At 38.8% G+C, this 144,179-nt stretch overlaps 3 protein-coding genes across 4 annotated transcripts in view; 1 reads left to right on the top strand and 2 right to left on the bottom strand.

Annotated features, from left to right (window-relative positions):
* The first annotated feature begins 4,937 nt into the window (after nt 1–4,937).
* LOC111866613 (glycine receptor subunit alpha-4) lies at nt 4,938–92,560 on the top strand. The gene is made up of 9 exons (XM_023855734.2): nt 4,938–5,088; nt 16,622–16,695; nt 51,117–51,196; nt 57,784–58,016; nt 81,149–81,231; nt 87,348–87,494; nt 88,281–88,479; nt 89,086–89,518; nt 91,245–92,560. Exons 1-9 carry the CDS (start codon nt 5,048–5,050, stop codon nt 91,452–91,454), a joined length of 1,500 nt encoding a protein of 499 aa, XP_023711502.1. The 5' UTR covers nt 4,938–5,047; the 3' UTR covers nt 91,455–92,560.
* A 6,974-nt stretch (nt 92,561–99,534) lies between these two features.
* LOC111866619 (mitochondrial inner membrane protease ATP23 homolog) lies at nt 99,535–107,636 on the bottom strand. Its single transcript, XM_023855750.2, has 5 exons — nt 106,994–107,636; nt 102,358–102,403; nt 101,832–101,913; nt 101,473–101,697; nt 99,535–99,848 (listed from the first exon to the last, which is right to left on the bottom strand). The coding sequence occupies exons 1-5, from the start codon at nt 107,277–107,279 to the stop codon at nt 99,654–99,656; spliced, it is 834 nt and encodes a 277-aa protein (XP_023711518.1). The 5' UTR covers nt 107,280–107,636; the 3' UTR covers nt 99,535–99,653.
* A 21,805-nt stretch (nt 107,637–129,441) lies between these two features.
* LOC111866618 (mitogen-activated protein kinase 1) overlaps nt 129,442–144,179 on the bottom strand; it is a 163,363-nt gene continuing 148,625 nt past the window's right edge. For both annotated transcript variants that reach the window (XM_023855748.2, XM_033752353.1), the window contains exons 5-8: nt 143,679–143,795; nt 137,859–138,215; nt 134,476–134,614; nt 129,442–131,880 (exon numbers count right to left, since the gene is read on the bottom strand). In XM_023855748.2, coding sequence (XP_023711516.1) covers nt 134,483–134,614; nt 137,859–138,215; nt 143,679–143,795 — 606 coding nt within the window. In that variant the 3' untranslated portion in view covers nt 129,442–131,880; nt 134,476–134,482. The remainder of the gene's footprint in view (nt 131,881–134,475; nt 134,615–137,858; nt 138,216–143,678; nt 143,796–144,179) is intronic.

Here is a 144,179-nt window from a genome sequence, read left to right on the forward strand (position 1 = left end):
ATCTTTTCCAATTGACCTAATCCTTCCAGCCGCACTATGGCCCTGGGGTCGACCCAGCCTCTAACAGAAATGTATACCAGGAATCAATTAAATAATTTTCCGGGAGAGTAAAGCACGGCCGGCGCGTAAGGCTGACAATCTTACCGCCATCTGTGAGCAGGTTGTCTAGAAAATGTGGGACCCTCGACGTCTCACAACCCTATAGGCCTTCACGGCTTGTTAAAGGGATAGCTTTACTTTTTTTACCTGCGTAACCTATTGTTTACGATAGAGTTTGATACTACCAATCTATAACTAGCTCTCTCAAATTATCCGCGTTTCTCACATTGTCACATTAATTTCCTTTTACCATCTATCTCAAGCGTGCTATATGTCCTTTTTTTCCCCCTTGGCACTACAGCCCCAGTGCGCCTAGGCCTACCACTATGAACTCCGTTCACTTCGGTTTTTCTAGATCTTACACATTCGGTAGGACTCCTTGGGCGAGTGATCAGCTCGTCGCAGGCCTCTACCTGTACACAAACAGAGAAAAACGCACACAAACATCCATGCCCTGAGTGGGATTCGAACCCACGATCCCGGCTTCCTAGCAAGCGAAGACAGTGCATGCCTTAGACAGCTCAGCTACCGTGACCGGCGTGCTATCTGTCCTACACATTTCAATCACCTTTATTTTATCGACCTAACAGTATCAGGTGAAGAGCACAAAGTATGAAGCCCTTCACTGTGTACTTGTGCCAGTCTCTTGGAACATCCTTCCCCTTGGGCCCGAATGATTTTCTTTATGGAGACAGTCCTAGGTTCACACCCATGTAAAACAAAACAGTGAAACTGCACTTTTGAATATTTTCATCTGGAAGTTTTTGATGGAGGAAGGAAGCTAAAAGACTATGAACTGAATGATGCAGACGGTAGCGTACTTAGTTCGGTTCCCGGTCCCACTCCGAATGCCATCCTGATCTGTTACCGTCGGTCCGAAATACTTTTAATAATATGTATAATGTAAATTGTGCACACTGACAACTGACTAATTACTGCTGACTGTGACTGTGACAAACGACAGACCCGACCTCTCGTCAGAGAGGACGCCTCACATAGAAAGGGCAATAAATGTCAAACAGAAAATAATGTCGGGTCATGAGCCCCAAATGGGGCTCGACATCAAGATAAACTGACCGTGAGTCACAATTGACTTTGACTTCCGCTTGACGATCCAGTTCAGTTAAGTGAAATGACGTGAAGTAGCTCTTTGATGAGTGAGAGAGTTCAGTTGCAGTTCAGTTGCAGTTCAGTTGAAAGTCAGCTCATGAAGAGAAGACTATGAGGCTGGTGTGAAATGGCCGTCAGCTGAGACCCAGGTAGTTGAGTGGTCGGTTGACAATAGTTCGGTTCGGACGGTGGTGACAAGAGGAACTGAGCGCGGAAAGTTGAAGAATCTCCCTGATAGAAGCCGTTGTCAGGAAACGGCTAATGAAGATTGTAGTAGACAGAGGGCACTATACTGCATATATCAGTGATCTGTAAAATGTGGTTCCGAGTGGTGTATAAAAGTGGTCAATAAATCCAATTCATCCAATCCCTACTCCGTCTATAGTCACGCACCCCTAAATCATGACAATGTCGTCTGTGTATATTTTTAAACTTTTTCCAAAGTTAGGTTATTGATTTCCTTTCTCGAAGGAAGAAATTACAGAAAATGTATCTAGTATTTCTGTTTAGAGAGAACATATGCTGCATATGGAAAACTACAAATTTTATTACTGATTGACCTATCTCCTACATTTGTGTGAGAGAAATTCATTAATTTGTTATTCTTCCATTAATATGTCTGCAATATAGCTCAATGTATTACACAACCGTAGGAACAGGACTTGATTTAAATTAAGGTCCTTTCATTCTTCCACCGTATAGTAACAGTAAGTACTTTAAAGTGTCTTACTTACAATACCAAATGAATTATAGCTCTTTGCGGTACATACTGGCAGTATAGAAGAAAAATGTTTTAAAGCTGGGTTTGCAATACACTGGCGCTTTAATTTCTTATCAGGCCAGTCTCACGCGCCGCTGCCACAAGATTTATTGCGAATGTTACTACCTTACTGTGTTGTTAAATGTCAGATTCAGCAAAATAAAAGCAAAGCTTCGAAACCTCTACACCTAATTTAAATACTTTATAAAAATTAATGTTACTGTACTGCACCATCATTCTATTGCTAAAACGTCCGTAGAAAAAAGGATTTGCCACCTCCCACAATCCACAACTGGATTCTTGGCTTCAACGCTCGGAAGAAATGCACGTTTTTTTCAGGCTCCATTTAAATCCTCCAGACATAAAGAAGCTCACACTGTCAGACTGTCAAACGGATGTCTGCGTCAGAGAAGCAGCTTTATGTTCACAACTGTACGGCTAACGGGGACACATTACTTTAATTGCAGTGCAGTTTCTTTGTCGAACAGGTAACTAAAAATACAATTCCAATTTAATCAAATAGACTTTTTCATTAGGTATTGAACCGTTTCTTACTAATCGGTCTTGGTTGGTGTTCTGGTGTATTTAACGATGCTCTTTCAAATGTCTTGGCTGTAAGGCATCAAGTAAACTGATAATTAAATTTGATTAAAGGGAGATAATGTGGAATTAAAGGCTGTGGCTTTTTAAAATATAGAATTACAGCACCTTCCTATGGGGTCCGGATAGCGGTGGGCTATGGGATGCACGGCTCGGGTTCGATTCCCGTCAGTGCGAGATTTTTCTTTTCTTCATAGCGTCCAGATTGAATGTGAGGCCAACCAAGCCTGTTACACAATGGGTACCAGGAGCTCTCTCTCTGGGGGTAAAGCGGCCGGGGCGTGAAACTGACCACTTGCCTCCAGCTAGTGTGGCGCTATACCTCCATTCCCTCATATGCCTTCATGCTGTAGTCCTTAACTAACTCAGCATAGGGACAACTTTATATTTTTGCATATTTTTAACTTCACAATTTCCTAGGGGAAATCACTGAAGCCAAAGCCGGCCTACAGACCGAGAATTGTACCCGGGCCTCCCGCATATGGAGCGTGGCTGGTAAACACCGGACCGCAAAGTACATTTTAGTTTATTTTCGGTAACAAGAAATTAGCATGCAGAATGGCCCTCTTCCTGCCGTGAAGCAGTTCATAGCGACGAGAATGTGTCTTGTGTTGTTTTAACTTGACTACTCTTAAGCTGCTGCAATTAGATTACCTCTCGCCTTCATTTACATGCCATATTGCAATATGTCTGACTTAAGCATACGAAAGACAGTGAACGTCAGAGCGATGATACAAATAAAAATGAATATTTTTCTTTCATAAACTTACAGAATTCCAAACAACTTAACATTACTGACAAACTTCGCCACATTAAGACCAGTTAGTTAGCATAACCCTGAATAATTCATTCATTCGTCAATGGTTCTACAGCCCTTTGTTGGGCCCAGGCCTCTTCTTCAGGTTTGTAATCATATTTACACAGTCGGTAGGACTTCTTGGACGGGACTCAGCCCGCCGCAAGGCCACTACCTATATACAAGACAAACAAACACTGAGTAAACGCACACACAGCCATCCATGTCTTGAATAGGATTCGAACCCATGATCCCAGCGTTCGAAGACAGTTCATGCCTTACATCGGTCTGCCACTGTGACCGGCAACTTTGAATAATACCGGTCCTAAAGCTCCCGCTACCCTAACATTGTCATTTTAATATTCTCCTTACTGTCAATTTGTATGGGCCAGATTTCATTTCAAAGCATCGCGAAATGAAACATACATAACTCGTCGCGCAGAAGAGAGTCGTGTACAATTCTAATAGACCCTCAACGGGTCCACGAAATCGAAGCTTAGTATTATGTCCATAAAAACCTGCTAATGGAACTTATCTTGAACCAGATGAATCTAGTCCACAATTTCATATCCTGTTTCTTAAGTTCCGTTCCTCTAAAATATTAAAGCTGTCTAGTGTGATTGATAAATGCTGTGTCTTTTAATCTTTCGTCCTTCACCTAATCACACCTAATTGCAACATGTTTCGGGCTTAGAAGAAACACAGGCCAAGTAATGAGAATTACACAAGAAGGGGCCGCAACATGGACACCGCAAAATGAAAATCACTCGGAGCGAAGAGTGTTCATTCCCGAACAAACACATTTTCGTGCGAAGTAAGATATGCAATGGGATGTATTTACATACGAACTGGTGTAGTGAGACAGTGTCAATTAGTGGAAAATCGCCTGAAGATGGTCTTGTAAGGCCGAAACATGTTCCAGCTGAAGGTTATTTTAATGAAATTTTAAAACAAAGAAGAGGCTGTGAACGGTTTGTGTTGCATTAGACACGGAAATGAGTAGACGAGTCATCGGGTAGGTAGCACAAGTGACAAATTTTAGTCGCTTCTGCTGCTAAGACGGACAGTCATGGGGGTCAAAGTGTTAACATATGGAATACAAGTATCTATAGAATCGGTAATTATCGACGATCACCTTGGCTTAAGGTTTTATTGGAAGTTAGATGAGGCCACAAATCCACGCTACTCTGATACCACTTGGTCAAATGAGGTTGGTGACCCCTGACCTACACAGTACAACTTCCGTTTCGACCGACCTTCGAAATAAAATAGAGCTTGAGGTCTTAAAACACAACAATAACCTACATAACGAATTGTGTGCTGGCCTGCCACAATAGCACCTTTGAATGCATTTCTTTTATGAGATTGAGTTGAGTGTGGATTTACATCGGTAGGCGTCATGTGACGTCGTATTGGCGTAGCATCGCGACGGAGATGGCGCAAAGCTGTCCGTGGTACCGCGCTGTGCCAACACAGGGCAGCGGGGATGCAACTCCCGCCCCCCCACAATCCCTTCAGTCACTTAGGAGGCGCGCACAATACGAAAGCTCAGTGTGGGTTTTGTAACTGACGCAAAAAGGACGTCACCAGGTTAGGGGAACAGTTAGGAGAACAAGTGAAGCTGCAGAACACTCACACACCGAAAGCCGAACATCAGTAGAAACAGTTGTGAATGTAGTATTATGAGGTCAAGAGGCCAGCTGGTAATGTTGGGCCTTGTCAGGTGAGGCGCAAAGGGACGGCTGTTCACGAAGTGTGCACCATTTTCAATGTTATTACAAAGCACAGCACCAGCACGCAACTGTACATACCGCTTTCAGAAAGTTCTCTTGCCGACAGAAGATCTGCGACTGCCTGAACTTTTTTTTTTGCTTCTTGTAATTCTCCAAACGTCACACCAAGCACACATTAAACGTTATTCAGAAATAATGGTATTAAAAATATGTAATACAATGCAATATTACTAGTTGTAATTCGTTTTAAAATTGTGAAAACAGTAATTCCACTAAGCAAAATAGGACATATGAACCTGAAACAGGGGCCATTTTGTAATTTATACCTCAGCAAATTGTTTCTCACATATTTCACACGTAAAGGTATATCGAAATATTGTATATTCCACTATACACAAAGAAGTGATGAGCATTCAAAGGTGAAGACAAGGGTGTAAAGAATCGCCGCTTCGGTTTCTGACAGGCTTTTCAGCCATGTGCTCCTGTAGTCTTGTCGAGAGTTTCACGTGTCAGCTTTCTGTTTTGACAACCTTCAGAATCCTAAAAGCTATATTCAAACTCATACATACGAATACTACAGACATACGTGTATAGTATCTTTAAGTGTAAAGTTGCACTCCTATGTATGGCTCTCTAAATAGTTCAGAATTTGAAATTTATTCTATTCTGAGATGTTATAGCTTGTATTCTGGTAGATATATATTATAGTGCCTCCATGTCCAGAGTAGAACAGTTAGACAAATCTACCTGAGCAAAAGACGTCACATCCTGAAAACAATCAGAATATTCGCCGCGTGAGAAAACCAGATAGCGCATTTAAGCACTTAACTCCTCGGTTCAGAATAGGATGAAGCTGAACAGTTGCATGCCTAGTTACAATTTTAAGTGCTAAAGAATGTTAATTATGTTGTACGTAAGACGTTGTTTGGCGTCCATATAATTAGGACGCATGGTTTATAATGTACTGAAACATGTAACAATGATCTGCCTCACACAGATCGTGAAGATATGCAATTAATGCCCCATAGAAACGTTTCCTGAGAGCCGAGATAGCGACTGGCTACGGGCTGGACGAATAAGTCGGAATTCGAGTCCCGGTGGTCCAAGAAATTTCTCTTCTCTATGTCGTGCAGACCGGCTCTAAGGTCCACCCAGCGTCCTATCCAATAGGTACGACGGGGTCTTTCCTCGGAAATAAAGCGGCCGGGGTGTGAAGCTGATCATTCACCTCCAACTAATGCCGAGGTCAAGAAAACGTGGGTCTATATCTCCACTCCCCCATACGTCTTCATGGCGTAGTACTTAATTAGTTACTCACAGGGACAGCTTTCCCTTTTACATTTATATAAATGTTTCCTAATCCAACCGCTATATTCTCTCAGAAATATGACCTGAATTGAGATGTTCTCCTTAAAATGAACAATTTCACACATCGTACTAAAAGTTATACATGATGAACCATGTAAAAAAATCTTTACATATAAAATTTGTATTCGTTTTTTTTATGTTATGATGGCGATGCTCTGAGAATACCAAAAAGAAAGAGGAACAAATATCAAATACTAGTATGTTTCTCAAAATCAGGCCATTAAAAAGACATTATAAAAATCTAACACTTATTACAGTACATTATAAATGTATTCATTTGAATATATAATACTAATTCATGGCAACAGAAAAATAATTAGTTGAAAAGTAAGATATATTGGTACCCTGTCACTAGCGAGTGAATACAGCTGCTTTGCGCCTGATTGCTGTTAGCTTGGAGAAAATGTTTCGGTCTGTGCAGTCTGTCTCGACTTTAACAATTCTTCATTCCTCCAGAGAATGAAACTAACTGATACTTCCATGTAAGCATGGCAGAAGAAATAATTCGTCTTCATGGTACATGATTATATTCTGTGACCAACTATGGCAAGTTCTGTCCTGAAGATGTACCGTCGAATAAGGGAAACGAACTCTGGTCATTCCCCCTTCCGTCATGGCGTGGAAGCTCTGTATGCCAATTACAGTACCTACATAGAACAAGCCAGCAGAAACAATGCAAAATACAAGGCAACTCGAGGACTTAAACAAACAATTGCTGCTTCATTTAAGGATACGGTCAATATTCCTGATTACAAAATGCCTAATAACGTGACAATTTGTTAATAATGATTTGGGATAAATTAAAAACCGGTTTTAACCCAATCTGAAGTAATATCCAGGCATTTTCTTTAAGGGACTGAGGAAAACACAGTGAAACTTAGCAAAAGAGTTTTCGATCCGAGATGTGAAACTGGGACCTCCTGAAAATAAACTCGAAGTCACACCTGTTCCACCGTATTCACAGACCTATATGACATATTGCTTACTGATGTACGTATCGGTAGATTAGACTTTACAGGCTCAGGCTGGTTAATGCCAAGGCAGCAATTGCAATATTGCACGCTAAGCTATAATTCTTTCAGGGAATGAGAGACTAATGTGTTCCAAATCTTCGCGCGTTTTCTGTATCTCATTTACCGTATTTACGCATGTATCGGCGGCACATTTTTTGCCAAAAATTCAAGAGGAAAACTGGGGTGCGGCTTATATTCGAAATATTCGAAATCACACTTCGTTTAAAAAAAATATATATATATATATTCATAATTAGTAATACAGGGTGTAATACTCCTGAAATAATATTCCAAGAAAATTATTTTTTCTATAATTTCTGTCTGAAAATTGTGCTGCGGCCTATACATGCGTAAATACGGTATATACACCTGGTAAAAATCCCTAGGTGGGCGATCAGCCTGTCGCAAAGCCTCTACCTGTATAGGAGAATACTCGTACAAACACAGAAACATGGCTGACCTACGTAGGTCCATGTCCCGAGTGGCTTTCATATCCACGATTTCAGTGTTCAGATTGTGAAAGATATTGTGTTCCTTAGAAGGAGAAACAAATTCTAAAAGATAAGAAATGAACACAGATGCTATGTGAGATCTAAAGGCATTCCGGCGGTGAATATAAACATTATCGTATCGTAGGACATGACATCATATAGTCTGGTAAATAGGTACAAACATTTCCACCTATCTGCCAAAGTACATGGCACCTCAACCCAGAAAAACGTAATCTTAAAACAAAAATACCTCCATCTCGATATAGCAATCATTTTCAGCTCTAAAGTAACCTACTACGAGTCAAAATAGTGCGCTTTCCATAAATTTCTTTCTGATTACACGCTGGGCCTAATGGATATCAAAATGAAGTAGTGGGCATAAGAATGGTTATGGGTAAATTCTTGTTTAGAACAATGGGAGAAGAATGGTAAAGGCCTATCCAAAAGCATTGTTATTTGATTCCATTGGAGCTGAGGAAAACTACGAAAAGGAAACATCAGTTGGGATATCTGACATTAGTCCGATTTGGGAAAATTCTGAATACCGAAAAATATTTCCCGATATAAAATATTTAGTAGAATGTATATCACAAGAACAATTAATCAATTAAGACATCTATCTATCTATCTATTAATCTTTCTTTCTTTCTGTCTGCCTGCATGACTGTCTATCTATCTATCTATCTATCTATCTATCTATCTATCTATCTATCTGTCGCTCTACAGCCCTTCTGGACCTCGGCCGCTTTTTCAGTGTCTTAATCCATACCGGTAGGACTCCTTGGAAGAGGATCAGCCTGTCGCAAGTCCGCTACCTACACACAGGACAACACAAACACAGAATAAACGCACGCTGACATCCATGCCTCTTGTGGAATTCGAACCCACGACTCAATTGTTCGAGCTGACGAAGACGGTTCATACTTTTGACCGCACGGCCACTCTGATCGACAAGACATATACACCGAGTAGAGTAATCAGTAATTTTCTCTGGGTTTTATATTGCGCAATTAACACCATAATGGCTGCATAAATTGTGTAAAAAATGTTTCACATTGTGAATGTCACGTGTATTTTCCGAAGCACTTTCACATGAGACACAATAATTCTTACAGGCTTAAGGATAGACGTCATAGTTTATGGAACGTGTTTGTGGGCTACAAGACTATTGACAGTCATCGTAACGGAGAGTAAATACATCAATAAAACGTGGAAAGCAACATACAAATTAAATCAACATTTGCCTAGCCAAAATCTGTAAGATTCAAGTATATAAATTTTTAATTTGAATTGTTGCTTTTCGTGGTTGTAAGAATTGGCATCACCCTAAGATTTAAGGGAGAAGAAATAAGAGAAGTGTGGGGAAAATATATTCGCTAAGGAGATTAATAACGCGTTTACTTAATCAGTATGAATTAATAGGAGGACCAAATTAGAGAGGATGAGATGGGCGGGAAATGCAGGAAGAATGAAAACAATGCGAAATGAGTTAAAACATTTAACCGAAAAACTTGAAAGGATGATACGGTATAAGAGATCTATATGTAGACGGGAGAAATATAAGAAGATTGATCTTAAAGCAATAGGAAACAAGGTTATGTATTTGATTAAACTGGTTAAGAATGATGTCCAGTAGAGGCTCTTCTGAATATAGTAATAAATATATGGGTTGTATAACATATGGAAAATTTGATGATCGGCAAGCAACTTTCAGATTCTCAAAAAGGACATGCTACAAGAAATTAATTAATTACTCGAAGTTCACTAGAAGTAAGGAAAGTGAAATTAGCATAATTATAAACTTAAACTATTTTAAACCCATTGGTATTGTTAACACTGCTGATAAATATTTAAGCCATAACATAATGGATATTTAGTTCTTACATATTTTTCGCTTGTTTCAAAAATGCTGAAACTGAAAATGGCAGGCTCCTCCAAAATTTCGGTGTCTATCTACCAGGATGCACTGCGTCACATCACAGAAAACGCCATTTTGATAATCATTTTGTCCGCGTTGTGTAACGTGTGTCAAGAGTAGGAACAGAAGTAGTCATTTATATAGGTCCGAGGACAAGTTCAAAGACATCCTGCGCCCCTTTCTTCAGTTTATAAAACCAATAAAATAAGGTCCTCTCGTTTCGCTTGCAGTTCACAGCCAGTTCCAGAGTGACGACACGCAACGCCTTTCAATTCAAGGATTCTTCTTGTGGTCAATGTGTCCCTTTGCGGTCGGGAAAGCTGTTTTAATCTTCTCTCGTAGTTCCCTCAGTTACTTCGCAAACGGAAGCTTTAACGTGTAAATTTTTGTATGTGCCCAACGGAAATATTTCAGATATGAATACTACGTGTATATTGCCGCACCTGCAAACCTGCTTATTCTTATAATTCTATTCATACTATAGATATCACAGAGTTATGATTTCTTGTTATATTTCGTTAAATGTTCACAACAAGAAAAGATTTTAATATAAATTTCGATCCTTAATATGATTTATAATTTAATTTGCGTATTGATCTTTTGTGCTGTAAGTTATTTTTTGAAAATTTCGCGAAATTAAGATGAGATCCATGTGAATTAGTGGTCATGGTGGGCTAATATAACTAAGATTACATTTAGGCCCACTTTTATAAATTTTGTGTTGATACCCCCACGTCAGGTTGAATAAAAATACGTTCAGTGAACTCAGGAATGTATCGTAAGGAAGGAAGAAGAGGTACGATTTGTCCATTGTCCTTTCATTATATAAATTTCGTGCAAAGGACGCATAATTTCCTTTCGTGACATACAAACTTCCTTTAAAAGTACTGGACATTATCAATATAATGGGCCCAGAGGAATAAATCTGTTTTCGAAATTTCAATCAGTAATACGTACAGACTATATGACAATGTTGTTTAGACTTCAGAATAAAGAGGTAAAGTGGGAGATGAAGATAAACGGTTGCATATGAAAAGTGGCTTTTACTGTTTCCCAATTTACGGCTTAGTTAAGGGAGCTGTCAGTAAGTCAGGCCGTGTAGTTTCGAATCATTTGATGATTATATATACTTAACTGGAAAGGAAGTGGAAGCAAGCGATTGTGACCTAACTTGAAATATTATTCCGGAATACGTCTGGAGACAATGAGGAAAAAACGAAAAGTATCATAATCATTATCATCATTAGTAGGACGTAATTGTATGAAACAGTATGTTTTGTGAACCAACAGTCGGGCAAGAAATTTCCTGCATTTTATGAAATCAGAGAATTTATTACCGTAGTGAATAGCAATTCCATCAAGTGTAACCAGTTTAATGTTAAAATATATAAATATACAATTGCATGTTTCGGCCAGCATTGGTCATCATCAGAAGGTTCTCCAACACTATAAGAAAATGTTTCACGTCTATACTATACACGTGTCTCTGTATAGGGATTGTTACCATTAAAATTAAGATGAGGTTTAGATATTATATAGTTTATGAAGTTTCCTTTTTAAAATTAAAATATTAATATCTTTCAAAATTGCCGAAAATTCTATTTGCATTACGTGGAATTGATTATGTCTTTTCTAGTTTTGGTATCTAAAGTATTCTGTATGCTTCTCTGTGGAATGTCGTGTGTATGTCCAGTGAATTTTACAGCGGTATGAGAGGTACTCTGTGGTGAACTGACGGAATTACTATTTACTAGGAAGGATCGGATAATTTGGTATTGAGATCTGTTACCGTGGTCACAGCAGCAAGCCAGTGGCTCTATTCTGAACTGGATGGCTCAGATACATTCACAGCCTATATATTTACAATCTATTATAATATTTTCCTCTTATCTAAGTCTGGGCCTTCTAAATAGTCTCTTCACTTCAGGTTCTAAGACTGAAATGTTAATATTTCACACCTCTCCAGTGAGTGCCACTATTAGAATACATAATTTTCTCTACTATTCTTGTGGGATTGCACCGGTAACAGATTAATCCTTCATAGCCCAGTGGTTACTATATGGATCATGGGTTTCGACATATTAAAACTGTTATTCCTATTCACAGACCTTATTTGTGAGTTCCGTATAATTCTCAAAACAAACAGAGAGTTTTTCCTTAAGCAGTATTAACTTGATTTTTTTCAGGAGAAAACGTAATGTGTTTACTGTGAGGTACGAACTGATTTTTATAAATTATTTATAATGAACTTGACCTCCAAGGAAATACATTCTGCAGGATGACGTATTTAATAAAACACGTCATTTTACTGAGAAGATTTATGAAACGTAAGCATGATTATGGTCAAAAGACGTGGCCTATAAATTCAACACGAACCTCTTCTTATTTATTGTTGCTGTTGATTTAAGGTTATAAACGTGAACAATTTTCGAATTATTTATTACATATATGTAGGCCTATATTATACTTTACTTGTGTTTGTTGTCCCTCTCATACATATCGTTTCTTTGAGTTTAACAATTAAAAATAACCGTTTTTCTGATGAATTTTAGGAAATAAACCGGACAGATTCTACCAAATTTTCTGCCTATAATAAAATATTTGTGACATTTAATAATATAATTTCCAACAAGCCACCTTATGACGATTAATCGCTTGTTGATGTAACACCAAGATATGTTTCTGTATTGTCTTTTCCATGTTTCGTTATAACATATTCGAAAATCCGTAACATGTTTTCAAAAATCTATAATGACAAAGAATTTAACGGCGCTCAGTATTGATACCACTGACGAGTTGTTTTGGTCACTTACTGTTGAAAATAATGGCTTAAAAACAGCCAGAAACAGGTCAGGTTACAATGTCATTTTCTCCTTATTTACGTTCATGAAAATCGGCAAATTGATAATCGGGCGACAGAGGGAGCTACCTAATAAGATTTTGGAGATGAAAACTCTCTCTTGGGAACCCTGAGGACACTTCTCTCAGTTGTACGAAGAGATGGGCCGTGAACTGAGACCTTCATCTTATAAGATACGGGCTAATGCACAACTCTCTTGCTCCTACTTGACCATGACCCGTGAAAGAAAGCCAATAATCTGATAGGGCAGCACGAGGGTTTTCTTGCGGTGTAATAATACTGTCACGTGTTTGGGTAACTAAAGACGGGGTTCGGATTCGTACTTGGATTTACAACTATTTTTTCTCCTAGTTTCTTCGGGTTTTCCACTTCTAACAATTACTTCACCATTGCTCACTCTTCTGCCACCGTTACCTGAACGTTTCCTTAGCCCTGAGACATGGAGGAACTGGGGTTTTCACCCCGATGGTTATGAAGAGGTCCAACTTCTGGAATATAGCGCCGTGTAGTCCGTTGAAATTCAATTTACTTTTAGGAGAAACACGTCACCTAAATTTTCAGGGTCAAAGAAATAAGCCAAGCAAGAAATCAGCAAGAAGAATTAACGCATCTTCAGTTTTTTAAGTTATGGAACTTCAACGAAAGTCATAGTTGAGTGGGCAGTAATGCTGTTCTGTATTTCAGAGGCCCGCTTTCAAATATTCTGACTGAAGGATCTTATAGGTTTCCTCAATGCCTCCAGGCAAATACGAGGATATATATATATATCATGTTATGCCTCGAGCGCCTTCTTCTACATTCCTTCTAATTCATTATTCACTAATGATCCCTTCATTCGTTGCGTAATAATATTAGCAACTAAAATCATAATAAGGTAAATAAGGGATAAATAAATACTTTGCAGGGCTTCGTCTCTGATCATTATTTTGGTTAGTTACAGACTAAAGGGGGCACGCAGTAGCGTAGTTGGTTGAGGCACTATGGCTACAAGCAGGAAGTTCGCGGGATCGAATCCCGATGAGGTGGATATTTCAATTTACCTAATCCTTCCAGCCGCACTAAGTCCCTGGGGTCGACTCGGCTTCTAACAGAGATGAGTACCAAGGATATTTCTGGTGGTAAAGGGCGGCCGACGCGTAAGGCTGACAACCTCACCCTCATCTATGACCCGACTGTCTAGAAAATATGGGAGCCTCAACATCTCACAACCCTATGGGCCTCCACGGCCTGTTACAGTGATACCTTTGCTTTATAGACTGAACAAGTTTGATTTTCTTTCTTGTTGTTTAAACTGCAATAGACGTACAGCATCGAATGAGGTAAGGTCTGAAGCTTCCCCGGTGGCTGAAGTTAATAAAGTCTTCTCTGCCTATCAGCCCTGCCAGTTGGTTAAATAATGACAGAGGTTTCACGCCACACCCTCATGACAGAGATGGTCCCTGAAACCTCGGTGATTTTTAACCATTTGACATGACTGATAGGCCAAGAAGATTTTATAAACTTTACCATGAATAGCGTAATCGGTATAGCGACTGGCTACGGGTTGGACAATCGAGGGGTAGGAGTTCGAGTACCAATAGGGCGAAGAATTTTCTTTTCTCCACGTCGTCCAGATCGGCTCTGGGGTACACCCTACCTCCTATCCAATGGGTACCAGGGGCCATTTCCCTGGGGATAAAGCGGCATGGACGTGAATCTAACCACTCACAGCTAGTGTCGATGTCAAGAAAGTATATGTCTATACATGCAGTCCCCCTTAAATCTTCATGGCGTAGTGTTTAATTAGTAAACACAGGGACAAATTTACCTTTTTACTATGAACGATGTGTAAGGAATAACTTGAAAAGGGGCGATCCCGGGGCCGGCACCGCGTGGAGATGTTGAAGAAAGACACAAAAGCCTCAGTCGGTAAAAAAACGGTCTCTCGATCGATATCCGAATCGAATATACTGAAAAATAAAAGCGAGACGTGCTTCACTTCGCTCCCCTGGTCTGTCTCATTTAGCGAGGAAGGGAACAATCGGACGTTACGGACTGCAGGGCTGCCAATATTTCAGTTGCTGTTTTAGTGTTCTGAGACCATTAAGCGCTGACATGTGAAACCGATATAACAGACAGGAGCACTCTTCACTATAAATCATGAGGTTTCGAAAGTAGATACAATTATATTTGCCACTGTGCAGAAGGTTAATATTTTATTCTTTTGGCTTATGATAACCGTGTAGTCCTGAGATTATTGCCTTATGGGACGTAGCAATGTGCACAACGGCAGGGAGCAACCGCAGTGCCTGGGTCTGGGTGCCTACACGGCGTCATAGTCCAGAAGACCACAACAGAGATACTCTAGATGAATGGCCTGTTTACTTGCCCCCAGCACCATCTATGTTCAACAATGCAATGATTGAAACAAAGTAATGTTATGGGGAGATGTTATTGTCTCTAAGTATGGTAGATTTCTGTAATGTCTACAAAGAGTGCTGTAAGTAAGGATATATGCCAGGTATTAAAATAAATAAAGTTTATGTGTGAAAAAAAATATTTTTATGTAAACAAATTATAGGCAGAATATATTTTACATTTCCATGTTTTCTTCTTTTTTTAACTATGTCTATATGACTATTATCCTCAACTCATTCCTGTTTCCTCCTTCCTAACTAACCACTCCGCCTGCTAGAGTCCTTCTCGAGAAATTAATAGGCGTTCAGTTGTTAAGAATTTCATTTTTTATGAACCTGAATATTCACTATTAGGTTCATAAGAATCTACCATTGGGCCCTGTCTTGAGCCAGATTGATCCAGTCCATGCCCTTCCCCTTATCTTCTTGTTCCTCTTCTTCTTCTTCTATAACTACTGCCTTCCCTATTACGCCCTCTGTCCTGTTTCCCATAAGAATTAATCTGGAACTCTCGATCTTATAGACAAGTGGTAGGACACCTTCGACGGGTGATCAGCCTGTCGCAAGACTGCTGCTTACATAGGACAACACGAACAGAACGAAAGCGGACAGAAATTCATGCTTCTAGTGGGATTCGAACACAAGATTCCAGTGTTTGAGCGGGCGAAGACATTTCATGCCTTAGACCGCACGGCCACTGTGATCATTCCCTAACATCTATATCATCTTCTTCAAGTCGACTTGCTTTACGCCACCGACTATTTGAATTTTAGTGGAACTCTCACGCTAAGGGATGAGAGTGGGGTGTTTCAGTATAGGGTGCTATGAGAATAGTTAGACCCAAGAGGGAGCACGTACGGGAGAGTGGGGAATAATTATGATGCCATAACGGCCATTATTACGGCGAGATTATTCATTGCTGCATGGTCTACATAAGGGCGCTGTCAGTAACTTAGATTATGTAGCTTCGAATGACAGGCTGATTAATGAACTATAAATTTCAAAGGACGTAAAAGAAAGCAGTCATGTCCTTTTCTTGGAAGGACTGAAGAAATTCACGATAGCAAATAATCCGGCTGACAATCAGAATGCGCACCCCCACAATTCAAGGTAGGAGAGTTGCCGCTTGGGCTGATCGTGTCAAGGAGGATAAGATGGGAGGGTATTATTAAAAAGGAACTTAAGTAACCAGTGTTGGGATATAAACTGGGTACATCTGGCTCAAGATTTTCCCTAGTGGTTGTCTCATGTGGACTTCGCAATGAGCGTTCAGCTCCTATAAAAGATAGAAAATTTCTTGAAGAGCTGAGCGACTATTTGATTCTCAAAAATGCTTGCTCCGCCGATTCCGTAACAATATTCGACATTTTTTCCTGAAACAATTAAAACTCTGTCCCCCCAAAACCTGAAACAAATATTTATCTGAGTTCTTCTCAACAGAATCAGATGCATACAAAGCTTTTGCTTCTTTCCGCAGTAGTTTCCTGTGTCTGGCGGAGTGCTCCAAGCTGTACCAGAGGGACGAAAATTACAACAAGAACGTATCTCCTGGTGAGCAACATTTAAAGCAAGGGCTCGTACAAGCTCACAGTTTTCGCTTTCATATGCATGACTACACAATACTCGGGAGCACGTTCTTCAGCGCTCTTATTACTAGAGTGATTTTGTAGCACTGCAAAAGAGAAGTCAGAGTTTCATCCTCCATCTCAGCACCAAATCTTATGATAAGCAATGCATGTTGTTGGGAGTTGTTGGGATGATACCGTCTAGTTCTTAACATCACGACGGAGGTCATACTTTCTAAAATTTCCGATAATCTTAAATATTCGGATAAATCTGAAAGTATTATCCAGGAAGCCACAATTAGATTCTGGATGTCCATGCGAGTGGATGACATCATTTTATATTTCACATAAGATATCTACTATCAAACGTATTTTCTCAAGGAACGAACAAAGAAGTCCTTCGAAATAGCGATACAAGTGAAGTATCTGGGAATGTCAGTAACATATCAACATTACTCACTCTTACACTGGTTAATTAATGACACTTTTTTCTCCCTCTCTGTCTATGGTTCTACAGTCCTCTGTACCTTGGCCACTTTTTCAGTTTCTTAACATAGTCACAGTTGGTAGGATTTCTTGGACGGGGAATCAGCCGGTCGCAAGGCCGCTACCTACATACAGGACAGCACAAACAGAATAAACTCACACGCAGATATCCATGCCTTAAGAGGGATAACCACGTTTTTCTATTGTTGCGAGCGTGTATTGTGGGATGTTTATCAAACCGTTGCCTGGCAATGCGTTAACATATCACGATATGATGAGGAGCACCTGAAGATGGAAGCAAGACCATACCTCTCAAAAAGTCATGCATATCAAAGAAGTCTGAGGCAGCAGACGTAAAAAAAATATTCATATCCTGAATCAAGCAGTTTCAGAAGCACTCGAAAATAATTTGAACAATTATGGAAAGCTTATTAACGTCTTTAAAAAAAGCTGCAAAATACATAATATAATAATTAAATTCATAAAATGAGTCTGGAATAAAATAATTTTAGTGCAATTTAGTTATATGAATGAATTATGAGTGCGTCTTGTGAGACGCGAGGCCGCGTTGCTTAGTAGTACCTGTCTACCAAGCTACTTGGCGTCACATACAAAAAGACCATAATCTTAAAATTCACAACCGCAAGAACCTCAGCTATCATTACCGAAGAATATTTTCAATTTAAACCACTTTAGCTCAGATCACTTTTTAAGTGTCTTAAGTTTTCCTTTAGCAAAAGTGCGACTTATGTAGACAGTGCTTCCTTAGTTACGAACAGGGACAAATTTACCTTTAATGATGCGTTTCCGAAACGTTGTGTTTTCTAGTATTTGGAATACCGAACGGTGGGAAAAGTCCAAATCCAGTAATTCTGAGTCATATACAGCATCGTCAGAACCCTTTAGAATCTACGCCATATTCCTAATTACAAAATTTCTTCGATAACCTTAATCAAACTGAGAACCTCGGAACGGGACTATTTTGTCATTCCTGCTCGTACTAAATATTGAATTTATCTTTTATTGTGCGTATGTGATCTAAATAGCAATTCTGGTTATATTTTAGTTATCTAGAATTTAATGGTTTACTGTTATTTCCATCAAGCAATAAAATTAACTGGCTCAGTAAACCCAATTAAATTGAACGTACTAGACCTTTTTTAGGAATAGCCAAGTGGCGAAATACACGTTATATGTTGTTCATTGCACCCTACCCTCAGAGAATAACTTCTGAACCAGTTAACCAAACAGTATCAAGTTCAGTAAGAAGAATGTGACTGAAAGAACCAACAGAGTATGTACTTCCCCACCTCACCTGAGGACGGAAACAGATCAATCTCCCGAAACGTTGTGTTTTCTAGTTTCTAGAATACCAAACGATGGCCAAAGTCGGAAAACCCCAGTAATAGTGAGTGTACGATTATATTTACATAAAAACAGAAACGAGCTTTCACTTTGTAGCCTGGCGTTTGTTATGAAATTAATCAGATTCGGATATGAATTTCAACAGCACTTTTCAGATCACATGATGATGACGATGACTATATCTGTTGAAAGAGGTATTGCACAAATGCTGTTGAAAATAACTTTAAAATAATAAACAGTAATATTAAGATTTTAACAGAAGTTTGAACATGACACGGTGAATAAGAAGTAAACAATAAGCAACGTGCAACAGGATGCTGCCGCACAAGAATATAATGAGGATGAACATAACCTGCACTTGCATATTCTTTTCTTACTTTAGATTCAAGCATTAGAACATAATTTGAGCACATCTATTCACACGATCACCCTTGCAAATGTACTAATTTTACGTTCTGCGCTCACAGATTTGTGTTAATGATCTCATTACTCATACAACCGTTCAGACTGTTTCCGGGATTGTGGTGAAGCGGCCTCTATCCTACATTATCGCGGCTGTAATGAATTTTCAGGCAGACACCCACGCGCTGTACTTCCTCCCATTCAAGTGGCACAGTAATCTGTGCATTGAAATGAGAGTGCTATTCGAAGGGTCATAATTATCCCATATTGCAAGAGCCAGAATGAATTCGTTGAAATCCGTAAGAAAATGAACAAAAATATCCAAAATTCCTTATATAATGTTCTAGGATGTGACCATGAATAGACAGCCCTAGATTCGGTGTGTGCTCGTAAAAGGTAAAAAGCTAGAAGTAAAGGTAAAGGCAGAGTTGTCCCTGTGCTTAATTGATTAAACACGACGCCATGAAATTTTATGGGGGAGCAGAATTATACTAGATTCACAATAATTTATCTCCGCATTAGATGCAGGTTAGTTGTCAGCTTCACGCCCCGGCCGTTTTATCTCCGAGGAAAGAGCCTACTTTGTCCATTGGATAAGAGGTTGGGAGGACTCCATAGCCGGTCTGGACGCTGTGGAGTAATGAAAAACTCTTGATCTACTGGGAATCGAACCCTGGTAGTCCAGCCCATAGCTCGTCGCTAGACCGACTGAGCTATCCCGGATCCACGATAATGTTATAAGATGCATTATAACATCCATCACACTTATCGAATTTAAAGATATCAGGAAGGAAGAAAGATAAAACGGAAATGAGAGAAAATGAGTAGAGAAGGAAACAAATATAGAAAGTAGAAACTAAAGAGAAACTAGTGCCTGTATTTGATAATGTTATTAGTAAGGTAGCACGTGGTGACGTAGCCGAGCGGTCTGTGGCATGAACTGGCTTCGCTCGCTCGGAAGCCGGGATCGTGGGTTCAAATGCCACACAAAGTATGGATGTTTGGTATGTGCATGTGTTTATTCTGTGTTTGTGTTTTCCTGTATTTAGGTAGAGGCCTTGCGATGGACTGATCACTCGTTCAAGGAGTCCTACCGTCTGTAAAATGATCATAAAACTGGAAATCAGAAGCCAGGGCCCAAGGGGGCTGTAGAGCAGGCAAAAAAAATTATTAAGGCAGCGAGAATACTACCTAGGACAAATGTAATCTCTCTGTGAGATAAATATATTGAAATACAACGTATTAACGTGCATAAGCTTTAATATCTTTACTCTTAATTTTAGTTTTTACCAACTCCGTCCAGTGTGACTAATAAATGTTTTTTAGTCTTTAATCCTTGATATATTTCTGTCTGAGAGACCATCTTCAGAAGGATATATCAATACAGGCGGAAACAACTATTACAATGTGATTGGTCAATATCAGTACATCCAGGGGAACCAAATCAAATTTAGTTTGGACTCTTTAGAGCGTAAGAGTATTCCTGAAACAAGACGGACCATTTGGTTAGGCTTTCAGAGCTCATATCCATACTTCGATAAAAATGCAACATCTCGAGTAACAGTAGTTTAGCCAAACCTTAGTAACCAGTCTGAAACAAAATTATTTTATTAGTACTCTAGTTTTACAACTGGACGAAAATACTAAATTCCGTGTCGGTTGGAGCAATGCAATACTTGCAAGAATTTAATTCGACCTGATCTTAATTTGAAAGATATGAATGGAAGTATACAATACGTATTTATATTAATGAGTAATTTCTAAACAAGTAAGATTTGAATGAGCTGAGGTTTGACGGAGGCGACTACGAAGAATTCCTTCTTCTGGGATGTGGTGCCGTGTAGATCTTGTGAGAACCGACTTTTCGGAGGAATGTATCGCCTCCATTTTCAGGATAGAAAAATCGGCGAGCGAGGATTTTTCTATGCGATACATTCCTCCGAAAAGTCGGTTCTCACAAGATCTACACGGCACCACATCCCAGAAGAACAGAATTCTTCATTTTGGAAATTGTAATTGAATTTTTGAAAGTCAATGTTATCGTGTAAGAATACCAAGAGCAGTAATTTTCTTTTCGGGACTATTTGGAGAAAAAAAAAGTGTTCATTACTGTCGGGAAAATACGATAAATCTGAAGGTTATACAATTCAGAGGAATCACTGGGCATTTTACAAGTATAGTAAAAAAAATGATTCTTATTAACGGCGTATTAAAATATTATCAATATAACACGATGTGACGTTTTGAAGCATTAAGCGTTAGCTGACGAATATCCTCAAACCTAAACTTTACAAAAGATTCAGAAAAAGTAAAAAGTCTTAGCGCAGTAGTTCCATTGTTGACATAAAGTTAACGGTTTCAAGTTGTTTATCATTATTTGCTTCTGTTGTTTTGGAATAACGCCGTTAAATTAACATGATCTTATCACTTTCCGGCGCAAACAAGAAGGAATGTTATGCAGTATCACAACATTATACATCATAAAACAGTTCCACAAATAGCCTTCAGAATTGCATGAGTAGTTGTAAATTCAGATTCTACGTGGGGTGGTTTATTTTAGAATTTCCAGTCTGATACAAGGGTCTAAGCCTCCAACAGGTATATCACTCTATACTGGACATGAAATATTAATTACTGCGGCAAGAGGAACGGTTAATATTATTCAGCCAGAAAAGGCATGTACTTTGAATGCAATTTGAATATGAATTACTACACTCAAGTAGTTGAATAATAGCGACCCAGTTGCCTTCATAACGGGCTAGATCCAAGGTTTATATTTTTTCCCCCATTCAACGTCTTTTCTCTCTATCTTTCTAATGGGCTCAAAATTTGCTTTTTTTTTTTTTTATCGCTGTGAAAGTGATCAGAATTAGACTTTCAGATTTCCTTTCGTGCTTGGTACAATCCTACACCCAAGTTCCTTTGTACACGGATTTATTCTTCTTCTGGTTCTTCCTTTTCTTTGTCTGGCTATGCGTTAAGTGGATAATGACGCTTGGGGGTTGCGGATTGGAAATTATTGTACTAGTATTTAAAGATGAAAATGAGAAAACATAATTAGAACATAAAAGTAAGAGGAAAAATTTAGCCCTCGAATAGGTTAAATCACTTCAAGAGTATGAAAGTCTTCCGCCAAAGATCATCAAACCTGGAAAAGCAAACACTCCATGGGTTCTAATATTTCTTAAATATTTTATAATTTATCATTGTTCTAAGTATATGATAGTGATAAAAGAGCAATAACGAGAAAATAAATTCTGGAGGTGGCAATTTCAATTCTAGTTAGTGACAAATCATCATAATTGAATTACTGATTTTACCTTCATCACTTCATTCGATTTTTTAATTGACCTAATCCTTCCAGCGTGCTATGGCCCTGGGGTCGACTCAGCCTCTAACAGAAATAAATACCAGGAATCTTCCTTGGGGTAAAAGATAGCTGGATCGTAAGGCTGATAATTTTATCTCACCTCCATTTGTGAGCCGATTATCTAGAAAAGTGACAGCCTCGACGCCTCAGGCCCCTATGGGCCTCCATGGACTGTTACAGGGATATCTCTACCTTTAACCTCTACCTTCTCTTCATCACTTAAATGCTGAGACCATGAAGTTAATAAACACTAAATGCTTGCTATTCATGACGCTTCCAGTATCATGCATTGTGATCTATACAGTCTCTGTTGTTGATTCAGCGTCGATAAATAAGCGAGAATTGGAGCAGAAACAAAATTATCGACAAGTGGCTGCGAGTTGTAGTCCGTTTCATGAACTAGTAATTATTTCTGTAGAGGTAAAAATATAATAACTTAAAATAATTAAATTATGACTTCACAAGATATTCCAGTACATTTCTACTTAAAAAATTAATTTTAGGGAAGAAGACCCATGTATGTTGCAAGTGTTTTTCTTAAGTCTATACCCGAAATATATTTCTCCTGAGTATTATTGGTGGATTGAAATTTCAATAGCAGTATTACTTGTAGTGAATATATTAATATGTCGCTGGATATGACAAAGAACTGCACACTTTAAGCACGCGGTCTCAGCATTCTTCAGTGAACTATTGCCTCATTGAACGACAACCATTCGCCTAAAATATGTATATCCTACATTAGAATGGCTAAAGCGGGTTGCAGAAGAAAGGGGGGAATTCCATTTCAAATCTTCTCCTTCGCACAACAAATAAATTTCAAATATTAACAATTAAATAATAACGTGGCGTATTTGCTCCATGCAAGAACTGTGGAGCGGTGGAAACAACAGTTGCTCAGTAATACACGCACGCAATAATAGAACAACGGGGTTATGCAACCCGTTTCTAAGCAACGGATCGGTAAATAACCACGGTAAACACGCCTTCCCAACATTAGTTAGGCTGTGTTTTCTATGTTGTCAACGAAGAGAACTTTGTTATGACATGGTGCGGTTAAAGCGCATCAACAATAAAGAGGCTGTGCTTTCTGTGTAGTCCGTGCCGAGGAATTATCTTGAAGACAATTGGCGCTACAAGGCAGTTGAGAGTTCAGTTGTAGAGTGTTAACCAGTGGGCATCGGCGTGACCATTGAAACTGAAGAATCTCAATTTTTATGATTCGTTACCAGGAAAAGTCTACTGGAAATATTACAGAGGTATACCCATTGTTGAGAGCTGTTACCAAGTAATGACTATTGAAAGCAGACCGGTAAGACTTAGCGTGGAGAGATTTGTAGCGTAGATCAGTGATAGCGCTGTATTATGGGTAGCCACGAGTTATAAGGTGTCAATAAAAATATTCGGGGCTGGTACAATAGACCAATTAGTGGCCGACGTACCAAGTGGACTCACTACACTTCAAGAAACGAAAAAAAAACTAATAATAATTTAACATTCAAAGATAACCTTGAGGTAATCAGGATGATGATGACTATTATTGACGGTCATATTCTGGAGAAATGGAAAAAATCTGTGTAAACGTGACTAGAGTCTTTACCTCTAAGTCACGCAGAAACGTAATGCAGTGTCACAGCAACTTCTTAGTTTTCTATTTTTCCTTTTCTTTTTTTTTTCCATATCAGTATGATCTCAAGTTCATCGTGAAAGGTCAAGTGAAGAATTCAAGGTCAAAAGAACTTTAATCAAAAGTAACGAAAACTCGTGTCTATATTGTATTTCTAGGTTAAACCTAATGGCTTGCAGATACCGCATTAAAATGCTGGGAATTTCGAAATCTAAACAAAACAAATAATCCTCCATACTGCAAGATGTTTCAGCCTCACTACTACGGCTGTTTCCGAGCTGTGACACCGTAGCGATATATGGCGACACTGCATTAGTTTCTTTTATTTTTCTTTGGCGCTACAGCCCCTATTTGGGCCTAGGCTTACTTCCATGAAACTCTCCGTTTCACTTCGGTTTACTAGATCTTAAACATTCGGTAGGAATCCTTAGGCGGGTGATCACCTCGTCGCAAGGCCTCTACCTGTACACAAACACAGAAAAATGACCATACACAAGCAAACACTAAATATCCATGCTCTGAGTGGGATTCGAACCCACGATCCCGGCTTCCGAGCGAGCGAAGACAGTACATGCCTTAGACCGCTCTGCTACCGTGACCGGCGCATTAGTATCTTAACAAAACAAATATCATTCCATACTGCAAGATGTTTCAGCCTCACTACTACGGCTGTTTCCGAGCTGTGACACCGTAGCGATATATGGCGACACTGCATTAGTTTCTTTTTTTTCTTTGGCGCTACAGCCCCAATTTGGGCCTAGGCTTACATCCATGAAACTCTCCGTTTCACTTCGGTTTACTAGATCTTAAACATTCGGTAGGAATCCTTAGGCGGGTGATCACCTCGTCGCAAGGCCTCTACCTGTACACAAACACAGAAAAATGACCATACACAAGCAAACACTAAATATCCATGCTCTGAGTGGGATTCGAACCCACGATCCCGGCTTCCGAGCGAGCGAAGACAGTACATGCCTTAGACCGCTCTGCTACCGTGACCGGCGCATTAGTATCTTAACAAAACAAATATCCCTCCATACTGCAAGATGTTTCAGCCTCACTACTACGGCTGTTTCCGAGCTCTGACACCGTAGCGATATATGGCGACACTGCATTAGTTTCTTTTTTTTCTTTGGCGCTACAGCCCCAATTTGGGCCTAGGCTTACATCCATGAAACTCTCCGTTTCACTTCGGTTTACAAGATCTTAAACATTCAGTAGGACTCCTTAGGCGGGTGATCAGCTCGTCGCAAGGCCTCTACCTGTACACAAATACAGAAAAATGCACATACAGAAACAAACATTAAACATCCATGCTCTGAGTGGGATTCGAACCCACGGTCCCGGCTTCCNCGGCTGTTTCCGAGCTGTGACACCGTAGCGATAGATAGCGACACTGCATTAGTATCTTAACAAAACAAATAACCCTCCATACTGCAAGATGTTTCAGCCTCACTACTACGGCTGTTTCCGAGCTCTGGCACCGTAGCCATATATGGCGACACTGCATTAGTATTACACATGGTACATGCGGTGAAGCACTGAAGCTGAAAGGCTTCCGTCAAATAGGTCCGTCTTCAAGAACACTGAACTTTAAAAAACAAAGGACTTCTTATGGATTATTTAAAATACAAGTTAACAGAACAGTTAGTAAGCAGCTGCATGATAGAATTTTCTACGTGTCCCGTGGGATAATTTCAAGAAAGAAAAAATAAAATTAACAGGATCGCTAAAGGTGAAAATATTCCTGTGCTTATTTAATTACGCACTACGCCATAAAGGAGTATAGGGGGTAAATTTATAGTCTAACCGCGGCACTAGATGCAGATATGGAGGTGATGGATCAGTTTCACGCCCCGGCGCTTTACCTCCAGGCAAAGGGCCCAAGATTCCCATTTGATAGAAGGCTGGGTGGGCCGCAGGCCCATCTAGAGCATGGGGGGTACAGAAAAATCTCTTTCCCTCTCCAGGACAGAACCCAAGCTGCCCAATCCGTAACCCGTCGTCATACCAACTGAGTTATCTCGACTCCTAAGCCAAATATTTAGAAATTAATGGAGAAGGAAAACTTCCGAGCATCTCGCTCATTGTCATTTCTTTCAAGAAATCAAAACCTTAAGACCAAATAATATTTATTAATACTTTCTTCTTACGTTTACTGACAATTTGAGTTAACTAAACCCAAAATATTATTTGTGTCAAGGACATATACAATCGCTTGCAGTCTGGGCAGTATGCTGACTCCATATCTGGAAACCGCTCCGGCGACGCTAGGACCCGCTTGCAAAGCCGAGCTGCAGCGTTGTCTGCAAATGCTCTTAGCCCGTAAATTAGGATCGGATATTCCGCTTTAGTTGTCCGTAAGAATTTATAGCCCCTTGTCTCATATTTGGTAAGAGACACATAGTGTAGTACATAATGGTCCAGCTTCGTCGCAGAACCTGGGTTCTATGCACTGGAGGTTTACCATAGTCTTCATCGGACCAATGCAGACGCTACAACAGTACCCCAAGCTGCACCGCTACCGTTCCCTTCGATGTCAAAGAATGTACGCTAAGTAAAATCCTAAATTATGAAATTAGGAGTTGTGTATGTAGTAAAAGACAAATATTTTAATCAATTTTATTCATTTCCTCTTCAGAATATAGTATCTAGCAATTTGGAACAAGCGGTAACGTTTCAGAATCATATTCGGGAGGTCTGCCACTTGGATCTCAGAAGAAGCATTGGGCTGTTTTGAAATTATTTGTGGTTTTCTCGAGTTCCCACAGAGAAAAACCATGATAATACCTCAAATTAAGCCAGGACCAATTCTTTCTACATTTCTTCCAATTCCTTATTCACTACAGATTAACTGGTAAGTATCGAGGTCCACCATGAGCAACGACAACACATTCCAATCCACACACAACACTACAGAAGAACATACGACCAACCACGTAAGAGATTTAATATACTGTCACATGTATTAGTGACTATAGAAGGGGGTTTGGATTGGTGAATAGATTTATTTAACACTTACTTACAGGTCGTAATTACAAATAACTATAACACTATTGTTGATTTCTACGCTGTCTTCTCAGTCTACTTTCACTAGTCTTTACTTGGTAACCGCTCTCCGCAATGGCTATTCCTCTGCAGTGTCCTCACTAGACGTTTCCTTGAAACGAATCTTAGCAAAGGAGATTCTTCAGCTTCCGTTACCTGCTGGTTAACACTCCATAACAGAACCCTCAACTGCGAATGCTACGGGCGCTACATAGCAACGGCTGTACTCGTCACGTATCGTGACACCTCCTCTTTTGTTGAGTGCGGGCATTACCTAGTAACGGCTGTTGTTTAGAGAGTCACCTCTTAGCAACAAGTCTATACGCCAGAATACCAAGAGTAAGAACATACGGCGGCCACCGAACTTTTCAATTTGAATTTTTAATTAATTTTATTAATAATATCGATCACTTTATAACTTAACTTGTCTTAATTACATTGGAACTTTAATACATCTTGATTTCTAATGGCAGAAATCCATTTTAAACCGTGTGTGACATATTATCGTACATGAAAATACTTCCTTTGTAGTGATGGCTAATGATGATCAGTAGTGGCCGAAATACGTAAAGGGCTTTTAAGTATTAAACTTCTGCGCTTGATGGACCTTTATACTTATTAATTCATCTGCAATTACGACGGCTTGAAATAACCAATAAAAAAAATCACTGTAATTTTATGTTTGACACTACAGAGTTAGAGATACTGATATCGTTAAATGCTATACATAAACACATAAATATAATCACAGCCAGTAGTACAGTCTAAAAATGAGGACTGTAATTGCATATGAGAATACATAGGACACAAGAGAGGTAAAAAAAAAAGTAAAGCTATCCCTGTAACAGGCCGTGGAGGCCCATAGGGTTGTGAGATGTTGAGGTTCCCACATTTTCTGAACAATGGGCTCATAGATGGCGGTAAGTTTGTCAGACTTACGCGCCGGCCGCCCTTTACCCCCAAGAATATTCCTGGTACTCATTTCTGTTAGAGGCTGAGTCGACACAAAAGCCATAGTGCAGCTGGAAGGATTAGGTAAATTGAAAAAATCCACCACATCGGGATTCGATCCCGTGGCCTTCCAGCTTGTAGCATAATGCCTCAACTACGCTACCGAGTGCACCCAGGACACAAGACAAACATTAACGAATCAGGTTTTAACAAAAATAAGCATTTGGAAAACTAAATACTTGAGAATAATGTTGAAAACAATAATGTGTTTCGTGAACTGCATGCAGACAAAGGAAATAAACCTTTGACATGATACTGATGGATATGCAAACGTAAGAGATGCAGAAATTCGGTGGCTGCTGGTCACCATATAGTGGCGCGTCAGTCAAGTCGAAAAGCAAGCAACATATATATATACATTCGCAATTGCAAAGCCGTCGGTTAAGAGAAACGGATCGACTAGAGCGAGTTAAACGTTTCACATGCAACATCTTAGCAGTGCCCTTATCTCATACTACAAAGGTAATATAGCTATTGCATAAGAAATGAAGCATGCGTTAAACAGAAAGGGAATACACAGAGATATTGGGTTTTCGGACTTTATCCATCGTCCAGGTTTTTAAGATAACTAAGAAAAACACGACGTTTCGGAAACTGGATCTGTTTCNAAAGGAAAGGGGAAAACAAATAAAAAATAAAAAATATAATAATAATAATAATAATAATAGCAATAATAATAATAATAACACAAACAGAAATGCGATCTCATAAGAATCCTTATACCTTTTGAAATAAGGAAAGCAGGCTAAAAATATTCATGTAATATATTGATCATTCATAAGAACGAAATTTGGAAGCAACATATTGAGTCTTCTAAAGAAATCCTGTGGTCTAATATCACATAATAAATATTTGGAAATAAAAGTCTTACTTATAGTAGTGTACGATTGTGTACGGCGTCGTGTGTATGCTTTCTAATGGCAAGATTTCACATTTCTCAGCATCGCGTGAGAGCTACGGTCAGGCAGGGCAGGTTTCTGCAGAGGCTGATCGGCACGAAGGGTTGCGTGTTGCGTTTCTTGGTCACTGCCAGTCATATTCCTCCTTCGCCATTATTGCTTACACCAGAAAAACGAACAAATTTGTACTTCCTCCGTGTTTCTTTAGATACTATTCGTGTCATACATCTGCCTACAACTGACTGCTTGATGTCCGTATTTCTCGTTCCAGTTGTTGAATTCAACCCATTTACAAAACGCGCAATGGCATTTTTCATCTCGCAGAAGAATTAAATGTCTCGATATAAGCGTGACATTCTCGTATATTACTGAAAGGCCACTGAAGTTGCAAGAAAATAAGTCGACTCTAGAATACGAGAAGTACTCGAGTTGCAGTCGATCTCGGATTACCGGCAATATTCATTAATTTCTGTTAGTTTTGAATGAATGAATGAATGTATGAGGGGTAGGCCTTCTCGGCCTTTGCACCGCGACCTCAGTGGTCTATTGTGCGTCCTCTTTTTTAATTATTCTTTCAGTAACCCCGCGCTTCGAATAAAGCGCGGGATTTTTGAGGTAGGGGCGTCAAAATAGTCACTTGGTTCCATAAAGTATTGACCCAAGTGACGTAGTCTTAAGCTAAAGCCTCACATTCACACAGGACGTGTGTGGCTGTTTCGTTTTCTGTCTGACACCTCTTACAAGTGGGACTATCACTTAGTCCCAGTTTGAACAGGTGTCCTTTGAGGTGACAGTGCCCTGTAAGCAGTCCTACCACCCATCGCAGCTGATTTCTGTTTAGCTTCAACAGTTCTTTCGCTCTTTTAGTGGAAGGTCCTCGTATGAGGCCCTTTGCTTGCCTGAGTCTTCTATTAGTTTTACTCAATACTGGACTAAAAATATAAAATAGGATACGACAGCCTCCTTCAAAGTCCTTCCATAATCTCTCTTCACAGATATCTTTCCAAATTATTCGACGCTAATCTCTGCAGTTCAACAAACTCGTCGAATAAAGTCACAAACAAACATGAAATGGCCTGTAGTGTCTGAGGGAAAAAAGAAGAAAACCTCAGCCAGTACAGTCTATATTCCGGCAAAGATTTGAACCTGGGAATCTCTAAAGACAAAGTAGAAGTGCTTTCTGGTCGCCTGGAATAGCAGCAGCAGCGATAGTAGTAGTGGTTGTGGTGGTAGTAGTGGTGGCGGTGGCGGTGGTAGCAGCAGTAGCAGTGGCGGTTGTGGTGGAAGTAATGTGGGTTGTGGTAGTAGTAGCAGTACTGTTGGTGGTGGTGGTAGTAACAGTAGTGGTGATAGTGGTAGTAGCAGCAGCAGTAGTGGTGATGGTGGGCATAAGAGTAGTAGTACTAACAGTAAACGCGAGACAAGTTTCATTATCCTTCCATAGTACGAAGTAAATCATCTGCACTGCCATAGATATTTGCTCCCTCCAGAGTTACAACAAAACAAGCACAAGTTAAATATTGTTGTTGCTAATGTACCCCACGCATATACTGAGAGCATAATTTAAGGATTGTTGTTGCTAAGGTACCCCACGCATATACTGAGAGCATAATTTAAGGATTGTTGCTAATGTACCCCACGCATGTACTGACAGCATAATTTAAGGATTGTTGTTGCTAATGTACCCCACGCATATACTGACAGCATAATTTAAGGATTGTTGTTGCTAATGTACCCCACGCATATACTGACAGCATAATTTAAGGATTGTTGTTGCTAATGTACCCCACGCATATACTGAGAGCATAATTTAAGGATTGTTGCTAATGTACCCCACGCATGTACTGACAGATATGCGGGTGGCAGAATAAGGAATGAGTATCCTTGATTGAATAATACTGTTGATTCATAGTACAGATAACATGTTCCTACTGAATCTGATCCCAATAATCAGAGCATCTGTAACAGTATTTGAAAACAGGACACGCTGTATATGAATGTTTGGAATTGCTTCTGGATTTTTGAATTGAAACATCGAAAATACCTGGCCACAAATACCATAATAAATTATGGATGATTAAGTTTAATTACCTGTTCTTAAGCTTGTTATTCTCGGCAATAATTAACGAAGTTCCCACTCAGCGAAATTTACACGTTCACGCTTATATATAAAAAAAGTAAAGCTATCCCTGTAACAGGCAGTGAAGGCCCATAGGTTTGTGAGACTTTGAGGGTCCCACATTGTCTAGACAATCGGCTCAAAGATGGCGGTAAGGTTGTCAGCCTTACGCGCCGGCCGCGCTTTACTCCCCAGGAAAATTATTTAATTAATTCCTGGTACCCATTTCTGTTAGGGGCTGAGTCGACCCCAGGGCCATAGTTCGCCCATTCTACAGAAATACAAATGCTACAGTCGTTACAACAAAAATCCAAATTAGAAGAAATAAAGAGAAGTTCTCCATTGAATTTATACTTCGTTGATTTAAAATATTTTCTATTCTTTTAATGCAATGTTATGAGACAATACGACTTTAAAGCATATATTAAGCAAATTGCATAGAGTTAGCTTTCTTTTCGGGTGCTCAGCAAAACTGAACACAATATCAGTAATTCTGACTGTTCAGTTGTTGGCATCATGTGTAAACATATGGCATCCAGGCCCACACAGTGAGAAACTACAAACCACACTTTCATATAATTACATATTCCTATTATGACATTATGAACATTATATAAAAACATAAAATATCGAAGTACTGATTTATTAATAATATTACAATATTTCTGTGTGCACTACGTTCTTTGTTCATTAAAACTTTTTACTTTCTGCATGTATATTAAATTTTATATAAGAATACAAAAGAAAAGGGGTTTCTTCGAATTTAAGTAAAGATCTGGGACACAAGGCAACCCCCTTACTTAATCTGCAGCTCTTACTGCGGACAATACTGCAGGAACGTGGAGCTAACTATTCACCTGCATAAATGTTGAAGTTAAAAATGTATCAAGTTTATCTCTGTACTCAACTTATATGTATATGCCTTAAAAATCAGGTTCTTACAAAGAGATTCAAATTTTATATTAAAATACGTAAAACTAAATGTGTTTAGTTTAATCGTAATCAGCAATTTTATATATTACAGGAAACTGATGTTTAGGTTAAGTAACTTCCAACTCAATGAAAGAAGTGGAACGAGTTTAAATATCAGTTTATTCCTACCGTAACTGAAAGTATGTTTCCATTATCAGAAAGCAAAATAAGTTAAGGACAGAGATAACAAAGTGCTTTTGAGCAGAATAGCATCGCATCTGGTTTAGTCTTAGCTACTACATTACATTAGCACAGAAGTCCATGGATCGATGCCCAGTGATCATTTAAGATAATATGACATTGTATCATCGTGTTGCATTGTGTAAATCTGACTTTGCGTTTCACGATTTGCCGCCTATACCCGAAGTTGCACAAATAAGGCAAAAAGTGGAACGCAAAGTCAGGTCGTTTAAGATGCCGTTGAATTATCAGCACAAAAAAGTGATGTCACGTGTATGGGGTACACGTGAATTATGAACTGGTTTTGGATTGGATGATTGGATTTATTGACACCGTATGCACACCACCCGGAACTACATGTAATTAGAGGGCTACCAATATTCCCACACTTTACAGGTCACTATTACACACACTAGTGTCCTCAGTCTATTACACTCTCCACTAGTCGTTTCCTGGCAACGGATTTCTAGCCGTCTCACTGTAACTTCAGATCACATATGAAGTCTTTTTTGCACAGTCTAATTAATTTTTGCTATCTCTTCTCAAATATTCTGCAAACTGCCAACTCTCTCATTTCTCTGCTGCAGCTGCCAAATCCGGAACTCGACTCAATTCTAATTCTAGCTACGTGAGATTCTCATTATATAGCCTCGAGGCGGATACACAGAAAACGCCGCTTCTTTCGAATTGTCGGTTAACATCTACTAGACTATGTGGAGTCACATCCCAGAGTAGACTACTCTTCGGACTTGAATTCTTTCGACTTTCATTTGTGTCATTGAATGCTAAATTCATCTAAGTATCGCTTTTCATTCTGACGTCACGCGAACGTTTACATGTGACGTATCGCCCCACTGCTAGGCAACGACACGTTACAGCGAACACGTAACAATGGGAGCTATATTCTCTGTGGACATTGTTACAGCTCGTTTCAAGGTAGCACAAGAATTCTGTCGACACAAGAGGCGTTTTATATGTGGTCCGCGCTAAGCCCAGTGTTATGCAACGGAGCTGTAAACACCCACCCCTAATAGGTGTTCTCTATGCGGTCCGTGCTGCAGCTTTATAACGAGAGTCTGCCAGTAGCTAGATTAGAGACCCGTATAGAGGCGGGTTTGAATACCTCCACCGTGGCCTTGCGAGTTGTAGAAGAAGACGAAAACGGAAGTCTCAAATTTGAGACAGTAATATATTGTCTCGAGTACCAAGGGAATCGGACCCAAGCAAGACTGCGCTGGCAAGGACCAGCAGCATATACAAAGGCAGACCCGTCCTATCATCAGAGAGGGCGCCCAGAAAAGAACAAGACCGTAACTGTCAAACAGTAATAAAGATCTGGTCGCAAGCCCCAGATGGGTGCTTTATGCCAAGACAGACTGGCCGACTGACCGTCGGTCGTAAAATGAGACTCAGACTCAGGTAGATTTGATTAGATTAGTTTAGATTAGATTCGATTAGAGAATTAGAATTGGTGAATTGGGTCGAGTTCTGGAGGGTCGGCATTCCAGGGTGACTGAACAAAAATGGCAAGAACATTTCACAGTGGTCTGAAGTGATAGCTCCTTTGATAAGTCCGTTGCCAGGAAACGGATGACCTGATGTAGTGATCTGTGAAGTGGGTGGATCAGCGGTAGCGCTATAAGAGAAACTGTAAAAGAAGGTGCCAATAAATCCAACCATCCAATCCAGAACCGGTTTTTATTCGTCACGGAGGCCTGGACACGCAACAGTGCATTGCTATAGTAATCAGATGAACAGGTTGGACACTTCTTGTTCAACAGAGTTTATAGATCAATAGAGAGCCTCTAAAAATTCATTTTCTGAGAATAAAGAGATCCTTAGCCGTATTTACCTATAAAAAATTATAAAACAATAATGCAGCACCACAACATCGCACATCCCCTACGCATTCTCTAACAAAAGGATCTGAATCTCTGTGACCTCGTTTTGGGTTAAATTCCAAAGCTAATCCTATTACCTATAGATTGTTGCCTGTTACTTCCTTTGTCTCCGAATCTGATAACTCTGTTTTGTGTCTCATGCGTTTATTCAATGTCTATTTTTCAGAATTTTGCTATTGCTTTCTGCCCTCTTTGCCTTGAACCTTCAATGGATACTTCATCCTTCATCATCACACAATTCCCCTCTGTCGTAATCAATATGTAACTAAGGCACGCCCACGTGGTACGGAGTATATATATACCATGCAGCTATTTATAGCTTCCCGCTATTATAGAGCACAATATCAAAAATATTGATCCGAGCGTCAAGCCACTTGACCCTTTCTTTTCTTCTTCTTTCCTCAAACCTACCCGTTCATCCATTTATTCATCCATCCAAGTTTCTTCATTATTTTCCCCTTTATTTCTTCCTTCTTTCATAAGCGAACACTTCAGTTACCATGGAATTCAAAATCTGCATAGCTTATGTCCACTTACTTGCGTGTCGGTTTAATTACTATCAACAGCAGCAGGCACAGATGCTTACACTGCTTAATTCATCGACATTTGGTGCCTTTTATCTTACAAAATCCTGCACGTTCAAAACATTTGTTGTTCAGACTCAGTGAAGTAGAGTGGAGTTTCCTTTTCGTTGCCAGTGTTTTACAGCACAGGAGGTTTGTAAATGCTGTAAAGTCATGAGTAAAATTGTAAAATACGTAGGTAAGAGCCAGGATATTAGGGAACAAGGAATTTTTTCTAAATATAAATAAAATTTGTTATCACAATTATCTGATGCTGTAATCGTTGCGCGTGAGTTGCTAGTCTAATAAAAATATTATGTTTCTGGACGTTATCTATCGTCCTGTTTTATTTAAAATACCATCCTGTCTTTTATTTAAAACATAACGTTTTGAAAATTGGATTCTCATTTCGTCTTGAGGTAAAACCTACTTAGGTGCGCCCAATCGATAGCGCTAGTCCCTATCTACACGAGAAATGTATTCATGTTTAGGATATTCTAATAATAATAATATTACGGATATAATGTTTCAAATATAACATCAGATGTGTCAAAATCGTTGAAATAATTTCGGGACTAGTACTCTCGGTTCACAAAGACCATATAGATTTTTAAAACTCTGTGAAAAGTAACTAAAAATTGCCTATATAAAAATGTTGTTGTCTTTAATATCTCGCTACAAGTAATATTACTTATCAGAGGAGACAATACCAGCAATAGGCCCGCAATCCTACAGATTGTAGAACTATCATGTCTTTAAGAAGCGTAAATGGCAGAGGTATCGCCAAACAAAGATGAAAATTTATGAATACAAAACAAAAATTCAAACAAATTAAGCGCGAATTATAAGATTAAGTGCGTCGTTGTTCCAGCAGTTGGCTGTGCTGTAAACTGAACAAAAGATAAAAAGTATCTGGGGAAATGTTCCTAACGAGGATCTTCATAATTTTTACTTCTCTCCAATTTGTATAAGGGTTAAGAAATTAAGGAGGATGTTATAGGTAGGGCATGTAGCACGTGTACGCATGACAATAAAAATATATGAAATTTCAGTCCTAAAGCCGAAGGGAAGAAACCACTTGGAGAACCTAAAGCTAAATGAGAGGATAATATTAAAAAGATCTGAAAGGAAAAGCGTTTAAGAATGGGGACTGGTTTAATCTGCCAAAGTATAAAGGACATTGGTGAGTTCTTTGGAACACCGTATTAATTTTAGTGTTCCATAAGCGGATGGAAATATTCTGAACAGCTAAGCGACTAGTAGCTTCTCAATAAGGAGCCTGCTTTATGGACATTATTAAAACCTTTAAATGGCGGGAGTAATTATTACAAACTAAGCTTTGGGTATAGAATCATAGTGCTATAAGAGGCACAACAGTTGTGTGGCCATTTTATGATTCAAGACAGTCATAAGTAAAATTATTACACCTGCCGTGAAGGGACACTGATACCGAAATTGCCTAAGAAATTGACTGGCTTCATTCAAAGTTATTTGCTCAATTTGTTGACAGTCGCGAATAACCAGCGCAGTTTACACAATTTAAACCAATTAAATAGTCATTCTAAAATATATATATGCGCATCTACTTCAAATCACCAACAAATCACCAGAGTGGCCTTCAAACAAGTTTAATAAATGTACATAATTAAACGCATGTATTGAACATATTTCCTATCGGCATCCATTTCCATATGCGCACTGTTTTAACAAATATGGATACTGCAGTGAGGCTAAATTAATTTGAATTGCTAAATGCCACGTGACCTAACACATTTCACATCATCGGAAGTGGCTTTGAAATGTCAGTATCTGCTGTAGTACACTCGTTTATTTACACACTGACCAACTTCAGACGGTTAGATTCAATTACAAAATACGTACATTACGACTGCCAGAGCAATAAAGCAGTCGCGAAACGATACACGAACTGTAGTGACTTTTTGTTTATATTTCACACTTCACGCTGTTAACCGGAGTTCCAAAACAAACTATCTGATGTTATATACAGGGCTGCATTATCAGCAGAAACATGAAACAAATGTTACAGTACCCAGTGTTCCGGTCAAGTGGGTGACAATCGCGCTTTGAATACGAGAGATTCCAGGTTCTAATCCCGGCCCGTACGTTCTTCGTGGTTTTCTTTAGAGACGTCGGGAAAATTCCTCAAACTCACGACCATATATTGTAGTGCTGTATCCTGTTTGTGATGTTTGCAAAAAAGAAAATTTGGAGGGGTTGCCGTCACACAAACAAAAATGTTTTATATTTATCAATTCACATTTTTATACTGGCACTGTATTTCATACGTACTACGTAGCAATTATTATATTTCCTCAAGGATCACCTGATGATGGCCTATATGGGCTGAAACATGTGAAATGAAAATAAAAAAACATTAGTTTGTGTGAGAGCAACCCCTCCAGTTTTATTTGTCACCTCACACTCTCGCATACTTTCAGGAACATTTTTCTCAATTCATGTCATGATTTTCCGCAGCACCTCCAGAAAATTTCTTGGACAGTGTCTCAAGTTAGGCCATGACTGTTGTCTTCCACAACATTTCCAATTCATTAATAACAAATAACACTATGATTCAGTGCTATATAGTCTAAGACATGGATACATGGTTAAATATGCCATAAGTAAATAAACATAGGCTTTGCGAAGAGCTGATCACCGACCCAAGGAGTCCTACCGAATGTCTAAGATCTAGTAAACTGAAGTAAAACGGATATTTTCATGGAGGTAGGTCAAGGCACAAACTGGGGCTGTAGCGTCAAAGGAAGGAACTAAACATAGAACTAAGTCTGGCATATGGCTTATATTAGTCAGATGCACAGGCAAAAAACAAGACGAAAGAACGTGACGGATGTACAATCTGTTACATAGGTAAACAGGTAAATTTATCCCTGTAACAGGCCGTGAAGGCTAATAAGGTTGTGAGACGTCGAGGCTCCCACATATTCTCTAGGCAATCGGCTCACAGATGGCGGTGAAGTTGTCAGACTTACGCGCCTGTCGCTCTTTACCCCCCAGGAAAATTCCTGGTATTCATTTCTATTAGAGGCTGAGTCGACACTAGGGCCATAGTGTGGTTGGAAGGATTAGGTCAACTGAAAAAAGAATCCACCTCGTAGAGATTCGAACCAGCGACCTTCCGGCTAGTAGCATAGTGCCTCAAGCAGCTAAGCTATCGCGTGCGCCTATTACGTGGGAGTATGGGAGCAGCATAAATCTCGAGTTCTTAATGCATACTGGATATAAATGTATGGGTTTTAATTGTGTCACGTTAAATATTCACAAGATCAGTAACTATTCCCAAATATTTATACACGTCAGGGACCTGTATAGTTTATTAAGTCAAGAAATAATAACCAACACGATGAGAGGTTTCAGGAAAATTGATGAAGCTATAATTGTGTTATATGTAAAGTGGGTGCTATGATGGACTGGACGACTCCTGAGGTGAAGCATGCAATTAAACAGACAAAGCTCTCCAACGTGTGCTGTTCTTATGCGTGTACTTAAATTAATTAAGAGTACAGGTCTAAAATAATAAATTATACCAACAAAATTTACGTCTTCCTCCACTACACTACATTATTTATTTATTGTTTATTTGGGGATGCTTTCAGAGTATCAGATTATGGAGGGTCGAAATATAGGGTGATTAGAGAATCATTAATCGGAAAGGATAAGGAAGGAAGCTGTCACAGCCCAATTTGAGATAGTACTAAGGCGTTCTGAAGAAAAACACGAATTCCACACTCGGTACAACTGGTCCTCAACTTAGGACCTCCTGAGTATGGAGTATGCGCGCTAGCCACCGAACCGGGATGTTCGATTATTGAAGTATCCCCGTGCTTCTTCTGGTTCTCGGGTTCGTACTCATTTTTAGTAATTGCCTAGCTTACTTCTGTGCCGGGCACAGTGGCCGAGCAGTCGAAGGCATGAACTGTCTTCGCCCGTTCAAACGCTGATCGTGGGTTCGAATCCCACTCACAAGGCATGGATGTCTGTGTGTATAGGTAACAGCTTTGCGATGGACTGATTACCCATCCAAGGAGTCCTACCGTCGGTGTATAGATGAAGAAACTGAAAAAAGTGGCCAAGGTCCACAAGATGGATAGATAGATAGAGAGAGAGATAGACAGAGAGACAGACAGATAGATAGCCAAACAGACAGACAGAGAGATAGAGAGATAGATAGATAGATAGATAGCCAATTATAATCGTAGTCTAATCAAGGAACTAAGACATTCCGCAATTATATCCATACATATAGTGTGACATGTAGATCCACTGCTACGTAAGGAGTGAAAAACACGTTTCCGTAGGGACGGATTCGTGGAAACAAACTCGTTACGGTATATTTCCGTGGATACGAGTGATCAAAGACATTTCCTTGGATACGGAAACGCTATGTAAGAGGCCATTCAAATCAGAATGAAGTCAGTTGCTCTTCAGATTAGAATAGAGAGAGACCAGAATGGAGCGAGTCCTTGGAAGTCAAGGAAGAAGGGTTCGGCTTAAAATTTATTATGAGATTTGTAATTTACTGTGATTACGAGTGACTTTAAAGGAGTAAGCAATAAATCCAATCATCCAATCCGAACCCCGTTTATTAGACCCTGCCATAAATCGTCAGAAAATATGTGTGAATACAGCACAAATAGGCCATGACGATAAGTGACGACAATACAGCAAACAGTGGTCAATATTGACGGTGCCCTCCGTTTATACTCTTGTTTGATGTTTAATTGGTTCATCTTTCATTTATTTATTTATTCGGTTTTGTTTATTTATTTACACTTGGCTTGTTGAAGAGTGTAATGGAATAGTAAACTGCTGCCTGCCCTCGCCAGCACAGCCAATCTCGGTTTGGGGGACGTCGAACCCCATAACCAGGGTTTTAATCTTTCCAGACACGGAAAGAGGGCTTTCACTTCGAGAGAAGATGAGGAATCTAACTGCTGCTAGTCACTTCATATAACTATAACCCTATCCGACACACTTTGACTGGCTTATTGCTAAATTGCATCTGGGCCTCCCCAGAACAGCGATTCCTGGTTCCGCGTCCCACGTGACTCATGATCATATTCTACTCTCTCACGAGTCTCGGAGCATTTACTTGTTCAAGGGAAATTTTTGAGCTGTATATATAGGCTACACAATGTCCAGTGAAATGTAAAGATGAATGTTGGAACAAATGGGGATTTGAAAGAAGAATGTAGAAACCTGTTCAAAGATATATTTTGGTAACCACCTGGAAAGACTGGGAAAGACCATGAACAGCAGGATATTCAATAAGTCGGCTGAAATTCAAGCAGAATATAAATTACAGCATCATCATCCAAAGAATCTATCCGGTAACTGGAATTTCATAACAATGCCATGTGGTTGCGTGACTTTCCGAACACACTTTATATATATATATATATATAATCGTACAGTGTCGGCTTACTTCTTATACACTCTGACGTGACAGTACAATGTGGGAAACGCCATCTGTTGGTTTTATTATAACATCAATGCTCTTATTAATATGTCACATAGAGTCCTTGTTACCGATTTAATGGGAAGGTCTTGGCTTACTGTTGTATCACCACGATGATTTTGTTGTGTGTACAGAAGTCCGTATATTATACAGTACAACCATTAGTTCAGTATTACAGCTAGAAACAAGTAACCCAGATGAGCTAAAACAACTTTAAATATTTCGAAATGAGATTCATTTAATGGCTTCAGAATACAAAGGAGACGCTCTCAAATGAGATAAACCTAATCGCTTTTTTGACATCATAGTTCAGAAGACATAATACTTCATAATCAGCGCTCTCAGAACTTCAAACCCTAATCACTGTACACATTTTTCGACGAAAGTCTGCAGTAACAACGTCCCAGGGTCCGCCAGTCATCATCATCAGTAATCTGTCAAGACGACAGGTCCACGGTCTCTTCCAAAACAAGTCCTCCACTTAATGCGATCTATAGGTTTCTCCTTCAAATAACAGTACCCTCTTCTGTTCCCAAGGTCATCCAGCATCTTCTTACGTCTTCTTCCTCGTCTTCTTGTCACTTCTATCCGCCCCTCTATCTTTCCTTCGATAACTTCTTTTAGAAGGCAGTTTCTGCGTAAAACATGACCAATCCAATTAGCCTTCCGTTTTCTTATTTCGTGTAGGATATTCCTCTGCTCACTGACTCTAATTAACACTTCTTCATTTCTCACATAATCGGTCCAACTGATCTTCTCCATCCTTCTCCAACACCACATTTCGAAACTTTCCAGATGTTTCTGATCTACTGCCCTAAGTGTCCATGTTTCAGCCCCATACAGAGCTATGCTCCAAATGTAGCATTTCACTAGTTTCTTCCTCAAATTTAAGTCCAACTTGCTGGTAAAAAGATTCTACTTGCTAAATGCAGCTTTTGCCTTGGCAATCCTGGATTTAATTTCACTAGTACATCTTCCATCATCTGTTAACAAGCTACCCAAATATTTAAAACAGACTGGACAGAGGGGAGACAGGAAGTGTGCAGATTGGAAGAGGAGTTCGACAAGGATGCTGTTTATCACCAGTTCTGTTCAACTTGTACAGCGAATGCCTTACAAGGAAGTCCGCCAGTACGGACACGATTAGGCTACGTGCAACACTGCAGTGTAGGAGAAGTTGTCGCGTTACACGGCGATGAGCTCTTCTGTTATAGCACCTAGCTAAAATTAGATTACACATCTGTAGGTACAATTGTAGGACGCTGATGTGATTCGATATGACAAGTGTGAGGGCTCGTTAACTACTGATATATATAGTGTGGAGGCGGGTTAAGATGCCTCCACCGTATCCCTGCGAGTGGTAGAAGGTGATGAAAAGGGAATCCGGCGCCTGGGGGTAAAACTGGGCCACCCTGTCACTGAGGGACATCAACACAGAACTCATAATCCAGGTTTGGGGTTAGACACAAGGCTGACGATATTTCTGAATATAAAAAAGTATCGCTGAGAAATCCAAAGAAGTAAAACCCGGATGCGTTTCAAACAATTCCGTCGGAATATTCTAAATAAGGGTATTGTTCAAAAAGAGCATTTTTGTCACTGATGATAAACCACATAGACAACACCCTCACATTCTGGCTACAACGTTATGTACGGGTCACCGCAAAATTCCTATGTGATATTTCTGTAATTTAGAATTTGTGTTAGATTCAATACTTAGTGTTACTATAGATAAGGAGAAAATTTCCATTTGTTTAACTAATTAAGCACTACGTCATGAAGACTTACAGAGGAGTGGAGGTGTGGATCCACATTTTCTTGATCTGTACACTAGCTGAAGATGAGTGGTCGGGTTCAGGCCCCAGTCGCTTTATCTCCAGGGAAAGAACCTCCGGTTCACTTTGGATAGGGGGTTGGGTGGACCCCAGAGCAGGTTTGGACGACATGGTGTGCTAATGTAAATTTTAAAGACGATAATTAACAACACCATGGGCTTTGATACTGGTGCTTAATAAATACATTTAGCGAAACGGAAGACTTATTAATATCTTCTATTCCTATAATTTAAGAAATTATAAAAATGTGAATATGTATTTAGATGTAGGATGGAATATATTCTGAAACAAATTTCAACGAAGACATTGAACATAAAGCGATCAGTATATATAGAAACCCATTGCTGGCGCCCTTCTTCGAATATTGCCAGGCATGGATTATTCAACAAAAGTGCATTGTTTCAAAATACTAGAGAACAAACGATAAACGATTCATCCAGAGTATCTGTGGAGTGGCAATTTACTACAATATTTCGAATTACGGCAAAGCTACTGGCTACCTAATATGCTGAACTTTTCGATGTAAAAGTTAGGATAAAATTTCCAAAATACCTCAAAACCTATTCTTTCCGAATTGTATCTGTTCTACATTCATGCTCGTCATTCACCATTAAATAATTTTTTTTCAGTTGAAACATCACCTCATAATGAATCACGCTCAAATTCCCAGCTACCATTTATTATATAACGCGAAAGCATAACTCGTCTAGCGTGGGCAGGAGAGCGTTGAGTGTGTAATAAGCCAAATGTAGCGTTATGTCCTGTAAGAGAATGGAAACCACAGCAGCCAGTCAGGTTGAAGCGAGGTGCCTACATTAATACCACGGTACGGTGACTTGGTAGATAGCTCATGATGAAGTTGAGACGAGCACGTAATATCAAGGGCGCTGGGAATTGTGATGAAGATTCAAACGTTGCAAGAGAAGCCAAGGGTCAGGAAATTGGGGAAAAGTTCACGACTACGTAAAGGAGTATATATAACACTCGTATAGACTTGTCGTATCTTACTCAAAATCTAAAAGGGGTAATTATGAATAATAATTTAACACTCGTAAAACTAAATTTATATAAATAATAATTAAACGTCAATTCCTACCTCAACGAAAACACATCGTGTCTTAAAAAGTCTAACCTATTAAAATTAGTTTGGAAAATAATTTAAACTTCTCCTGAGAGTCACAAGAAACCCATAGATTCTCCGTGTGGACGACATGTAGAATGTCTTAACGTTAAAGCTTGTAGTACATACAGTGACTCATATGTTCTCAGCTGCAGGATCTCATGACTATTGAATCGTCTTCCATTGTCGAAGTGCAGAGACTGGGAGTAGCTCTGAGGGAACCAAGTGACTAGGTACCCCAAACCTTTCACCTGAGGACGGAAACATGTTCAGCTTTTCTAGGATACTGTACAACTGACAAAGTCCAGAAACTCAGTAACCCTCAGTGTGGCTCGCAATCGTCAGAACCGTTTAGAACGACTTACATTAGTTCACAACTCACAAACGTTCTTGCATCTTACTTCTAAGCAATGTAGCGTGTAAAGCCGTTGCTATGCAACGATCGTGGGATGGGCGGTTATATGAGGACAATTTCTGGGAAACGGCTCGGTAAACACTTTTCCGCGGCAACGGGAAAAACGGGGTGTTGTCTGTGTGGTCCGCGAGGAGGAGTGATAAAGAAACGAACTGGAGCAACCAGTCCAGTTGAGTTCTGCAAGGGAAGGCGAGAAAAGATAGTTCTATAGTTGAGTTGACAGTTGACAAGAGTTCTGATTGGGCGGCTGTGAAGAAAGGATTTGAAGGTGTGAAGCTGAGGAATCTCCACTGTTAGAAGCTGCTGCTAGGGAAAGACTGATGAAGGTTTAGCAGGTGCTTTGATTTATTTGTGAATTGTGGAAATTAGCAATAGCGCTGTAATTGCTTGTAGTTACCAGTCGCTTGTACAAGCTGTCAATAAATCCATTCACTATTCCGAACCCCTTCAATAGTCACACACTCACATATGAAACGTGACATTAATTTGAGGTCACATCGCGAGTTACAGACTCCAAGGCTGTACGAGATGTGCGAATTATATACGAAAGTTTGGTTAGGCAGGAAAGAGAAATATCAACATTAACCTATTTAAAGTAGTAGAAATGTCCTCTAAATATGATTTAAGGCTGTATTATTGGAGAGTTCTATCAGCTTGGGTGTGAAGCCATGTAATTGGGACCGGTACGTGCCTTAAGGAATTATCTCTGAATTTCTCTGAAAGAACTAAGGAAAATTCGAAAAATCTGAATCTATAAAACTGGTCTGTAGGAGTGAAGCACATCGAGTAGCTGCGGCTGGACAATCGGGCCCATTATGGTCCAGCTACTCCACTCGGCATAAAATGGTCCAACTCAGAGATTCCAATTCCGTGTCCCGTCAATGAAATCACATTACCATTGAGAGATATTTACAGCACCGCTTTCGAATTAAAGCTAAAGATTGAAACAAATGGATCCCAATTCTCCCGTTCAGATGTTCAAAGCGTGTGTGCGTCACGCCTCATTTGTGCTTCTAGACGTTGAATCCGTGCACCTTCCGCCTTCTGCCCCAAGCTCGACCTCTGAAATTCTACCCGTCCCCTGCTAGACGTATGACCCGAAGTTGACCTCAACTGAAGCACAGTTTATCCTGTAGATCACTGGGATGGTAACTTGATGGGCCCATAAATCAACAGTGTCATTTTAAGCCATATTTGGCGAAAGTTTGCAAGGATTGATATCTTACGTGGAGTCATTTCTGATGATTTCGTCCAAAACAGAAATTAATTTATTACGTCCAATAATTCTTAAATTTTCTCTATAGCAATTTTATTTTTGTTCGGGACTTCTAAACTTTGTCTGGTTCAGATTTATCTATCTCCAAAGTCATTAGCCTCAATGGTCTAGTATTTATCTCGTCAAATCCATTATATCGTAAACTACAAACCGTAAAGACAATCGAAAGTTACTACAGACGTTATTATCCATCCGTCCGCCTATCTATCTGTCCATATATATATATACATACCTGTCTGTCTGTCTATCTATCTGTCTGTCGGTCTATCTACCTACCTATCTCTCTTATCTGTCTATCTATCTACCTGTCTGTCTGTCTACATATCTTCCTTATCTGTCCGTCCATCCTTCCATCCGCCTATCCAACCGTCTATCTATCTATCTATCTATCTATCTGTCTGTCTGTCTATCTATCTGTCTGTCTATTTATAAATTTATGGCTCTAAAGCCCTTGTGGACCTTAGCCGCTTTTTCAGTCTCTTGATCTCTTTACACAGTCGGTAGGACGCCTTGGACGGAGGATCAGTCAGTCGGAAGGCCGCTACCTACACACAGAAAAATACAAACAGAGAATAAAAGCACACAGGCATCCATGTCTCAAGTAGGATTCGAACCCATGATCCTAGTGATCGAGCGGGAGAAACGGTTCATGCCTTAGACCGCGCGGCACTGTGAAGGGCGGGTGTAGGATTTAGTGCAGCTCATTTTGTCTCTTGGCTCATAGATATTTCTGCCACAGAATAGACGAATACAAAATGCGCTGGTTCAAAAACTATTACTGAGCTTCACAGTGTATAGTCACATTTTAATTACACAGAACCAAATAAACCATCCAGTTTTCAGAATTTGTTGAGATTTTTTTAACACAGCGCTCTCTGCTCTTAACACCATACTGAATCCCCTTAGCGGGGGTATCACTTCTTGCGGAATTTCCGTGACTTCTCATTCGACGTATTCGCAATAACCTGAGTCTGTGCACTGCCAAATATTTCCGCAAAGGGAGAATGTTATGCTCCGTGGCAAGCCCTGCACTTACATTGTGGGAGGGGAGGCTGATAAGAGCTGTGTTTACTAACGGAGCTCGATTCAGATGACTAAACTCACATTTCAGAAGTCCACACATATCTGGAATACTAAGATAATATTGTGACGTGTAAGACGGTACGCGTGACAAGAATGACGGGTTCTAGTTCGGATTATTGGATTTATTGGCACCTTGGTTACAAGTTCTCTTAATCACACTCAAATAGAGCGCTATTGCTGATGCACACAATTTCCAGTTCCCCGCTGCACACGCACTAGGATTCCCAGCCTTCACCAGTCGTCTCCTGGCAACGGATCTCAACGCAGAAACTATAACAGTCTCACTGAATCACACACTCCAAATATCACTGTACTGCCGCACACATAGAGTCTTCTAATTCATACGCAAAGTCTTCATGGACCGATCTGCTGCACTCTTCTGTACTCCTGATTTCAATTCGCTCCTCTAGCTTACGACTGAATTTACGACGCTGAATTCTCTTCTCTTATAAGCCTTCGGCACGGACCACACAGAAACATAGCCTTTATTTTTGTAACGCTTTCACCGAACCATTGCATAGCAACGGTCGCAGCACGGACTCCATAGAAGGCCAGACACGTGATAGTCATCTCGCCAGCTCATTGGTGCGCCGACTGTTACCTACCAAAGAGCTACAAACATGCGTCCTATTGTTGAGCGCGTTTACGTGACGAAAATATTTATCGCGCCGTTGCCTAGCTATACATGTTACAACATAAAGTCAATGCATGAGAATGCAACTAAAAGTTTGGCTGTATCCATAATCCTTGTTAAGCAACGTCGAGCCTAGATAGCCCCTTTCACGGCTGATACTTGATACCTCCAAATAAAAAAAAAACTCAGAAGAAGGGAAAAATTTGACAAAGTTATTCTTTTCTTTTCATCCATTTCGTAACAAATCTGCTGTTATGAGCCGTGTGTTGCTATAAGCAATGAATTATATCCGGGAAGTCCTGCGAGCGATCATCTCGACATTTACGAGTATTTTTCCTCCTTCTTCAAGCAACGGCTGAGGTAGTTCCGAAATTTCAAGTTACTTTTGTATGCATCCATGCAGCTGCTCCGTCGGTTTGAATGCATCAAAAGGAAACTGCTAGTTCTCCAGCTCCTCATATTATTTTCCAAAATATGTAAGTAGCAATTAATGCCATAATAATTCAACGGAAATATTTTACAATTGAAAATTACTATCTAAGGTCAATAAAGTCCTTCCTCGAAGCCCAAGCTAGTGAACACTGATGAGGCCAGCTTCTACGGTAGGAACTGAAGTGCAGAACCACAGATTTGGCATTTCCCACGATTTCCTATCCCTTTCCGTTTATGCTTCAAACTGCTGAAGGAATCAGGAACTGCAATACAGAGACAGAAAGTACTTAACTACAAAAAGGAACGTTATTCAGGCAAATATGATTCTCGATAACATCGCTTTGTTTTCATTACAACTAGATGGATAAAGCCCTAAATAGATTGTCGAGTTTTCTCATTATGATTCGTTGGGACCACACCCAGCAAAACGACGCCCAACATTTCTGGTATAAGGTCAACTTCCGATCCACACACATATACCTGAAGTTCAATTCTCCGCCATATTAGCCCCAAATAGCAGCGCACCAATTAAATAATAATCTTGTCATCATAACCGTTCTTGATAATTTTGTAATTCTTAAGTTAGTCCAGAAATTCCAGACGTTCATGGACCAGAAGGATAATTAGGGTATTTGATACTACACACCAATGGTCTATATTTCTAGCCAGATGAGTCCAACCCAAAATTCACAGCACATTTCTCTAATGTCCATGGTAATATTACCTGCCCATCACAATTAGATAAGCAAATCGCCCATTACCTTCAAGTTTTACAACTAAATTTTGTAACAATATCTTACCTAGATCTATTATATAAGTAGCCGGGAAAGTGTAGAAGGTATAGCGACTGGCTACGGGCTGGACGACCGAGGGGTCGGAGTTCGAGATGCGGTAGGGTAAAAAATTTTCTTTTCTCCACGTTGTCCAGACCGCCTCTGAGGTCCATCCAAATTCCTATCCAATGGGTACCGAAGGTTCTCTCACGGAGGTAAAGCAGCAGGGGCGTGAAGCTGGCCACTCACCTCCAACTAGTGCTGAGGTCAAGAAAATATGGATATATACATCCACTCCTCCATACGCCTTCATGGTGTAGTTCTTAATTCCATAAGCACAGGGACACAAAGTTACCTTTATCTTTTAGATCTATTACATACATGCTATAAGTCCCGCCCATGCCATCATCCTTGATTTACCCACTCTGAGAATATTAATACAAAAGTTGTGAAGACAAACTTCAAACAAGAGGCAACTGAACAAGCGCCTGTCATCGGATGTCAGCTGTTCCCCTTTCCACGAATATTTCTTTGGAACATCAGAAGTCAATATTTTGTATTTGTGGTTCTGAAATATCATTTTGTGTTCCCTCCTGCGAATGAATAGCTAGTAGAAATTAATCAGCCTTTAGAAAGACTGTTTCAGTGCAAGCATGATCATTGGTGATGGTAGCTCGTCAAAACATATGAAGAGCCAGACGCTTTGTGTGAGATCACTCGACAGGACACCCAGGCCCTCAGAGTCGCAACAGCACGACACCAACACCCCGCCCCGCCCCGCCATACTCCTACTTTCATTTCCGAGAGAACGGAATACCGGTCAGTACTTGACCTTATGCAATAACACGTATAACAAAAACACGCATTTTCTTTGGTTGCAAGCCTTGCTAGATACCGTGTTCATGACACAGTTATGAGCCGCTAAAGGTCATAGTTTACGTGACAAAGTTGTAAGCAAAGGAGGCAGACATAGTTCCTGTCCTCAGACCCCTGCAGTCGTAAAGCAGAACAGAATGAGCGTTTGAACTTGACTTACATAGGAATGAGTTCTAATATCCAGGAAATAACTTCGGAAGAAATCTAATTTGTAAAGTACGTAATAATTATGATATTGGGAGAGGCAACGCATTAAAGTGTTCCACATATTTCGTAAATAAGAAATTCACACTCAGTGGTCTTCACGCATGCTAGATCCAAATGTACAGCGCACGCTCTTGTGTCCCATGCCTTTAAAATGCAAAGCCTTTGTCAGTTCATTTTACAGTACATTACATCTCCGCTCTATCATCGCAGTACGGACCAACTTTCAAGTCCACACATAACTATGGGTAGATGTGAAGTTCTTATTTATTTAAATCTGCAGTAATTTCAATGTTATGGATCCCACTGTTGCGTGTTTGAGTGGTTATGACGCGGGTTTGGTCTGGTGAATCGGTGTATTGGAACTTCACTAGTTGTAACAACATTTTCAAGATTAATACAATTATAACACACAAAGTCTTCAATTCACACGTTAAGTCTTCACACGTCTTTTACGAACTACCCGTGGCTATCTCCTCCCGAGAACTGAATTGTCAAGGTTCAAGTCAAAGTCACATTGCGACTGACGGTCAGCCAGTCAGTAAGTCTTGGTGTGGAGCCCCATCTGGGGCTCATGACCATATATTTATTACTGTTTGACAGTTATGATCATGTTTTTGTGGGGCGCACTCTCTGACGAGAGGTCAGGTCTGTCTTTTGTATATGCTGCTGGCCCTTGCCAGTGCAGTATATCTCTAGGTAGAGTCCCTTGGGACTTGTGACCATATTTTACTGTCTCAGATTCGATACTCCCCTTTTCGTCGCCTCCTACGACTCGCAGGGTCACGGTGGAGGTATTCGACCACGCGTCCAAACGGCTTTCGATCTGAATTGCTGGTGTTACTCTCGTTATATGGTCTCCGCACGGACCACGCATAGAGAACACAGCTTATTGTTGCATAAGGAATACCACACAGAGAACAAGTCACGTGATTCCCAGCCAGCGTCCTCATTGGCGCGCTGTTGCCTACCAGAGCGCAATAACATCCGTTCACTGAGACACATCTCCCACTGTTGCAGGTTGACCGTGTTTACAGAGTCGTTGCCTAGAAACACTTTGAGTAAATCCTTTACAATATTATACTATTAACTTAATCATCATTTGTCGCATTCTTGTTTCACTAAATATTTCGGCTAGGCCACATACGTGTATTTATAGAAAATATTAATAACTTTTTGACAGGTCAGTTCTATGTTTCAAGCACAAAATGTGAAAAACATAGAGTGAACACCTAAATATTCAGATGTTTCGGTTGCTGCCTCATGGAGCATGCGATTGGCAGACACAGAATTTTTCCTACTCGTTCAGTCAAGTCCTATGATCCGAACTGGAGTGACGAAGATGAAGGATGGACAGTAACGATATGTGACTGATCATACCCATATGTTTTATAAATAAGTTATAAAATCCGGTGTTCCATCTAAGCTCAAATCCCCCTGAGATGTCAGACACGGCCGAAACTTCAATATTTCTTAAGATATATTGCCAATAAACGTACCCACGAGAGTGCTACATCATGTCAGGTATGCCAATAGACGTAAGGAGAAAACGTTGACTCCTGAGTTATCTAACGAAATTGTGTAAGACAGAGAAGATTAAAATAACGAAAAATTTGTTTATGCAAACCTAAAAGTACGTTGGGAATCTTCATGATCCTCTAGAGATTTGTGTCAATGGTCGGTTATTTTTATCTCCTTCTGTACGCCTAAATACGAGTAGTAAGTCTGAATATCTTTTTACTGAATCGGGTTGAATATTTCAGCAAAGGCGTAATTTGTAATCATATATCCCTCTTTACAATTATCTTCTTCAACTTATTCTATTCCTGTTGCTACCATTTGGAGCATAGGACATTCGTGAAACGTTTCGTTTCATTTCAGTTTCTTAATCTAAGACAGTCGGTAGGACTCCTTTGACGGGGATCAGCCCGTCGCAAGGCTGCTACCTAACACAGACATCCACGATCCCAGTGTTTGGGCGGGCGAAGGCAGTTCATGTCTAAAGGGGCCCATACACGTACAAGCCTGGCTCGCGATTCCGACTCGGCTAGGGTTCCAATGAGCCAAACTCGTCCGTGAATGGATCGCAAAGTTGGGAGTCAGCTCTTGCGTTTGTGGTGAAAATAATTCGAGACCGGCTTCCGAGTCAAGCCCTCCGAGCCGGACTCGCGAGCCAGGCTCGTACTTGTATGGGCCCTTTATAGACAGCGCGGCCACTGTGGTCAGCCCTCCTACATCATTGGAACTAAAGAAGAGCGAAGACATATATTTCTGGTAACATCAGAATGATGTTTTAATATTAATTTCCGTTTCTTTCAGGGAAATTTAGAGGAAAAAGAACAGACGTGTTTATATCTCTGTTCATTAACCGTGTTTCTGCAGTGGACGAGAGCAAAGAGGTGAGTAAGCTACTGTTAAGGCGCGTCCACATTACTCGTGCTCGTGCGTCAGAAGCTTACTGCTGCCGGAAAATCAGGATCTGGAGCTGATATCTGTTGTGAAGAAATGCGAAGGCTTTGTATGCAAATCAGTCTGGGCGTCCACTTCGTCAGCTTCAGATCCTGATTTTCCGGTAGCAGTAAGCTCCTGACGCACGAGCACGAGTAGTGTGGACGCGCCTTAAAAACCGTCTCATTATCTGTGGGTCCTCCACGCGGTGGAAATATTATAGGCAAAGTACAGTGAAACTTTAATGACAAGATCCTGCTTAGCGAAAGCCCGAATAATATTTAATGGGATTACTGGCTTTCAATAAATACAATAGGCCTAACTGAAATTTGTAGTGAGATACTACATGGCATAAAATAGTCCTATTTTGTGAACCCCTCTCGTTGGTGTCTCCACCTTATCGTGGTGAGGGGGTTTGAGTATGCCAAGGACCCTGAGAGCTATACCAGCGGTAGCGTAGCTACTGGCAGGGCCTCCCTTGCTGGACAGGTCAAAAGGGTAGGCATCAGACGAAGAGAGACACCAAAAACCAAAAACTGATGCCGGAAGCAGCGTCATCAGCAGCGACTTGAAGCACAGAACAAATGATGCTCGAGATGGTTCAAGTTCGTATAGCAACAGGCGTGACCAGAGTGGTTTGAACGGCTGTTGTACTGCGATGTGGAAAGCAAATGGAAAAACTACCACATTATCACTTTTCCTGGANGGGGCGATACGTTCCTCCGAAACGTCGGTTAACACCACATATACACGGCGCCAAAGCCCAGAAGACTGCTTTCTTCAAAGTTTAATAAATTCATTCCTCTATACTGAGTAATATCTTTTTGAATGTGGTATCATGTAGTCTGGTAGAGGTCCATTGATATTTCGGAGGAACGTATTGCTTCCATCTTCAGTGTTGTGTCGTGTCGAAAAGTGAAACTGACAAGTAACTAACAAGAATCAGACGAGAGGCCTAGCTCGCTTGCTCGCTCTTCAGTCCCTCCAAAACACTGATGGACTTGTACAGGAATACACGGTGTTACACCCCAGTCACAGTCAGAGTTGTGAGAGCCTCAGATGCAACACGGTGACTCAACACACTTTACACGTCTCCATTCGTCATTGTATGTTTCTGCAATGATATAGTCCTCATTTCTGAAATAAATTATGTCGAATACCGTCTCCTGGGTTGTGGTTCAGTGTAACTCTTGTGTGCGGGCAGCAGCCACCTGCTCACACTGGTTCCTTACTCGCGGACTTATATACCCTGAAGATGGAGGCAATACGTTCCTCCGAAACTTCGGTTTACACAATATCTACACGACATCACATCCCAGAAGACGGCATTCTTCATATTCACCGCCGTGAAAATCTCAAATCTTACATAAATTATATCTTCTAAAATACAAGTCCACATAAACATAAATTTTTACATAACACTGCTAGTTCCAGCAACAGACATTTATATGTTCCCTGTTTATGTTCCCATAATCTTGAGATGTATTGTTAAAAGTTTTAAAACTTTTTTAAATTTATCCTGTCTTTGTTTAAGGTAGAATTTCTAGAGTCATTATTCCTGTGTGCTTTGAAGTATTCAAGCCATTCGGGTTTTGGAACACGAATAATTTTTACTGTATCCAATTTTCATTTTAATACTTTAATATTTAATATTAACTGAAATATTCGCTTCCCGCCCTGAACCAATAAAAAAACGGTACAGAAATACGGTAATGAAATTCCTACATCTTCTAACATACATTTTCTTTAACTCTAACATAATTCTTCTTCTGTAAGCTTCTCCATACATCTTAAATGAACACCATAAACAATGTGAACAATAACATGCCACTTTACCACTTAAGCGGCACATGGAAGGTAGTGCACTGTAACAAATAAGTACTGACTTATGCTTACTAATTAAATTAGCGGCCTCCGTAGTCTAGGGGTAACGTTCCCACCTCATGACTCAAGGTACGCGGGTTCAAAAACCCGGCGGAGGTCGTGGAATTTTTAAGGGCGGAAAAATTCAGGGAACAAGTTGTCCGGGAGGGACTTTAAGCCGTGGGTCCCGTGTCGTAGATTTACGGCACGTAAAAGAACCTCATGTCTCTAGGAGACCTCTAAGCAAAATTAGGCCAAATTTCCCGCCCAACTAGTTTCTAATTCCTCCGGTAGATTGGGGAAGTATCAGGTACCACTGCCAGAGGAGGGGGGATCTCTCTGACAGAAAGGAACTAAAGTATTAGATACCACTGCCAAGTAGAGGGTAGAAACCTTGCTGGCAGAAAGGGACTAGGAACCCCTGCCAGAGGAGGGACGACCTCGCTGACAGAAAGGGACTAACTATTAGATACCACTGCCAGTAAGAGGTTGGAACCTCGCTGGCAGAAAGGGGCTGATAGTAAGCACCAGTACCGGTAGGGTATGGAGACAGTAGAAATTAAAGGGGGACGCACAATGGACCAGTAACCGGTCTAAGTGCATGGGGAAACCCACCCCCTCAATACGGAATACGGAATACTAATTAAATTCATGATAAAAAAAAAGACAACACACATTGTTTCTACTATTAGCGCCTTGGCGCCATATAGTGATAAGAATTATTACTGCAGATAGATCGCTTTATTTGTAAAATCACATAAGGTTCCTATGGAAGAAATAGCGGTTAACTAGATCAGACACTTTACTCATTACTATAACTTGTAATATATTCTGTAAGCCAAAGGAACAGGATAATAGGAAATGAGAGGGAGGGAAGAAGGAAGGATAACATCTTATGCAAAAGCAAGTCATTTCCCCTCATGTATGGGTGGCATTTAGTAGGAAAGAATATGCTTATAAAATAAGGAACCGTGTCAGCAGTCATGGAAAGTAACGGCTTGTGTAGATGTTAACTGGACTGAAGTGACTCGGGCTGAGATCCAGTGATTACATTTATGAACCTACTTCAGGTAACGTAACAGCAGGGATTTCTTGACAGGCTAGTAAATCTCAACCCCTCACGCAAGACCCTTGGTTTATTTAATAAGTTAAGTTGGTAATAACTGTGTTTTATACTAAATCCTTGTAAGGAATAAAATTAATATTCATATACAAGAAGTTTCAGGAAGAAAGAATCGCTTACTTTCTTTATACAGCACGGACCGCATAGAAAACCAAAGAATGGAGGACGCACAGACAGCAAGGTAATCTTGTATGCCTACTTACAAAAATTAAAGGGGGGGGGGATATACAGAGAGTCAACAAGGCGATCTCATAACCATATATCATATTTCTTTTTCCAAAATAAGGAAAGTAGGCTAAAAGCACGAAATGGTTAACGACTGAGTATTATATTTTTCCAAAATCACTGCCATGGAAACATGTAGCTTTCTCAAATTTACGCGGGTTACAGCTGCATTTTCGAAAAATACTGCATCTGATGGATAAAACACAACTCAGTTCACTCTTTTAACTGTATGGAGGAAATGGATGAAGATATGAGAGAAATGATTCACACTTGAATTTCAACGGGCCATTTCACTATAAAAAAATGTATCTAAAGATAACATGCACAATACAGGTTTTCACCTGTCGCAGGCATCATGTTATGCGACGTTTACTGCAGTTCGTGTTCTGTACACCTAGGAAGAGGCTGCAATTACCAAGTCAGATGGGTCACTCCGTGCCCTTTGATAGGCATCTTAGCCCATTAGAGCAACGTACGGCATGTAACATTAATTTGACGCGTCCAAGTTCCCCGTGGGGGTTCTGAACGATGAATTTGCACGAAGTTAGCCTCATCTCATAACACTGCCCCTTCAGATTAGCGAGACACTTTCACTGATGGGCTCACCGAGATTAGACCACGCGGTATATCTATCTATACGGACTCTGTAGGGCAAGAAGCTCGTCCTATACATACACACATCTCTAGGTGTGTGAAAGGGGCAAAAACAGAATAGAACTTCACATTAATATCTTTTTCTTCTATCTGTGAAATATGCAGATGACCTTGTGTTAATGGCTAAGGAAGAAACTGTGCTACAGGGCATGATTGATAGACTAATTGAAATTGGAAGGTGCTATGGCATGGAAATGAATGTGGAGAAAACAAAAGTAATGAAAATTTCGAGACAACCAACCCCAGTCACAATAAAGATAGACCAAAAACAAGTGGAGAATGTGAAATGTTTTAAATATTTGGGTAGCTTGTTAACAGATGATGGAAGGTGTACTTGTGAAATTAAATCCAGGATTGCCATGGCAAAAGCTGCATTTAGCAAGAAGAAGAATCTTTTTACCAGCAAATTGGACTTAAATTTGAGGAAGAAACTAGTGAAATGCTACATTTGGAGCATAGCTCTGTATGGGGCTGAAACATGGACACTTAGGGCAGTAGATCAGAAACATCTGGAAAGTTTCGAAATGTGGTGTTGGAGAAGAATGGAGAAGATCAGTCGTCTTGACAGATTACTGATGATGATGATATATATATATATATTATACACCCAACACGTGACAATATAAATGGATGGATGAGGCTGTTTCTAAGTCCATACTCAAACCAGTATATTCCAAAATTTGGATACTTGAATAAATTCCAATATAATTATAAAAGCAAAGTTGTCCCTGTACTTAACTAACTAAGCACTACGCCATGAAGGCGTATGGGGTAGTGCATGTATAGGCCCACGTTTTCTTGACCTCGGCACTAGTTGGAGGTGTGGACAGCTTAACGCCCCGACCGCTTTACCCCCGAGGAAAGAGCCGCCGGTATCCATTGAATAAGAGGCTGGGTGGATCCCGGAGTCGGTTTGGACATGGAGAAGTAAAATGTCTTGTCTTCACTGGGACTCGAACTCCGACCCCTCGGTCGCCTAGCAAGTAGCTAATCACTATACAGACTGCGCTATCCCGGCTATGAATATAACTGTAGCATATTTTAATATTATGGAAAGCTTTGTCCTAATTTTACTGCGTATTACATCGTTCAATGACGTTGTATCAACTGCTGCTATGCAAGCTCGAATGAAGTATGATAGTGTAATTATGAATAATGAATAAAAATGGATAAGGAAGGAAATGACTGTAGGCTGCATAAAGTTACCTTCCGACAGTTTATGGGTCCGGTTGAGGAAACCCACAAATATTCTGTGAAGAGTTCTGTCTTCTGGGATATAACGCCATTTAGTCCGTTGAAAATCAACTGACGTTTCGGCGGAACATGTCACCTCCACCTTCAGACTATAGTAATATACCAAGCAAGACACCAGCATGAAGGAGAGAGCAATGCTTGCTGAGTTTTTGCTTCGTATATTCTTTGACACTAAACATAGAGGTGAAATATTCCTCTGAAACGTCGGTTGAATTTCAGAGGGTTAAATCTCGTCACCAAAATGCAGGGCAAAATAATGACATAAAGACAGGAAACAGATATTTTGAAAATGTGGCACAGTTCAGATATTTGGGAACAACGATAACAGATCGAAACATGATTCAGGAGGAAATTAAGAGAAGATTGAATTCGGGTAATGCTTGTACCATTCAGTCCAGAACTTTTTGTCTTATCGTCTGCTGTTCAGAAACATAAAAATTAGAATATACAAAACTATAATTTTGCCTATGGTTCTGTATGGGTGTGAAACTTGGTCTCTGACATTAAGGGAGGAACATAGACTGAGAGTGTTTGAGAACAGGGTGTTGAGGAGAATATTTTGACCGAAGAGAGATGAAGTGATGGGAGGCTGGAGAAAACTGCAAAATGAGGAGCTTCATAACTTGTACTCTTCTCCAAGTATAATTAGAATGATCAAATCAAAGAGGATGAGGTGGACAGGGCATGTAGCACGAATTGGGGAGGCAAGGAATGCATATAGGATATTGGTGGGAAAGCCAGAAGAAAAGAGACCACTTGGAAGACCAAGGCGTAGGTGGGTGGGCAATATTAGAATGGATCTTAGAGAGATAGGATGGGATGGTATGGATTGGATTGATCTGGTTCGGGATAGGGGCCAGTGGAGGACTCTTGTGAACACGGTAATTAACCTTCGGGTTCCATAAAATGCTGGGAAACTTCTTGAGTAGCTGCAGAATTGGCGGCTCCTCCAGAAGGGCTCAGCTCCATGAGTAAGTAAGAATAAGTAAATATCTCAGAAGACAGAAATATTCACAATCAAAACTGTTAGAATCTAAAATCCTACATACATAAAATAGTTTGCTTCAGTTAGGAGATGAGAAATAATACAGAAATTAATATAACTTATTCCTTGCTTGTTACCACTTGATAAAGTATAATTCTTGATATTGTGTGTATGCGTGTGCTTCACTGCTAGCACGTGCCTGTGATTTGGTAGCTGCTGCTCTTGTATATTCCACTGCAACAATAAATTTGACATCTGCCATACAGTACCGGCCTAACAGAAGAGGAAATTAACGTAACACTTCAAATATAGTGTGACGGAGGAGGGGGGCGGGTCTGTTAATTTTGTGTGACTGTAGTGGGAGGAGTATAACGCAGACTGTAATATACATGTCACTGATTTGATTGGATCATTAAACTATGCATTTGTTTCAGGAGATTTCACTGGATGTGTTCATGTACGTGTACTGGGAGGATCTGAGAGTCTTCATTGACGGTGAGGTTAACAAATCAGATGAATACGTGGAGATCACGTGGGAAGATCGCCACAACTTCTGGATTCCTGACCTTTACATTCGACAGCTTCGTGATATGAAAGTGTTGTCGCTCTTCCAAGAAATGACTTCCATTCGACTATACCGGAACAACACTTTGAGGGTTAGCATCGGGTGAGTAGCGGCACTGTTCAACTGTAACTCGCTCTGGCGACTGTTCGTCATACCGACAGATTCCATTATTTTGAAACAATGAAACCAGGCTTATGATATCACCTTGTCCCCTGTGTGCCCCATTAACGCCTGAAAACCGGAATAGTGGAGCCAGAAAAGATGGTCGTTGCTAGGCAACGGCTCGGTAAGCATTTTACAGCGGAAAAGAATACACAGAAAACGTTAGAAGTACTGTTCGACGCGATGTTTTCCATGCGGTCAGTGTCGTATGAAATAATATGTAGTGAAAGGAAAGCCGGTGATTAATTCCCCCAGAACTTCTTGTTGCTTCTAATACTAGTCTAACTAGGGGGCTTCTGAATACTAAGCTAGTACGCTGAATAATAAGCAACCGGGTTCGATCCCAGATGTCACCACTATTATTAAAAATACAAAATGTAAGTGTAACGACAACCAGTCACGTGACTGCGAAGGCCAACTCGTTAATTTTTGGGATCCGAGGTTCTCATAGAAGTGGTTATGAAGATTTCTGTCTTCTGAGATATAGCGCCATGTAGTCCGTTGAAAGTCAAATGACTTTTCGGAGGAACTTGTCGCCTCCGTCTTCAGAGCTGAAGTGCGATATCGATTTGTCTTCAACGGTGAACATGGTGTTATATCTCAGAAAGTACAACTATCCACATCCCGAATTTTGGTTCAGGTCAAAGAAACAGACCTTAGACAACGGATACTGTGCGGTCACAGAGATATAGGTAGGCAATTTCAAAGAGGTTATGAGTCGCAAGAGCCATGAGGCTGGGGCGTAAAGAGCAGAAGAAGAAGAAGAAGAATAGAATGAACAATGCGCAACATAATAAGAGTAAAATAAGTCAATCCTTATAACAGACTTCCTTCTATCTCTCTGTGATTCTACGGCCCTTTGTTGGACCTTGGCTGCTTTTCCAGTTCCTTGATCTTTTTACACAGTCGGTAGGACCCCTTGGACAAGGGATCAGTCCGTCGCATGGCCGCTACCTGTACACAGGACAGCACAGACACACAATAAAAGCACACACAGGCATCAATGCCTCGAGTAGGATTAGAACCCACGATCCCAGTGTTCGAACGGGCGAAGGCCACCGTGATCGACATTACAGGCTTCGGGCAACCAAAGTATTCAAACACACAAACTCCGTGATTTTAGCCCACAAGCGAACTATACCGACCGCTGCTTGTCGGCGAAGTTCTTGTCAACTTTAGCGGATAGAGGGTGACGCGTGGTCAGCGCAACGAATCCCCACGGCTGTTAATCTCTGTTTTATAGACATCAGCCGCTATTTCGTTGAAATATCTCCTCAATTATCCTCACAAGGCTGAGTGGACCGCGTTCCAGACCCACTACTTTTCAGAAAATCTGGTAACGCCGGGATTCGAACCCGGACCTCTGGTAAATATTAAGCGACACTATATTCATAACATCTATGAAGAGCACCGCGAATATACCTCAACCTCCCTTCTGGTAAATCCGTCACTTACAGAATCGGCTGTACCATCTCACTCTTAACGACACTGCAGTAAATAGAAATTTAAGTTATTAACGGAAGTTTTCCATTATGGCTTAGCTTATCGTAATTTTAAGGAGTGGAAAAAAAAACATTTTCCATAAATCAACATATGCTGTCACGTATTAAAATGGTGGCGGTCATTGCTATCTATACGAGCCTGTCGTGTGTGTAAAAGTATTGCTATATATAGAACAGTATATCAGTGGCCATTAGCTGATTACTTCTGCAGGGGTACCCTACTTGTTACTCCTACTGCAATTAATTTAGAGGGAGCAGGTCGGAACGTACAGATTGTCCAGACTGTAACGCCCAGTCGCTGTCTGCTTCCGAATAACTGCTGCAGCCCTGTTACAAATGAAACTAGAATTGCGATAAACGCACCCCAGTCCAATTTCCTCCTGTCAGTTCACAAAGTACAGATCAAAGATGCAGTAGTGTCGGCAATTCTGGTGGTGGTCTTCGAAGTACTTCATCAATTACTCGCGAACTTTACTTCAGCGATTATTTCCCTATTCATAATTTCTTGGTGTAGTTAGGTTGCTCATTCTTCACGAAAACTAGTGCTGTTATAGAACTCGGAGTTTCACCAGTGTCACCAGAGAAACCCTGATGTTATTATAAGCCACTTCAATCCAACTCAAAATCTCATGACGTAGTTCCGTAGGATATATTTTAACCTTTTTGAACCGAAATATTTTGATATATTAGTGGAAATTCAAGATGAAATTCAACAGACAATCAATCCTTTCTTATCTTAAACCCTTGCCCCACTTGTTACTCTCCTCTGTCCCTTTCAAAACGTTATCTTGTTTTCCGTTAAAAAGTGAACTAAGTCACCGACTGAAAAGCCGTCAGTTGTGCAGCTACTCACGAATTTCCCAGCATTTATGAAGTCCGAATGTTCATTACCGTGTTCACAAGAGCCCTCCACTGGTCCTTTCCCTGAGCCAGATCAATCCAGTCCATATTATTCCATCCTATTTCTCTAAGATCTATTTTAAAATTATCCACCCACCTATGCCTTGGTCTTCCCAGTGGTCTCTTCCCTTCTAGCTTCCCCCCAAATATCCTATATGCATTCCTCTTCTCACCAATTCGTGCTGGATGTTCTGCCCATCACATCCTCCTTGACTCGATCATTGTAATTATACTTGGCGAAGAGTACAAGTTATGAAGCTCCTCATTATGCAGTTTTCTCCAACCTCCTGTCACTTCATCTCTCTTCGGGCAAAATATTCTCCTCAGCACCCTGTTCTCAAACACCCTCAGTCTATGTTCCTCCCTTAATGTCAGAGATCAAGTCTCAAACCGATACAGAATTACGGCCAAAATTATAATTTTGTGAATTAAAATTTTTGTGTTTTTATACAGCGTACGATAAGACAAAGGGACAAATATTACAACCCACCAAGCCTGCCTGATTATGCTTGAATTTCAGAAAGGTGAGACTGCTTCTAAAATTGGTTTGATTTTAAGAATGTCACACAGAAACCGACACATTCTTCTACAATTATTTCTTTTAACATATGAAAAATGATCACACTACATTTCAATGCTTCCGTCGTAGGATTGTGGACCTGTGTCCGATATTAAATTTCAACGCTAAGTTCTGAATATCGGCTTCAATATGTCAGAGGACCTGAAAGTGTTCGTACTGTATGTTCTCCCTTCAACATCTGTGCAGTTCATGTCGACTTGATCAATTAGCTTTTGAGTCTTACCTTCTCACGCGTGATACAAAATCTTGCTGTAATAGCTCCCCTTACTTACGGTCCTAACAGCTGTACAAGACTGCTGTGTTCACTCGTAACACAAATTCAGGAAAGTGGCAACATCATTATTTTCCAAAACTTAGCGGAAGCTATTTTAAATCTGTGACACATCCGCTAATATTTCTTCCTTCGAAGCTAATTATATAACATTCGTACGCACAGCATTAAAACTTAGGGGGCCCGAATCTTTCGACACGCGACCTTCGTCTTTCTCATGGGCTCTATTTAAGTTACGATGATTGCTAAAACGTTTCTTTTCCTCAGATATATAGACAGAGGCTGAGGTTGCAGCGGTATTTTTATTGTAAGATTTGAGGTTTTCACGGCGATGACTGTGATACCGTATTTACGCATGTATAGGCCGCACATTTTTTGCCAAATTTCAAGAGGAAAACTGGGGTGCGGTTTATATTCGAAATATTCGAAATCACACTTCATTTAAAAAAATATATAATCATAATTAGTAATACAGGGTGTAATACTCCTGAAATAATATTCCAAGAAAATTATTTTTCTGTAATTTCTGTCTGAAAATTGTGCTGCGGCCTATACACGCACGCGGCCTATACATGCTTAAATACGGTACTTTCCTCCGAAACGTCGGTTGACACATTATCTACACGGCGCCACATCCCAGAAGACTGTTTTCTTCAGTATTTTTGTTTATTTGATTAATTAGCTATTTGTATATTAATATCAAGATTCCAAAACATTACTGCTTAAGTCTACTCGGCAATTTAAAAATCCCATTCAATCACGCGCTTAAACAGAGGCTCAAAATACACTCGTCATCTGTCTCCGATGACTCGCTGTGACCCGTAGTAGAGGGAATTTCTAGGTTCCTGATTAGTACAGTGTACATTTCCTGACATATATGCTACAAGCCATGCCGTCATCAGTGTAATTAAGAGTAAGAAATTCTAACTAGAGCTCTGTAGGTTTATACTTCACCTGGTATCTCATAATCGCCTCTCATTCTCTGCGTATATACGTTCACAACAAATTTCGCATGTGGTTTCAGAAATGTATCATGGGTCTTTGAACATCACATCGACCGAGCAAGGATGTAATATTATGGTATGTTAACTGGCTTGCATCATTTGAATGAAAACGTTGCAACAGTGTGTTTAGAAAAGTTTACTCGGGTGCAAATCGTAACAACTTCTTCGCCAATAAACTAACAAGTATTGTTGGCATCGAGGTCATATAAACGGAAACAATAGACTAGTATAATATAGAAGTTGTCATTATTTGCCATATAAAATGCTGAGTGGCCGTATCCACTTGACTTCAGTAAAAATTTTAAACGTTTCAAAAGGGATAATTCTGATCTCAATCTCAACAAATTCATCAAAGCGACTGTTAATTCTGGTATCATAGTGATATAAAGGAAAACAATGGACTGATATAATATAGAAGTTGTCATTATTTGCCATATAAAATGCTGAGTGGCCGTATCCACTTGACTTCAGTAAAAATTTTAAACGTTTCAAAAGGGATAATTCTGATCTCAATCTCAACAAATTCATCAAAGCGACTGTTAATTCTGGTATCATAGTGATATAAAGGAAAACAATGGACTGATATAATATAGAAGTTGTCATTATTTGCCATATAAAATGCTGAGTGGCCGTATCCACTTGACTTCAGTAAAAATTTTAAACGTTTCAAAAGGGATAATTCTGATCTCAATCTCAACAAATTCATCAAAGCGACTGTTAATTCTGGTATCATAGTGATATAAAGGAAAACAATGGACTGATATAATATAGAAGTTGTCATTATTTGCCATATAAAATGCTGAGTGGCCGTATCCACTTGACTTCAGTAAAAATTTTAAACGTTTCAAAAGGGATAATTCTGATCTCAATCTCAACAAATTCATCAAAGCGACTGTTAATTCTGGTATCATAGTGATATAAAGGAAAACAATGGACTGATATAATATAGAAGTTGTCATTATTTGCCATATAAAATGCTGAGTGGCCGTATCCACTTGACTTCAGTAAAAATTTTAAACGTTTCAAAAGGGATAATTCTGATCTCAATCTCAACAAATTCATCAAAGCGACTGTTAATTCTGGTATCATAGTGATATAAAGGAAAACAATGGACTGATATAATATAGAAGTTGTCATTATTTGCCATATAAAATGCTGAGTGGCCGTATCCACTTGACTTCAGTAAAAATTTTAAACGTTTCAAAAGGGATAATTCTGATCTCAATCTCAACAAATTCATCAAAGCGACTGTTAATTCTGGTATCATAGTGATATAAAGGAAAACAATGGACTGATATAATATAGAAGTTATTATTATTTGCATATAAAGTGAAGAATGGTAGTCCATTTTTCCCAAGTAACCTCAGTCCACGTGATATCTGAGGTTCTCACGTCGATGAGTGTTTAATTTCCTATCTTCTGAGATATGACACCCTGTGGTTTGTTAGAGGGGTCCCGTTTCAGTTGAAATTGGTGCCGCTATCTTTAGGGTGGGCAGGTTCCTGCGAAACGTTAGTACTTATCTACGAAACTAATTGGGCCACATTAAATAAGGCAGTAAGAATGATCTTCGGTTTACGCCCTCCCTGCATGGTGACAGATCATATTAAAAATTAACATCTAATAATAAATATAATAGAACCTGTAAGTCGCCGTAATGCGAGGGCCGGATGGTACAAACAAAGAATGTTAAGAAAGCTATTATTTTTTTTTATTACTAGTGGGGTGGGACTAAGTCCCTTGTACTGCGGCCACTTCTGACCTATTGTACCAGCCCCAGATGATACGTGAGGGTGATTGTGGAGCAATTGGTGGAATGAAGATTGGCAGGGAAAACCGAAGTACTCAGAGAAAACCTGCCCCAGCGCCACTTTGTCCACCACAAATCCCACTTGACCAGACACAGGATCAAACTCGGGCCCCCGCGGTGGGAAGCCAGCTACTAACCGCTTGAGCCATGGCGCGGCCTTAAGAAAGCTAAATAACAATATATACATGAAGAAATTTTAGGATACTGACGAAAGAAAAGTATATTAGTTGAAAGCTAGAAAGAGAAAATGTAGGGAAGGTTAGGGGTAAGAAATGGGAGGGAACTGAAGTCAACAGAAAGTGCACTTCAGTATGTCACTCAGTGCACAATAGGTTCCAATAGTGTTCATGTATCACTCAATATCAGTGGCATGGTTCGCTTTCGGAACAAGCGGAAAGTACACGGCTCGAAGTGCCATTGCGTTTGCATGTGAATACATACCGCAGGGGCGTCACTGAAGACACAACCTCGCACCAACGTAGGGCACAGGGTATTCCATAAACACATGCATGGGTATGTGATGCGTGTGTCAGAAAGACTTCGTTACAAGGACAGACAATCGAAGAATAATAACCAACTTCAAGGAACTGAGCCCTTTTTGAGAAGCCACAACTTGTGCAACTACTCAAGAAATTTACAGCATTTTATACAGCCCGAATGTTCATTACCGTGTTCACAAGAGCCCTACACTGATCCCGACCCTTAGCCACGTCAATCCAGTCCAATCTACCCCATCCTATCTCTCTTAGATCTATTTTAACATTGTCCACAACCTACGTTTTGGTCTTCCTGGTGGTCTCCTTCCTTATGGCTTTCCCACCAATATCCTATACGGATTCCTCTTCCCCCATTCGTGCTGCATGCCCTGTCCATCTCATCCTCCTTCATTTGATCATTCTAATTATACTTGGAGAAGTGTACAAGTTATGAAGCTCCTCATTATGCAGTTTTATCCAAGCTCCTGTCACTTTATCTCTCTTCGGTCCAAATATTTCCTCAACACTCACTTCTCAAACACCCTCAGTCTATCTTCCTCCCTTAATGTCAAAGATCAAGATTCAAATACTTAAAGAACCACAACCACAATTATATTTTTGCATATTCTAATTTGTATTTTTTGGACAGCAGACGAGAATACAGAATGTTCTGGACTGAATGGTAGCAAGCATTACCCGAATTCAATCTCCTCTTAATTTCCTCCTGAATGAGGTTTTGATTTATTACAGTCTTTCCTAGGTATTTGAACTGTGTCACATTTGCAAAACATCTGTTAGCTATATTTATGTCATGATTTTGCCCTGCATTCTGGTGATGAGACAGCAACATGTACTTAGCTTCCTCTGTGTTCACTTCTAGACCAACCTCCTTACTAGCGCCAGTTAAAGTTTCACTGTTTTTATTTATGATATCTATGTTATTACCCAGTAGATGCACATCATTAACAATCGAAAGCTCATATTTTGAAAATAAAGCATCTTTTCTTTGTGTACAATACATAAAAGTTACAGTAAGATGAAAAGCAGTAACTGGTTTGACTCTCAGTTGGAGCACCAATTAACCTGACCTTAGTTTTTCTTCATTTTCCTCAGTCTTTCCAGACATGTTCTGGGGGAGTGCCTCAATTAGGCCACGACCATTTCCGTTACAAATTATTTCCAATTCTTTCATTCCTAAATCCCGATGCTATATAGCCTCAATACAGAAAGAGCCTTTCATTAAACCACTAACAGACAAAGGAGCGACTGTACTTGTAACAAATAAAGTAAGTCTACTTGCGAACTGTTGTGACGATATTTCGAAAGTTATACCGAGGCTTCAGCTGACGGCGAGCTCTCCCAAACGCCCTCTTTACGTGTAACTGTCTTCAGCAAGTATGCCTGTTTAAATAAATGCACTACAGAGTAAATAATTGAATGATATAACCTTTACTACAACGCAGAATACATAAACACTTGCCACCTTTACTTGTCACAACTTGTTGTGGAAGAATGTTCATATAAACTATCCGATTTAGTTTGTCCTCCTGCTCCAGTTGCATGAAATTTGTGCATTTGTTTCTGGAACATTCTGTATGGAAGTTAATTCGCTGTCAAAATGATTTCTGCGTTGATTATCCAAATTAAAATAGGTACATGGAGAGTACAGTTTATCAGGGGACTATGAAATACCGATAATTATAACTAAAATAATGCGAATTTATTTAAATTTTCAGTCATTATATCCCTCATAAATCGTGTTGTTCTAGTTTCCAGGCGCTCTGCATGAGTCGGGTAGCTCAGTCGATACAGTGACTAGGGTACAATTTGGCTGACATGTGAAAAGAGCAGGGCGGGATTTCTCTGTTCCCATTGTGGGCTGAGCCGGAACTCTACCCAGTAGATAGCGGGGGAGGGGGGCTCTTTCGAAGGGTTAAAGTGAACTAGGTGTGCAGCTAACAACTCACCTCCATCCAATGCCGAAAGTTAAGAAATACTGGAGTTATACCTCCGTTGCCCTATACGTCATTTTCGGTGTGCTACATAAGAAACGTGACGTTCTGCAGGCAGTGAGTGCTCGCCCGTCTGTTCATTGGCACGCTGAAGCAGTCTTAGCAGAATAAATAGAAGGTGACATGGGAGCCTGTACTACACGTTCCTGTTGAAGTTTAATGCTGATTCAGACGGGTGCAATGAAATTTTCACTTTATGATAAAAAGAAACAAATCAATGTCTTGTTCTATTTCGATAAATTACACTTATGAACCCATCATGGTAGTGTATGTAGAAACAGCCACTTATTAACCTAATAAATAAATATACGTATAATTGTAGTTGCACAGAATATGCAGACGAACTTGAAGAACTGAAGGCCGCTGACAGAAGACTAATATTACAGCAATACCAATGCTTGCAACGCCTACACCTATTTCAAAGTAGAAGTCACATTGCGACTGACGGTCAGTCAGTCAGTAAGTCTTGGTGTCGAGCCTCATCTGGGGCTCATGACCAGATATTTATTACTGTTTGACAGTTACGGTCTTGTCTTTGTAGACCGTCATCTCTGACGAGAAGACGGGTATGTCTTTTGTAAATGCTGCTGGCTTTGCCAGCGCAATTTTTCTGGGGTCCGAGTCTCTTGGGACTCGCGACAATATTTTACTGTCTCAAATTTGAGACTTCCCTTTTTGTCGCCTCCTACGACTCGCAGGGTCACGGTGGAGGTATTCGACCCTGCCTCCACACGGGGGGCCTCCTTCCTCCAGTCTTTCTCAGAGTCAGATTCAAAGTCAGAGTTATTTTACGACTGGCGGTTTACCGCCAATCAGTTCGTCTTGACGTCAGGCCCCTTGAGGCCAACGACCAGAGTTTTTTTGCACTGAACTCTTGCGGTAATAGTTCTTATGTAACATCCTCTCTGACGAGAAGATGGGTTTGCCTTGTATGAATACACTCGACCTTTTGTCAAGTGTATATTTCGCACGTATAACATGTTATCGAAAACTCTTACTTTTGCACTACGCACAAGTCCTCTGTCAGTACAGGCTTTACAGAGCAGATAAGGCCTAACTTACATATCTTATGCTAGAACGACAACTTAGTCATTTGAACGGCCGTAAGCTTGACCACCGCGATCGGTCGCGATATCTTCTTATATAGCCTTGAGACGGACCTATAGAAAACACGTCCGTTGCCTACCGACGGACGCCTACTGTTGTCACGTACTGTTGTGGGCTTTACCTAGCAACGGTTGTTTACTCGACCGTTGCTTAGTAGTGGATGGTTCCTAGCCTGTGATTGGCTAGCATATGATTCACTGTGGGTGGTTCCCACACCTCTCACTGCTGTGACAATTGGGATAGCTCAGTCGACATAGCGAAGGGCTACGGGCCGGACGGCCCAGGTTTGATTCCCTGAAATGCAAGGATTTTCCCGTCTCCATAGCATCCAAACAGGCGATAGCCAGCTCCTATATGATGGGTACCGAGTTGTGTCAGCGGGAGGAGAAACTGTGAGTGTCTCAATTCCTACAAAATTTAGAAATGATCTCCCAACTTCTGATTTACGTTCACAATGTGTTAAGACACACATTAAACAGAATTCATTGTGTGACCCACTCCACTATTTCATACCCTGGTATAACTGTCAGCAGAGTATATGAGAATATTGCATATGCCTGCGTATATTAGGGATCGTAATACATCCATTTCACCTAACATATCGACTTCTATTTACCATGCAAATACAGTTCGTGTACGAGGCCTGTGGAGCTCACTGGAGTGACTGTGAGCAATACTGTCTTCTGGGATGTTACATCTTAGACCGACGCGTCGGACGAATGTACCACCTCCATCGTCAGTGTTGAAGAGTAAGCAAAGCAAGCACTGTAGAAGCACTGTGACACGTAAATCCATTGTTAGGCAACGTCAGCAACAGACATGCGGCCAACAATACTGGAGCAGTGTTTTATTTGTGTCCGCAGTGATGTCACACAACAGTGGGTGACGGTCACGTGATGTGTTTTCTGTAGGTCCAGCCAGCGGATCAATGTACTGGCCGGATAGCAGACATGTTACATATGTTTTCTGTGATGTGTGTCCGTGCTGCAAGTGAGCAGAATTCCGAAGCTGAAGCAGTAAGCTGGAAGAATGTGTAGTAGACGGAGTTTTAGTTGAGTTCTGAGGTTCCAGGGAGATTGAACAAGAAATAGCAAGAAGACTTCGTAGTGATTTAAAGTGCTAGTTTCTGTGTTGAGAGAATTAGACTGGAGAGTAAAAGTCAGATGTAGGGAAGTTCTTAGTTGAAGAAGAATTAGAAGTCGGCCTGTGACGACTTAGTGCGTGATTAGAAGATTTAGTCACAGTGAGACTGTTTTAATTCCGTTGCCAAGATACGACTAGTGAAGACTGAGAATCCTAGTGTGTATGCCATGGTGAACTCTAAATTGTGTAAATCAGAGATAGCGTTGTATTTATTATTATTAAGAGAGGATGTAACCGAAGTGCCAATAAATCCAATCATCCGATCCATAACGCGTTATTTTCGTCAGGCGTACCACTCTACACTTGAGAGTATGATAAATCTGGAATTTCGAAGTACGTGACCTTTGTGTACTGTATATCGGTCTGCCTGGCCACTGGACGGAATAGCTTTTTCATCGCATCTACCCGTATGACTCTTTTGTTCTTCCTCTTTTTTCTCAGAATATCTTTTCACAGTGTGGGGAACATGAAATCGCCCAAAGGAATAGATCATTAGTTTGAAGACATGGTTAGTTCGATGCTTCAAAATATACATTTTACTCCAAGAACCACAAATATTTTAAAAAGTAAAAATAAAGCTATCCCTGTACCAGGCCGTAAAGGCCCATAGGGTTGTGAGACGTTGAGGGTCCCGCACTATCTAGACAATCGGCTCAAAGATGGCGGTAAGGTTGTCAGCCTTACACGCCGGCCGCGCTTTACTCTCCAAGAAAATTATTTAATAAATTCCTGGTACTCATTTCTGTTAGAGGCTGAGTAAACCCAATGGCCTAGTGCGGCTGGAAGGATTAGGTCAAGTGAAAAAAATAAAAAGTAAATCCCCAAGCGCCGAATTTGGCATATGAACAGGTTGTAGATACATGTGACACAGCAACAGATAGGAATGAGGATCAATATATCACAATAACCCCGAAGCATCGCGTGACCTGAATTCAACACCCCCCTCGTGTAGCAACACAAGAGGGATGGAAATTCTTAGGCGTTTCCGTTTTACCCACCATGACCCACATAGGGAAACCAAGAGAGAGACAAGGATGACATTCGTGTGTGCTTTACGTTACCTAAGGTTGACCTATTAATTGCAACGTTATGCAGCGAGGGTCGAGTTACGACTGCTTCATCCGCATGTTATTTTCCGAGTGCCAATGTGTCACGTACTGTTTCACGTAAATAAAATGATGGATGATTATGTAAGAACTATAAAGCGGAAAGCGGTCATGAGATATTTCTAATTTTGTGTTTTAAGTCGCATCAATTTTCCTTAATTTCTGAATATTTTTGGGCGCCATATGTGGAATATTTCTTTTCATGACGGTAAAACAAAAAAGTTTGCTTTTATATATATATAAGTGTCTGGCTTCCAGAAGCATACAAAATATTTCAGTTGCTCTGGTCCGGACGGTTAGAACTGTCAGCCCTTTCCCAGCATATATTTAGGAATACAAGTATTTTTGGTCTTCAGAAATTTTATCTGATGTCCCTGACTCGTGGTTCAGATCATAAGACTCTTGTGAACATAATACAAAGTGTTCCATTCAAACCTCCCACATTTTATCAGATCTTAGAACAGAAAGTATGAATGGTAGGAAAATGAAGCTACAGGAAATACAAGAACATCTCAAAACATTTTATTTGACACACTAATAAACCGCTACATGTGCACCATTGGTAGCACGAACAATATCCAATCTGTATTCAGTTTCTTGCCACGTTCTTTCCAACATGTCCATTGGTACAGTAGCAATCGTTTCACGGATGCGGGCTCGTAAATCTGGGAGGTCATTCACTGGAGGCACGAACACAAGGTCCTTCACGTAACCCCAGAGGAAGAAATCGAGCGGAGTGAGTTCCGGTGAACTCGGTGGCTACGTGCGGATTTTTTGTCCCCCAGATCCGTACGTTATGCCGATTGACAAACCCTGAGAGATGAAATGTAGCCTCGTCTGAAAACAAGATGTAACCAAGAAACTGAGGGCTCGTGTCGATACGATCCAGCATTTCGATAGCAAATTCCTGTCGACACGGCTTGTCGTCTGGCTTCAGTTGTTGAACAATTTGCACTTTGTAAGGATGTAAACGAAGCCGCTTATGCAGCACTCAATGCACTGTTGTTGGCGGCACGTAGAATTGTCTTGATGCTTGGCGAACTGATTTTCTCGGGCTTCTCTTAAACCCCGCTCGAATTTCTTCCACTTTCTCTTCAGAAATACTTCGACGAGCTCCCCGAGATTGTTTTAGAACACTTCCAGTCGCCAGAGAATTCTCGAACCATACCTTGTTTTCCTATCAAGTGCATCTCTTCCATACTCTCGTCGGTAATTTCTTTGAACTGAAATTATTGATTTTGTTTCCGCATACCACGCTACTGTTTGTGCATGCTGCTGTGGAGTCGCCATTTTGTTTCATGCGAACGTAGCGCTGTGTAGTGAGCGAGAGTTCAACTTCAAATTCATGAAATATAATTATTTGAGTTTTTCTTTCTTCTAGTGTTAATTATAATCCTTAATTTATCACAGTTTGTTCGCAATGATTAATTAAATTGTGGGAGGTTTGAACGGAAGACACTGTACTTCGGCTAACTCCGAGTCTGATGTTAGAAATGTAATTATTTACTATCTTTTATTTTTGGCTTATTACATGATAACGTTCTCGACAATATAGGCTCTACTTTTGCACAGCGCGTAACTATTATTGTTACATTTCCATTAAATAGAATGCACATTATGGTAATTATAACGTACAAAATCCTATGCTTCATTCGAAGCGCGGGACTGCTGAGGGGATAATCAAAAGAGGAAGCACAATAGATCACTGTAGGTCGCGGTGCAAGGGCCGAGAAAGTCCACCCCTTATACATTCATTCATTAATTCATGGTGATTATAAAATGAATAATTAATAAGTTATTATTAGTCAGTCATGACCAAATGTATGTCAGACAAGATAAGAAGCAGTCGATCACAATAGCAGAACGGTCACGGTAGTGGTGACCATGGACCGCTGTTGAAATGGGATTGTGGGTCAAATTCCGTTTGGAGCCCAGATATCAGGGTTACTCAGTGTTATCTTGTCCTTTGTGGGTTCAAGTCTGGTGATGGGTCGATACAACATCCAGGTCGAGGAGCCTGATCCGTTACAGCTGAAGAATAAACGCCCGAAAAGGAATAATAGATTTAAAATTCAATTGACTTAGGCATGTACAGGGGATAGAGAACAAAGGATGTCCTAAGAAAATATGGCAGAAAGACAACATGGAAAATGTTCGGAAAGTCTGAGACAAATGTGAATGTGAATATTCCGAACCTAGCGAGAGAAAACTTAACAGTAAGGTCAAGATGCAGATCGGAAGGAGAAGCTAAACCTGCCCAGAGGACACTCCTCTTCGGAGGTCAGCCTGTTCTGTATGTAGTGTGCAAAGTAAGGGAAGGTACATTTGCATCGGTACACTTAAGCTTATAGAGAAATGTTGCGGTTGTAAAACTGAACCTCTCACATACGGATTCTAGAACTGTATAATTTTGTGAAATAGAAACTCCTTTAAACAAACTCTGGCTCAATTTTGACTACAGAGAGGTATAGGAAAGCAATTAGCATCTTATCGAAAGAAAATATCAGTAGGTAATCATCGAATGGGCCGGTCACGGTAGCCGAGCGGTCTAAGGCATGCACTGTCTTCGCTCGCTCGGAAGCCGGGATCGTGGGTTCGAATCCCACTCAGGGCATGGATGTTTGTGTGCGTTTTTCTGTGTTTGTGTACAGGTAGAGGCCTTGCGACGAGCTGATCACCCGCCCAAGGAGTCCTACCGTATGTCTAAGATCTAGAAAAACCGAAGTGAACGGAGAAGTTCATGGAGGTAGGCCTAGGCCCACTGGGGCTGTAGTGCCAAGGAAAAAAAATCATCGAATGGTGAAATGAGAAGTTCATGGAGGTAGGCCTAGGCCAACTGAGGCTGTATTGCCAAGGAAAAAAATCATCGAATGGCCGGTCACGGTAGCCGAGCGGTCTAAGGCATGTACTGTCTTCGCTCGCTTGGAAACCGGGATCGTGGGTTCGACTCCCACTCAGGGCATGGATGTTTTGTTTGTGTGTCTGCGTTTTTCTATGTTTGTGTACAGGTTGAGGCCTACCGAACGTGTAAGATCTAGAAAACCCTAAGTGAACGGAGAAGTTCATGGAGGTAGGCCTAGGCCCACTGGGGCTGTAGTGACAAGGAAAAAAAATCATCGAATGACGTAATTACTTCATTTGATTAATATGTAACACATAATTTTAAGTCGTGTTCCAGTGTTCGGTACCCCACGGCTTTCACAAACTGTCAGTTCGAGGATATTAAAATGAGCCTGTTTGTCGATATCAATAATTAGACAAGTAAGTATGCTGATTTCCGATCTAGAAAACCGAAATTAACGGCCGTGAGGATTTGTCGCGCTGATCACGCAATACCCTCTATCCGCTAAAGTTGGCACTAACTTCACCGACACGCGGCGGTTGCTCAGTCGGTATAGTTCGCTTACGGAGTAAAGCCACGGAGTTTGTGTGTTTTTAAGCATGCTGCTTACTTTCAGGAGTATCTGGAGGTACAATGAATTAGAAATTTGTGATCGTTCGGAGTTAGAAATCTATCAGATGAACTATTTTATTGAAAAGATAAAATTATCAGATTCTCGGCCATGTTACATGATTCAGAGAGTGAATGTCCACAGAGTGTTATGTCCTTACCTCCACACTACTTGCATTCTCTTACGTCATAATACATATCAAATTAAGTGCTATTTGTGACAGAATTTGGGGTGAATGGCAAACGTAAAGCGTGAGCAGGTGTTCAGTTTGCCCAAATAAGTTGTGTCAGGATTATCAAAGTCAGCGCACGGTAAAAGAAAAAGCAGGTATAAAATTTTAGGATCTCACAGCAGCGGCTATGAAGATTTCTATCTTCTTGGATGTAACACCGTGTAGTCCGTTGAAAGTCGGCATTTCGCAGGAATATTTCGCCTCCATCTTCACGATCGAAAAATAAGCCAAGTAAGAAACAAGCATGAAGAAGATTGCAAATGGAGCAGGCTTTACTTTGATTTCTTTCTTGGCTTATTATTTGATCCTAAAGACTGAGAGGACATGTTCCTCCGAAGTATCAGTTGATTTTCAACTGATTCACGGCATTATATCCCAGAAGATAGAATTCTATGGATACGTCATTGAATTTAAGACCATTTTGTATTTAGTTCTTTATTTGGTGAAATGAATAGTTTCTGTATATCTGTGTTCATAGGATCCTAACTGAACGATGTAATACAACCTGCTCTTACATGAACTCTCATAAGAAATTCTATCAAGAATGGATAACTTCCTCAAAGGGTCCAAACATGCGATTGTAAATGTTCAAGCTACCTGAATCGCAATATGTACATACCGGTAATATGTGCCAATGAGGCTTCCAAAGGAGATTTCTGTTAGGAAAGAATTTCATAAGCTGCGATTTTTTGACAGTCTGGCCCACTAAAACTTAATATTATACATATCTTATTAGTGGCAACTACACTGTCAATCTGTGAAAAAAAAAAAATATTGGAAAGACGAAGCTGCCACATATTTTAAAAATAGGCTGTACTTATTGTTCATTTATATCCATAATGTTATGCGGTTTAATCAATTCCCCAGTCCTTTACTCTGGAATAGGTTCAAATATTTCCCTTGTGGTATTTTTTTTTCAAATAGAGTTTATACGTATTGTTTGTCTCTCTGATGCCGACCACAGCGGTCGTGAGATCTAAGACATTAATCGTCTTCGCCCGCTCGAACATTGGGATCGTGGGTTCGAACCCAACCCGAGGCATGTATGACTGTGTGCGTTTATTCTGTGTCTGTGTGTCTGTGTAGTCCTGTATGTGGGCAGTGACTTCACGACGGGCTGATCCCAGGTCCAAGGGGTCTACAGAATGTGTATAGGATAGATAGACAGATAGATAGATACTAGATAGATAATAGATAGATAGATAGATGGATGGATAGATAGATAGATAGATAAATAGATAGATAGATAGATAGATAGATAGATAGATAGATAGATAGATAGATAGATAGATAATTTGTCCTTGTAACAGTATAGGACCATGTTTCGAATCCACACAAAATAACCTGCAATATCATAAACATTCTCTATTTTCGAAAGTAAGCGAGGCGACAACAGACTGTCAAATAATTCCATTAATTTAATCGTGAAACTCAGTTCCGTCTGTTAAGATTGTTCTTTCTATTGTGATAGTTCTATAGAGAACGTCATTACTTCTGGAGTTGGTGATTCCATTATGAAAGTTGTCACTATTTAAAATTAAACTTTTCTCGGAAAAAGAGATTTGCTGGCGTTCTCTGAGAAATAGAATGCACCACGTCAGACCAGTGTTCGTGTATCAATAGCGAGTGAAGAAACATCTGTATAGTGTGTCCAGGAATTCTAAACAGAATTCTGACAGAAACAATACTTTTCCCCTAGAAGCAAACAGATTAATTCTTGCGTGTTTGACTGATTGCAGAACCGGGGCTTCAGGGGCACATGCAGCCATCTACGTCTGTCAGCAAAAGATCATTACTCATACCACGCAAACCGATAACTCTACACTTAACTGCAGCAAGATGAATCTCACGGCGGTGATAATAATACGACCTTGAAGTCCGTGAAAGTTTACCTACAACGAGAACTATATTTAGTTTCTAGGAATGACAGAAGCAGCGACATATTATTGTTCGGCTTAGAAAACTATTACCCTTTGCTGTCAGGCATGCGACATAACTCTAGCACACTTAACTCTGTTACATACTCGCAATTACTAGGTTTTTAGACTTCGTCCATCGTCCGGTATTCTAAAGTGCACGCTGTTTCGGAAACGGAATCTATTTCCGTCCTCAGGTGAGGCGGAGACACCTACACTATTGGGTCCCTCAGAAAGCGGTGACCTCAATCACTGAACCACAGGGACTGAGGTTAGTTCTTCCTAGGAGCCCAACAGAGTATGTGTCTCCCCTCTCACCTGAGGATGGAAAGAGATCCAGTTTCCGAAACGCTGCGTTTTCTAGTTTCTAGATACCGGACGATGGACAAAGTCCGAACCCCCAGTAATTGAGAAGGTTTCAATGTTGGTGGAGAACACGTCGAGAAATATTTTTTTTCCCCCCCCCCAGTTTCGAATATCATATATTTTACATTCTACAGTACATCCATTATATAAAAACACTCAATTCTCACAGTAAACACAGTGCGTCGTCATTACAAATACTAGACAGGCAGGTTGTTGTTAGGTTCGAACTGTTAAGGTTCATATCTGCCATATGGATTCAATAGGCTATAAAATGAATACACTTAAGAATAGTATTTAAATTTAAAACAAATGAACATCAAATCTGTAGAAATAAATCTGGAACCAGCGCAGCTGAGTAACGTGTACTTAATTTTACTGGGAGCCGGGATAGGGTAGTCGATATAGCGACTGGCCATAGGCTGGACGACGGAAGAGTCTGAATTCGAGACCCGTTAGAGTCAAGAACTCTCTCTTCTCCACGGCGTCCAGACCGGCTCTCGGGCCCACCCAGCCTCCTATCCAATGGATACCGGGGTAAAGCGGACGCGACGTGAAGTTGCCCACTCACTTCCAGCTAGTGCCGAGGTCAAGAAAATATGGGTCTATATATATCAACTCCCCCCATACGTCTTCATGGCGTAGTGCTTAATTAGTTAAGTACAGAGAGAACTTTGCCTTTACCTTCACTTCATTACAGTAGTACTATTTTATGCTTTGCTTTAAGGCGCTAAGAATTTTCGAATAATAGGTGAACAATGAATTGGGAAAGATTTGGAATTAGGCGATCTTGGGCTATCCAGGTAATTTTCTGGAGGAACGGAGTAACACCACGAAATAAATCTCAGTCAGGATAGCAGATATTCAATGGGAATGAAGAAACGAACGCCTCCAGAATGCAAGGGAAGCAACCTGCTCGGTTACACCTTTCCATTCTTCTTGTAAATTATGTAGGAGTGCCAGCATGAGGCCGCAATTTGAAGAACATTCCATTATTCTGACAGCAGTAGGTCCATTGGTACCCCACCAAGTGTAAAATTACGTATCATACAAAACGAACATCGACCAGAAAGTAGAATCTTCATACTTTCACTGCTAACAATAGAAACTGCGAGTTCGGATATTTCTAATTGGCGAAGTTTCGTGGGTATTTTACGTAATTGAATAACTTCCGCAAGACTTTTAATTAGAGAGATGTAAGAACAATTTAATTTAACAATATAGGACTAAGTAATTTCTGCTGTATCGATTTCAAAACTCATCCTAGTTTTTGTCGCAAAATTAATCGACCGAAATTCCACTAAAGTCCTAGTAATTAGTAGCTATGGTAATCCGATATTCCTCCATTGAAACCGACGTCAGGTATTTTTTACTCATTGCGAAATCCCGCAAACCAATGTCAGGACATTAGTAAAAGTGCATTTGTCCCCGTGGTTAGGATTCACGCCACAAAACATAGAAGGGGCGTGGTATTAGACCTCCATGTATTCTGAGGTTCTGTTTTAGGTAAAGACAAGTGATGACTTTCATTCTTCAAGCTCCCGACTGTTTTCCCGTTCGAAGGAGCCCGTAATGACACAGAGCGGATCTGGGCGCGGTAGCGAAGAAATAAATTACCAGCGAACCTGAAGGAAATTTAACCACAAGTGCCCATTTCATAAGTAGTCACTCCACTGACTGGAGAATCATTGACCCTCTGTCTCGAAAGGTGGCTCTCTTTCTGAATAGGGACGGGCATTGAAATGTTCCAAAACTTCGCTTGTTCCTTTTCCTTCCCCTCTCGGGTCGCAGCTTCACTTCTTTTCGCTGTCCCTTTGCATTACAGGCAGAGCTATATCTCTTAACGTTGAAAACACGGTCGGATTTTTCACAATGAATGTTGCACTGTTCCCACAGACGGAAAGAAAAGTTGTACTAAATGGATACAGACATTATACAGTCTCCCATCAGGACTCAGTCTAACTCAGAGTTTTTGTATCTACCGTTTATTTAACGACGCTGGCAGTCTCTCATGCTATGTACCATCGAGTGGTAGAGTGACGTAGGAAAACTACGGAACAGTTCGGAAAATCAGTGCCCCGGCCAAGAATCCGACAGGGCACCACCAAAACGTAAGACAGAAGGATTACCGACTGAGCTCACAAGTTTGGCATAGCTCAGTATATTGTATTGTCAAGGCCTACCATATGCCCAGTACAAAACGCATTACTTATTGCGTCGAACCCATGACCGGACAATTCCAGGTTCGCGGACCACAAACAGCCCTCCACTCCTAGTGCACGTACTTAGAGGAAATAGTTTGATAAGCCTGTGTCTCGTAAGGTTCTCACAGAGGTGGCTATTGTTGGATGGTAGGAGTTCATAGACGTTTCCGATGATCACATTCTCTTTATCTTCAGTGCCAGACAAGTAGAGCAAATTTAGCTTTGCTTGTAGATTCTAATGGAATCGGCCCATATAGCATGCTTAAACTATCCGATCAGTCAACCCAATCTGGACCTTTCTCCTATTTGGATTTCCGTTATCAGCCACGAGGTTAGCAACTGACAGCAAAAATCAGTATGATGACAGATTCTTCATGTATTCTAGTTCCGAGGGTTCCGTTCTCATTCCATAGATGGCGCTAGGGGTAGGCACAAATTATTTCACAATATAAAATTCTCCAATTACGAGTAATCCTTTGTAATGGTTTTCGTGGACTTTGTTGTTGGCCTAGGTTTGTTGTATAAAATTTCCAACCCTTTTCTTATCTTAGTTTCAAGTCTGTGTGTTCTTTATCGCAATTTTTATTGAACATTTTCTTGCTATCTTCCGTTGACAGAGACTGGTCTCGGTTATTTATGTAGCTGTAGTTATAGTGACATAAGTTGTACTAATAAATGACAGACCCGACCTCTCGTCAGAGAGGGCGCTACACATAGACAAGACAGTAACTTTCATTCAAAAGAAATATCTGGTCATGAGCCCCAGCTGGGGCTCGACACCAAGACAGACAGACTGACCGACCGTCAGTTGTAACATGACCTTGACCTTGACCTTGATATAAGTTGTTCGGTGATTGAGGTTAACTCATTCTAGATGACTCAACAGACTAGGTGTCTCCACTTCATCTCAGGACGGAAACAGATCCAGTTTCCGAAATGTTATCTTGTCTCTTTTTTTTAAGAATTCCGAATGATAAACAAAGTCCAAAGGTCTATAGCTCCAGCGATTCCTTACCATTGCAATATATGGAAGCTAGTAGTCATATTTACCCCCATGCCCACCCTACTATTTTACCTTCGCGGACAGAGCCAGTGGAAGCCACCGGACATGAGTCTGATTCTCTTGCATGGTGGCTTGAACTCGGTAATGCTCGCCACCTGTCTAATCCGTTGCTAGCCACTATACTGACTGAGCTATCCTCCTCTAAAGAGTGGCACAAACAAATAAAACTTACGATTACATTATCATCATCATCATCATCATCATCAAAATTATCTCCTGTTAATACTAGACTCTTCAGTCTGCAAGGTCAAAATACTAACTGGCCCTCTCATCTGGTAAGCAGCAGGGGTAGCATAGTCAGCATAGCGACTGGTTACGGGCTGGAAGACTGAGGGGTCGTAATTCGATTCCTGGTAGGGTCAAGAATTTCCTCTTCTCCAAGTCATCCAGACCGGCTCCGGGGTCCACCCAAACTCCTATCCAACGGGTACCGGGGGCTCTTTCCCCGGGAGCATAGTTGCTAACCACTCACCTCCAGCTAGTGCCTAGGTCAAGAAAATGTGAATCTATATATCCACTCCCCCATATGCTACCCTCTTTGTTTACCACCCCTCTGGTATGTCATGCACTTCATCTCTGCCTTTTGGTGTATACTAGGTATACTATAACATTTTCTGACAAATCCGCTTTCAGAAATTATTTGCAAGTGATGGAACTGATTTTTCGACATTTAGTTATTTTGTCGACGATGTTAAGTTTGCTTAGTTATTGTCTGTTTCATTGCTAAATTGAGTAGAGATAGCCGAGTCAGTGTAACTCTCTCAGCTCGGCTCTATTCTTGTTTAGTTTAGGATTCGCCACTCTGACCCACACATAAATGTTGGCACAGCCATTTCTTTGAAAATGTTAACAACATATTTCATAAATATCTCAATTTTAAATAGAACGTACTTCTTTAGTCAATAGTACAGTCTATGTCGTCTGTGATAATTTCAGTATCTATGGCATGTAGAAACCCGAATATTGAAGTTGGAACTCAAAGGTTTAGAACGTCGATGTTACCTAATGCCTTCAAAAAGAGGAGTGCGAGATCAGACACGAAGCCCAAACTTAGGATCCAGGTTATCATAATAAGCTGGCAGATGGTATCCGTGACGCGTCACAGTTCGATAAATATGTGGCGAATGTCAAAGGACTGGTTGTCAAGGAGTAACCAAAACATTCGAGAAAAACCCTGCTTCAATAAAACTGTCCACCAAAAATCCCACTTAAACTTCTCTATAGTTGACCATAGATTTTCGGTATGAGAAGACATACTCGTTTTCCTCGAACAAAGCGAAGGCGAGGAAATAACCAAAGCCCACTTGCATGTACTATATAACATGAACATTCCCTCATGATTTCGGGACGACCTTTATCGTTGAGGGTCTCACAGCTATGATTATGAAGAGTATTAGAAAATAACAAAAATATATCTAAGATCACAGTCAGAAATGAACTCAAGATGTGTAAACGGGTGTAGTAAAAAACAAGGTTAATTTTCAGCCGGATACACGGTATTATATCCCAGAAGACGGAACTCTTCAACAATAAAATATTCAGTTTCATCAACTACCTGCCTCGTCTTCTATTCGCTGGATGTTTATACGCCTTCTTTCTACAGTTTTTGAGAGATGGCCCTCATTTATGTTCCTCCCGTTTGTATAGAGTGGCAGCACTTAAAGTAACACACAGAGTTGTAATATTAATGCTTCCAGTGAGACACGATAAAGAAGACTCTTGCCGCTGGGACTACAAAGAAAGGTAAAGCTATCCCTGTAAGAGGCCATGGAGGTCCATAGGGCTATGAGACGGAGAGGATCCTACATTTTCTAGAAAATCGGCTCACAGATGAGAGTGAGATTATCAGCCTTAAGTGCCGGCGGCCCTTTAACCCTTTACCCCCAGGGACTATGATATTTAAAGTAATATGTATCTGTCTTGTGTTTCAGTGCCTCTGTGATCATCAAGTGTGATATGGATTTCGTTCTGTACCCGCTGGACGTTCAGAAGTGCGCTGTTGACTTCAGCAGCTGTGAGTACACTTCATTACCAGATGGTTATACAGTCTTCTGAGTCTATCTAATAAATGCTAGAAACAATGTAAACATAAGAACTAACCAACTCAATGAATCGAAGTCCTAGTAGAGAAGACAACAGTTGTTCAAGAAATGTCCAGAATTTTATGGAATGTAAAAGGTTGAAGAAAGCAGTCTTCTGGGATTTGGCACCGTGTACATGTGGTGTTAACCGACGTTTCGGAGGAACGTATCGCCCCCATCTTCAGGGTAGAAGAAAAAGTATAAGAATTCTGCAAGCGACAACACCGTGAGAAACGGTAAAGCACACCACATGTACACGGTGCCAAATCCCAGAAGACTGGTTTCTTCATAGTCACCGCCGTGAAAGCCTCAAATCTTACACAATGTAAAAGGTTCATTACCATTTTCACAAGAGGTTACCACTGACCCTTATCTTGATACAGATGAATTGAGCCAACACCCTCTCATCGTCTTTATTTAAGATCAACGTATGTATATCAGTTCGTAAATTTTTTTTTCAAACATGATAGTGAGAAGTAAACGCAAGATGTGCAAACAAGCATAGTAAAAAAATAAGTTTCTGAAGTATGGAGCTGCACCTCTGATTATTAGCAGCCAGACACTAACCGGATATTGGAGGTAAAATAAGCTCTGTACGAAGGTTACACAGTCAGACCCGGTTTACGTACGAGATTCGTTACGTGAAAATGGATTTGCGCTGAATTTGAACGTAACAGTTTCCCACGTTGTATGGAGAGTAGGTATAAAAATTAGTTCAGTTGGTTGTCATGTGCACCTGGGGCCAATGCTAGGCAAAATTAACTGCATAAACATGAGATATTTGTATTGAAGCCTAGTTTCGTTTCTTTTCCATCTGAAAGTGGGCAAGAGAAAGGGACTGAAGTCGCTACTGAGAATTTGAAAAGCAGCCCGCTGACTCGCCAGAAAAAGCCGCTCTTCTGCAATATGACGTCGTGTAGTCTAGTAAATTCCATCTTCAGGGTAGAGCAGCTTGCTATTTTAGCTTATTTTCTACACTGAATATGGAAGCAGTATATTTCTCCGAAACATAAGATAGTACTCTTCATTGCCAAAGTCATAAGAACCTCAGATTCCTTACACGTAACATTTCAAGAACAGAACAAAAATAAGCGACAAAATTGTGTCCGTCAGTGTTTAGTTAAGTACGTGCAGATAATATGAACAATGGCAAGCATGTTTAAACAAGAATGTTAAAGATTACGATCAACTTCAACAATGGATGCACAAATCGAGGGTTAAAGTAAATGAGGCTAAATCACCGCATGTAATATTCCGATTGAAGCATGGGGACAGTCCATCAGTGCGAATCAACAATAGCGTAATACCACAAGAGAGCACAGCTAAGTACCCAGGGTTACACCTGGATAATAAACTAAAGTGGAGAGAGCATATCCAAAAAACGAAAAACCAGATAGTAATGAAAAACAAAGAATTAAACTGGCTAATCGACAGGAAGTCAAACTGACAATGGAAAACAAGATCCTAATTTACAAAACTATTATCAAACCAATATGGACGTACGGCATTGAACTATGGGGATGTGCCAGTAAATCCAACACAGCCATCATACAGAGAGAGCAGTCAAAAATACTCCGACAAATATTTCACATCTCCCTCTGTAGAGCCTAGCCAGGACAAGGGCGAGAGCGTGGCTGGCACAGTTTTAGGGGCGGCATCCTGTAGAAAGGAAAACTCCTTATTTTACAGTTTTGTTAAACTGAAACTAATTTCTCCTACTCTTCCGTTCAAATCGTAATCATTAATCGGCAGTCAATGTAAATAAAACCGTCCTAAGAATCAGACACCAATCACGTGTCTCATCCTGCAATGACTAGAAATTTCGAGTTGTTAATTGCGATAATGTTTTGAGAAAGTTGACCTGTTTTCAAATGAGGCGGAGGTGGAATTTATCGTCCTCTGGAGAGGCAATCAGATTTGTGCCGGGCCTGAAAATACCTGAAATATGTGATATTCGAAGTTGTCATGGAGGTAGCAATGAATATTACTGTATTTTTTGGGTGTAGTGGAATTTGGAGGGTGCTTATCTAGCAAACTACGTGTATATGGCGTCATGCTCCAAAAATATTAATCTTCAGTATAAATATTAAACTAACAAGTAGTTACTGTAGTTAGTTACACAAATTCACCAACAGTCCTTCTTGAGAAGCTGGTATACATTTTTTTTTAATTCGCTTCATGGGGGGTGGATTCCAACTGGGTCCACTCGGCACGGCGGCCACTGATTGGCCTGTTGTAGCCTGCCCCGGGTGATTATGATGATGGAGAATTTGGTGGAATGAATATTGACAGGGGAAACCGAAGTACTTGGAGAAAACCCGCCCCAGCGCCACTTTTTCCACCACAAATCCCACTTGACCAGACCCCGGGATCGAACCCGGGCCGCCGCTGTGGAAAGCCAGCAACTAACCGCTTGAGCTATGGCGCGGCCACTGGTAGACAATTAGGTGGTCAAGAAGTTCCCCGCCTTTTACGGAACCCGAAGACTCACTGTCGCATTCTCAAGAGGACATTAATCGGCCCTATGCCGAGCTAGGTAAATCCATCCTATTTATTTCGGATCCATATCAATATTATCTTCCCTTCAGGTTTTCAGATTGAAATTTTCATGCATTCTCATATTTTCCATGCGTGTTTCACATTCACTGTATCTTCCTTGAGATGATCGCAAGAATAACGTTTGAGGAAGAGAAGAAATCCCAAATGCACCTAATGTACACTTATCTCTGTCGTTTGCTACTTCCAGCCTCTTCTATTCAAATATTCTCCTGAGAACGTTGTTTCCAAACTACCTCAGTCTGTGCCCTTTCATTAAGATAACATACATCCATATAAACAAAAGGCAAAATTACATTTATTCTTATTTTGTTTAATCTTCAGTTTTTCATTTAGGAACTGGAAATATACTACTTTCTAAAATAAACAGCAGCAAGCATTCCCAGAATTTAATCTTCTCTAAACTTGTTAGAGAATGCAATTTTCTTTTCGATTTGTCAATCTCTTGCCCCAACATTTGAAAGCTGACACTTTTCAAATAATGTATGATTCTGAACAAATGAAAATCCCCGGAAATGCTAGATTTACGTTTTTTGCACTACCATCCATTGTGTTACTCGGAGTGTAAACAGAAGCAATTTGAACAGAAAGTCACTACATTGACTTTACAATACTGAGCGAGAAAGACAGCACGTGTTTGTTTACGTCGGCAAAAATTAAATTTTATTACTTTGTAAATACTAATTCTAACACAACATTGAGTGACAAAAATGTTTTTTTTAACCGCTAGTTGAATATTACTTATTTACAGGATAACATTTTGACGCATATTTTCCGATCGATTCCAATCTAAAATTTATTGGACAAAGCAAACGACGATCCAGAAACAGGCCTAACGTCATGATGGAATGCGATGAAAATTTAAAATAAAACACCCTGACTTTTATAAAAGGGACTAACTATAGTGAACGAGAAAGAAGCCCAGGACTCAAGTCACCAGTGGACCAGCTAGAGTGTATTTTGTTTTGAGGTTCTCACAGTGACTATTTTAAAGACTGTATTTTGGAATGTAACGCCATGTACTCCGGTAAAGTTAACCGACGTTTCAGATGGACTGCCTTCACATTCAGAGTCGAAAAGTAAGCCAAACAAGAAATTATCAAGAAGTAGGCGGCAAGTAGAACGTTGTTTTATGCTATGTAATGCATTTGACTAGTTTAGAAATCTACTTTCTGATGTCAAAATTTATCGTGTCAGTATATCCCCCTAAGGATTTCAGTCTATCACAGTCTGACAGTGATTCTATATAGAGGCTACTGCACTGCTAACTTCACGAAACTCAGTGGAAGTAAAACATGTGCTGACCAAGACTGCTTATCTTAATTATATTTTATAATGGCACTTTCTTATTTATTAAAATATTACTTATATGTGAAATAAATTTGTATATAACTCTTTTTCTCACCTCATAAAGACAAAGTAATTGCACCAATTAAGTAATAATAATTCAATTAAATTCCTTATCTCAAGTAAACCAAGTGGGACTGAAATTAAATAAGACACAACAGATGTTGGTCTATGCCGATGATGTGAATCTACTGGGTGATAATATAGATACCATAAAGAAAGACACACAGACTTCAATTGACGCTAGTATGGAGGTTGCTCTAGAAGTAAACACGAAGAACAGTAAGCATATGTTGTTATCTCGTCACCAAAATGCAGAGCAAAATCATAATATAAAGATAGGTAACAGATGTTTTGAAAAAGTGGCACAGTTCAGATATTTGGGAACGACGATAACAAATCAAAACTCATTTAGGAGGAAATTAAGAAGAGATTGAACTCGGGTAGTGCTTGCTACCATTCAGTTCAGAAACTTTTGTCTTCGAGTCTGCGGTCTAAAAACATAAAAATCAGAATATACAAAGCTATAATTTTGCCTGCGGTTCTGTATGGGTGTGAAACTTGGTCTGAAGGTGTTTGAGAACAAGGTGTTGAGAATATTTGTACCGAAGAGAGATGAAGTGACAGGGGATTGGAAAAAAACTGCATAATGAGGAGCTTCATAAGTTGTTCTCTTTTCCACGTATAATTAGAATGATCAAGAGTCAAAGAGAATGAGGTGGGCAGGGCATGTAGCATGAATGAGGGAGAGGAGACATGTATATAGGATATTGGTGGGAAAGCCAGAAGGAAGGAGACCACTGAGAAGATCAAGACGTGGGTAGATGGACAATATTAAAATGGATCTTAGAGGGAGAGGTTGGGATAGATTGGATTGATCTGGCTCAGGATAGGGACCAGTGGAGGTCTCTTGTGAACACGGTCATGAATCTTCGGGTTCCATAAAACGCTGGGAAGTTCTTGAGCAGCTTCTCAAGGAGGGCTCAGCTCCATGAGCGAGTTAGTGATTTAAGTGCTGAGTTCAACCGGCAATGACCAATTAGAGTCAATAATAATACTAATAATAATAATTTAAAGGATACAAATTGCCTTATTTTGTCTTTTGTGTACAATAAGTTTTGTTTCTTTAACTTGTACTTATTTTGTAATTGGCCTTTGGCCTGCTAAATCAGCACCTAAGTAAATAAATAATTGAATTATTACAGCAGATCATGATGTACGTGTATAATGACATCAAAGTTCTCGCTAGTAATGCTGGTCCTACTTCGAACGACGGCATATAGAATCGCCTACGCAAGGTTCTGCAAAACGCAGTATAACGTTCAAGGCTCCGCAAACTGAAAAAGGTTCGGAACCCTTCTGTACTCCTCAGCGTTCATACCGACCATGGGGTTCACGAAGCCTCCTATCCTATTGTTGCCTGCGACTCTTTCCCCGGGGGTTCCGCAGCCGGTGCATGAAGCTAACCACTCGCTTCAACCAAGAGCCGATGTCAAGAATTATGGAGCCATACCTCCATTCCCCCATACGTCTTAATGACGTGGTGTTTAGTCAGTAAAGCACAGGGAGTTTACTTTGAATGCGTAATGGGTAAACCTAGACTGGCCCTTGCACGGCGACCTTCAGTGATCGTTTATGCTTTATGCATCTGCTGGGAGTTCACATTTAACCTTTACCTGCTCCTCAGTATATGAAGCGTAAAAATATTTCCGCTTTTAAGATCTGAAGGTTTCTCAGCGGTGAGCATTCATATTGCAGTATTATGGATTATGGAACGGTACTGGGTACCGATGTTTCGGAGTAACATGCTGTTTCCACCTTCGAGATACAAGCAATTCAAGTTGCGAAAGTAGTTGGTTCTATGGACATTGGGGAAGACACGGGTTACGGAGGATAGAACACTCAATCACAGCCATCAGTGGGGAAAAAGGAGAAGCGACCCCACGGGTAGGCTGAATTATCTAACAAACAATTAAGTGTCATAACTCAGAAGACCACAATATTAATCATCCTACTTGAGCTACTAAACTTCGTCATTGTGTTTTGTTCCTTTCCCTTCTTCATTTTAGAAGAGAATAAATCATATTTTTCCAACTCATTAGCGCCAATGAAAAGTCAAACCTGTGTCTTTTTTTTTTTTTTCCAGATAAATACACCATGTCAACCATGAATTTTAGTTGGCATTCCCCATCCCTAAGCTTGCCAAGTGACTTTGGGGATGGTTATCGACTACCTAAGTACGTCGTCTCCTTCACTACGGAAGACAAAAACCAGATCATACACTATGGAGAAGGTAGTCGGATACAAAGTGGACAGAATACTACAATGTTTGAGAAATTATTTTGCCTTTCACATCACATTAGTGATCAGTTACTATTTGTTTTGTGTTAATAAAAGGATGACTTTGAACACCACCTACTAGTTTTGTCATATTTATCGAATTATCCGCTGCCCACAAGCAAGGGGACTAATTTACGTGTCCTACTTGGACTATTTCAGTAAAAATCAGTGTAACAGATCTATGCTACATTTGTTAGGCCATTTTGGTTTTGCTCTGCTCTTAGTCATATTTTCGGGACTTTACTTAAGGCCAAACTTTGACTCATTTCGGGTCACTTGACAAAATCTGGAACTCCATATACTGGAAACTTTACTGAAGGGCCTAGATGAACTTTATCTCGAGTCTCTGACAGATTTTGGGTAAGCTCAAAGTTACACACTCCTATTATAAGATAGTACTAAGCGTGAATTTAAATTCACTTCAATGCATTTTAAGTGTCTCTTCTCTTATATGCCAAAAATACATTTTAGGGTTTATCTCATTAAGAATTAATTAGAAATATGTTTTAAATAAAAGCTATGAAGATCCATAAAATAAACGTGTTATGTGAAACTTATATATTTGGTCCTAACCAGATGAATGACACAAACTCTGCTTAGCTTAAAAGAATGCAAGGTGATTCTAATTATTGTCGGTGTTCCTGTGGCCTATGAACGTAAACCCCAACAATAATTTAGAATCAACCTGTATATAAAACAAGATGAACAGAAATAATACTTCTGACTTCTTTTGTCACAGGCAATCACTCCACTGCTAGAATGCACATAATAATGAGGAGGGAGTTGCGAAGTTACTTGCTGGAGAGCTATTTGCCAAGTTCGCTGTTTGTCATTATGTCTTGGGGAAGCTTTGTGGTGATTCCTGACATGGTGCCTGGCAGAATGGTTCTCCTAGTCACTACACTTCTCTCTCTTGTCACCATGTTTGACACAGTAAGGTGAATATGCTTACTGTAACTCATAATCAGCAACACCACAAGGGTTCTGCAGCTGATATGACTCAACAGGTTGCTACTGATAAAAAAGCACAAATAAATATCTCACTGGCCAGTCTTCTTATAAGTGTACAGTGAACAAAGCTTTAACAAACTAATTTGTTTAAAATAGGACTATATTCAATTTTAATTTAGAACAAATTCCCGCTCAAAAGTTATATTATGAAAATATTTAGGTACAAAAGTAAGAAAAAATATATATCTTGAGGTATTTAATGTATATGTGAGATATTTGATTCTTATATTACTTGACTACTGGAATATTTTTAATCCGTATATGTTACTATAGACTAGACAACAGGGAAAGCTGTGCAGGTGCAAATCTGACTATGGGTTGGTTGATGTAAAGCATTCTCCAAAACACCAGTGTTTTGTTTACAGTACTAACCAACTACAGCAGAAAACCATAGTACCTGAGAAATAAAATAACTGTTATTAAAAGGATGCAGCATATCAGTAACTAGGGTAGAGGGAAGTAGTTATGCACTTCAGGAAAGCATGGCATTTGGGACAAATTATTTCAAACATAAACAAACATTTTGTTCACAGAAATAACTCGCCAAATGCACTGGAACTAAAATGCATTGAAGTATGGCTCATATCCTGCACACTGTTCGTGTTCTTTGCATTGCTGGAATATTTTGTTGTGCTGTTTGGAATACGTTATGACAAGTACTGGCGCCACAAGAAACAAGACTTGGAGCGGATAAATGCAACAACTTGGGAACGCCCCAATGAAAATGCTCATCCAACATTAGCAGCAGTAGCAGCAGCTGCTACTGCTGCTGCAGCTAGTAATAACATCAACACTACCAATCACCATCGACCCACACAATTACCTCCATTGCTGCATCATCGTGTCAGTAACAACAGAGTGGATAACTTACGGTTATTTGGGGGCAACAGTAAAATTATGCCCCAGGAAGAGACACAGGATCACCACGCAAAAGAGATGACCTCACCTCGAACAACAGTAATTAGGGTAAGTTCTAATGACAGCAATACAATACCATTAATTGCACTTTATCAGTTTTCTAAGCAAGCGACTCATAATTTCAAAGCATGCATTGTGATATCTCTAGTATCATTAACTTTGCAACACTAGATTCCTATATTTAATAAATTAACATGAGGTTACGTAGGATATAAAATCGCAATTATCATGTATGAAAAACATGTCTTCAAATTAGAACATGTTCTTCCACCCCAGTTTACGTCTGTCCGTGATAAGGTACACTACACAATGTAATGCGTTTGAAATCTTATCACTTACTGTGAATGGTACAGACGAAAATCTTATGTTCATATTTATAATGAATTTCACTTATATGCACATAACTATCTCGATAATTTTCACCTTATCATGTAAATATGCTTCCATCTTATGTCTGGTTTGTTCTATTGCAGTTATGTGTATTTATAACACATCTTATATTTCTAATCTACACAAGTTTTATTCTATGTTGTAATGACATGACGCTTTCCATCAGTAAAGTCTGTGAAGTTTCCCGTATAACATTCAATGTTATTACGTTACGAGCAGTCATATCTTCATTACAGTATGTCAAACAAGTGTAACAATTCTGCAGAGGGCTGGCTACAAAAGAATAAATAAATATACTTTAAAGGAGCAAGGCAGAGATACATAATTAATCATTTCAATTGGCTACATGTACAGCCTTCTATCCAGCTGGCAGGGGGGGCTCTTTCTAGGNACCGCAGAACGGATGCAGTCGCGGGGAGGAGTTGCAACACTCCCCGCGACTGCATCCGTTCTGCGGTGGTATGACTCACGGCAAATTGCAGCCGCGGCGCGCACTTGATTGTACGCACTGTATATTCCCATGCTTAAAAACATTAAACTTGGAAAAATTGGAGATCCTCTTACATTCAGGCCTATAAAGTGTTACAGTTTTGTTTCATTTAATACCATTCTGCAAACTATTGCAGAAATAACAGGATGGTTATAAGGTAAAGCTATCCCTGTAACAGGCTGTGGAAGCCCACAGGTTTGTGAAACACTTGAGGCTCCCACATTTCCTATAAAATTGGCTCACAGATGATAAGGCTGTCAGCCATATGTACCGCCCCCCCTTTCCCCAGGAAGATTCCTTGTACTCATTTCTGTTAAAGGCTGACTTGACCCCATGGCCATAGTGCAACAGGAAGAATTATGTATGGCTTCAACGGAGTTAGAAAGAATGTGGGGGAGACTATCACAGCTTTTTTTGAGGCTGTTATCTCTGTCATTGCCTAGACAACCAGACAACCAGAATCTCAGTCTGCACACATTGCCTCCAGCGAACATCTGAACTGGGACCTCACAGCCACAAACCAACAGTGCTCACAACTACGTCATGAACGACACGTTCAATACAATGATTTGTATTATAAATGTGAAACTTCAACTTCTCATTCCACGAAGGCCTTCACGACACGGTGATAAACTCAGGGCCAAATTTTATTTTAATGTCATTAGCTGCTTCCGAATTGTAATGAAAACGTAATACATTATTATTTTAATCAAAAGATTCCCTGCTATTCAGATTGTAATGCTGTAGGCAAAATTTGGAGTCTCCAGAATTAGCTGACCAAAAATTCTGCTACAGATTCTTTGAAATTCTTTATTGTATGTGAGAGCGTATCATACACAGTCACATATTTGTATAAGGAATATGAAATATGTATGGTGTGTCTGTTTATTATAGGATCAACATGCTGCTGGCGGTGAGGGGCCAGAACCACTGGCCAGACGGAAGTTCCGGATGGTAGCCGAATATGTGGTTCTCTACTGTGGTTCACAACGGGGAATGGTGGATCAGGTTTCCTTAGTGCTTTTTCCTATTTGCTTCATGCTTTTCACAATTATATATTGGATATCATATGTGAGTGAATCCAGAATACGTGCAAATGTCTGACCAGAGATTTTCAGACGCTATAGAATACAATCAGTTCATTTCCACCACTACAAGAAGAGTCTGAATTATGGTCTACCATAGGATCAGTGAGATGTGTGCAATGAATGCATATGCCAGGATCCATCAGTGAACTAGGAGAACAGTGTTATATAGTGGGTTCTGTGCAAAGCAGATGACACCTCAATCACTTCTATTACAAGAGTGAAACTCTAAAAAAGAATGCATTGTTCAGAAATAATACGGTTGTTTAAAAGAACAGCCATTCAAGTTTTAAAATGTAATAACGTAATCAAACTCATTTTATAACATTTAAAACTCTTCTACATTTCAATGAGAATTTTCTCTTAGCAATTTTATAATCATCTCTGAAATCAAAGCTTGAATGTGCATCTAATAGGGTTCTAACAAATGAGTTTCCTTAAATTCATCTGAGCTACAGTATTTTTCCCAGTAAACATTAATGTCAATTTAGCATTTGAAAAATATTTTCTATTATCTTACAGCATAATGTAGATCATTATAGAAGACACAACCATCACAGAAGTTATCGTGTAACAATCCATACTGTGCCTTCTTTGGACACTAATTTTAAGGGACTTCTTGAGCACCACAGCAAACAGATACTGTAGCATTATAATTATCTTAATAACTTGTTAATTACTGTTGTAAATACCATCAAGTGCCAAACCTACTAGTACAAATCCTACTGTACTCAATTTAGATGTATATGCAGCCATTAGGCTGTTCACAGCAAACATTTAGGAAGGAGGCTCCACACTTTTGTCAGTAGAAGTACTGACATCCCCATATAAAAACAATACTGATAACACCAACAGATGCAGAATGTACAAAGACACACACTTCAATAAGCAAGTGTCAACAGAAAGGAGCTACAACTTTTTCCTTGATGAATGTGTGATACAGATCTACAGATCTATACTCGTAATGTAGACTCTCACTTTCACTTCCTTCCTATTATGGCTAGATTGATAAGTGTACTGGTAAGAAAAGGAGAATGGTATGGTATTGTACAAGTAAAAGTAAAGCTATTTCTGTAACAGGCCATGAAGGCCCATAGGGTTCTGAGACATTGAGGCCCCCACATTATCTAGACACTCACCTCAAAGATGACAGTAAGGCTGTCAGCCTTATGCGCTTTACTCCCCAGGAAAATTATTTAATTAATTCCTGGTACTCATTTCTGTTAGAGGCTGGGCTGACCCCAGGGCCATAGTGCGGCTGGAAGGATTAGGTCAACTGAAAAAAATCCAATGACCTCATCGGGACTTGAACCCTCAACCTTCTGGCTTGTAGCATTGCCCCTCAACCAAATACGCTACCGTGTACCCTGGTATGGTACTGTATAGGTTTCATTAAACTAAGGATATAATAATACAAATTTTTTGCAAATTACAAACACCTCTAAACTGCCTAATACCAAATGCATGTCATTAGTGATAATTCCTAATAATTCAGAAATAGATTCAAAAAGACATGACAGAAGCTTGATCATTAACCCAATACTAATATGTTTGTTTAATGTGGGTACTAAGAATAATGCAGAAGTGCAGTGGTACTTTGTTGCAAACTATTCAAAACCCTTAGTATTTACTAACTGCTGGGAACTCAAAGAGGCTGTGTCAGTGGTCACTGAACCAGAGGTAATTTCTCTTTCCAGCTCAGTTCAGTTTTTATCATTAACTGTTGTTAACATTAAGGTTTGGGGTGGAATTGTAGACAGTTATTTAATTGAGTAGCATGCTCAGTACAATCCACGATTTCTTTCAAAAGATACTTCTTTTTGTGAAGGAATGTGGTTTCAGCATCCCAGAAGGTAGTAAGTACTCTTGATGTAACGTATTTTCCTTTTCTTACCCTTATATAATACTTGAAGCATGATCACATAGAAAAAGACTCTTGCTAACATCCCAAACTGCATTTATGTGGATACAAAAGACGATTTCTGTTGCTTGTAAGTGATCATAAATACTATTTTTGAGTGCTGATCACCATTAAGTAGAGAAAAATTGTCTATGAGCTGTCTGAAAAATCTTGTTATTTACTGTTAACAGTTACAGAAATAATATTCAAGTTAGAGCTTTATTAGTTTTGTGAACATGTTATGTTGACTTTGATATATTAATTTAAACTGGTGCTTCCTTCTTAAAATGTGTGGTACCATAAGATATGAATTCTTTCACAGTTATTATCTTCCAGTATATAGTGTACTGCTCCATATATGATTTTCGAGTAAATCTAATTTCATTATCAAGAAAATGGTACTGTCCACATGAGATAAGCTACATTCTAAGATGAATTGTAATTTCTAATCAACAAATGCTTCAACAAACATTTTAATACTTCAATTAAATATAAGAATGATACATTAAATGGTGTAATAATTTTGTATCTTCTACCTTCACGTTCATTAAATGTCCACTTCTCCAATCAATCTATCCCACATTTCATGATAGTACAATAAAGAGAATCCTACCGCCATCAAACAAATGTCTGTATAAGAGAAGGGATACCACATGTTTCCTTCATATGAAAAAACAGTGCTGTAATAATATGTAGCATGTTGCAGTATTTTATCGAAAACTCCAAAGTCACCTTTATCCAGTGTAAAGGTCAAGAATACATGGATCTATACATCCACTCCACCATATATCATGGTATATTGCTTAATCAATTAAGCACAGAGACAAGTGTACCTTTACCAACAAGTCAATTGCAACTATTTTAGGGATCTACATGTAGGACTTATGGCACCCCTCACATGATTAACTTGCAGTGCTATCAACTGAACTATTTTAATGATGAACATGGAAAAAAGATTTTGGCACATTCCTAATACACTGATTAAATTTATAATGGTAGTAACTATTTGAGATTAAAATGTATGAAAAACTTTGGGAAATTCCTAATATAATGATTAACTTTACAATGTTACCAATGTTTCAATAATTACCATATTTCCCACTGTATGAGATGCACTTCTCCCCACAGTATGATTTTCAAGCATATGGTTCATGATTTAACTACAGTAAATGTTTACTTCTCAAATCATATTATAGATATATTACTTAATACTTTTTGTCATAATAATGATGTAAAATCACTTCAAAGATTTCAAAATAAATGATGCAAACACATCGCTAAACTTCCACATATAAATATTACATCAATGCCCACAAAGAAATTACTTCAAGTTCCAATGAGTGGCATTTCACAGCCATTATACTAGCTAATGCAAATCAAAAAGGAACACACCCCACATTAATGAAAGTAGACCAGTCAGTTAAAACAATGTGACACTAGAACAAATCAGAGAACATTATTCAAAATTCTCTCCAACTTCTCACACCAAAAATTATATGATATTGTAGTGGACACCATTCTATCAACATATCTAGAGATTTCTAGTTCACATCTTGACCAGCAGAACTGTCATTCTGTGATTTTCCACAGTATATATAACTGGCCAAATTCCAGGATTATATATCAATCATATTCTCCCCCCTACCACCTCTCACTTGACACTACACATCATCAGAAGTTGACAAATAATGTGAGGAACAAAAATTAAATTATTAATTTATTCTCTATAAAAACCCACTACATAATTTAACATATTGTGACATGTTGAGCTCTGAATGACGCCCCCCCCCCTGCCAGCCGTGATGCGCCAAGCGAAGCCGAAGCGAGCCGATGTTAGCCGAGTCCTAGCATCCTGGTCGCTAGGCAACGCAAGTCAACGCGGTGACGTCACCGAGGGATATCGCGGTTACTAGGCAGCCGTCAACAACTCTGGACAGCGTGGCTAGCAACAAGGACCAGACGACGACTGTCTGATCGAAGCTACATAAGGAGCAGCGAAGGCTATTCACAGTCAGTTATAATGTAACAGTCGCCGAGTTGAAACATAGCAGCCTGCGAGTGTGCGATACTTAAGAAGTCAGCGAGCGCAAGACTTTTCGTGTGCTTTCCAGACATACTGAGTGCTGTAGTACAGTTATACTCGGAGTGTGTAATTCAGGGAGACTTGTATAGCTCTCGCGTTATTAATACTTGAAGACTCTTGAAGACAGTGTTAAGAGATTTTGTTGTAGGGTTTGTAAACTGAGGAAACCCGTAACGTTGTGATAATTAATTGTAGCCGTTATTTGTAGATTGTTAAATAAACCAATTAACCATCTCTACGGCGTATTCAGTAACGAAACACGTTACATTGGTGTCAGAAGTGGGATTGAGCTACACACGTGACTGACAAGATTCGAACTCAAGATACGCTACATTGGTATCAGAAGTGGGATTGAGCTACACACGTGACTAACAAGATTCGAACTCAAGGATCCAGCATGGCCTTGAGGCAGGGCCTGATTCCAAGGGGTCGTCCTATTTTGACGTATCCAATACCCAATTACAAGAAAGTTCAGCCTAAACGAACACGTACAATACACCGAAAACGTGTGGCAAAAACTTCCAGAAATCGGAACGGCTTACAGAGAATGGGAATTCGGCACCTGTGGATTCAGTCCAAGAGCAGAGGTCATATGTGGAAGAACACAATGGCAAGGAGATTAAGGGAATTACCACAATTGACAGCCGGGTGAGTTTTCAAGAGCCAAATAATACAACCAGTGAAACTTTGAAACCAGGATCCAGCATGGCCTTGAGGCAGGGCCTGATTCCAAGGGGTCGTCCTATTTTGACGTATCCAATACCCAATTACAAGAAAGTTCAGCCTAAAACGAACACGTACAATACACCGAAAACGTGTGGCAAAAACTTCCAGAAATCGGAACGGCTTACAGAGGATGGGAATTCGGCACCTGTGGATTCAGTCCAAGAGCAGAGGTCATATGTGGAAGAACACAATGGCAAGGAGATTAAGGGAATTACCACAATTGACAGCCGGGTGAGTTTTCAAGAGCCAAATAATACAACCAGTGAAACTTTGAAACCAGGATCCAGCATGGCCTTGAGGCAGGGCCTGATTCCAAGGGGTCGTCCTATTTTGACGTATCCAATACCAAATTACAAGAAAGTTCAGCCTAAACGAACACGTACAATACACCGAAAACGTGTGGCAAAAACTTCCAGAAATTGGAACGGCTTACAGAGAATGGGAATTCGGCACCTGTGGATTCAGTCCAAGAGCAGAGGTCATATGTGGAAGAACACAATGGCAAGGAGATTAAGGGAATAACCACAACTGACAGCAGGGTGAGTTTTCAAGAGCCAAATAATACAACCAGTTAAACTTTGAAACCAGGATCCAGCATGGCCTTGAGGCAGGGCCTGATTCCAAGGGGTCGTCCTATTTTGACGTATCCAATACCCAATTACAAGAAAGTTCAGCCTAAAACGAACACGTACAATACACCGAAAACGTGTGGCAAAAACTTCCAGAAATCGGAACGGCTTACAGAGGATGGGAATTCGGCACCTGTGGATTCAGTCCAAGAGCAGAGGTCATATGTGGAAGAACACAATGGCAAGGAGATTAAGGGAATAACCACAACTGACAGCAGGGTGAGTTTTCAAGAGCCAAATAATACAACCAGTTAAACTTTGAAACCAGGATCCAGCATGGCCTTGAGGCAGGGCCTGATTCCAAGGGGTCGTCCTATTTTGACGTATCCAATACCCAATTACAAGAAAGTTCAGCCTAAAACGAACACGTACAATACACCGAAAACGTGTGGCAAAAACTTCCAGAAATCGGAACGGCTTACAGAGGATGGGAATTCGGCACCTGTGGATTCAGTCCAAGAGCAGAGGTCATATGTGGAAGAACACAATGGCAAGGAGATTAAGGGAATTACCACAATTGACAGCCGGGTGAGTTTTCAAGAGCCAAATAATACAACCAGTGAAACTTTGAAACCAGGATCCAGCATGGCCTTGAGGCAGGGCCTGATTCCAAGGGGTCGTCCTATTTTGACGTATCCAATACCCAATTACAAGAAAGTTCAGCCTAAAACGAACACGTACAATACACCGAAAACGTGTGGCAAAAACTTCCAGAAATCGGAACGGCTTACAGAGGATGGGAATTCGGCACCTGTGGATTCAGTCCAAGAGCAGAGGTCATATGTGGAAGAACACAATGGCAAGGAGATTAAGGGAATTACCACAATTGACAGCCGGGTGAGTTTTCAAGAGCCAAATAATACAACCAGTGAAACTTTGAAACCAGGATCCAGCATGGCCTTGAGGCAGGGCCTGATTCCAAGGGGTCGTCCTATTTTGACGTATCCAATACCCAATTACAAGAAAGTTCAGCCTAAAACGAACACGTACAATACACCGAAAACGTGTGGCAAAAACTTCCAGAAATCGGAACGGCTTACAGAGGATGGGAATTCGGCACCTGTGGATTCAGTCCAAGAGCAGAGGTCATATGTGGAAGAACACAATGGCAAGGAGATTAAGGGAATTACCACAATTGACAGCCGGGTGAGTTTACAAGAGCCATCCAAGAAAGGACGGCCGCCATGCGAGAGAAGAGGTTGAAAACCAATCTGAATGCCTGGCAGGAAGAGATGACAGCCTGCCAAGATGCAATGGAGACAAGTCCAAGCGAAAAACAGGATGTAGTGGGCACGGCACAAGAAGATGAGGTCCCCATAGTAATGCCGGTCGGAGAACCGAAGAAGAAAAGGCGCAGGGACCGACATCGACGAAACATGAAGAATCCGACTCGGGGAAGTCGTGGACCCCAGATGAAGTTGGCCGTCGTCCACAGGAAGGTGTCCCGCCGCGCAACAGTGGCATGGCGCAAACGCCATATCTTCAAGAAATCTACGACCCAAGGAAATTGTGGCCCATGGCACGAATTGGCTGCCGACAGCAATGTGACTAGTCGTGCAGGTGCGACACGGCGCAAGGGAGATCCAGTAAGGAGATGCTCAACGAGGGTCAATGCTGGGCAAGAGGCCGGGAGAGGAAGGACTGAAACCGTGACAGGACAGACGTCCGGGAGGCGGCGTCAGCCACAACGGAAATGCAGCAAGGGCATAAGGAAACAGGACGTGGAGGAACTACTACGCCTGAGGGAGAGGACCGGCAACGTGATCTTCAGTGGAAGGTTCGCGACACAAGTAGTCGGTTCTGCCCACAGGTTACAGAGGATAAGGAAGTGGACCTTATGGAGGGGTCGACCCCCTCCAAAACGAAAAAAGGAGCAGGGCACAGAAGAGGAGCCGGTAAAATAGAAGAACCGGCCTCCCCATAGAAAGTGAATGTGCCATGGGAGAAAGTGATGGATGAATGGGACACGACTGTGATCTTCTGGCGAGCTGAAAGGAAACCGCTCGAGACGAGCTTTGTCTTAAGAGGGGAGCGGATGTACCGGACGAAGAATAGTCGCTGCAAGAAGAGTAGCCGAAACAACAGGAGACACCGCAAGCACAGCTACGGGACAGAAAAAGAACGGGGGTGCACCGTTAGGCTATTCGAGACGAACAGCCTTAAGGAGGGAGGAGTGTGACATGTTGAACTCTGAATGACGCCCCTCCCCCCCACCGCCAGCCGTGATGCGCCGAGCGAAGCCGAAGCGAGCCGATGTTAGCCGAGTCCTAGCATCCTGGTCGCTAGGCAACGCAAGTCAACGCGGTGACGTCACCAAGGGATATCGCAGTTACTAGGCAGCCGTCAACAACTCCGGACAGCGTGGCTAGCAACAAGGACCAGACGACGACTGTCCGATCGAAGCTACATAAGGAGCAGTGAAGGCTATTCACAGTCAGTTATAATGTAACAGTCGCCGAGTTAAAACATAGCAGCCTGTGAGTGTGCGATACTTAAGAAGTCAGCGAGCGCAAGACTTTTCGTGTGCTTTCCAGACACAGTGAGTGCTGTAGTACAGTTATACTCGGAGTGTGTAATTCAGGGAGACTTGTATAGCTCTCGCGTTATTAATACTTGAAGACTCTTGAAGACAGTGTTAAGAGATTTTGTTGTAGGGTTTGTAAACTGAGGAAACCCGTAACGTTGTGATAATTAATTGTAGCCGTTATTTGTAGATTGTTAAATAAACCAATTAACCATCTCTACGGCGTATTCAGTAACGAAACACGTTACAATATTTACATGTTATAATTCATACAACTAGCATACAGTTGAGCACCACAAAGGGAACCTAATATTCTCTATACCAACCTAAATAACATCATGCCTTTCTACTTAACACTAGTCATAACCATACAAAGGAGCCTCTAGGTATGCTTTATGCATGTCCGGTGAATTCCTGCGGATGCGACGTCCAATAGGCTCTAAATCAGCGTAACACCTGCTAAACACACGATCCACAGCAGCTCGAGCCACCTCTTCTGTCACACTGCGAACAGTTAGTATTGATTGAAGAGCCTTCGTTTTCACACACTCCTGTAATGACAAATTTACATAAAAAGGACATCTTTCAAAAGTAAATACTATTAATGTAACCCATTCCAGGGCAATGCTGTTTAAATATTTTAAAATTGATCCTTACCTTAAAGAAAACACATCACATCCACATTAGAAAGATCAGATTGTTAATGATGTTAAGGGTAACAACTGTTGTTTATTCTGAGTACCAAACAGTCCCCAGAAATAAACTCTGTGGGAGAAATGATGCATTATTTAACCTTAAAGCAAGTGGTATACCTAGTTATGACTGAAATATAAAAGATCAAAGAAACCAACTAATTCAGAAGCAGAGTATGTATTACCAAATGTAGATGGCTCTTCTTCCAGTTTACCAATCAGAAGGTATACAGATGTTGACTGATATGAGTCCAATGATTTCATGTAATATGAATCACTGTCCATTGTACATTATATGTATAATGGAATGGTAACACCTAGGTAATCTCTTGCAGTCAAATTATTTCTACCATCTTTATCTTCTTTGCAAACATTGTTAACCACTAGGCACTGCTTTTTTTGTTTTGTCTGCTACTGAATAATGGGGGCAAGAAGAATTTTGACACAAAAAAGCAGAAGCTATGAACTTTCTTTTTCATGCACGGCTAGTTTTATTTCTGAATTCACACAGTACACAGGGCATATCTTGGGGGGGGGGCTCTAACACGTAATTCATTACACCTCTTTACGCTGACAGCCTTTCCAGTTCCCTTGATGATTCTGCAACTACATGAATTAGGACCACTAGATATCAGAACAGAAACTGTCTACAATTTTGTACATGGGTCATAAATTCAACCAATTCTAATAGGCTTACTCTGTCATATGTATGGTGTGCAGTGTTGTTTTCATATAGGGAATTACAAGAAAATCTATTCTTGGTTGTTCCTGACCCTACAGCATTACAAATCAGCCGCTTGACATATGAGGTCTGATCCTAAAGTTCCAGGAATTTGTCGGCTCTCAAGAAGCACAAAAACACAAGTGAAAATGTGGACGCTTTTAAACAGCTTTTCAAGAGAGAACTCACTGAAATAATATCTATTCTGGCAGTAAGTGTAACTTTTCATGAGATCACGTGTTAGGGCATGGAAACTAACACATATCAAACATTTAACACCATAATGCAAAATCAGCTTATTTACTATTTTCTTTCCTTCTAATGAACCTAAGATTTTGTTTCACCATTAGGTCAACTCATTTCAATTAGGATCACATTCTCAATCAAATCACAACAAATGTAATCACACAACAATATAACAGTAGTGAGGAACACTCACACAGAATACAGTACAAGGAGCATAAGTTAAAGAGACCATACTATCCAAATACGGGCACCTATACATGGCATAAAATGTAGTTACCAGCGTGTGAAGAGACAAAATTCGCACAAAACAGGCTTTCACAATTTGTGTGTCACAAAAGTTTGTTAGTTAACTACATGTATGTACTGTACATAGCGGTATTTGGTGGAAAAGACAGGAACAAGATAAATAGGAAGAAGTAAGTCAAAGGATACTATTAAAATGGATCTTAGAGAAAGAGGATTGGGTGCTGTGGACTAGATTGGAAAAATTACTGGGCACAATTTTTGCTATCATACCTGATGCTGTTGCTGTATTCTGAATGGTGATGCATCTCCCTGATGCCAGGCACTCAGAAAACTACAATGAGTGAGGTTTGCAGCTCGTATTTCTGTACACGCTAAGTGATCAACATTCTTGAAATCAAGAGTATTACGACAATAATCAAACATATGAATCATCTCATGTGTTAGAACACCTTGAACAACTCCCTTGTTTCTGGCCACATTCTGACACACCACCACCTGGCAAAACAATTATAACAATGACAGTGATGACAACATGTAGCCTTATATCCACTGAGGAACACTGAAATGGGTTTAATATAAATGAAATTACGAGAACACAGAATATATAAATGTACTTCAAAAATCGCTACCTGATTAAGTAATGGATCATAGCCTCCACTAACAGAAGGGTCGCATACTTCGCAGGCAATATGTCGCCTCAGATCAACTGCACTGTAAAGTAAGCATGTGAGATTATAAAGTTCAAATGGCAAATTATAGATAACACAAACATACGCTTTCACTGTGACTGGCAGAACAGACTGGGAAAAACCACATAAAATCTCTCATAATAGCTACTCTTCAGTCTGAGGATTGAATGTGAAGCCTCCTGTATATGGAGCAGGAGTTCTATCATTCAACTATGACAATCAGTGCTACTGAAAATTCAATGAAGTGTGTTTCACATTCAGCTCACATCTTGCTGTGCTAGCTCCAGCAGCCATGTGGATTTGTGACTGCACATAAGTATTTTATACATTATAATTATCCATGGCTAAAGATGAAATAATATAGTAATATTTCTCTGAATTTAAGAGATATCTACAAAGCTATGTATAAAAGAAAAGCATTATTACTTTCTGATATTACTGATAAGTAATACACTTTAAAACTTACCATCCTGAACTCTTTAGAGCACCAAGCATTAATTTCACAAGAGGACCTAAAAACAGAAGAATAAACCTGAAAGGTCTAAAAGTCAATGAGCATTCACCATTATTTATTAATGAAACAGGTGCATTCCCAGTAAGGTCACCTCCTCATTTTGAAAACAATAACAGTCCCATACAGAAGATTACTAGGGCCCGAGTCAGGAAAAATAGCATAATGAATCAACTGGTCACACTTTCAAATTTTTGTACACATTCACATTTTGACCTAGTTTCATGTTGTTTTTAGACAGCAAAAATTTATTTAGTCATTCAAACCGTTTTATTTTAAATTCACATCTGATGATGGAGAATACAGAATATGAAGCTAATCTGCGCCCCTGCATGAACAAACCTTCCTTAAAACAAAAAACATACCCAAAGTTTCTTTACATGTCTGATTAAAGATCACCACAGATTGTCTCAGTAATCAAACAGTAATAAAGACGTATTTTAGCGTCCTGTTGCACTGATTTTCATCCATGATATGTATATAGTTGCCGTCTTGTAGTGCACTCAGTTTCACCTGTTACTTCACGATATGTTTCGGCAACATAGTGCCATCATCAGGTGCCCTAATTATGCTAATCTATTTCATTGCTTGCCTTTACAAAATTATTTAAAAAGTGCGTATTTGTCAACTATAATAAATTTACACCCACTAAAACTTGTTAAGATTATTCAGCTTATGTGTCATAATTAAAACTTGCGTGTGGTTCTTCCACTATGGGGGTCGTTTTTCTTATATTATGTGTAAACCGTGTCTTGTGATGTGTGTTCCCTTCTTAGCTGCAAGTGTTGTTTGCATTTGCATTTTCAAGGGATGTCAGAAACACAAAATTCAGCACTGTTTGCTACAAGTACAACCACATATGGAACATAATAATGGTATCCAAAAGTCAACAAGAATGCACACGAATGCTTACTCTCCCTTCAGTGTTTATGATTCTGTAGTGTGATAATAAAATAATTTCCTTACTCCCACATAATACATGAAGGTACATGAATAAGCCAATAAATATGACAACTCTTCTCTACTGTTAATGTTATCTTTCCCATTAAAATAATTTCAACTTTATAATGTATATTATAATCAACTGTATACTTCATAATAAAAGCTACTCTTCAACAAATGCATCCTGTTGTGCTAATATATAACAACTCAAATATTTTCTGTAACAGCGCAACACTTCTCTGTGCTACCATTCACATATCAGCTGTGCATAGTGAGTTTATTGATTTTGAATGCTACATGTTTCAGCTCATTAAACAGCAAGCATCATGTAGTACACACTAACAGCAATATCTTAAACAACTGAACTGTGTTCTATACTGATGATACATGTATTACATCGTTACAATTATTAATGTATCTGGCTATGCAACTATTCAATATATTCAACATTGTTATACAATCATTACTACTGCCTTAAACTTATTAAAATCTAATACAATTATTTACTAGACGCTTATAAATATCTGTAAAATGTAATCTGACATTTAACCAAGCCAAACATCAGACCACAGAAAACCCCATAAAATAAAAGGTTGAAAACGAAACATCAGTTCCAACAATGCGATCACCTCAAAGAGGAAGTCAAAAAGAAATAGAAAGTAAATTAGAACCAAAACAATGTTCATAAGTTACTACTTGATATACGTAGGTAAGTCAATACGTAAGTTACAAATGAATATAGAACTTAAACAAATAAGAGTACTGATTTGAAAAATGCTTTTATTACTCAACATAATCTCCCTGTACATTGAGGCACTTGTCCCATCGTTTCGCAAGCCCCTGAAAACCAGCAGCATAAAGTTCTTTGGGCTGCTGTCGGAACCAGGCGGTGACTTCCCTTACTACAGCTTCATCGTCAGGAAAATGTTCAGCTGAAAGATGATTTAAGAGGGCTTAACAAATGGAAGTCATTTGGAACAAGGTTGGGGCTATACAGAGGATGCTTGAGGACTTCCCACTTGAAATTTCACAGCGTCTCATTTCTCTTGTTGGCAGTATGGGGAAAACGAAAGAGCTGTATATGATAAAAAAACATCTAAGTGTATTTTATAAGGATCTTAGAGAGATAGGATGGGATGGTATGGCTCAGGATAGGGACCAGTGGAGGGCTCTTCTGAAAATGGTAATGAACCTTTGGGTTCCATAAAATGTTGGGAAATTCTTGAGTAGCTGCAGATTTGGCAGCTCCTCAGAAGGGCTCAGCTACATAATAATAATAATTTGTATTTTATAATTCTATATTTTTAAACTTTATTAACTAATGGTTATATTTTATACCATTTTAAAAATATTTGTAAGCATCTAGTACAGAATTTTATTGGATTTTCATAAGTTTAAGGAAATAGTAATGATTCTATCACAACATTGAATATATTGACTATGTACATAATCAGATACATTAATAGGTGTAATGATGTAATATATGTATCAATACAGAACGCAATTCAGTAGTTTATTATTGTGTACTACATAATGATGGCTCTTTAATGAGCTAAACATATTCATATTCATATTTTTATTGGTTCCAGAAATCCACATTTTGCAGTACAACGTCCAAATATAGAACAAGTCCAATTATTTGTATAAAAGTCAACAATACTTATAATATTTAACTACATACACAAATTGTGTACATGTTCGACATACCATATAAAACAATATTAAAAATTTAAGACAACATAATTTCCCCAAAAGAGTAACCAATTCAATCCATTTCACATCAATTAATCCATTCTTCTTTCTTCGTCAAATCACTGTCATAGGAAAACGTTCCATACACATTAAACATACACCAGTTCAATTTCTGTAATTCAAAATAAATACCCCCCTTTCACAAACATACCGTCTTTAATTTAACATATATTCCTCTACAGAATAAAACGTATGTTGTACCAAATATGACCTCATTACTTTTTTAAACTGTTTCATTTTTTCTATCTCCCTAATTTTATTTGGTATTTTATTGTATAATTTTATTCCCATGTTCAGTACTCCTTCCTTATAGGCATTTGTTCTGCATAATTGAGCATTGAAATTTAACTTCTGGCATGTATTGTGATTATAAACTACGTTATTTTGTTCTAACTTTTCTAAATGTAGTTTAACATGGCATACTATTCCAAATATATACACACAAGGTAGTGGGAGTAAGTTTAAATCCTTAGAAAGTTGTGTACATGATGCTAATCTACTCACACTGCTAATTATTCTAACAATTCGTTTCTGCAATTTAAATATAATTTTACTTTTTGGGTCACTACCCAAGAAAATTAAACCATACTTCAAATAAGCATGGAAGTGAGCAAAGTAAATACTCCTTATAACCTGTCGGCTTGTTACATCCATGAGGGATTTTATCATGTAACAGACTTTATGAAGTTTTGAGCTTAAGTAACAAAAGGGATATGTAGCAATCAAGATCAATTAACTCACTATGCACAGTTGATATGTGAATGGTAGTACTGAGAAGTGTTGTGCTGTGACAGAAAACATGTGACTTGTTAAAATTTACTCATTCATAGTTCTGAAAGACTATATCCACAGAGGCACAATCAATGGTCATCACAAATACTTCACAATTCTGAATTCTGGTAATTAACAAAAAAACCCTAACAAAATTGTACCAAACCAACATGTAGAAGAGTCTGACACTTCACATTCAGTGCAGTGTAATCACTTAAGAACAAATACCAACAAGAAGTAACTTTTGTACTTACCTCTGCACCTTATTACATATTACCATACAATATATGTTTAACACCACATAAAAAATTTTCATGTATAATAACAGAAGTACTGCATCACAAATTAATAGTGTTATCAGTCTTTGGTTTCCACAGTGTTTTGTTGGGAGATGACCATTTTGGGGGCATTGCACCATCCTGTGGTAGGGTGACATGCAAATGTTGAATAGGGTTGATGTGCACATGGAGAATTCACCCAAATAATAGTAAATGAAGGTCGCCCATTGTGTCGACACAAAGAATGGAAACATTTCATTTTTTTTATTTACTGCATGTCTCCCATTGCTATTGAAGTTGAAGAATTACACTGTGCAACTGACTATGGATAGCACATATTACTTCACACTGCAAATAAAACACTGAGCAGAAAAAAAAAACAATCTTATCCTTTGTCTACATGTACAAAATAAATTCTACATCATCTATTGATTATAACCAAGAAGTGTGGGAAGTTTTTTGGTGGAGCTCAGTATCGTAACATAATTCACACTACGATGCAGTTTGGCTACCCATATTGGTACATTCTTTATTCTTATGAATGCTGAGTTCTTTTACTTTGAATATGTTCTGGTAATTATTTTCAATGTCACACCTGGTTTCAGAAGACACTGAACATTAAAAAAGAAGTTCTATTTTTGCATCAAAATGGCAAATTCAACCTTATTAACATATAATTCCAGTGATTCAAACGCAAACTATATTTCCTGTATTCTACCTCCGTGAGCCTAAGTCGTTCTTGTGCAATGTTTGCAAATGAGACATCACCACTTGCAATCTGAAGCCAATTTGAACTGCCAATATACCATAAACATAGGTAGCCCATCTACACCAACATAATTACGTACTATTTTTCACACAATTGTAGACATTTTCTTCACATCTTAATTTGTCCAAATTTTCTCTTCCTTCACCATGAAAAATCATTTTCGTCCAGCTTGGTTTGTACTTTTCCCCGCGTCTTTCTGGATACAAGTCATAGCCCCAGTCAACTGGATCTGATATCTCATTCTTTTCATGTTCTGACTTAAGTGGCGGTGATTCACCTTTCGCTTTCAAGGGCTTCTCGTTCACAGGTTTTGCTTCTGGGACTCCTGAGCACCGTGCCGAGTACACCATAATTCCCAAGCTCATACTTCTCAAAGGCAGACTTCCATAAACCCAGCTTTTATTTCACGAAAAACGTCGCTGCGTGGGCTTTTGAATAAACGTAATTAAATATAAAAATGAAAAAATAACCTCCCCTTAAGTACATAAAAACAATCAGAATGTGCCGATAGTGCAGTGATTACAACAGACTATCCGGATGATCCGGATATTACGCTATAGTAGCTTTTGTACAACACTGAAAGATCGTACAATACGTCAACCTGGAAGGCAACCACTTATTACATTTTAAACCACACACTCCAACGACGCCAACGACAACATCTCAATAATTTACCAAACACACAAGCAATTAGCCCGATTCCAAACCAATGCTATTGGCGGGCATTATGGCCGCCGTGACATCACCATAGCATTACTTCTGCCATCTCTACGCAGATACGAGTATATTGTTACATATTGGCCGCTGCCAGTTCCGAAAGCGCGATCAGTAAAAAGGCATGCTATCATAGCACCGGCCTATGCGTAGTGCTCCCACCCCCCTTGAACCGCTAGTTCGCTGTAGCAATACATAACTCTTCAAGCTGATTTCTTCTATTACACAGGTTCTTACTCCATTGTTTTTTTTGACACTGAGTTTAATATCACTTCACTCATATCACGCCAATAACATGGATATTTCCAAACTGCTTCACACGCAATACATGTGCCCACTAGAATCAGTTCAGGACATACTTTCAACTAATAAAGAGTACTCTCTATATCATAATCGTCGAAATATTAAAATATATCCTTTATAAATGTATTCATAGAAATAAACAATTGTACTCCCATTGGGTGCCATATGTAAATACATTTTCATATAAGAATTACTATCATTACTCCCTGCCTGTTTATCTCTGTTCAAAGGCTGTATATTACTGATGTAAGTTTACATTGCCTAATCAGCATCAAAAATTAAAAATGAAAGTAACCAAAGCACGGCCATAAACAGAGGAGCAGGTTGTCATTATAATGTGTGTTAATCAAGCAGAACAATACACAACATTAACAAATTGAAGAATAATAGAGGTCATCTCAAACAAAGGTGAAAAGATACTCTCTTTGATATACATAATATTTCACTACACAACCAAAAATAGCTTAGTCAGTATAGTAATAGACTGGATGGCTGGGGTTCAATTTCCACACATGCAAGGGACTTTTCTGTGCTCCACAGCATCCAGACTGGCTCTGGGACACAACCAGCCTCCTACGCAATGTTTACCGGGTGCTCTTTCCCCAAAGGTAAAGCGACCAGGGTGTGAAGCTGACAACATACTTATGTCATCATGACATGGCGCTAAATTAATTTAGCACAGGCATAACTGCACCTTTTATCTTTACCCAAAGGGCAGAGATCACTTGGGAGGCCTAGGTATCCATATGAGTATAATAATCAAGTAGATCTTGAAGAAACAACTTGTGATGATGTGGACTGGATTAAACTGCCATAGAAAAGAATCCTGTGTGGGGAGAGGCTGTTCTAAAAGGAGCAGTAAACCTTCTGGCTCTGCGCTTCCTATCAGGAATCAGCCGAAGTTGGTTTTGGGTCCAGGTAAAATGTAATGGATTTTCATTATTTTAATATACATAAATCTCTCATGAAAAATTAAGTTTTAACATCTTTGACTCATGCTGTTTCATATATTTTCCAAACTCTTCAAAAGAAACTCACGTTTTGAATCTGGGAGAATCATATCCATATTCTGCTTTCTAGGCAAATATTATATTGACTGATTATAGAGTCTGATTATTTAAAAACGCTTTTTCCATCACATTATGTGTTTTACTTGCTGGTTTTCAAGTCTTCACCAGACACTGAAGTAGCAAGTGACAAATCATCTCCATTTGCAGAAATCATTCCAATATGACACAGCATAACTCCTTCATACAGCTATTGTCAACTGAAAATGTTTTGTGAGTTCTTTCACCAAGGCCATACAACTGCATTTCTTAAAAATAATCTTTCACAGAAATGCTAGATATATGTCCCACCTTTATTGATGCACAATGCTGACTGAGAGATTGTTTTTCTGATGAGACAGCTGCCTGAATACCTACAAGATACATTTGATGAAGTGACTTATAATGAGGAGTCTAAAAGATTTCAGTTTCTGTAGCCTCTTCTCATTTTGTATGTATCTCTCAGTGCATCCTGTATAGGGACATCTTCATGTGTTGAACAGACCACAAAAAATATACACATATGAGCACAATACTGGTTAGTGCACTTGGTCCACAGCAGTATGTTAACTTTCAGGAAAAAGCAATGCAATTAAGATTTTAGGTACCTGTTGTGCCCTGAAGGCCGACTCCCGGGAACATGTTAAAAGTGTATTTAATTTTTTATTTTAGGGGAAAATGTTGGCTAGAATAGAATAAGTATTTGGGAAATGCTGTAAGATATATGAAAGAGAATGTAGAGAAGGGTTAAGAAACTTCAAGGAATTTCTATGTATGGAATTAGATGGATATTAGCCCGAGACGCATCGATGCCATGTCAGCATAATGACGTTAAAGGTATATCAAAATGCTGGCTCTACAGAATCTACACTTGAGGATGGGGGAACGTTTGCAGGTAAAAGCGCTTAGCCAAATGGACTAGCCACAAGGGGACATGTCCACCACTAAGGATCCCAGCCAACGAGAGCTAGCCACTTGGGACATAACATCATTGTAGGCGGACTTGCACCCTCCGGGAAAGTAACGAGTTAGCAAGAATAAAGGTATATAACCCGGGGAGTGAATTATTAAGGGAACTATTCAACAGTAATTCTGGGCAGTTTTAGCCAGAGGCTATGCTGGAAGAGGCATCGACTGGATGCCGAACAACGCCATCCGTCTACAGTCTCAACGCAAAGTAAGTGGAACTACTCTTATCGCCATGCTATTTAATTGTGATATTATTAAAGTGTAACTTCTCTAGTGGGACACGAGTTAGAAACGTTATGACAAGTGAACAGGGCGTAAGAGTGACTCATCAGAGGGATGCAGAGGTAGACATGTGTAACATAGAGACTGCAGGGGGTGTGTCTAGATGCAGGGATGTGTAAAGATATATGTATATATATATGCGATGAGTGAGGTGTAGTAGAGATACATGATGAGTAGCAGAGGAGAAAGAGGAGACTAGCAACCCGCAACTGGGTGAAAGGAAGGCAAAGATGAGGGCCAGAGAATCGCCTAGGAAAGTGTAATATGTAATCCGACAACAGTCGGCTCTGTATAATGTATATAGCTGTATATTGTTTGTTTATAACCAATATAGGGTAGTATAGGGTGAGAATGTGGAGTTTTGTTAATGTGATTTTCTCTCGTACCGCATTTCGCACCTGTGCCCCCCTGACAAGCCCTGTGAACTGTGTGCCCCTAGCCAATGAAGCAACGATCGAGGAAGTAATTTAGCCGTTTCCTTAGCCCCCCCCCCCTTGTTACTGCAGTACAGTACCAACATGAAATTTTAACTCATCCAAGTCCCTACGGATTTTCCAGCCCTGCTGATCAGTGATGGCAAACCATAAAACAGGGCAATAGAGATTCATCCATAGTATAGATGAAGATTCTAATAAAACATTATAATTATACATAGTACATCAAATCTCCCCCTCGTTGGTGTCTCCACCTTATCCTGCTGAGGGGGTTTGAGTATGCCAAGGACCCTGAGAGCTATACCAGTGGTAGCGTAGCTACTGGCAGGGCCTCCCTGGCTGGACAGGTCAAAGGGTAGGCATCAGACGAAGAGACATCAAAAACAAAAAACTTATGCCAGAAGCAGTGTCATCAGCAGCGACTTGAAGCACAGAGCAAATGATGCTCGAGATGGTTCTCGTATAGCAACAGGCATGACCAAAGTGGTTTGAACGGCTGTTGTACTGCGATGTGGAAAGCAAATGGAAAAACTACCACATTATCACTTTTCCTGGATAGAGTCTTTCCATAAACAGAGATACCATGTATACGAGATGTTTCCTCTGGAGACAAAACAATCACGAGGTAAACTACTCCTACAATCGGATCTCCGGTGGGGAGTGTTTCTAGAGGAAATGTCATGCAGGTGTTACGACAAGAAAAAGTGTGAAGATCAGAAGGAACATCACGGCTACAAGATTGGAACATGGAATGTAAGGACCTTGAACAAGCAGGAAAATTGGAGAATTTGAAAACGGAAATGCAGAAGAATGAGGTGTCTGTTTTAGGTGTCAGCAAAGTGCAGTGGAAACGACAAGGTGAAATAAGAAGTGGTGATTATACAGTGTATTATTCTGGAGGTGAACGGGCTGAAAGAGGTGTGGCAATAGTGGTGCATAAAAGTGTAGTGAGGAGTGTTGTTAAGAAGATTGTTTTGTAACCGTCCAGCCCTTATGTTGGTGCCACCTTCCTTCTCTTACCATCCTTTTGGTCCCTTGGTTGCTTGTTGCAGCTGCTCCTCTAGCCGTTCCCTCTCACCTGTTGGTACTCCCGAGTTTGCAGGTTGCTGCTGTGTCCTTCTTATCCAGTTCTGTCACCTTTTTCTTGTGGTTGTGGATAATTGTTTGCGAGGTATGGGTTACCTGAATGCTGGGCGCCAGTAAGCATACTATACAGGCTTACTTTTCAGGAAAAAGGGGGGATGAACCGGAAACTACAGGTGATGGGTACCGCATTCGCACTAGAGCGATGAGATTCTGTCTCAGGGTGCATACCGGCCTCTCGTCAGCGGGAAAGATAAGAGTGTTTATAGCTAGGCACTACCACAGACTATTTTATGAGCAGATCTTGATATACATGTAACAGCACTTGTCCTTAATCCCTTAAACCAACTTGGAATCCCTCAAAGTTTTGCGACCGGATCCCTGGCTAGTTATTTAGCGACTGCTTCTTTTAGCACAACACATAGGAGTAATTACACTTTCACATAAACAACTTTTAAGCCAAAGTAAGATTCACATTAAATTTTGCAGAGTTATTCTGAGGTTGTTCCCGTAACACACTTAAACATAATTCTGTTTTAACTTTGACTTTTAAACCCAACTGCCAGTGACGCTAATTTTTCGACTGTACACTTGGAGAGTCGTTCAGAGACTCCTTTAGCAGACTGACTCTGCTTTGAAGCAAGAAATCTTCACAGCTTCAGCTCCGTCTCCAAGTTACTACACTAATTACAGCTGATCAGAACAATTCGAATTTGGGGAGTTAACCATAATTCTCACTGCTCCAATCACCTAGCTTTAATTTGGGACTTTGGACCTTAAAGTCCTAATGTCGTTTTTGACAGCTGTTTGAAAAATTATACCAGTAGCGTGGGTTGCTGGCCTTCCTACTTTTGACTTACAGGGTTCAAAACATGTCAAGTGTAACTTTACCAAAGGATCCTGCCAGTCAACCTTTGAACTGAATTTCCAGGAAAACTGCAGGGTGCTTCCTGCCTGGTTTTGTAGCAGTGAAGCAGGCCCTATTTTTGAAACCAAGAATCGGGCTGTCACCCTTGAATGTTCCTTACTACATCCTATGCTTAATTACTATAAAAAGAAATCTTGATTACACATAAAGCTGGTGGTGTCAGTGGTACGGCTACAGTTTGTAATGACAGAATTATTGCTCTGAAGTTAAAGGCGGAACCGGTAGATACACTGATTATGCAAGTGTACATGCCAACATCAGAGTATGAAAATGATGAAGTGGAAAAAGTGTATAACACAATTGAAGATATTCTTCAGGAAGATGGAAGAGGTGACACAAACAGCATCATATTAGGAGACTGGAATAGCACTGTTGGAGATGAATCATACCAGAATATTGTTGGATCACATGGACTAGGAAGACAATCACAGGAGTCAAATGCTTATTGACTTTTGTGAAAGAAATGGACTGATTGTTACCAACACTTGGTTCAAGAAGCCAAAGAGAAGACTTTACACATGGAAGGCACCTGGGGATTGGAGGCGGCATTAACTGGACTATATCCTTGTGAAACATCGATTCAGAAACAGTGTGAAGGATGTGAAGACGCTGCCTGGGGCAGATATTGACTCTGACCACAACTTACTGGTTGCCAGGTTTCAAACCAGGTTGAAGAAAATTACAAGATTCCAAAAGCACAGACCTAGATGGGATTTGGAGAAGTTATATGCTCAAAGACACAGCGTGCAGGAGACCCTAGAAGAGAAACTCAGTGCAATTGAAAGTGAAAGCAGAAATGCTGAAGTGCAGTGGAACAACATAAAAGAATGCATGTTAGATACTATTAGTGAATTGGTTGGTAAAGTTGAGAAGATAGCAAGAAAACCATGGGTTACAAAGGAGATGATGAGTAAAATGGAGGAGCAAAGGAATGGAAGAATGTAAACAATGAAGAAGGCAGGAGCAAATATAGGAGACTGAGGAATGAATTGAAAAGAGCCACGGACAGGGCCAAAAAGGAATATCTTGAGAAGATAAGTAATGAGACTATAGAATTTGAAAGGACAGGACGTTATGATTTGATGTACATGAAGATAAAAGAACTAGGATGGAAAGAGAAACATGGGATTCAAAATATTGGCATCGAAGACTCCCAGGGGAATAGAATAGTAGATCAGAGGCAAGTGCTGAAAATTTGTAAAAATTATATTACACAGCTATATGATCGACCTAATTGGGCAGAAGCCTTGGAAGTGGAACCGGAAGAAGTAGAAGATACAGACAAGAAAGGACCATATACTTTACAAAATGAGGTGGAAAAAGCTATCAAGGACATGAGGAATGGAAAGGTTACAGGAGATGATGATATACCTGGAGAAGTGCTTAAGTTACTGGGCGAAGGTGGTTTGAAAACACTGACAAAACTAATAAACACCATATATGAAACTGGGGAGTGGCCCAAGGGCTTTATAGAAGTGACAATGATTGCCTTAAAGAAAAAGACAAAGGCTACAAAATGCAGCGACAATCGTGCAATAACCCTTATTGCACATACAGTAAAGATAATAGTGAAAGATACTTGAAAGATCTGTTTGGATTTAGAAGAGGAAAAGGAACCACGGATGCAATTGGGATGATAAGAATTATAGCAGAAGGAACTTTGGAGATAGATGAAGAACTGTGTGCTTGTTTATAGACTAGCAGAAGGCATTTGACCGTGTAAACTGGACCAAATTAATGCAGATCCTAAAGGAAACAGGTATCGATTGGCGGGAAAGAAGATTGATTAGTAAATTGTACATGGATCAGAAAGTTAGAGTGCGACTGGACAGAAGGGAGACAAGAAGTGTGAAGATTGGAAGAGGAGTTCGACAAGGATGCAGTTTTGTTCAACTTGTAGAGCGAATGCCTTACCAAGGAAGCTCTGGATGGGCTCGGAGACTTCAAATTAGGAGGGAAAATTATTCAAACTGTAAAATATGCAGATGACCTTGTGTTAATGGCTAAGGAAGAAACTGTGCTACAGGGTATGATTGATGACTAATCGAAATTTGAAGGTGCTATGGCATGGAAATGAATGTGGAAAAAACAAAAGTAATAAAAATTTCGAGACAACCAACCCCAGTCACAATAAAGATAGACCAAAAACAACTGGGGAATGTGAAATGTTTTAAATATTTGGGTAGCTTGTTAACAGATGATGGAAGGTGTACTTGTGAAATTAAATCTAGGATTTCCATGGCAAAAGCTGCATTTAGCAAGAAGAAGAATCATTTTACCAGCAAATTAGACTTAAATTTGAGAAAGAAACTAGTGAAATGCTATATTTGGAGCATGGCTTTGTGTGGGGCTGAAACTTGGACACTTAGGGCAGTAGATGAGAAACACCTGGAAAGCTTCGAAATGTGGTGTTGGAGAAGGATGGAGAAGAGCAATTGGACTGATTATGTGAGAAACGAAGAAGTGTTAGTTTGAGTCAGTGAGCAGAAATGAAATAAGAAAATGGAAGGCTAATTGGATTGGTCATATCTTACGCAGTAACTGCCTTCTCAAAGAAGTTATTGAAGGAAAGATAGACGGGTGGATAGAAGTGACCAGAAGATGAGGAAGAAGACGTAAGATGCTGGATGACCTTGGGGACAGAAGAGGATATTCTCATTTGAAGGAGAAAGCTCTAGATCGCATTAAATGGAGGAACTGTTTTGGACGAGACTGTGGACCTGTTGTCTGATAGATTACTGATGAATGAATATCAAATCTGGATCAATCTTCTGACTTCCAAGCATCATCAATGTTCCAACTGTATTCTATCTACCTTACCTTATTAAAAGAAACTGGGATATATAATTAAGAAACAAATTGCCAACAAAGAATTTTATTTCAGCACAACAATTTATTGAATAATAATAATTATTATTATTATAATAATACTGTATGTATGGAGAGAACTGGTAATACTTTAATGATGAATGACAAACAGAAAAACCATGACACTGCTGTAAGACAATTTCAGCTTTTAATTTACTTTTATCGATCACTGTACTTATGCAAATGTACCATTTCAACATTATCACAATACAGGTTCACATTTAAACTAAATTTTCTAGAGATTACTACTGAACAATCATAATCACATAATTTTATACCCGTGAGTGAAAGGCCAAATTTCTGTGTACTGTTTTCCATATTAATGTAACACTTTCAAAGTATAACAATATAAGGAATTGTACAGAAAACAAAAAACTCTAATGGCTTAGACTGTACACTTACTTTTCGCTACATAACTCGACTGCATGGGGTTTCTCTGGATTTCCAGTTGTTCAATTGTATATTCTAGGGTGTTAGTGAAACCAGTTACAATGGAATGTCAACATATTACAGATGTGAAAGAGACAACCAAATACAGTGGAGAAACTGGTTTAATGGAGTTTATTATCTGTTCACACTTCATGTGAAACAACAATTTGTAAAACTGAGTGCAATTACTTACACTCTGATCTCATATAGAATTAAAAACTTTCTTTTTAATCCTCATTTCTTGTCTTTTTCCCATCTTTATTCACAGGTTGTTTCAATTACTGATATAAAACTCTAGTAGATGGCCTGCAAATTTCATATTCCATTTAGGATATATTTCAAGGCAGGTACAGAATGGATTAATTTTTATTTGGAGACTATCATATATCAAGTTATCATACTTATAGTATTGCTTTTATAATATTGCCACATTCTATACACACATATTATACTAATTTCTTATCATCCATTGTTCTCCCTTGCAGTGCTGTAGAAGTGTTGTTAATACGTTACAACAAACATGTCACATACTAAGCTCAGTAACAATATATTTACTTAAAAACTAATGAAATCTGAATATTTTCGTCAAAACACCTCATTTGGATACAGAATGCTGGAGCAAGTTAATTATTCAGTTAACTCACCATTCAATTTTCTGTCAAATATATTTAAGACAATAATACTACTGCAAGTTTGAAACTATGTAATGATAACAGCTATCATGGGTATGTATCGATATCCTGGTCAGGGCATAACAAACATGTGAACTGCTGCCATTAGCATAAAGAGGTTTTAATGTTTACTAATAATTTGTTTTTAGATATCATAAATATTCCATTATAAATGTCAATGATGTATAAACTAAATTAAGATGATACTGCTTATTAAATTAAGGAGGGCACAGGACATCATTACTCTTGAGATGAACATGATATGAAATGTGTTCTCAAGAACAAATATTCTGTCTCCTTCCCTATGTGACTGGGTAAAATATTTTTCTCATTCCTTTCATATAATGAAATTACATTGTAACATCATTAAAAATTGTTGTGTAATAAGCAATGCACTGATCAATTCTAGAATTAAATCAAAACACTTCTTCTGTATCTCAGTCTTATTATTCACGAGTGAACTGATTATTCAGAGTATTCTGAAAGAAAAAGTCTAAAAATATAATAAATTCCTATTTGGAAACATTAGTATATCCTAACATAATAGTTCTGTAAAGTCAAAAACTGTCTAAACGGTACACTATTCTCTACCTCCCATTAAACATAATTCATAACTTTCTTATCAATCCTGTATTTTGGACGTGTATTTTTGACGTGTATTTTTAAGGTAACATAAACACATTTTTTACAGTTTTTAGACCTGTATGCAATTTTCTAGTGGCATTATCCATTATGAAAACAAGTGGAACATTATATAAGTTTAAAAATATATTTTATGCATACACAAACATTATCATAATGTTGTATTGTAACAGACATACTAAATTATTTTTGTTCACACCACAACCACCATAAAATGGAAAGTTCTGTAACATAATTTACCATCTTTTGTTTATGTCCAACTGCAACAGAGGACACCCATGCAAATATAACCTTAATGTAACCAAACTGTATAATTGTATTACCACTGCATGGCATTTTTCAATCATCAAAAGTTACTATTCTCACTCTAAATTCTTTTCATTCTTCAGACACTTCATTACTTCAATGTGTTCAAAAAATGACATAAAGGGAAATCAAAGTTTTATATTTCACATTTGCCATTACAGTGGATCTCAAATTTATTTGAGTCTTGGTTAACGGCTGAACTGCCTGCATGGCATCAAACAATATGATATTTCTACATAATATGAAAGATGCAAAAATGATCATAGCCCGTTTTAAGGTACTATTCTAGCATTTTCCTGGAAGGAATGAGGAAAACCACAGATATTTCTATGAGTAACCCTCATTGGGTGGAATATAAAACCAGGGACTTCCTAAAATTAACATTCAGTCCATTTATGTTGTAGGTTACTGTACTACTGAAGATACCTGTAGGATAATCAGTATCCGTCTGGGGTTTGAATCTAGAATGCAACTTCCATGAATGAACCGTAGATGCATTCTGGGCTGAAAGTCCATTCATGTCATTCCATTTCTTGCAAAAGGACCTACATATATATAGCACATTTAGTATATGAAGTACCAAATATTGTCATTTCACCTAACAGAATTAATTTTTATGTCTTTCATGAAATCAGATAGAAGCATAGGGTTTATTCACTGTGTAATCTAAAAGAAATTGCCTGCAACAAAAAGTATTTAAACTGAGGTAAAGGAAAAGTTGTGCCTGTGCTCAATGAATTAAGCACCATGCCATGAAGGCACATGGGGGAGTGGATGTATAGATCCACTGCTGACCTTGCCACTAGCTGGAGGTGAGTGGTCAGCTTCATGCCCTGGTCGCTTTCCTTCCAGGGAAAAAGCCCCTGGTGCCCATTCGATAGGAGGTAGAGAGGACCCCTGAGCCTGTCTGGGTGATGTGAAGAAGAGAAAATTCTTGACCCTACCAGGAATTGAACTCCAACCTCTCAGTTGTCCAGCCCGTAGCCAGTCACTATACCGACTATACTACCCTGGCACCATTTAAACTGAGTAAATATGTAATTTTCTGCATTTGTCTGCACTGGCACACCTAAGATTTTTTATATGAACTTGAATCCCCAATATAAGCATCACTTTGTTCAGCCTAATTAATAATAATATATTATATATTACTAATTTTTGTCAATTATTATTTAGTAACACCAGAAATTGTGTATTTTTACAGACTAACTTTGGAAAATGTATAACATACTTGTAATAAAAACGATGAGTAAATCAAATATGTATATATGAAGAACCTGGTAAAATAATGTTACTTTCTTACATATTATTCTGTAATTTTGCTGGAATTGGACAGACACTTCTCATTTGCTGTCATAGAAGGTAAAGAGTGTGATTACTCACAAGACTGTACTGACAGATCAGAAGTTAATTACTTAGGAATATGCAGGGGGAAATATATAACATATAATTATAAAATCAGTGGCAAGTAAGGAGAACCAGCTCACGAGTCACATCTCCATTCCAACCTGCTTTATTTTAAAACATCTACAAATTCACACTGAATGAATGGGCATCACAATTTGTTACTGACTAGCTGCTCACACATCTACTAAATGATGTGCAATGCTCAAGATGATGTACTTTTGTACTTACTTGTTCCAAGTAAAATATTTCTGAAAGGACAGTATTACTGTTGCCTATACTTTGGATTCTGAAGTATTATTCTTAAATAACCTGTTCATTATTAAAAATAATATAGAGAATATCATAAAGAAAATTATATTTAAAGTTGTACTTAAAATGATGTAAAGAGTTGTAACTTCAAGCAGTTTTATGGACTCTTTAAATATTTACCATTTTTGTAAACTGAACTCTGATATATATATTTATCCACATATCTTCACATTAATACATTAATATGCAATTACAATTAATGCATTCTCACTGTATTGTACTGTGGTTTATTATGTTATTGCCTGTATCTATGGTAGAGCAATACAAATGATAATATGATTCTTGATACTGACAGTGCCATTAAATAAATAATAATAATAAAAAAAGAATATAGTAACATTCGTACAGTTATATCATCATCTCAGAATAATCTTGATATTATACAAACAACTCGGAAGCAGAGTTTTTCGGTGTGAAACATTTTGTTTCTTAAAGAAGGGTTTAGTAATTAAATGAAACTTCTGAAAAAGAAAACTACTTCAGTGCAATATATATGCCTTGCAGAGAAGCATGTCTCTACAGACTGTAACCTGGTGTACATATGATAAAAGAAAGAGCCTCTAAGAGAGCAAATATACAGATAATTAAGAGGAAATATATATAAATGAGCTTTCCAGATTAGAATACATGAAACACTCTAATAAAGTTGATTTGGAGATAAAATTATTACATTCAATGTAATCAGCACACTTATATGAGTAAAAAAGGATAACTTAGACAATTCTATACAGCAACATTCATTATTCTGAAGAAACTTTTCACTGAATTCCTTTAAATAAAATTTAATTAAGTAAAAGTTTTCCCAACATCAAGCCTACAGCAACAATAATTGAAACAAAATTGAAACGTGACAGCTCTTTACAGTCCCAAACTTTCTGAATGGGCAAGGATAAATCAGTTGTAACATCTGATATGGAGTGTTTTATTTTTTTAATGTCTCTGTACATTATATAAATATTTCTATGCCACAAATCCTAAGAAACCACCGAAACGAAATGCAGTTTGCTGAATAACTATTTTATCATGTGTGCTGATACCACAACAGTTTTATGAGACTACTCCCTTTAAAACACTTGATGTATAACAGAGTAAAATATTAAAACTTAGAGATGACCTTTAATTTCAAAGCATGTTTTGAATAACAAAGAAAGGTAGCATTCTGCATACATATACGGATCAAAGATTAATATCACTTGAATGCTGGCTGTATGGAAAAAGTGCACACAATCTGTGTTCACTATTTAAGACCAATGGGATTCTGGAATGTCATACAATTCAGGTTTAAGATTTATGTTTTCATTACATAATGAGATCTTACTCATTAAGCCTTACAATTCAGTTCAGCAAATGGAGATACTAAAATATATACATTCCTCATGTCCAATGAGTTCATTCATTTTAAATGTTTCAATGCAACATTGGAACATTCAACAGAGAACTTATAATCAATACTCTGAAGGTTATTACACACAATGTAAACTACACACATATACAACAACCTTTGTGATGAATGATTGTATTATTTTCTTTCAGTACTATAATTATTAGGTACCAAAACACCACAAACACTTTCTGTAGTCTAGAGTTAAATTTTTAATGTTTTTGCATTTCTGTGTCCTAAATAAATGCAATGGTTTACAATCCCACGCCCCCCCCCCAAATAATGCTAGAGAACCATTAGTAAAATAGCAAAAAGTCATGATAAACATTTCAGATGAAAACTACTCATTTGATCCATTCTCAACACAGCTAAAGAATGGGTGGAGACAACAAGTTGAAGTATAAATTCTTCTAGAAGATTATAAAATGTAACTTAATACAATTTGGAATATGTACTGCTCTAAGAAGTCAATATTGATACAGGACATCAATATTTGCAGTATGTGTTTCAACATAAAATATTTACTCTTGGCAGTTTTCAGGAGAAAATAACTTGCTCAGTTAATATATTCCACTACTGCAACAAATATTCATCTGACTTGGCATTCGAAGTTGCTTAGTGCCAAGATGCACCTGAAACCTGTATAAAATCTTCCCGTTCAATTTGGAAAACTGCTGAATTGAACAGTGTGTGTATAAAGGCATTATCAAAGTCTATGTTTCATAATCAATGATAATAATTCTTGTGCCTAAGTATGAAGAATCTCACTGTTGCACACAAATAAAACTGAATCATTTCTTTAGCATATCAGCTAATCTACGAATATTATTCAATTCCTTTCACCAATGTGGCTACTTTGAAAATGTTTTGTTATTAACACTTACATCTGAAGATGGATCAGCATTTCAGGAATTATGGATTTTGAAGTTAGTTACATGAATTAAATTATGTCACTTCAGTGATGAACAAATATATGGTACATTTGCATAAATACAGAGCTGTTTTATTATTAACATTCTAGTTACAAATATACTAAATAGTAAATGACTAAGTTTATAATTTTCCTTATTCAGAGTTTTGGGAGGGGCACATTACAATGACAGGTCATATATCTAAAAATTATTTTAAAACAAGTTTCACCTTATTTAGATCCTTTTCCACTGTTGTACACAGCCAGATATGCTACAACATATTTTCCAGCACTTCTGATGAAAAAATGAAATGAACATCTAGATCTCATGTAAGAACTATCGTGGCACAATAGGCTACACTGACTAAAATTTATGTAACAGTAACATCAAATCAGAAGAGAATTCAAAGTATTTAGGCCACATGATTTTATATTGTATTGTATTCCATGTATACCCCTTCACTATCACACAATGCAATACATGACCTATCAACCAACGTTACTCACTGTTGAGCAGCTTCAACAGTTAATATATATCGCTACAAGCCACGTGCTTTAAAAATGATCAGAGATAAGATTCTAGAACTGAAATCAAGCCACATGGACTTAATAGGTTTTACAATGGCCAAATATTGAATTAAAAAAAGTTGCATTGAAAAATAAATGTTCCTTAAAGAACACAGATTTCTTTAAGAAATTTGTTCCTTCATGTTTTACATGTATCACTGCTATATATTACTAATAATAATGGATAAAACACATTTTTAGAAGCCAAATCCTGTTAAAAATATATACAAATAATGATGTTTGCAAGGCATCATGTAACACCACCGTAAAGTTTAGTAATAAGAAATTTAGCATTCACCAGTCACTACTCAAATTCAAGATATAATATTCTATTTGAATTTGTAAAGACTAAGGAAAATGTATTTTCATACGTCAATGAATGGGATAGGTCACGTATTACACAAATATTAGTCATATATACACATACATGCACACATATATACATACAAACAGATGTCTACATTTGACACCCATACACAGGGAAGCCTACATCTCATTTTCTAAAAATGTGCAACATTGTGCTTCTATCAGCAACCAGATGGTTAACTCTGTTGCTCAGAATTACCAACTGTTACTAAGCTGTTACTACAAAGTTGGCAGCTTGGCTTCCCTTTGTATTCACACAACCTTCAAGTTCCACACATAAATTGCTTCAAATTATTTGTCTTTACAAACACTTGCATTGTCCCATTTTAAATCAAAATACATGCATAAATGTTGCATGATTATACATAATAACATTGAAAGATCTATAAATTAAGAGTGAAATTGGACAAAAAATGGAAACATCTTTCTGTGAGATAAGCAGGAGAGAAGAGAAGGTGTGAGAACATTCTGTATTACTGCAATAGCTACAGGATACTGAAGTTATGACTTTCAGCTTCACTTCTTATATAAGTGGGGAGAATAATGGGTCTGCATGCAGTGGCAATGACCCATTACAGTCTTCGCAGTCACACTAAACCAGTAGCAGTACAGTTATGATATAGTACATTACAGTACAGTACAATATGATACTGTATATATGAGTTAATATTTTTGTAAGTGAAGAGAGTGGTGGTATGAAGTAGCTGACAAACAACAGGAACTAAACTTTAATATTATAAATGCACAGGCAGGCTATACAATTTATGTAATGTTTGCCACTGTTCACCAAACCTTTACCTTCCAAATAAGTTTGTCATGAAAACAGTTTCATATTGTCCCTACTGTTTTGGATAGCTATTTGATATCTGAATCTCTTGCCCATCCCCAATTATATGTCATTACAAATTTTGTCTCAGACTGAAGAAAGGAATGTTCCCCATCATTCTGGTCAGTGACTTGTACTTCACACCATGATAGTGCACATGGCTACCCACAGTAAGTAACAATGTACAGACTTAGCTGTTCTGGAAGCCAGAGTAACCATAAGTTACATGAAAATGTTAAAAAGGAAATGTAATTATGTGTTATATGAAAAAGATAAATAGGAAATATGTTTTGAGATTTTATTAATATAATTAATATAACAAACTGATTTGATGGCCAGCACACAGCAACATCCAGCCTACTCCATGAGCCATGGATCCATTTACCCTAAACAAGAAAATTGGTCACTGTAGTTACTGTGAGCAACTGCTGAAAGTGATTCAAACACCCATGACAATGATGTAACAGATTCTGTTGGTTGCATTGAAAGTAACTTTCTATTAATTTCAGAACATCATTGCAGATTTTTATTTCTGAAACCACCAAAATGCTTGGATTATTTCTAAAAACTTTATACCTGCAGTTTCCACTTGGATAAAAATTACACTCTTTCAAATCTGTGTTACGCCCTGATATATTCTGGAGCTCTTCTTCGAAAAATCCACCATTCAAGCAAGTAGTTACATGTATTTTCAGCAGGATAGTACAGCAGTGTTTTTGCTAATGTTTGGGCATAGGTAGTTTCATACTCAGCACATGTTAGCCTGTATTTCCCTTCTGCCTACCTACCTATTGGGTAGCATTTTGCCATAAATGTCTGAATGGAGCACACTGTATTTTGAGCTCTAGAATACATGTCATTATAGCAGCACATCAGCCAGGATTTTGATATTACAAGGGAGGGCATTATGTCGTGAATGACTGACTGAGATGGTTTGCACTCTTCACAGGAACATATTAAAATATGGAGTGATAATAATATAATGTTTCTTACAGCTTTCCACATGTTCTTCAGATGTAAGACTTACATGACTTTGGAACTCAGTACTTCTCTTTTAACACAGACTATTAACGAATATCTCTGCAAATTTCTTTAAAAACTAACATAACAGTAATTTAAAAATACTTTTTATTTAAGTTAACAATATTTTCATGAGATAAAAAATCTCTGGTCATATACAGAAATCTGAAACAAAAGTACGATTCCAAATTATGTAAGTTCAGTGCACAGACACATGTTCTAAATTAAGGATATTTGCATTTATAAAAGAAGAAAACAGGACACGTGAAGAAACTATGTATATACAGTGGAACCTAGCTTAACAAGCATAATTCGTTCCAGAATCTTACCCGTAATGCAAAACAATTTTTCCCATATAAATTAATGTAAAATATGATAATGCATTCCATGCCGAAAAAAAATACTCAAAAAATTTTATGTATAACGTTTATTCAAAGAAAATTATATATACATTGTTAAGGAGTGTGAATCCTCTTCATCTTTTCTTCTATGTGGAATGAACCAACCTGGAATGCGAATTCGATTTGCAGAAAAAAAATTGAAATAATTAGTTTATTATTTATGATACATATCTAATTCTTTTTTACTAGAAAGCTGTCTAGAGACATTTGTTTTTGCTGACGCTTCAAAATTTGGTGAAAATATGACACAGCATTATCAATAAATAAATCTGTAGCGCGCATAGCCACTGCCTTATTAGGGTGATGCTTCTCAATGTACGATGCAGCAGTTTCCCATGCTTTCAGCATCTCTTATTGTGCCAGAAGATTGTTGCTTTGCTGTTACCTCCTCTTCCTCCTCCTCCTCCTCTGACAAACTCTCCTCCACAACTTCTTGCTGTGAAATACAATGCAACTCCAAATCGTGCAAATCGTTGATGTAGACCAATTGCATGTGTGTGCTAGATCAGCCATGCTCACACCCCGTTCTCGCTTTTCAATGAATTTACGTTTCATTTCTACGGTTATTTTTATTCTCTCATGGCTGTCTTTTTGCAGCTTTTTCTTCAGGGACATTTTTGCAAGGGCTATTAAATTTTGCACAAAAAAAGAATCACAAATAATATATCTGAACAAAAGTTTGGAAAAATGTGTGATCACAAGCGACACTAAGATGCTAGCGGAACGAGTGCTAAACACAGACTGATGTAGCAAGCGCACAATCCGGGACTTCCCCTCTCGTCACACATTATGCGAAACGTCGCTCGTTAAGCGAGGTTCCACTGTAATACATATTTGGATAGGAGAGAGAGGAAGGAGCATTCATCAGAGGATGGGCACACAAGGATACAGGCAGAATAGCATTCAGTATTTCATCCAGATCATAAATTTTTCTGTTCAACAGATGATGGGAAGGGCTTAAGAAACACGAAGAAGTAGGGAGGGGGGGAATGAAATGACATGCTAGCATCATTAATATTATTATGGATACATTAAGAAACTTAGATCTACACGACAGCTGGTATACAATTATTTTTGTGTCTGCAGACTATTTCTTTCAGATAGAATATGTCTGTAATTAGCTGTAAGTTGTACAAAGTATTAACTAAATTAAATTAGCATTGTTATCGCACAGGTGGGAATCTTGGTTTACAGTTTTGTTATCAGAATAAGGATAGTTGCTAGACTAAACCATAATACCAATCATGGTAATACAAATTACTTTTATACTTGTTTGTGGAAATCAGAGCAGTCTTTTTTTTAATCATTCCCATCTTTTCTTTAAATAAGAAACCTACATGCCTGAACAACAAGACTTCAATCACATTACACATGAGCCACTACAACTTATCATATAGTATGGACCAATATCCCACAATCCTAGCCAGTCTTACTCCAGTGCAGTACTAAGAGTAGACAAACTACAAAAACGTGGGTAAGATAACCTCAAAGTGTCATCATGAGTAACATGTAGAGTGCAACTGCACTTAGTAATAAATTGGTCATAACACAACATAATGGCAAAAGCAATTTATAAGAACAAAAATATTGTACTCTGTTGAAGAATGCTCAAGGTTAATGACTAGAACAGTTTCAACACTTAAACTGCAGTTTACAGACTGTCTAGATGTTAAACAGTACAATTCAACCCCTATGTAGTTCTGTTAGTTACCAATACTGTGCCATATGCATATGATATATAGGATCTGACATTCTCATGGCAGTTATTATTACAATTACAGTTTTCTGGAATATAATGCTGTACAGTCTGCTGGTACCTATCAACCAGACTGCACAGTGTCACATCCCAGAAGACTGTGATCTTGTAACAGGAAACCGTTTTTACACAAGGAATTCCAGTAGGGAACAGAAGGCCATAGAAGGTACCTATATGGTTTAATATTTTATATCCTTCAATTTCGACGATGTTAGATTATTCTTCAGAGGGGGAATATAAATAATACAAAATACTGTATAACCTTCAACATACTAAGAATTTCAAGCACACAGTTATCAATATTGTACCAAAATGAGAGTGAAAAAGATGGGGAGGGGAACTGAATTTCCACCAGTACTTCATATTTCTTAAGAAGTTACCTGCATTAAACATTTCCTCTTACAAAAACTCGATATTTTGCCCGCTCTTTCTAAGAGCTGTCTTTCTGAGAAGACCTTATTTCAATAATTGTTCTGTTATGTGAAACCCATTATGCTCATTCCAATTTTATTCTGAATGCTTCAGAATTTGAAATAACTTCAAACAAAATACTTACATTGCATTTATTACTATTTCAGTGGTCCAGAGTCATAAAAAAATTAGATAAAAAACAAGATGATGAAACCTGATGAGGACTTCAATATGATTACAAATCAGAAAATTTGTTGCTATTTACGAAGGCAAGACAACAAGCAAATATCCATGAAAACGCTACACTTTGTATCTCCTACAGAAAAACTCTGTTTCTGAGTGAGTGACGAGACATATTTAACGGAGCTGTTGACATTATATCAAAATGAAGATCGTAACGCTGACAATAAAATATACTATCTTGTATGGTATTTTGTCATAGATGTTGAATGGAAAGAAGTGGCTACACTGGTATTAACAGAAAGAGTTACAGATTGTAAGATACAACTCCTGAACTTTAAAACCTTATTGTCTGAAAAACACAAATTCTTAATCATAATTATAAAAGATAATACAATTGTGTCCAGTGTGACTGGTGAAGTTTTTTCTTATTTCAATTCTTCATGCCCTTACATGTTTCGGTCCTTAGAGATCATCATCAGAGGGACACTGACACAGTTTGGAAACCACTATTACAATGGATGTTCTGAATGTTAAAATATATATACATACAATGTGGACAATACACAAATGGATACAAAATTCAGAGTTTTCAAAACTACAGTGGCTGTTTTGATATATTAAAAGTTTTTTAAACTTTTGTTATTTAAGTTAGAATTTATAAACCAAATAGGTTTGTGTCCTCTCTCTTATCACCTCTCTTGACAGGGGACAAACTTGTGCCGCCTGTCTTTCTTGAGAAACTTCTTTGATGATGTCCTGTGGTTGTTGGTGTCACGTTTTGTTGTTTTTACTAAAATTTACTTCTTCTCAAGAAAGACAGGTGGCACAAGTTCAGCCCCTGTCAAGAGAGGTGATAAGAGAGAGTACACAAACCTATTTGGTTTATAAATTCTAACTTAAATAACAAAAGTTTAAAAAACTTTTAATATATCAAGACAGCCACCGTAGTTGTGAAAACGTTGGATTTTGTATCCATTTGTGTATTGTCAACATTGTATGTATATATATTTTAACACTTTGCAGACCGGTGGCATATTTTTATGCCCAGCGCTTTTAAACGTGGCGGACTGGTGGCATATTATTATGATTTTAGGACACGTTAGATTGTAACACACTATACCTTTCTCTGGCACCACCCAAATGAAATGACTACCGTGTAATATTATTCCGGAATGTTTGCTTAGTAGGCAGTAACTTGATCTTGCTGTTTGGGTTCCCCTCCAAAGGAAAATGATCTTTGACCCTTCAAGCTCTTATGTACCAGGCAGGAAGTCAGTAGTGCAATGAGTCAAGGACAGAAGCGGTTGAAAACCAAGCAATATCTGACTTGTTCTCCGGATGAGCTATCTGACCTGACGTTCCTTCTAAGACGTGTAGTGATAGTGATTCAGACAGTGGCAGTGACAGGGGACAACAAACAATTGTGGCCACAGACAATAAAAGTGAAAGTAGCTCCGACGAAAGTGCAAGTAGTAAAATTGCGGGGACAGCCACATGGGGAAAAGCAGACAAAAGGCCTACTTTGGGACAGTTTACTGGAAATCCAGGGGTGAAACAAATTCCATTGGACCCAACACAAGTTTCTGAAGTAGCAGAACTGTTTTTTGGCGATAGGGATACTCGTGTTGTGAATATGATTTCTACAATTCACAATTCGAGCATGGCTGATGTTCAAAGGACACATGGACAAATAAAGAAGCCTAGTTGTATTTCTGAGTATAATATGTTCATGAAGGGAGTTGACAGAGCCGATCAATATTTGGCCTATTATTCTCTTCCTAGAAAAATAATGACGATGTAAACATAATCCATAACATTACAGTTATGTTCTCTGACGCTATTTGACATGCCTTCTGAGACATGCAGTGATAGTGATTTAGACAGTGGAAGTGACAGGGGACAACAAAGAATTGTGGCCAGACAAAAGTGAAAGTAGCTCTGAGGAAAGCGTAGGGGGACTCTCGGGTGATATGCGGAAACATACCCTCATGAAAATTGTGAAGAGTGAACATTCCAAGGGGAAGCATCCTTATCGGCAGTGCCGTGTTTGCATAGTTCACAAAAAAAGGAGTAGTTCATAAAATTAATTACGAGGTTTTATATTAATTTTTAAAGTGAACAGTGCACAAGTTAGGGTAGTAGGTTTAAAAATGCCGGTCCCCGGGGTGATTTAAATATTTAAATTGCCAGTCCGCAAAGTGTTAACATTCAGAACACCCACTGTAATAGTGGTTTCCAAACTGTATCAATGTCCCTCTGATGATGATCTCTAAGGACCGAAACATGTAAGGGCATGAAAAATTGAAATAAGGAAAACTTCACCAGTCACAGTGGACAGAATTGTTTTATCTTTTATAATATTGTTGGTGTGATGGACCAGAATGAAACAACTCAAATTCTTAATCATAATTTATACAGAGCACACTCCAGTAATTGCGAACATGGCCATAAAAAAGAACAGAATTAGCTCCTGACTGTTTTGTTAAAACAATCAAAGAGAGTTAGTATTACATCTGGGGCGTAAACTGAGCATAATCACTACAAAAAAACTAAAATCAAATGCATATCGCTTATACACACATACACTTCCATCTCAAACGAAACTTTATCTTCATTTACTCCCCTTTGCTACATGTTTCAGCTGTACATGGCCATCAATGGGCAACTGTTTACCTTACTAAAACCATTACACCCTATTTTCCACTGTATTTAAAAAAAAGTTACAAATTAAAATATATCGATGTTCCATTTGTCATCATCTGTTCAAAAAGATATTTGTTTGAGCACTTTACTCATCGTTATGTTTTCTTATATAGTTTTCCTCCTGTGGTGTCAGTGTTTTGTGTATTGTTTACTGTAGTTCTTATGGATGTCACTGTAATGTTATCATCATTGTTAGTATACACGCCATTGGTTTGTATACTTCTAAGGTGTTGAATTAGTTAAGTGTGTGTGCCATTTAAAATAATAAGTGACATGCATTCAACTAATCCAAAACTGTGGAAAAACACAAACCAATGGAGCATATAATAAAAACAAAAATTACATTACAACATCTGTAAGAACTACACTAAAAAATAAGCAAAACATCAACACTGCAGCAGGAAAATGGTGAGAAAACAAGATGATGAGTAATATGCTCAAACAAATATCTTTTATAAATGGATGATGACAAATGGAATGGCAGTGTCATATTTTAATTTGGAATTAATTCATTTTGAATACAGTGGAAAATAGAGTGTAACAGTTTTAGCAAGATAAACAGTTGCCTGATGATGGCTGGGTATGGCTGAAACATGCTGCAAAGAGGAATAAATGAAAAATAGAGTTACAATTGAGATAGAAGTATATTATGTTCATAAGTAAAAAATTGGTGCAATAGGATGCTGAAATATAGTACAATATCAAATGCATATGTTTTGTTACCTCAACTTAAATTTATAGCCAGTCCAATTTCAGGTATCAAAGAATACACTAGGTAATACACAAAATGATGTAATTTATTTCAATATTTAAGTAAGATCTAAAAGTCCTAAAAGTCATATCAATATTTAAAGTTTAATACATAAAGTTAGTGACCATCTATTATTTAAATTCATAATGTAATTATGAGCTGGCCCTTCCATGGCGATGCTGAGTGAACGATGACTAGTTTTTCTGTGAATCACAATTCCTGCATCTTGTAGGCAAATACCTGTTATTTCAAAATGCCACTTCACTGTAAATGGAAGACAATAAAATGATGAACATGTCTCTTTAAAAATGTTGTAACAACTTAATAAAATCTGTTACAATCTTATTAGGAAATCACTGACATTCAGTTTATCTTCAAGAAATTCATATCCAATTATTAATACAGCTCTTACTAAAACTATAACCTGGATTTACTGAAGTAAATTATTTGTAGGCTGTTACAATTGATGTCCCAGTTATTCAGTTTTAACTCACAAATCTCTTTCACTCCTCACAAGAACAAATATTTAGCTATGTAATAACTAAATTTTACATTGTTAGGAATTTTCATAGTCTTAGAGCTGAAATGGTTTAAATATTACACATTATAAGTACTTTTTATGATACCATCTTTATTTTGCACGTATGTTATTAGCAGTTTCTGCAGAATAAAAGTGTTATTTTTAATAATCTGATTCTGGAATCAATAGTCTAACCACATATTAGACACTGCTAAAAGCAGATGTATGCACATATAAAATATAATACAAGCAGTTTGTTTGCCTTGTCAAATATAACCAACAGTAACAGCCATAAGACTATGTAATACCCTATATTACATTTGAGAAATTGTCCATTAATGATTGCAAGTACAAATACTGTAACCAGACTTTAAGATGTCTTTAGATGAAATGAACATCAAAATGAGTTCACCTTCCTGTCTTTTTTTCTGGGGGGCAGGGTAAATTATACAAAACTCAAATGGTGTAGGACAATGGGCTTAATCTTAATTATTCTATGAAGGATACTACATAAAAAGACACAGGAAAGAAGCAAACTGGACTTGAAATCTAAATGGTACAGTACTGAATCACAGATAAAATATGCGTGACGAAAAACACATTAATTATTATGACAGTCATTATTAAACACAGTGATGAAATTCGTCCAAAAGACATAAAGGATATGTAGTACCCAGGACTCCTCTTTCATCTCAGCATGACATGACAAGAAAGAGGGGCAGAGGCTCATGAGTAACAGATGTGAGACGTGATGGTCAAGTTGTGGCATTCTTCAAACATCTGGAGATAAATGAACACAGTTAAAACCAGTAACAATGGAAGGGAACGAGGATGGTAACTACTATGTGAATATAACAGACATCTTGTCCCACAGATTTACTCTAAACTCTGGTCACTATTGCTTATAAAATCTGTATCAGAACCAATTTATTATTACATCAGTAACTGACCCGACAATAACTGAAGTAACCACATAATTGCATTTACAACAGTATTTAAGCAAGCAAATTGTGAACAAGATAATGTACATGAAGTCCTTTCATCCTCATAGGAGTTATCACTAGAAACCCCGACACAGAAAAACAATTTCTGGAATGTCTATTTTTCTTCTTGTGATATTTTATTGCTGACAGCTGTTGAAACGAAACCCATTTGGGGATTGTAAGATTTGAGGCTTTCACGGCGGTGACTATGAAGAAAGCAGTCTTCTGGGATTTGGCACCGTGTATATGTGGTGTTAACCGACGTTTCGGAGGAACGTATCGCCCCCATCTTCAGGGTTGAAGAAAAAGTATAAGTAAATCTGCAAGCGACAACACCGTGAGACACGGTCAGACAGTCTGTTCCTCCGAAACGTCGGTTAACACCACATATACACGGTGCCAAATCCCAGAAGACTGCTTTCTTCATTTGGGGATTATTCTGGAGAAAGGACTGGAAACCGTTATGAACAGTCCCATGAGTTCTGAGACAGGCAACACATTGACACAGCAGTAGATGGATTGTTTCTGCAAAGAACTCCCTGATCTGATGCTGGAACCACTGAATTACCTTGAGAAAGCCTAGAAACACACCTCTTCTGACATATAGCTTCATTTTGCTTTGGGTGGATGGATGGGGGTGGGGCAGAAAGGTCGCAGAAAGGCTCAAGAAAACACACCAGGCAGTAGAGATTAAGTAATGTAATATTAACCCTGAAATTAAAACAAAGAGCTGAAAACTACAGTTTTAAAGTACATGTTAACAGTGATCTCCAGCCATTTCTGCACACAACCGAGTCTGATGCATTAAGAAACAAAGAGCTGAAAACTACAGTTTTAAAGTACATGTTAACAGTGATCTCCAGCCATTTCTGCACACAACCGAGTCTGATGCATTAAGAAACAAAGAGCTGAAAACTACAGTTTTAAAGTACATGTTAACAGTGATCTCCAGCCATTTCTGCACACAACCGAGTCTGATGCATTAAGAAATGTCCTGAACTAAACTATAATGAAGATGAGAATTTTTTCAGCAGTGGAGTAACTATTAGCTTAAGAATGACTGCCTCGTGGAATTACACAGTTTGTGAATAATTTCCTAGTTGATTTCATCATTCTCCTTGGGTTAACAGGATAGGCACTTTAGAAAGACCACTATTACTTCCTTCCACACTCTTCATAACTTAACAGCCAATAAACCGTCTTTCTAGTTCCATAATCTCAGTGGCTTGAACAGTTTTTAAATATAGGTCTACTAAGAAATGAGGCATATATGTTTCTGAATCACGCAATAAAGCATAGCATATCACCCTTTCCATTCCTTCTGCTTTATGTTGTAATATGTTGGTATTTAGCCTACATAATATAGCATCAATTGACAGGACAAGTGATGAATGATGAAGTGGAAGGGATTTACAAGTAGCAGTCATGACCTGTTCTGACACTTCCTTAGGTGGAATGAGGAAAACCATGAATATCCGCAGTCAGGATAGCTGGTGTTCCAGATTCCAGAATATAGCTATGTAAATCTGTCCGTCGATCACAACAATTTTACACTTCCAATAAATAACTGATAAGCTTGAAGGCCAATAAAATCAGTTATTTTATTCAAATGTTATTTTTCGCTATATGTTTCGGTAATTTATGACCATCATCATGCATTTGTACACAGTAAAATGTATCTACGTTCATTACTGGGCTGCACATTGCAATGGATCCATTGCTATTAGTCTAGTCATGTACAAATTTTACACAGGATTACAATATTTAAATATATTGAAATACTTATCTAAATTAATAAAGCTTATTGTAAAATTATTTTTTAAATATTACCTATTATATGTGGGGGTTGGGGTTTATGGGTGGAATGGAGTAGGGAGAATGGTGTGTATCTGTATGTGTTTTCAAACTCTGTCCTTTATGGGGATGTTGGTGTTATATGACTGCACTCTTTTGTACTAACTGTCCATGTGTGTTGTTTTGGGTGAGAATGGGGTATTTCAAATTTTTTATCCTTTGGTATAATGTTGAATATTATGCAGGTATGCATTGTTAGTCTTGATGGCCTTAAGCTGTCCTGTTTTTTGGTGGTCTGTGCTTTTAGACAATCTGTAGTCGACTCGGTCATGTTCTCATTTGTTGTTCTATTCTGGTATGCTTTTACATATTGGGGTTTTGTTTATGCTGCTGTTTGCTGGTTTTTTTGGTTGAGGTGTAGTGTCATTGCTACTACTGATGTGGTGTTGTACTGTGTTGTGCTGTTTGGAATTGATAAGTTTAGAGCAATATCACAATACCAACCTGTTCTGTCATACCATCCTTTTTAAGAAGTTCAAAGTATAACTTAAATTTAAAAATACCTGAAATTCTCATTTCATAATGACAGGCAACTTACCAGTACACTACATGTTCTGTTGATCTTGGGCCATCTTCTGTTTGAATAATGCTGTCTCTTCAAAGATGTATTTCTTTAAAGTTTCTTTTGGCAAGTCATCTAACTCCATGGCAAATCGGAATGGTTCTTCAGCCACAGGCTTGAATGAAAAATCAGGCACTGTAGGCATATGTACACAAGTGACTGCAGCAGAGCAGCACATTTAATCCTTTTAGAATTGGAGTTATCAACAAACTTGCAAGATGAAGCTGACATTGTGATGTGATCTACATTGACTAGTAATTAAAGACTCCTGGTACTCATTTCTGTTAGAGGTTGTGTCGATCTCAGGGCCATAGTGCGACTGGAAGGATTTGGTAAACCGAAAAATATCCATCTCATCAAGATTTGAACTTGTGACCTTCCAGCTTGTAGCATAGCAACTCAGCCAACTATACTATCATGTGCCCCAATCTGAAGAGGTACTAAATTTTATAATTTTATTTTACTGGGGCAATCAATGCATAGATAGAAGCATAACATTAAAATGAAACAGGGCATGGACTGAATTCATCTAGTGGGTTCTTGTAAACATGACAGTGAACCTTCAGGATCCATTACAGGGAGGCTATTAGTATCTCTCAAGAAGGGGTCTCTGGAGTTAGTAAGTTAGTTTAGTTAGATGTAAAAGCAGCTGCAACTAGCTCTGAGAACATAATATTTCTTGAGATACCAACTACTGAAGAAGTTATGGCAACTTTATGGAACTCAAGTTTTTTTTTAACACTTTATATAAGCCTGTCACTGGACCCTCTCCTGTGCCCAGTGCCAAATCTGAGGCACTGTTCATCCTTGATAATTGGGTCTTTTACATTAACACACTGAACCAACCAACCACTTGATCTGATGTTCCTTATGGTTGTTAAATATGAGTTCTTACGCTGAGAAAGCAACATAAGTTGCTTAAGACTTTCATATAATCTTAAGAATAGAGTGTTACAGAAAATGTATGGACTTCTGGAGATCAATCAAAAGAGACCAATCAAATGGGGAATGGAGGTAAATGACTTTCTGTATAGGCAGAATAATTCAAGGAATATGCATTCAGTTGTACATGTAGTTCAGCTAAGGGAAGAAGAGGCCATGCCATAGCTCAAGCGGTTAGTCACTGGCTTCCCACCGTGGCGGCCTGGGTTCGATCCCAGGTCTGGTCAAGTGGGATTTGTGGTGGAGAAAGTGGCGCTGGGGCGGGTTTTCTCGAAGGACTTCGGTTTCCCTGCCAATCTTCATTCCACCAAATTCTCCATCATCATAATCACCCGGGGCAGGCTACAATAGGCCAATCAGTGGCCACCGCGCCGAGTGGACCCAGCTGGACCCCAACCCTCACTAAGCAAATTAAAAAAAAAAATGGAAGAAGAAGTGTTAGTTTTACCATGGCTCCTTGGAGGAGAAAGGATGAGATGAGAAAAATATATTAAGATGGATCTTAGAGTAAAAGGCTGAGACTCAGTCCTGAATCCAACACAAGACTACGGTTAGTGTGATGAATGGGTTCGGTGAGGCAGTTATTTTGCATCAGCAGTCAACAATTATAATCTCCAATCAGAAGACCAAAATATCAGTGTTTAATAATGTCTTAACAAATAAACTACTTCTCTCAGATACTGAATGTATATATGATCAGTGATGTTAGGAAGATACAAATATTTACAGCTGAAATGTTAGTACCTGATCCTAGTCCTCTTGAGGTTGAATTTGCTATTGCAAAGTTAAGAAAAGTATAAATTGCAAGGCAGTGATCAAATTCTGGCAGAATTAATTCAAGCAGGAGGTGAAATATTACTATCTGAACCCCATACTCATTAATTCGATTTTGAATAAGGAAGAATTGCATGATCAGCAGAAGGAGTATAGTATTGTACCAATTTAAAAGAAGGGCAATAAGACTGACTGTAGCAGTTATCATGGAATATCACTGTTATCAACATCATAAAAATGTTATCGAATATCCTTCTCTCAAGGTTAAGTCTATATACAGATGACATTATTGGGGATCATCAGTGTGGGTTTTGACATAACAGATCCACTACTAATCAGATATTTGCATTCATAAGATACTGGAGAAAAAATGGGAGTACAATGGGACAGTACAACAACTATTCCTAGACTTCCAGAAAGCCTATGATTCAGTTAGAAGGGAAGTATTGTACAATATTCTCATAGAGTTTGGGGTACCCATGAAACTAGTTAGGTTCATTAAAATGTGTTTAAATGAAATGTATAGTAAAGTCCGTATAGGTAAACATCTGTATGATAATTTTCCTATCAAAAATGGTCTAAAACAAGCAGATGCTTCATTGTCATTGCTCTTCAACTGCCTTAGAACATGTCACTGGGGTGGTCCAGGAAAACAAGGTAGGACTGAAATTAAATGGGATACATCAGCTGTAGGTCTATGCTGATGAAGTGAATCTACTGGGAGATAACACAGATACAATACAGGAAAACCCACAAACTTTAATCGACGCAAGTAAGGAGGTTGGTCTAGAAGTAAACACAAAGAAAAGTAAGCATATTTTTTTTTCTGTCTCGTCACCAAAATGCAGGGCAAAATCATGACATAAAGATAGGAAACAGATGTTTTGAAAATGTAGCACAGTTCAGATATTTGGGGACAACGATAATAAATCAAAACCTAATTCAGGAGGAAATTAAGAGGAGATTGAACTCGGGTAATGCTTGCTACCATTCAGTCCAGGACTTTTTGTCTTCTTGTCTGCTGTCTAAGAATGTAAAAATTAGAAAATACAAAACTATAATTTTGTCTCTGATTCTGTATGGATGTGAAACTTGGTCTCTGACATTAAGGGAAGAACACATATTGAGACTGTTTGAGAACAGGGTGCTGAGGACAATATTTGGACTGAAGAGGGATGAAGTGACAGGAGGTGGGAGAAAACTGCATCATGAAGAGCTTCATAACTTGCACTCTTGGCCAAATTTAATTAGAAAGATAAGTCAAGGAGAATTCGACGTCCGGGACATGTATCATGAATGGGGCAAAGAGGAATGCATATAGGATATTGGTAGGTTAGCCAGAAGGAAAGAGACCATTAGGAAGGTCAAGAAATAGGTGGGTGGATAATATTGAAATGGGTTTTAGAGAAACAGGATGGAGTTGTATTGACTGGACTGACCTGGCTCAATATAGGGACCAGTGGAGGGCCCTTGTGAACATGGTAATGAATTTATAGGTTTCACAAAATATTGGGAAGTTCTTAAGTAGCTCCACAGCTGGTGGCTTCTCAAGAAGGGCTCAGCTCCATGAAGTTAGTCAGTCAGTCAGTCAGTGAGTCTTAACAAATAATTTGAGATATTCATTGATCATAATGCATACATACCTCATCTGCAGGATCATAATACTGTTCAAGATAAGGATGTGCTAAGGCATCCTCTACTCCAATCCTTTTATGAGGGTTGAATGTTAACATTTTGTCCAACAAATCAAGTGCTTTTGAATCAGCATTTGGGAACATTTTTGTCCAAGGAACTTTGGGTTTAAATGGCAATGACTGGAGGTAACTTCGAGCTTTCTCATTGATGATACAGTTCAGATCTTCTGCAGTAGGAGAACCAAGGATTCCCAGAATATGGTTAAGCTGGTCTAAGTAATGTTTGCCAGGAAATATTGGCCGATTTGACAACATTTCTGCTAGGATACAGCCCACTGACCAGATATCTATGGATTTTGTATAGCCCTGAAAATAAAGCATAGTAAATTTTAGTAAGGCTGCCCAGTGGGTGAAGATAATGTGATTAGGATTCATTATAATGTAAAAGCTGTGCCACAGCATACACTATAAGCTTCTCCCATGGCAGGGAAAATAAAGCAGAACTGGGGAGGGGGAAAACACTGGCATGAAGTGACACCTAACATATCCTTGCCATAAATGTGCACATTTATCAGAAAACGAGTGAAAGGATCATTCCTTATCAGCTTCCTTAAAATGAACGTTATTGCAATAATGGAACTACTCACTTACTATGGCAGTCTTGAATGAATGTTACATCCTTTATGCATATACTATATCATTCAAATCACAGAAATATCTAAAATATAAGGTGATCCTCATTTTCAGGTATCATGGGAAAGAATATTTTAATAAAATGTGGGGGAATGACTATGAATTTTAAAGTAGAATTCTTAATAAAACACTCTGTAATAAGGCCAGTATGGTATATTCCAGTTGAGCAATATTCTATTATTGAGAAAAGTGTGCATTGCCTAAATTCTGAGAATACACATTTCTGTTGATACAAGAGAGGAAAGTGATCAAAAGTGTCTGCAAACTGTACTGAAATAATGAAACTGCTTATTTACTGTGATACCCCTAAGAACATAGATGGAATCTGGTGGTATAAAATTTAGTTATGGGTGCTTGGAAAATAGATGGTAACAGAAGGAATAACACCAACAAATTGAATTATAAGATTTGTTGAATAAATACACTAAAATTCTAAATTATGACAGAACAAAAATTAATACATAAATAACAAACAGCCATGTAGCACGGAATAATTTTGTACCAGTCATGAAAGAAGAATTCACCACTGAAATGTGCAATTCATCTGCCTATGAATTCACTAAGAGAGAAAAAATTTTGTGTAGTGACTATTTATAGGTCTCCGTCAGGTAATTTTATAAATTTTTTGGAGACACTAGATATGATTTTACATAAACTATACTGTGAGAGTTATAATATAATTATATGTGGTGATATAAATGTAAATTACTTAAATGATGATGATAATAGAAAAAAAGCAATTACATGCTATTTTGTATTCCTATAATTTTATTAGTATTGTAATATTTCCCAATAGAGTGGGCATGTCCACTAGTACTATAACTGACAACACTTTTATTGACACAACAAGAACTGGTAAATATGATATATATCCATCTATAAACAGTCTATCAGATTATGATGCCCAGGTGTTAATACTACATAAAGTACAGAATCAGGGACAACAACAATATACTTACATGAAACGGATGATTAATAATGATATCATAGCAAATTTTCAATTACAATTAAGACAGGAAACATGAGAATCAGTCTTTGATGAAAATAATGTTAACAAGAGATTCAATTTATTTTTAAATATATTTTTGAGAACTTATTATTTCAGTTTCCCTTTAATTCAGAAAAAATGTATCTGAAAAAATAATTCGTGGACCACACCAGGAATAATAATAATCCTAATTTTAGAGTTTATTACAGAAATTATTCTAAAATAATGAGTACTGTTATAAAAAAGGCAAAAAGAATGGAGTATGATAAATGTATCCTACATTCCCATTATAAAATAAAAACTACTTGGAGTATTATAAAGAAAGGAGTAGGTAGGAATACAAGTAGGATAGAAATAAATACAGTAAAAATTGATGGTAAGATACTAAATAATCAACAAGATATTGCAGGAGAGTTTAATAAATATTTTGCCAATGTTGCCAATAAAATAGACATATTCCATATCTACGAATGACTAAAAAAAATGAAGAAAATCATATTTATTATGTGGATCAAGCCTTTATAAATTCATACTCAAAAATAAACTGCAAATGCTCTACAAATAAGGAAATAGAGAATACAATAAAATCTCTTAAATTAAAAAAACTAGTGTGGATATGATGAGATATCACCCATTAGTTTAAAAATAAGTTCACCACTTATAATTTCACTGATAAAACTATATATGCAATAAAATGTTAAATGGAGGAGTTTTCCTGATATTATCCTGATATTAGCCATTACTTGTAGGTTGTTAAATAAACCAGTTAACAATCCGAACGGCGTCTTCAGTAACAGAACATGTTACAACTGGTGTCAGAAGTGGGATTCCAACTTACACACGTGACGGACAAGATTCAGTAACAAAACATGTTATAATATATACAAGAACTTTAGAACATCTTCATAAGTATAATATCACAAGTACTGACCAATATGGATTTAGGAAGGGATTAAAGCAGATAATGCAATTTACAAAATGACTACAGAGATTTTAAATACTATGAACAACAAACAATTAGTGGCAGGTGCTTTTTGTGATCTGGAGAAAGCCTTTGACTGTGTAGATCATGATATCTTGCTGTCCAAACTTAAATTTTATGGCATTACTGGGAAAGATCATGCACTTTATGAATCTTATTTAAGTAACAGATATATTACAACAGTGATGCATAAAAGTGATGTGAATACAGGATCCTCAGATTGGCTTAGTGTTACACAGGAAGTGCCGCAAGGGTCTGTATTAGGACCTTTGTTGTTTCTCTTATATACAAATTGCTTGCCTAATATATTAAATAAATTTTCTACACCTATAATTTTTGCTGATGATACCAGCATCTTATTTTCATATTCTAATATAAATGATCTTAGCAGGAATATTCTTATAACAATTGAAATCTTAATGGATGGTTTAGAGCTAATAAATTATCTTTAAATTTTAATAGGATATTGTATTCACTTTAAAACTAAGACAATAATGTCAGATACTTTTACAATAAATGGTAATAAGTTTATCAACAGTATCCTCATTACTAAATTCTTGGGAGTTATAGTTGATAGTGCCTTAATATGGAAGAATCACACTGATTTACTTGTAAAAAAAATTAAGGTTTGTTACGTAATTACGATGGTCGTACTGAAAGTCAAGAGCAACAATTTTTTATTAAGTAACATGCTTTATTTTTCCACATAATCACCACTTCTTTGTACACATTTCTCCCAGCGTTCTGGGAGTTTGAAAAGTCCCCTTCTGTAAAATTCCGTTCCAGCCATCCGAAGAAACTGACGCACTGCTTTCTGAATTTCCTCCCTTGCCTCATAACGTTGTCCACACAGCTGATCCTTCACAAATCCAAAAAGATGGTAGTCGGAGGGTGCCAGATCAGGGCTATAGGAGGGGTGTTGAAGAACTTCCCACCTCATCTTTGCAATTGCTTCCAATGTGAGGGGAGCGGCATGGGGACTAGCGTTGTCATGCAGGATTATGATGTTTCATCCAGGACGTTTATCGACAATGCACGATGGAGCTTGTGCAGCGTCTGGACATAACGAGCAGCATTGATGGTTTGCCCAGGTCCCAGGAATTCAGCCGGAATAAACCCCTCTGCATCCCAGAAGACTGTGCCCATCACCTTCGCAGCTGATGGCACTGTCGTTGTCTTCTTTTTTGATGGAGAATGCAAATGGTGCCATTCCATACTCTGCCGTTTCATTTCAGGCTCAAAATGGTGAAACCAGCTTTCGTCACCTGTCACAATACAGAGCAAAAAAATCATCGCCTTCGTGTTGATATCTCTGCAGCAGTTCTGAGGTGATGGCTTTTCGCTGACCTTTGTGGTCTTCGGTCAATAACCGAGGGACCCAAGGAGCACAAACTTTCCTATAGCCCAAGCTTTCAATCATCTCCTATACTGCACTGTGCCCTGTTCTAAGTTTTCGGGCTATTGTGTCCACAGTCACATGCCTGTCATCTTCAATGATCTCATCCACTCTTTCCTTGTTGCATTCAGTTGAGGCTGTTCGAGGACGACCGCTCTGAGGCTCATCTTTGATACTGGTGTTCCCATCTTTAAAATCTTTCACCCATCTTCGAACACTGTTCACACCCATGCACACACTTCCATAGCACGCTGAAGTCTCTGGTGAATTTCTGCAGCAGGGATTTCCTCTTTCACAAGAAATTCGATGACAGCACGCTGGTGAAATGACATATCGTTGTAGGCCATTTTGTTAGGAGTGATACTGGTCACGTGATGCAAGCTACTGACATCACAAGACACTCAAGGTTAACACAACAGCTGGTTCCACCTACCACCGAACTCTCTTTCGTCTGCTGTTCCCAGGTTGCATGCAAAAAAAGTTGCTCATGACTTTCGGTATGACCTACATAGAAATATGAAATATTATATGTCTATTTCAGCTTTAAAGGTAATCTATTTTTACTTTCTTCACTCCTTAACGAGCTATGGTATCATCTTTTGGGGAAACTCATCTCATAGTTCTACTATTTTTCTTCTCCAAAAAAAAAAAAAAGGCCATCAGTTCGAAGTTGGGATATGGTAATAGAGTTTCGTGTAGAAACACATTTAACAAGTTAAATATTTTATCATTTGCATCACAACATATATTTTCGTTGTTAGTATTTGTATTGCTAAATACAGTTCTGTTTCCATCAAACATTGATTCTCATGCTATTGATACTAGACAAAGACAAAATTTGTATCTAGCTCAAGCTAATTTATCAAAAAGGAGTTTATTATGCAGGTATAAAAATATTCAATAAATTGCCCATAGAGATCAAGAACACATCTAATAATTTTAAAAGTTTAAGGTTGTATTAAGGCATTTCTTGAATACTCATACATTTTATATGATGGATGAATATCTAAATAGATATTCTTATTACTGTTGTATTCATTGTACTGTCTAGTTATGTAATATTTATGTATGTATTCTATGCTCTATATTATTTTATGACATATTCTATATCCATCTTTGGTTCTCTTGAACTTAGAATAAATACAAATACAGGCTTATGGTATCCTCATGTGTGCGTGCACATCTGTTTGTTCCACCTTAGTTACATCAGAAGGCCAATTACTTCCCATAAAACATGATATGAACCTCATGACACTAGAGGTGGAGTACCTTTGTTCTCCCTGACTGCCTACCATCAGTAACACTGCAGTCATAGTACGGAGATTGTGAAATTTTGTACAGCACTAGATCTTCAAAGAATATGGAACTTATGTTAAGAACAGACATTTTTAACATTTTAAAAAGAGCACCCTGAAATAAAGTTTATCCTTGTAACAAGAGAATTTATTTTGTACAATTATTAAAACTTCTTGGAGGATGAAATGTTTTTAATATTGTAAGGTTTGCTGTACATCTAAAATGTTTACATTGAATTGAACCACTGATGGTTCTTTATTATAGTGGCAACATGAATCAAAATTAAATTTTACATTTAGTGCAGACCCCTGATACCAAATTTAACTGAAGCCAATCAAACATTTTTGGTGATAACACCTGCAGCAACGGACACAACTTCGGCATTATGCATCTAATTTAGGTACTCTGCAGAATAACACATTATAAATATGTTGGAATGAAGACTGAAGCACCTTTTAACATCAAGTTCCATACCTTGGAATTCAACATAATTTCAGGAGCCCGATACCACCTTGTGGCTACATACTCCGTGAGGAAACCTGTGTGATCATGTTCAGGATCTGCGACCCTTGCCAAACCGAAGTCACATATCTGAAACATACAGAATTTATCTTCTCACACATTGAATCACACCAGCTACAATACGTGATCAACAAAAGATAAATTAATTCTTTGCCTGAAGAAAAACATGTATAAATAACACAGTCTATCAAGTATTCTACATATACAAGGGTCAAACACAATTTCACATTTCAAACTTTCATAATAACTGTAATAAAAATAGCCATCTCTTATAAACATTCAACATTATCAATTATTTTGGCCAAATACATTTTATTCAATATGACTATACCAATAATATTAAAAATATACTCTGATATTTGTACTCAAATGTAAAACTATTTTTCATATATTTTTATCTTGACTTGTTTCAGCATTATAAACCTAGCAAACGTCATGATATACCAATTGCTA

The sequence above is a fragment of the Cryptotermes secundus genome, unplaced genomic scaffold (genome assembly GCF_002891405.2).
Source record: "Cryptotermes secundus unplaced genomic scaffold, Csec_1.0 scaffold885, whole genome shotgun sequence".
Taxonomy (NCBI): domain Eukaryota; kingdom Metazoa; phylum Arthropoda; class Insecta; order Blattodea; family Kalotermitidae; genus Cryptotermes; species Cryptotermes secundus.

What these genes read in the sequence shown, in the direction of transcription:
- LOC111866613 (XM_023855734.2), top strand. Translation starts at nt 5,048, where the DNA reads ATGAGGTCAAGAGGCCAGCTGGTAATGTTGGGCCTTGTCAG. An exon ending in CAGTGGACGAGAGCAAAGAG is followed by an intron (nt 51,197 to 57,783) that starts GTGAGTAAGCTA and finishes CATTTGTTTCAG; the next exon opens with GAGATTTCACTGGATGTGTT. An exon ending in CTCGAACAACAGTAATTAGG is followed by an intron (nt 89,519 to 91,244) that starts GTAAGTTCTAAT and finishes TGTTTATTATAG; the next exon opens with GATCAACATGCTGCTGGCGG.
- LOC111866619 (XM_023855750.2), bottom strand. Translation starts at nt 107,279, where the DNA reads ATGAGCTTGGGAATTATGGTGTACTCGGCACGGTGCTCAGGAGTCCCA. An exon ending in CTACAATTGTGTGAAAAATA is followed by an intron (nt 102,404 to 106,993) that starts GTACGTAATTAT and finishes TTCTGTTTTTAG; the next exon opens with GTCCTCTTGTGAAATTAATG. An exon ending in GCTCTAAAGAGTTCAGGATG is followed by an intron (nt 101,914 to 102,357) that starts GTAAGTTTTAAA and finishes CTTACTTTACAG; the next exon opens with TGCAGTTGATCTGAGGCGAC.